The sequence below is a fragment of the Zingiber officinale genome, chromosome 9B, assembly GCF_018446385.1.
Source record: "Zingiber officinale cultivar Zhangliang chromosome 9B, Zo_v1.1, whole genome shotgun sequence".
Classification (NCBI taxonomy): domain Eukaryota; kingdom Viridiplantae; phylum Streptophyta; class Magnoliopsida; order Zingiberales; family Zingiberaceae; genus Zingiber; species Zingiber officinale.
The window spans coordinates 93,274,713-93,418,302 of NC_056003.1; the positions used below are offsets into that span (position 1 = coordinate 93,274,713).

At 39.7% G+C, this 143,590-nt stretch overlaps 11 protein-coding genes and 1 long non-coding RNA gene across 16 annotated transcripts; 5 read left to right on the top strand and 7 right to left on the bottom strand.

Annotated features, from left to right (window-relative positions):
* Positions 1–7,170: 7,170 nt before the first annotated feature.
* Positions 7,171–12,986, top strand: LOC122022525 (uncharacterized protein At5g41620-like). Its single transcript, XM_042580549.1, has 4 exons — positions 7,171–7,786; positions 8,913–9,023; positions 9,305–12,191; positions 12,446–12,986. The coding sequence occupies exons 1-3, from the start codon at positions 7,421–7,423 to the stop codon at positions 10,853–10,855; spliced, it is 2,028 nt and encodes a 675-aa protein (XP_042436483.1). The 5' UTR covers positions 7,171–7,420; the 3' UTR covers positions 10,856–12,191; positions 12,446–12,986.
* Positions 12,987–14,116: 1,130 nt separating this feature from the next.
* Positions 14,117–16,609, top strand: LOC122022526 (high mobility group B protein 13-like). The gene is made up of 11 exons (XM_042580550.1): positions 14,117–14,579; positions 14,661–14,798; positions 14,877–15,119; positions 15,207–15,235; positions 15,301–15,406; positions 15,498–15,563; positions 15,640–15,705; positions 15,774–15,878; positions 15,964–16,064; positions 16,131–16,215; positions 16,311–16,609. Exons 1-11 carry the CDS (start codon positions 14,181–14,183, stop codon positions 16,434–16,436), a joined length of 1,464 nt encoding a protein of 487 aa, XP_042436484.1. The 5' UTR covers positions 14,117–14,180; the 3' UTR covers positions 16,437–16,609.
* Positions 16,610–58,031: 41,422 nt separating this feature from the next.
* On the top strand, positions 58,032–66,700 carry LOC122024045 (cyclic nucleotide-gated ion channel 1-like). Of its 3 annotated transcripts, none has more exons than XM_042582549.1 (8): positions 58,032–58,174; positions 58,634–58,756; positions 60,449–60,977; positions 61,573–61,785; positions 62,721–63,001; positions 64,001–64,112; positions 65,547–65,783; positions 65,960–66,700. In XM_042582549.1, exons 2-8 carry the CDS (start codon positions 58,728–58,730, stop codon positions 66,641–66,643), a joined length of 2,085 nt encoding a protein of 694 aa, XP_042438483.1. In that variant the 5' UTR covers positions 58,032–58,174; positions 58,634–58,727; the 3' UTR covers positions 66,644–66,700. The 3 variants fall into 3 exon arrangements, with proteins under 3 accessions (XP_042438483.1, XP_042438482.1, XP_042438484.1); XM_042582548.1 differs by having other exon boundaries at positions 58,645–58,756; XM_042582550.1 differs by lacking the exons at positions 58,032–58,174; positions 58,634–58,756 and having other exon boundaries at positions 60,859–60,991.
* A 5,434-nt stretch (positions 66,701–72,134) lies between these two features.
* LOC122025300 (pentatricopeptide repeat-containing protein At3g49170, chloroplastic-like) lies at positions 72,135–76,039 on the bottom strand. Of its 2 annotated transcripts, none has more exons than XM_042584083.1 (2): positions 75,265–76,039; positions 72,135–75,153 (listed from the first exon to the last, which is right to left on the bottom strand). In XM_042584083.1, the coding sequence occupies exons 1-2, from the start codon at positions 76,029–76,031 to the stop codon at positions 73,458–73,460; spliced, it is 2,463 nt and encodes an 820-aa protein (XP_042440017.1). In that variant the 5' UTR covers positions 76,032–76,039; the 3' UTR covers positions 72,135–73,457. The 2 variants fall into 2 exon arrangements, with proteins under 2 accessions (XP_042440017.1, XP_042440016.1); XM_042584082.1 differs by having other exon boundaries at positions 72,136–73,154; positions 73,221–76,039.
* A 1,979-nt stretch (positions 76,040–78,018) lies between these two features.
* Positions 78,019–81,607, top strand: LOC122024297 (protein ABCI7, chloroplastic-like). The gene is made up of 3 exons (XM_042582893.1): positions 78,019–78,995; positions 80,760–81,019; positions 81,114–81,607. Exons 1-3 carry the CDS (start codon positions 78,081–78,083, stop codon positions 81,415–81,417), a joined length of 1,479 nt encoding a protein of 492 aa, XP_042438827.1. The 5' UTR covers positions 78,019–78,080; the 3' UTR covers positions 81,418–81,607.
* A 66-nt stretch (positions 81,608–81,673) lies between these two features.
* Positions 81,674–89,470, bottom strand: LOC122024295 (protein SEEDLING PLASTID DEVELOPMENT 1-like). The gene is made up of 9 exons (XM_042582891.1): positions 88,920–89,470; positions 88,632–88,846; positions 87,909–88,059; positions 86,918–87,109; positions 84,674–84,836; positions 84,230–84,474; positions 82,580–82,756; positions 82,395–82,508; positions 81,674–82,282 (listed from the first exon to the last, which is right to left on the bottom strand). Exons 1-9 carry the CDS (start codon positions 89,334–89,336, stop codon positions 81,983–81,985), a joined length of 1,974 nt encoding a protein of 657 aa, XP_042438825.1. The 5' UTR covers positions 89,337–89,470; the 3' UTR covers positions 81,674–81,982.
* A 70-nt stretch (positions 89,471–89,540) lies between these two features.
* LOC122024294 (phosphoenolpyruvate carboxylase 2-like) lies at positions 89,541–95,966 on the bottom strand. 2 transcript variants are annotated; one of them, XR_006123387.1, is made up of 12 exons: positions 95,669–95,966; positions 95,109–95,500; positions 94,400–94,484; positions 94,070–94,292; positions 93,875–93,978; positions 93,351–93,438; positions 92,715–92,869; positions 91,633–92,631; positions 91,047–91,433; positions 90,536–90,956; positions 90,207–90,439; positions 89,541–90,063 (listed from the first exon to the last, which is right to left on the bottom strand). XR_006123387.1 is itself a non-coding variant. In XM_042582890.1 (10 exons), exons 1-10 carry the CDS (start codon positions 95,837–95,839, stop codon positions 90,663–90,665), a joined length of 2,898 nt encoding a protein of 965 aa, XP_042438824.1. In that variant the 5' UTR covers positions 95,840–95,966; the 3' UTR covers positions 90,461–90,662. The 2 variants fall into 2 exon arrangements, 1 of the variants encoding a protein (XP_042438824.1); XM_042582890.1 differs by lacking the exons at positions 89,541–90,063; positions 90,207–90,439 and having other exon boundaries at positions 90,461–90,956.
* A 480-nt stretch (positions 95,967–96,446) lies between these two features.
* LOC122024298 (peroxisome biogenesis protein 7-like) lies at positions 96,447–97,845 on the top strand. The gene has a single exon (XM_042582895.1). It carries the CDS (start codon positions 96,583–96,585, stop codon positions 97,552–97,554), a length of 972 nt encoding a protein of 323 aa, XP_042438829.1. The 5' UTR covers positions 96,447–96,582; the 3' UTR covers positions 97,555–97,845.
* A 2,435-nt stretch (positions 97,846–100,280) lies between these two features.
* On the bottom strand, positions 100,281–102,271 carry LOC122024296 (peptide-N4-(N-acetyl-beta-glucosaminyl)asparagine amidase A-like). The gene has a single exon (XM_042582892.1). The coding sequence runs from the start codon at positions 102,199–102,201 to the stop codon at positions 100,408–100,410; it is 1,794 nt and encodes a 597-aa protein (XP_042438826.1). The 5' UTR covers positions 102,202–102,271; the 3' UTR covers positions 100,281–100,407.
* A 144-nt stretch (positions 102,272–102,415) lies between these two features.
* Positions 102,416–103,972, bottom strand: LOC122024818 (myb family transcription factor PHL6-like). Its single transcript, XM_042583532.1, has 6 exons — positions 103,598–103,972; positions 103,421–103,497; positions 103,298–103,355; positions 103,042–103,219; positions 102,815–102,953; positions 102,416–102,740 (listed from the first exon to the last, which is right to left on the bottom strand). Exons 1-6 carry the CDS (start codon positions 103,806–103,808, stop codon positions 102,486–102,488), a joined length of 918 nt encoding a protein of 305 aa, XP_042439466.1. The 5' UTR covers positions 103,809–103,972; the 3' UTR covers positions 102,416–102,485.
* Positions 103,973–118,946: 14,974 nt separating this feature from the next.
* Positions 118,947–120,209, bottom strand: LOC122024383. The gene is made up of 3 exons (XR_006123410.1): positions 119,492–120,209; positions 119,314–119,396; positions 118,947–119,104 (listed from the first exon to the last, which is right to left on the bottom strand). It is a non-coding gene; the product is annotated as an uncharacterized LOC122024383 (long non-coding RNA).
* A 21,420-nt stretch (positions 120,210–141,629) lies between these two features.
* Positions 141,630–143,315, bottom strand: LOC122023503 (CBL-interacting protein kinase 19-like). The gene has a single exon (XM_042581626.1). It carries the CDS (start codon positions 143,287–143,289, stop codon positions 141,808–141,810), a length of 1,482 nt encoding a protein of 493 aa, XP_042437560.1. The 5' UTR covers positions 143,290–143,315; the 3' UTR covers positions 141,630–141,807.
* Between the last annotated feature and the right edge of the window lie 275 nt (positions 143,316–143,590).

Below are 143,590 nucleotides of genomic sequence, written 5' to 3' on the forward strand. Positions count from 1 at the left end.
GCTTGGTAAAAGTCCAAGTAGGTCAAGAGAGTGACCGGATACTTGGCATGAAAGAACCAAGTAGGTCAAGAGAGTGACCGGATACTTGGCATGAAAGAAAAGTCCAAGTAGGTCAAGAGAGTGACCGGATACTTGGCATGAAAGAAAAGTCCAAGTAGGTCAAGAGAGTGACCGGATGCTTGGCACGAAAGAAAAGTCCAAGTGGGTCAAAGGGATTGACTGGACACTTGGTGAGGGAGTCCTAGCAGGTCAAGGGAGTGACTAGATGCTAGGCATGACGTACCAACAGGTTAAGGTTGACCGGATGTTGGTTTGGGAGCTTTGGGACTTGGTTTGGGCAAAAACCAAGTGCTGGATCGATCCAGACCTTTCCCAGCGAACAGAAAGCTTCTGGATCGATCAGTGGATCGATCCAGAGGTCTCAATCGATCAGTGGATCGATTGGGACGCTGCTGCTTCGCGCGATAAGCGCTGGATCGATCCGTGGATCGATCCAGACTTTTTCCAGAGCACAGAGGCGCTCTGGATCGATCCGTGGATCAATCCAAAGCCTCCCCGATCGATTGGGAAAAATCGAATCGATCGGGATCCGACCGTTGAGTCGTATTTGAGCCGCAGGCGAGCGTGGTCTTCGGCACTTCTTCACCGATTCATCTCAGATCTTCACCAGCTCCTCCACAGCTCTTCTCAAGCTCGAGATCGCCAGTTCTTGAAGGTTCTTGGAGGCTCTTCCAAGTCAAGAGGCGGATCAAAGCAAGAAGGAGAAACTAGGGTTAGGGTTTGTGCACTCATTGTAAGCTTGTAAGCTTGTATTTCTTTACTACCCTTTCTTCTTCTTGTATTGAGTCTTGTAGGGCTTCTCCGCCCTTGGTAGTTATCATAAAGGAGAGTTTCATTAGTGGAGGGTGTGTGTGTTGGTGTGGATCCTTGGACTAGTCACCTCTTGTGAGGTGGATACCAAGTAAACCAACCGTGTTAGTGTTGTGTGAGTTGTTTCTGTATTTTTCGCTGCACATCTTCGAAGAAACAAGCAACGCCGGACAACAGGCACGCGACAAGCTATTCACCCCCCCCCCCTCTAGCTACTTTTGGTCCTAACAGAGAAGAAGAAGATGCAATCTCCACAACTCAAGCTACATAAAATAGAGAATCAAGCATCATCCCTATAAGCAAAGGTATAGAAACTTCAATTGTGAAAAATAAAAATCATATCATTTGCTTTAAGTGTAGGGAGCATGGGCACTACAAGAGCAAGTGTCCCAAGTTGGCCAAGAAGAAGAGCCAAGTAGTACTCAAGGGCAAGGAGAAGCCTAAGGAGACAATCTCCACAACAAAGAAGAGCAAGGAACACATTGTGTGTTTCTTGTGCAACCAAAATTGGCATTATCGAAGCCAATGTCCAAAAGGGAAGAAAACAACTAAAGTCAAAGGAGGAAGCACAAGTCCAGGGGTAGCTTCCAAGGTAAAAACCAAGATATCATCTAATTAATCCATTCCTTTGACACATGATAAAAAGCATGCTAGAAATAATTCTTATCATCTTAATGCTATTTATCATGAGAATAGGAGGCATGATAGCCTTAAGGATAAATATATTCCTCCTCATGCCAGATTTACCACACCTAAGGTTAGAAAGGTAAATAACAACTTAGGCAATAACACCAAGGACTTTGATATATGCCTAAAAATAGAAATGCTCAAGGATTCAATGAAAAACCAAAATCTAGGGATTTATGGAGTGAACACCAAGTCTTGAGGATAAGACTTGATAATTTAGAAAGGACTCTAGCAAAAATGGAAAACATGCTTAGGGGTCAAAATGTGCATAACCTAGGAAAAGCAAGACAAGAGCCATCCAATGACTATAGGGGTTTGGGATACAAACCTAAAATCAAGAAGGATGTGACTTCTTTTCATAGGGTTGCATATAGTTATGGGACTCATCCTAGGTGTAGAGGTCAAGTCAAGGATACTAGGGAAGGAATCTCTAAAGGCTCTTTTGACAAGACCAATGTAACTAAAACTTTTAAGAAGTCTAACAAAGTCATAAAGAGGGTTACAAGGGAAGTTATCCCTAGGAGTGACCTAGTAGAAGTGACCAAGGCTTCTAAGAAGCCTAGAAAGGTCCTTAGGAAGGTATATAGGGAAGTCATCCCTAGTGAGTACCTAGAGCATCCAAGGAGTACCAATAAGTTTTGGGTTCCTAGGAGCATATTCTCTACACCCTAGATGGGTTTAGAGAGTGTCAACTCTAATTGGAAGGGTGGTCAACCCGACCTTGATGAAGTTGGCACTTGGAGAGCATTTTCAAGGTTTTACTAACATTTGAAAATGAGAAAGATTATTAGTGTTACTCTTTGAAAGAGTAAAATGTGTTAAAATTTGAGGAGTTGAATCTAATTTAAATTGACACACTTGAGAGAAGTAAAAGAAATGTCAAATTGGGAATTTGACATTTTCCTATGGAATTAAGGGAAATGTAAATCTTAATCCAAAGTGTCACTCTTAGAAAGAGTAAAATGTGCCAAATAAAATTTGAGGATTTAATTTTTAATTTTGATTGGCACAAATAGGAAAGGGTAAAAGACATGCCAAGTTGGGTTTTGGCATTTCTTCAAGAAATAGGCAATCTAGGATTAGAACTTAAAGGCTTAGCTAACGGATTAAGTGTACTTAGATAGTCTATCTGGGTATATTTTATCTATGCTAAAGTGTCATGATTGATTGCTTATCACATGTCATGACATCATGTGTTGCATTCATTTTTAGTATGAAAAACACAAGAGTATCATGTCATATCATACAGACATCATGTGGTGGCATGCTTTTCTTTTGAAAATTACTTATTTTGAGGTATGCCATTAATCATCATGTATCATGTCAATTTCCTTGTAATTAAGGACAAAAGACATTTATTATGAATGGTAAAGATCCCAACAAGTGAGATTATGCCAAATGACATCTTAGGTGGATGATCATAAGTCTCATAATGCCTAGATAGATATGCATGATCCCTTAGTTTAGGGCAAAACCAAATTTACATCTCACAAAGAATCATAAGGTGAATTGTATATGTTTTAGTACACATTAGATACAAGTGAGATGTTAGGATGGTGAACAAAACTCAAGATATTAATCTAGTGCATCTCGTAAAGTTTTAGGTTCATCAAAACACTAGTCATGTGTCTTCCAATCATTGGGAAAGCTAATGTACAAGTCATGTGCATTGAGCCCAAAGAACATGGTTGGATATTGATTTTTAAAATGATTTTAAAATGCTTTTGAAAACCTTGGTGGAGACTATCTTCTGATAGTATTCATCATTGAAAAGTTAAACACAAACTAGGAGAAAACATTGAAGTTTTCAAGAGTTTTCAAATCTGTGTCAATCCTTGAAAATATGAAGTATTTTCATAGAAAATTATTTTTTCTTGATAGAATATACCCTAAATAATGTTTACATGAGTTTTCATGATTTTTATAATTTTGTAGAATTTTTAAGGAGTTTATGAAATCTGCTGATATTGAATTTCAGAGAAATCAGAAACTCAATCGATCAGTCGATCGATTGGATGAGTTTCGATCGATCAACCGATCGATTGGAAAGTTCATTCCCACGAATAGAAGGTCAGTGAATCGATCAGCCGATCGATTGATCTAGGATGGATCAATTAGTCGATCGATTCAGAGGGAATTTATGCAAGCAGAAGCTTACGGAATCGATCAATGGATCGATTGAAGTAGCTTCAATCGATTAAGTCTCAACTTCAATTGATTGGGAAGTCTGATTATGGCTGAAAAAGATTGATTTTAGCACATTAAGTCACTTCAAGTTCCAATAACCATTCCAAATCCCTTGGAATACATTTGTATACATTTAGGGAGAGTTTTCATGATGAAAGCAAGTATGGATTGGTTAAGGTAGACTTAGGTGAAGTTTAGGTTGGGGTTTAGTTTCATTATTGAATTTTAAACCTCAAAACTTCAAGTTTTGGTTTTCCTAACTGTTTAGGAACTCCAAGTCATTGTTGATGCAATGACAGAAGTTTGACCATGTTTTTAGGGGGAGTTACTCCTTGAATGCATGAAAAATTTACTTTCAAGGACCTTGGAAGGGGGTTAAATCTTCGTGATGGATAATAATCAGGGTCGAGTATTGGGGAACAATGGAAGATTGGTTATCTTCATTGCTAGAATGATAAATGCTCTCGGATGAGCATTGTGGAGTAGGTTACTGCTCAAGGGGGAGCATTGGATTAATGAAGGGGATCGGACTTTCATTGGTAAAGTGAAAAATGCTCTTGGGTGAGCATTGAGAAGAAGATTACTGCTCAAGGGGGAGCATTGAATACAATGAATGAGAGTTTCATTGGGAAGTTGATGCATGCTCTAGGATGAGCATTGTGAAGTGAAGTAGAGCACAAGGGGGAGCTTTGGCGGCAATGAAGAATATGAGATCTTCATTGTGGGGTTGTTAACAACATATGAGGTTGTCAACAACGTAGAGTTAACTCTTATGGAGAAGAGTGTATTTTCTTGGTGTGATGTGTGACAAAGGGGGAGAATGGAAGGTTAAGTTAGACCTTCATCCCAAGCAGGAGGAGTTTGCCCTCTAGGAAAGGGAGAGAATGAAGGAAACCTTCATTCATGCATTGTCATGAAAAGGTTAAGGCTATGGGATTTAGCCTTGTGATAAAGAAGAAGTTAAGGCTATGGGATTTAGCCTTGTGATAAAGAAGAGGTTAAGACTATGAGATTTAACCTAACTTCGAGGTATTGTCAAACATTAAAAAGGGGGAGATTGTTGGGGCAATTTTCCTAGGTCAAGTTTGACCAGTTTGACTAAGCTTGAGTTGAGTCAAGCTTAAGTCGGGATTTGAGTTTTGATGTTTGACAATATAAGGAGATTGTTGGAGCAATCATTCGGTTATGGATATGGTCAAAGGATTGACCAGGTTGATGAGAATACAAGTCAAGTAGGTCAAGGTTGATAGGAGACTTGACTAGGAAACTCCTAACTGGAGGTTAGGCATTTGGAAAGTCCTTGTGAGGAGCCAGACAACGGGAAAGTCCTAGTGAGGAGCTAGGCAGGAGAAAGTCCTGGTGAGAAGTCAGGCAATGAGAAAGTCCTAGTGTGGAGCTAGGCAGGAGAAAGTCCAAGTGTGATCTTGGCAAAGGAAAAGTCTTGGTGAGGAGCCAGGCAATTGGAAAGTTCAAGTGTGATCTTGGCAAAGGATGTAAGTCCAAGCATGTGGTCTTGGAAAGGTAAGTCCTGGTATGACTTGGCAAGGAAGACCCGACAACTAGGATGAGATCGAAGGAAGCTCCTGAAGGCAAGGCGTGAAGGATGAGGAGATATCCGAGGGACGCGAGGCTGATGGAGGAGGCTAGAAGGCTAGTTCGAGGTTAGTCGGGTGTGGCCAAATGCTAGGCATGGAGACCCAATAGGTCACGGTTGACCGGGAGTAGGTTGGAGACTTTGGACTTGAGATTGAGTCAAGTCCAGGATGGTCAATCAATTGGGAAATCGATTGAACCAGGGTCCAATCGATCAGCCGATCGATTGGAGTGTGTTGCGAAGGAAGAAATGGCCTAATCGATTGGTCGATCGATTGGGAGCATGAGTCACGAGCATAGAGGCCTTCCTAATCGATCGGGCAATCGATTGGGAATCACCAATCAATCGGGCAATCGATTGGGAATCACCAATCGATTGGTCGATCGATTGGAGCTGGGAGTTCTCGCGCGATCGCGAGAACACAAAAAACATCTGAATCGATCGGTGGATCGATTCAGACTATCCCAATCGATTAGCCGATCGATTGGGATTCGACCGTTGCGCAGGATGCAAGTGATGGACGGCTGCATGGAGCGGTGCTGACGTGACAATCGATTGGGGTTGATTTCAATCGATTGGAGGCACTGTATATAGCCTGGGCGGAGCGTTTTTTTCGCCAGAACTTTGGGTTCTTCTTCCTGCGATTTTTCTACGATCTTCATAACGATTTCTCCAGCACTCACGCCGGTTCTTGAAGGCACTTGAGGAGCATCTTCAAGGTTCAAGAGGCAACAACAAGTAGCAAGAAGAAAGGTGTATTCACTTGTATTCTTAGAGTTTCTTCTTGTATTTGTATTTGTGTTGTGTGTGAGTTTGTACGAGGCTTCTCCACCTCCGGCTGCGACCGAGAAGGAGGTTTTCATTAGTGAAGATAGTGTGTCGTGTGTGGATCCTTGGATTAGTCACCTCTTCTTGAGGTGGATACCAAGTAAATCCTAGTTGTTAGCATTATGAGTGTCTGTCTTCGAGTATTCCGCTGCACAACAACAAGACGAAGCAAACCGACACAAGCACGACGAAACGCTATTCACCCCCCTCTAGTGGGCACATCGGTCCCAACACAACTTACATACAGAATATCCTCTGTCCTATGTGGCACACAACGCTTAAAAGGAATATGAGGTCGTTGAGCTACGACGCCTACAATAAGCTCACTTTGCAAGCCGACTGAGTTTTTAATATAGTTCGACCAACCATCACTCACAAGAGCCACCTAGTCAACTTTGGTGAATGTAGTCGATGACTTAGCCTTCTCTCGGATGGATTAGGTGTCCAGTATGTTCGATCGGTCCATATGTCCGATCGATTGGAGCACTCAGTCGAGCTCATTAATACTTGGCTTTGCGCTTCCTCAAAGTTTAGGAGAATAGGGCTCAAGGCTCGATCAACCAGAAGGTCCGATCGAATAGGCTAACTCAGAATATTGGCCGCCTCTTGACTATGACTATCACGTCAGTCAATTTTCCGGACTTTAACCCGACCAAAAGCGCCTCATTAATCATCGTATCAACTTCTAAATTGTATATCATGCAAAATTAAAAATTTTATTTCAAGGCTCACATAAAAGCCATTATTGTAAATAATTTTATAGCCTGAAATTAAATTAAATTATACAATTGAATTTACAGGGATTAATTTGAGATAGGGACCGAATAGAGGTTTTTAACACTGAAAATCCTTCGCAGAGTCATAAAACCAAAAGAAGGAAAAAAAAATCATCTATTTAATCCTTCACAAAGTCATGAAAACAAAAGAAGAAAAAAAATTATTTATTTATTTATTTTTTAGTAAAAACTGGAACTTCCTAGTAGATGCATTACTAATTGATACTGAATGTGGTGGTTTCCCTTTCTCACACGATCCTGCAAATTTTCAGTCCTTTTCGGCGAGGAAAAGAGGTCAAATCTTGCCGTCCCACCGAGGAAAACAAGCTATTTCGCACTGGAATCAGCAAGCCTACTACGCGGTTATAGTGTAGGAAGTGGAGAGACCTCAAAAGATGGCAGCGAGGGCACCTGACGCAGAGAAAATGATTCATTGTTTTCTAAAGCAAAGGAGGAACGAGTGATTTCCGGAGGTCTGATGGGAGGGGACAAAGCGGCAGCACCAGCAGCGACAATTGATGACGGCGTGGGAAGCGGCGGAAACGACGCACCTTTGGGCGTGAAACTTAGGAGAGCCGTCTCCGTGCGCAAAGGGGGCGGTCTTTGCACTCCGCCGCCCTCCTGGAAATTGGAGGAGGCCGGCTCGTCGGACCCTGGGATGGCCGAGGTGCACCGACGGTCGATATCCGCTCGCAAGCTCGGCGCTGGCCTTTGGGAAATCCAAGATCCGCGGCCGATGCCCTCGGCCGATCGTCGGGGCTCCAGGATCGCTCACCAGCGCCGCAATGGGAAGGCGCTGGAGGACGACCCTCATCCGTCTTCATCTCGCCGGCGGGAGGATTGGGTAAGAATCGAGTTCTTAGCTTTATGTTCTATTAGCTGCTCTTTTCCGGGATCTGATCTCTTATCTATGTTGTGTTCATTTTGTTTTTGCTTGCAAAAAGTGGGTTCTTAGACAATCCTTCATCCATTCGTCACCAAAGAAGCCACATTATAAGAACATCTCTCAGTTAAAATAACCATGCAAAACATTTCAGACAACTGGATTTCTTTGAATACCAGTGATAAGCTCCTGAAAACGATAATCTGCTTCATGAAAATTTTACACTTGGTGATCATTCTGTTTAGGCCTAATTTTATGAACATATATTGAGGTCACCTGATACCCTTCTAACAAGATTTGCAATCTTAACTTCCATTAGGCATATTTTTATACAAGATGGGGTTGGATATGGAATAGTTTCATAAATACTTGAAAGACATATAAGTAAGTATCAGAATGGTATCATGGTTATCTTCATTGATTAGATGCAAGGATAGAGGGAAGAGTGCACATTGGGCTTTCATTATCATAGATAAGCACATATTCACTGCTTGACTTGGATGTTTTCTCAAGTGAGAAGTATTAGAGCTGATCATGGATTATGTATCTAGTTTTTTTTCCCCCCAAAAGGATCCCCGTTCTTTAATCTCACAATTAGCACATGTGGTTTGTCTTGGAAAAGAACTGGCATCTTGTACTTGTTTCCTTCTTCAGCGTCGTATTTGTTTTTTAATTCTGGTTTCACAGTTCATGGAATTCTTACTTGTAAGTACTAGAGTGGAGGGACTGATAACTTTCGCTACTAGATTATGTGGATAATCTGCTAGTCGTTTGAGTATTACCCCAATTTATTATATTTTCTGGACATATTTTCATAATGCTAAAGTGGATCACGAGTATTATTTTTACAATTAAAATATATCAAATCGGACACATTTTTATTTATTTTTAATAATAGGTATACCATTTTTTTTCTAAATAAAATTTTATTATTTACAGAACCTTTTGTGGTGAGGTATGCCAAACAGATTTTTGGTTCTTAAAAAAAATGAAAAAAAATCATTTTTATTGGAAAAAAATAAAAAATTTTGATATCCTGAACAGGTCTTAAGTTAACTTTATCATTTTTGTTTTTCTCCGGCCTCAGGATGAAGGCAGTTTGAGAAAGCATGGTGAAACTTCATTAAGTAAACATCATGATCTTAATGACAAAATCCTACAGCTGGATTCTCCTGCAAGTTATACAAGCCGCTCGCAGGTAATGCTTGTTTCATTTTATTAGTTTATACTCTGGTTAACAACATTGTGGCTGCTTTCTGTTGTTGTCATTGCTTGGAACCATGTCCAACTATTCATGATTTGAATTAATCCAGGCAAGTGAATGCACTAGTATTTGCAATTTGTACACAATGGAATGTCTTATCAAACAACTCTGTCAGCAATATGGCAAATGCATTGTTTGATATTTCTAGTGAGATACATGTGTCTAGCAGAATATTTTTTAACACTTCCGTTTTCTGTCATGGTCGAACATAACAGATTTCTTCTTTTGGACGAGCCATTAATCCTGTCAGTGCTGTTGATCACAAGGGTATGCTAGGAGATGCAGGCTTTAGATCGAAGAGATCAACAGAACTTTTAAAAGTATTCAATCACATCTGGAGCCTGGAAGAACAGCAGGAGTCCAATGCAGCACTAGTGAAAGCACTGAAGATGGAGTTAGAACATGCACAGGCACGGATTAAGGAACTGATGCAGGAGCGGCATGCATTTCACAATGAAATGGATCGCTTAGGGGAACAAATTAATGAGGCTAACATAATTAGGAGGAACAAAGAGCATCAAAAGATCCAAAAAGCAGTGCAGTCAATAAAGGAGGAGCTTGAAGATGAGAGACGGCTGAGAAGACGCTCTGAGAGTCTACACAGAAAACTTGGTAGAGAGTTATCTCAAGCAAAAGCAGCTTGTATGAATGTTGCAAGAGATTTAGAAAAAGTGAGCAAGACAAATCTTCTTCTTGAAGAACTCTGTGATGCTTTCGCTAAGGGAATCAGTGATTACGAACATGAAGTGAGGCTGTTAAAGCAAAAGTCCCTAAAAGTTTGTGATCACAAAGTTGACCGCTTGGTACTTCATATTGCAGAAGCATGGCTGGACGAGAGGGAGCAAATGAATATTGCCGAAGCTCAAGGAGATCTGTCTAATAGATCGATGGTTACAGACAGATTAGGAAGTGAAATTGAAGCCTTTATTCAAGCTAATAGGTCAGATGAGATAAATAATGGAAATGTGTTTGAAAAAGATGGAAAGCAAGAGATCAATGTCCGACGGCAATCACTTGAGTCTATGCACTTGAATGGAACTACTAGTGCACCTCAAGATGCAGAGGACGACGACAACGCTAAGGAAGATGACAATTCTGTTGAAAGTGATTTGCACTGCTTTGAATTAAACGACATTGGCCTTCCACATCAGAATGTTTCAAGCGTCACAGACAAGTTAGTTTCTTCTAGGAAATTAAATTCTTACGTGGAAAAGATAGGATCTTCTGATAAGAGAAAGAACAATGTTTTGTGGAAAGAAACTGAATTCTGTGGGAGCCAAACGCAGCATTTAAATGGAAGACAAGGAAAGCTTTCAGACACGAGTGTTGATTCTGAAGGAACGGATACAAATAAGTTGGGAGCAAATAAAGCTCAAGTTTCTGACTATATCAATTCTCATGAAGCTTCACAAGATATGAAATCACTGCCGGATAATAAGTTTGGATTGGACCACCTGAAAGCTCATGAAATTCACGAGACGTCCGATAGAGGAGAGAACCAAAATGATTCCATGTCGACTGGCAAACTTATCATAGGACGAGGCTTTCCTCCCGATGATCTTCTGAATGATACATCAACTGTGAGTCATGATTGCATCATCGATCAACACAAATCTTGCAGGTTTAGGACGTCTAGTTCTTCACTGAACTTAGCAGGTGTAAATGCTAATACTCTGAAGGCAAGATTGCTCGAAGCAAGGTTAGAGGGACATCAGGTTCGTCTGAAAGCATCAAGAGGTTCCTCTATCGGCGCAACCAGACAATGAACAGGATCGCGAGTGAGATTTCTCTAGTGACATGTTGTTGGTTCATGAAGTATTTTAGATTGCAGAAACCTGGTTTGTTTCGCCGTGGCATCAGTTTTGGAATTTTCTCTGTATATTGTCAAGTGGCCAAAAGGACTTGAGCTCTTGTTTCCTTAAAGCTGAAAGAATTTCCTTAAAGAAACAAATGATTTCCCCTGTGCAAGTAGCATCATCATGTGGCAAAAGGCGAAATCGTTCGCCCCCAGTACTCTCGCCGCACCCGACCCAAGGTCATCACGAGGGAGGTAAATCATAGCATCCTGAGCGAGTATGTGGTAGGTGGGGTGAGTTGCACAGGGACTGGAAATTTACGTCCCGACTACCCCAAGTTTCGACCCCGCGACCTCATGTGGCAAGTGCAAGTAGCATCACCAGAAATATGCAAAGAAGGCTAAATCAAGCATAAAATATTTAGTTGCTTGACTTGGAAAAACAATTTATCGATCAAGTTCACATCATGTAACTTTGATTTAGTTGCTTGACCAGTTGACTTTGACTTTTGAAGTCAACAGAGCTGTCTCATGAGGCCGCAGTCTCGCATTACCTTCCCTCCAAACACGTATATAATATCAAGTCGTCGACGTTCACTTTCTCACATTTATAAAAGACTTCCCAAAGTTTTAATATCGTCAAATATCTCATCTTGATTTATCTCTATTCTACTGGACGCTCACGGGATTATTGACATATCGAGAACTCCGCGTGCAAACCCCAAAAGTAATAAATAAAATTTTAAGAGTTTTCTTGTAAAAAATACAGCCCGATCGATGATTGAGGACCATTTCGCCAACGTCACAGCGTCTTCCAAAACCCCTTCTTTCTTCGCTCCCTCCATTCCGTTCGAATCAACGCCTCTTTCTTGACCTACCTACTGTCTCTCATGGCGAAGAGAGCCCAGTTTCGACGCAAGTAAAGTGGAGAATCAGCAGAAGAGGAATCTCCTTTCCGGTTGCCGAGAAAGGTTCGGTTTTGATCTCCTTCTGCCCATGATATGACCTCTTATTCCGGTGCTCGATCACGTCCGCTTGATGTGAAACCGAGTCCTTTTTGGTGATGCAAGAGTAGAAAGTTGGAATTTTGGTGGGGATTTCTAGGAGGCGGGTAAAAGGTGGGTGTTTGGCGTTAATCTGGATGGCGTGAGGGTTTGGGGGGCGGGGATTAAGGAAGCGTGATAGGGTTTGTGATCGCTGTGACAGATGGAGGACCGAGGCGGGGAGTCTAAATTGCCAGAACCATCTTCCGGAGCTCGTTGATATCTCACTCCATCGCTGCGGTCGCTGTGGCGTTACTCTTCAAGGTGATTCTTCAGCTTCTTCATGGCTTATTTTTTATTGTCTCTTGGCTGCGTGTAGTTTCCATCGACAAAAGTGAAGTGTCTGGACAAAAAAAAATATTTAACTCATTTGTTCTTATCCCGGAATAAAATTGAAGTTACCTGATCTACGCAAAATCCAGTGCTTTGTTTTTTCTTATTTTGTGGATTTTGAGTTGTAAACATTTCATGATGATTTGAAGTGTGTCGGATTCTGTGTCCTTTTCTTTTTGGTACAGCAAAACTATCATGTCCCAGATTAGAGCCTTCGTCCAATGGACTTGCTGGAATTGAGGTCAAAAATCCAGAGCCCTCGAAGAGAACTTCAGAGAACAAAGCTATGGTTTCAGATGCAAGCTTGCAGCCTGATCTCGGTGCGGAAACAACCGTTTCTATTGTAAGTGAAAGTGAAGATAACATTTCTTCGAGGAAAAAGAACTGCTTGAAGGTAGATGATCTGTATCAACCGACGTTACTGGTTGATGATACTTGTAAAAGTGGGAAAACAATAGTTGAGACAATTTCACATGAGGGAAGGGAAACCGAACGATTGGTCGATAATCATTCTATGCTCAGAAAGAAGTAGTCCGAGATGCCAAGAATGATTGGAATCCAAGGGCTTTCGGAAAAGGCGTTCAACTTGCTACCTATCTTGATGAAGGCCCATCTGACTACTACCATCAGAACCGAAGAGGTGCATTTGTTGATGTTGATTTTGACAAGAAACAGAACCTTGCACCAATTCGAATGGAGCTTTTGAGAATGCTTGATGAATTAAGAGATCAGTTGCAAAAAACATGTGAAGTCACAACCAAGCAAAAGATGAGTTTCATGGTTGATCCATCAACGACTTCCTCCAGTTCCTACACTCATCATGTCCATGCCAATACATTTCCCGGTGCTTCAGTTCCATTTAACCGAAATCTTTCTAGTCGGACTTCAAGAGAATCAGAGCGCAATGCAGTTCTCAGGAGCAGACAGTTCTCAGGAGTTTCTAGAGGCCACCAAACAACATTGGGCTATCAGGGCTCATATTGTACAAATAATAGTGAATCACCTCATCTTGCTTCTCCCTTGATCTTGGGGTCTAGAAGTTATAATTCAAAATTGAGAAGTGCTCCTTCTACTTCACTCGAGCCTCAGGTACATCGGAGGGCCTTGTTCGGCAAGCATGCTGAACGTTTGTGCCATTCCTTTGCTGGCGGTGCCCCTTTTGTGATATGTAACCATTGCTTTGAACTTCTGGAGCTACCTGGCAAATCTTTGCTACTGAACAAGAAAATGAATAAACTGAAATGTGGTGCTTGCTCCAAACTCATTTCTGTTTATTGCAATGAAAGTAGAAATGTGCTATTAGCATCGCCTGTTTCATCCAATGACAAAGATGCTGCTGGCTAAAGCCCAGGCGATTCCGACCAACATACAAATGAACGGTTAGTTTTAGGGTTTGAAGAACATGAATGAGCTTGAAGATATGAAAAGGATATCCTCAACTTCTGCTACCTTTGAGCAGATGAAAGATCTAAAGTTACAGCCAATGGATTAGAAGGCTAAAAAGCATGCTGGGACAGTCTATTCATTGAAAATCTAAATCTGTACCATTTAAAAGGATTTTCTTTTTCTTTTTCTGTTTTTTTCCCTGATAAATTTATGTTATGTCAGGTTTCCTTGATATATTTTTAAACATTAGCTTTTAAATTTTTGACATTAAAAATTGAGAAAGGTAATTTTCTGCAGTTTGAATATTGAGATTATTCCCTTTTTTTAAAACAAAAATTAATAATTATTATTATTTTTAACGATAAGAGTTTCAATGCTCCATTTAAAAGCTGATTTGCCTCCTATTGTTCGATTTCAAAATTTGAAAAATACGACCGTTATTCCCGTCTGCTACATAAACCCCGATACGCTTCCTCTACGTCTTCATTCTCCGCCCTAATCTCTTTTCTCTCTCCTTTCTCCTCCGATCGAGCCATGGTGGCGGCGGTTCAAAAGAAGGGCAGGGGCCGGAAGGCGTTGAAGGACTTGTCTTCAAGCGAGGTCAACATCTCTGAATCATCCTCTCCAGGTTCCGGAGTTAGAAAGGAGGTCGGTGAAGGCGTCTCTGCCCTTGTCTCGCCCAAGAACGCCAAGAAAGAGAAGTCCAAGTCGTCATCAGCGGGGAAGAATTCGTTCGAAGACGAGTTGCTCCAGTTGCAGGTCAGGCTCCAGCAACTCCAGCTCGAGAAGGAGAAGACGGATGAGCTCCTGAAGCAACGCGACGAGCAGCTGAAGCAGAAGGACGAGGAGATCGAGAACCGTGGCAAGGAGCACGAAAAGCTGCAGGAGGAGCTTAAGAAGATCCAAAAGTTGAAGGAGTTCAAGCCCACAATGGTGAAGTTCTGTTTCCTTTGAAAAAAAAAGCTTAGATTTGCTCGATTTTCTATGGATTACATATCTTGTTGATTTTCACAGAGCTTTCCTCTTATTAAGTCTCTAAGAGGGAAGGACGAAGTTAAGGATGAGAAGAAGAAGAACAAAGGCAAAAAGCCTGCCGAGACGAAGAAACCATGCCCCGCATATGTCTCGTGGTGCAAAGATCAGTGGAACGATGTAAGATAACAAAGACTATATATTTTTTTTTATTTCAATAACCTGTAATTGAATTGTTGTTTTTTTATCCCATTGTAGGTGAAAAAAGAGAACCCTAGTGCTGATTTCAAGGAGGTTTCCAACGTGCTTGGAGCGAAATGGAAGGCATTGAGCGCAGTGGAAAAGAAGCCCTATGAAGACAAATACCAGCAGGAGAAAGAGGCCTATCTGGAAGTCGTCAAGCAAGATAAACGGGAGAAAGAGGCACTGAAGCTTCTTGAAGAAGAGCAGATGCAGAAGACCGCCATGGAGTTGCTGGAACAATATTTGCAGTTTCAACAGGTGAATTGTTGAACATAGATCCAGATTTTCTCATTCATAAAGATATTCTGTTCTGTGCTGATTACGGCTGTTCAATTGCGTAAACAGGAAGTTGAAAAGGAGGGCAAGAAAGTAAGGTAAGTAACATGCTTGATATCTTTTGCATAAGATTAAATTTTGCATCACAATATTTTCTTTCCAGGAAAGAGAAGGATCCTTTGAAACCAAAGCAACCGATGTCAGCTTTCTTCTTGTTCTCAAAAGAACGCCGTGAAACTCTGCTACAAGAAAAGAAGACCATCCTTGAAGTAACTAGTTTAAAAAAACAAACCCAATATGTTGTTGCAATTCTTAGCTAGCTTATTGTTAATACCGCGCTGCGGTGTGTGTCTACCTCAGATTTCTAAAATAGCAGGGGAGGAGTGGAAGAACATGATGGAAGAACAGAAAGCTCCCTATGAGGAGGTGCAATTCGATTTGTGTGTGTGTGTGTGTTTTCAATTTGAATAATTTTGTTTATGCACAAATCGCATTCCCTCAGATTGCTAAGAAGCTGAAGGAAAACTACAACCAGGAAATGGAACTCTACAAGCAAAAGAAGACTGAGGTATGAAAACTAGGGTTGAGATTAACCGTCAATTGATCCAAAAGACACTGATTCAGTGTCGGAATCAGGAGGCTGTTACTCTAGCCAAGGAAGAGGAGGAGCACATCAAAGTCTTGAAGCAGGAAGCCCTTCAGCTGCTTAAGAAGAAGGAGAAAACTGACAACATGATCAAGGTTAATTGGTTTCTTTCATTTTTACACTTTGTTTCTTGTTTCAAAAATCCAATGGGGAAGTAATTCTATTTGATATCTGAAACAGAAAACTAAGCAGGATCGTATCAGGAAAAAGAAAGAGAAGGAAGAACAAGTTGTTGATCCCAATAGGCCGAAGAGACCACCCTCTTCTTTTTTTCTCTTTAGGTGTGCATCTAATGATAATCTTTGCAAGCCCTTCAAGGAAGTAGATTAATAGAATTGCTATTGCAGCAAGGAAGCAAGGAAACAACTCATGGAGGAAAGACCAGGCATTCCAAATACTACCTTGAATGCTATGATTTCGGTGAAGTGGAAGGTATTTCCGTTATATCAGTGTCTAAGTCCCTAACTAAGTACACAAGAATGTGAATTGGTGTTTATTGAGATTCCATCCATGGTTTCTTCCTACAGGAAATGAGTGAAGGCGAGAAGAAGACATGGAATGACAAAGCTGCAGAAGGCCTCAATGCATACAAAAAAGAATTAGAAGAATACAACAAGGCTTCGATGGACAACAAGACTACTCCAAAAGAGTGAAGATTGGACTACTTTTGATTGGTTCAATTGGCTTCATTGAACATTTTCAGCTTATGGTTTATAACAACTGATTAGGCTCTTGACTCTTTTACTGCACTCATGTGTTTTCATGCTTCATTTTGATTGAAGCTTCTTTGGAACTTGATCAATGAATTACTGTCATTTTCGATTGAGGCTTCATTTTTCTTGATCATGAAATTACTTTTCAAAAAGTTGGAAATGAAATATGCTAAAAGTTGCAGTGGAACCGCTGTGTAGTGTAATTCTAGAGAAATGGATTGTATGAATCAATATACTTGTGATGTTATTTGCCACAGTACTTGAGGATTCAACCAGCAAAACTTGAATCTGTGATTCAACTCTGAGGGCATGTTGAACCTACAAAGTGTTCGGTGAGTTCTTTATTGAAAGAACTCTATCGAATTATCTTAAAATAAATAAATCTGCAAATAGATTGGCAGTACAACCAAGTTTATGAGAGTTTGAGACATGAAAAACATTTTTTATAAAGAGAGTAAACATAGGTTGACTATGAGTACATGAGCAGAAGATGAAAATTGCCACAATACATATAAGGAGAGTTTGAGACATGAAAAACATTTTTTTTAAAGAGAGTAGACATAGGTTGACTATGAGTATATGAGCAGAAGATGAGAGTTGCAAAGATGAGAATGTTAAGGTAGATTGAGAAAAAGAGTAGGCGAAAAAGTATATGGACAGAATAAGAAATAAGAATATTAGAGAAAAAGTCAAATTGCATCTATTGAGGAAAAATGTCAGTTAAGTGATGGTATGAACATGTACTTAGACGAACAATAAATACTCCAGTTAGGCGATATGAAACTATGATAAACACGCACATAAAACTAGGAAGAGTAAGACACACACATCAAACGATAAAGAGTAAGACAAAAAAAAACTTAGTTAACGACAATAAAATAAAATAAAATTTATTTAAATATAGATGTTGATATAGTAGGGGATAAAATCCAATGGAGAAAAAGGATCCATATAGCAGACCTCACCTAGTAGAATAAGACTTGGTTGTTGTTCTTGTAGAGTAAACATAGATTGATACAAATTAAATTGTTAAGCCTCCTAAAAGTTTTGAAATTTGAATCAAGATTGTCATCGTGAAACCTCACAACAATGCAGGTAATATTATCTGTGCTATCATGATAGAAAGCAATTTGGGTCAATGTCTGTGTCGCAGCCTCTGGTTCTCGTTATATTCTGACGAGGACAATGACCTCCTGTGGTAGTAGAAGACATGAATCATGAATGGAATCACAAAATCAAGCAACGAGAGTATAAAGACATAGAAGGATGATTCTAAATTTGTAACATTAGCCGTATGGAAATGGGTATGGTTTTTTAGTTAGGCCAATATAATGTTGGATTTCAGCATACAAATATGTTTGGAAGAGAAAAACATGGAATTTCATTAATGAGCTCCATCAAGATTGAGCCGTTCGAAATTCCATGACCTTGGACAAGTAGGGATCCTTAAGAAACACATTGATTGAAAACAAGAAGAACAAGAAGTTGCATTTAAAGGCCATTATTAAGTCATATAGTATGGATTAATCGACATAGCAATGAGAAGAAAGATAAGACCTTATGGCTTGTAGGATATTCTAAGATTTTCGAACTAGTAGGAGTGTTTAAAGTGGGAGAACCAACCTTGTTGGGGATAACATTCCACATCCCATCGCTTGCAAGAACCAATAACTCAATTCACTCATTAATGTCTTCTTCCTGCCATGAATGTTGCAAATTTATGTCCGGAAATGTTTGGTGTAGCTAAGAAATTGCATTTCATGTTCTACATTGTTCTATCTCATTGCCAATGCACCCCCTACCCTCTATGTACCTGAAAATTCAAACTGCTTACAACTTATAATCATTTGTCGTAATCTTAAAATATAGCACCAGGATGATAAAATCAAATATGCATCCACATCTGAAGACAAAGTTTTTTAATGATAATGTGGTAATCATTCTGATTCTTCGGGGTTGTAATTCAACAGCGCAGTTGGTTTTGCTTGAGGATGAAAGTTCTATAGTTGCTTGAACTAAGTGTAATAGGAATAACACTAATAACCAAAAACAAAAGGCTAAAAAATTCTATAGGATAGCTATCAACAGAATTCAGGTAACCAATAGTTTGAAAGAAGAAATACCAACCCAAATAACAAATCCTTCGACATCTTGAATCCTTTTGTGCTCATCACTTCTGTTTGGCTTGTGACCAACAAAAAGAGCAATTGCTTTCAGAAAGAACACAAAACATAATTACTCACTGATCATAAATTGGAGCAGCAAACATAATAAGAGCATTAAAGAATTAATATGATTCATGTGACAAATTTGCATGACATCAATGAAATGTCTTGATCATCCTAGAAGTTAGATAGCTTTCACCATCGAAGTGAATATAATGGCAGGCTTTTGTATTTTTTAGTTGAGGTTTCAGGTAAACCATATGAAGGTGAAATTGTTGTTAGAATCATATGATTCACTTGTAAAATGATATGATTATTACATCTTACATATAAGTCAACATTTAAAAGAACTGTGATGGCTCAATACATTCATTTATGTTGATGCTATTGTGATTCTAAGTCGAGAACAAGGTAAACTCAGTGATGAATTTCCGACGTCAAAAAAAAAGCATTTGATGATGAAATTTACTATTGACAATTTCCTTTCAATTTTTAGAATGAAAAAAACAAAAAATTGTATATTCACTACAAAATATTTTGATTTACCTACGGAATTTTTAGTCGAAAATCCATCAGTATATTCAATTACCGATAGCGTTCAGATGGAAACTAGTTTGTCGGGAGATGATTTGTTCGGAACAATTTTTCCGACAAAATTTAAACTTCTGTCGTTATAATTTCCGACAGAATACATATTCTGTTGGTAAATTCTAAAAAATATTTGCCGATGGAAACAGTGATTTCATCGTATACACCACCAAGAACTTTGTTCCTTAGATTTTGAACAACTAGCTTATACTGACGGAAATACTATTTCCGATTGTACCCAATAAATGGATATACCGATGGAAACCGTTGTTTCCATTGGTAATTACTGACGGAAATAGTGATTTCCGTCAGAAAATATCGATATACAATAATGATACGGCACAAGGAATATCGACAGAAACATTGTTTCCGTCGGTAAAACAAAAAATAAAAAATGAACATTTTGTATTTGGGATCTACCCTGTTTACAATTTGCATATCTATATAAAATCATCACAAGCAATGACATTTCATACATACAAATATCACATTTTATAATCCATACATACAATCACATTTTACACATCCTAACAATCTATACATACAAACAAATACAATTCTAACAATTCATATATCACAAACACAAATAAACTTGTACAAATAAATAGTCTTGTGGATAGAGACAAATAAAAACAAACACAATCTAAACAATACATAAACACAATAATAGAAACAAAATACAAACATAATAATAAAAACAAATATCCATATCTAAATCTAAATATACATAATCAATGATATAAATTCATATCATGATAGAAAATACTCCAAATAATACTAGTAATATAAAATTCTGCAAAAAGTCAAATACAATAGATAATGATCAAATTAATGTATAATTCAAAATTTTTCATATATGTATAATTAATTTTACATATAATAAAAAAGATACTTGGATAAAAAGATGATCATGATGATCATGATGAATATGTAAATAGGGACTCCTGAAACATATAGAAATATAATATTTAGAAATGAGCAAATTAGAATATTAAAACTAAATATATTTTGCATGGTTTATATATGAGGATAGCCGATAAAATAACCACTAATGTTCTTGCATCAAGTTTTCTTTCATGTGGATTATATACTTTTATTTCTACCGGGCAACCCCAAACATGGAGGTGCCTTAAACTAGATTTCTTTCTCGTCCGCAATTCCTAAGGAGTTTTAGGAATTACTTTACTAGGAACTCTATTAAACAGGTATACAATAGTCTTTAATGCATGCATCCACAATGATAAAGGTACGGTATTATAACTTAACATACTCCTAACCATGTCTATAAGAGTACGATTCCACCTTTCAACTACACCATTCTGTTACAGTTACCTGACATAGTATATTGTTCACATATGCCTCGACTTTGAAGAAATTTTTCAAATGAACTAGGAGATTGTCTATTCTCATTATATTTTCTATAATATTCACCACCTCTATCGGACCTTGCAACTTTTACTTTTCTATCCAATTGACTTTCAACCTCATTAACGAATACCTCAAGGATATCCACTTCTTGAGATTTGTCATACAAAAGTATAAATAACAATAACATGAGAAGTCATCAATAAAGGTGATAAAATATTTTTCACCACTCCAAGATGGAGTGTTAAAAGGACCATAAATATTAGTGTGTATTATTTCTAGTGGTTGCTGCTTCTTGTGGCTTGATTTCTTGATATATGTTTGGTTTGCTTTCCCTTAATACAATCCAAACATATGCCCCAATCATCAAAATCCAATTGAGGTAATATTCCACTTTTTTGTAACCTCATTATCCTTTCTTTCGATATGTCACCTAATCTTTAATGTCATAAATAAGCAGAATTCTCATTATGTGCACTATGTTTATTACCAGTTATATGTTCAACATAAAACAAATATTCAACAAATTTAATTTCAAGATTGAAACGATATAAACCATCTATTAAAGTACCAGAACCATAATAGTACTTATATTTATATAAAGAAAATGCACTATCTTCAATCTTAAAATTAAATCCTACATCATCCAACTTTCCAATAGAAATTAAATTCCTAGCACATATAGGAACATAGAGACAATTTCTAGATCAAAAGAACAACCAGTATCCAAGATCAATCTGCACGTCCCAATTCCTTATATTTGTGCTTTCATTATGCTTTCTATATATAAAAACTTTCCAGTTTCGTTTATGGTTTGGATCAAAAGGAATCTCTGTATAATATGTGATAAATGAGTAGTTGTACCATAATCTAACCACCAGGTATTATCAGGTACTTCAATAAGATTTAATTCAAAATTTATTGAAACATAGTATTTACTTTTCTTTTCGAACCAACTCTTTCTTTTCGGACAATCCTTTTTGAAGTGGTCACTTTTATCATAAAAATATCACTTCTTTTCTTTACGGACTCTACTTTCTTTTAACTTTCAAAAGGGTATTGTCTTTATTTTTACCCTTTTTACTTGGTTTAACCTTTCTGCTATCGACTCTATCATAAGTCGACAAATGGATGGAGTGATCCCTTATTTTCTTCAACCTTCCTTCCTCCTGAACCAACATAGCCTTAATTTCTTGAAAGTTTCATTTGTTTTTAATGATGTTATAATTCACTTGGAATTGTCTAAACTTAGAAAGAAGTGATTTTATGATAAAATTTACTAGGAATGGCTCACCCATATCTATTCCCATCAACTTCAACTTTGTTGCTACATTTGCCATACTTATCATATGATCATGAAGGAGTCGAGACCAAACAAATTTCTTAGTGTTCAACTCACTCATTAAGGCCCCCCAAAATAGACTTATCGGTAATCTCTAATTGTGAGTATTCCTTAATCAATTTTATGAATTCCCTTGCATTGTCAATCTTGGGCATAGATGACATTTTCAACCATAGTCATCTTCATTAAGTTCAAACTCAACCTATTAGATCGCACCTAAGCCTTGTAAAGAGTATTGTCAGCTTTGGTACTGGTCTCCTTAATGATTGTGAGCTTTTGTTCCATTACCAATGCCATATTAATTAAGGCCCATAACACCCAGTTGAAATTGGATTTGTTCAAACCTGCCAGCATAATTCAAGCCATTGAACTTAACGATTCTATTTCCTAAGGTAAATATATTAATACTTCAAATAGATTTAATGGATCAAATTTAAATCAACTTTAACAATGCATTTAAGTTCACCTTTGGTGATACTCAAATGCATAACTATAATGACAATGATGCTAAATGAACATATTTTAATGGGCTAACATCCATATTTAAAATAACACTCATATCATCTTCGGATATACAAGCTTTTATCAAATATGTTAATAAATCTTTTAATATCATTAATTATAAGCAATATGCACATTTGGGTGATCTATATATGCCTTATAACAATGAATTTTAATTATCCCAAAATATGTCATTTATATTGCTTCATATACAACTATGAAATATTGAAATCATAAATTTAACAGAGTTGATTAATTTGGTGATTAACAAAAACTCAAATCCATAATATATAATTCCAAATTGAAATAATGAATTTGATCAAATCAATTACCTACCATACTGAATTAATGTATATACGGTTTAAAGCATGCATTTAATCAAAATGAGATTTAATTCATAATTTCCTAAAATTGTGAATTAATCAAATACATGTGAATAAAGCAAAAGTTAGATACCATGAGTATATACGGAAATTTTTAAACAACAATCATTCATAAACCTTGACTGTATATGGGATTCCTTAATAGAATTCCTAAACAACAACTATTCATGCACCGAAATTAATTCATGGAAAATCATAATATCCATAAACTGACTTTGATACCATTATTATTTATTAGAAATGTTAACCTAAAGAAAATGAACATACTGTTGGGATTTTCGGACCGCAAAAATCGCTTTTTGCATTGTGAAAACCCCGAAGTCTTGCCATCGGATCCGTGCGAAGATTAAAATAAATTCATGTACATGTTTGTTATCCTAGATCTACCTTAGATCTACATGATAAGGGATATACCTTTGAAGTGAAGCCCTTCGTAAATCCCGCTCGTCCAAGGTTCTTCGGATCTCAAGTGTGTTCAAGTGTACACACCTCTAGAAGTATCCACACGGGACAAGAGATGGAAGAAAAACACCTAGAGTGTGCTAGCACTCTTGGATGTTTCGGCCAAGGAGGATGAGAGGGAGAGAAGAGAAGAGAGGAGGAAGAAGAAGGAATGAATGAGCACACAATGCTTTTGATTCCTCAATTAAAGTTGTCGGCCACTTATTGGAAGGTTATAAACCTCCATGGAATATCAAGAGTCAAGGCTCTTGATCTCCCTCATTATGTGGCACATCTTGATGATGTGGAACACCATGATTGGCCGGCCCATGCCAAGTGGTTTTGGTCAAGTCAAATTTGACCAATGAAGTGACATTTGGTCAAGTCAAACTTGACCTTTCACCCTCCCTCTCAATTCAAGTCAAACTTGACCCATTTATCTCCCACGGTTGATCAAATCCAACCATAGATTCAAGTCAATTTGATTTAATGAATCTCTATTCATTAAATTAAATTAATTCAATGAATCATAATCTAAATTAGACTCATTGGACACATGAATCAAATTGAGTCCAACTCAATTAGTTTAATTTGTATTACTCTTAATCCAATTTGGTTCATCACATGAACCTAATCCTCTTGGTTCATCATATGAATCTATTCTCCATCTAATTGCCCTTTGTGTGTGACCATATAGGTTCTTGTAACATTGGCAATGCTCATAAACTCATTTAGAAGCATAAGTAAGGAGCGGTATCTAGCAACACATCATTACTACCCAAGTTACAAGAATGTTGAGATCCAACATCACCTTGTGACTACTAATTGTGACTCTCACAATATGTGTCAATGCCCTTCTATCCTTGACATCTAGATTGATCAATTTGATGCATAGACCGTGTCATCCTCTAATCAATCTATATCTTGAACTCCAAGTAGACTCACTCTAATCAAATGAGCTCAATATCTCATATTGACTCATTTGGGCATGACCATGCACTTAGTGATCTCACTCTATCAAGAATAATGATGTCACTCCCGTCATATAGGAGGGATAGATCCCATCTACATCACTCACATCCCTCCACATAATTTGTTACATACCCAGTAATCGCCTTTATAGTCCACCCAGTTACGGGTGACGTTTGAAGAAACCAAAGTATGCAACTCCTTATGTAGGGAACTATGGTGACTTTAGGTCCAAGGACTAATAGTCATACTAATAGCCACATGAGAAAGTATATGAAACTCATATAACGATCCATGATACTTTCTCATGACGGGTCATTCAGTATACATTCTCCAATGCATACCCATGTATCAACTTGATATCTCTATATCCATGACTTGTGAGATCAAGTCATCGAGTTGACCTACATGCTAGTCTCGTCGCATTAACATTGTCCCTGAATGTTAATACTTGACTAGGAATGATTAAGAGTAGTATTCTCTATATTATCTCACTATCGATTCAACCAATCGATTGATATAGATAAGAACCCACTACTCAAGGATGATATTATACTTGGTTATTTGGCACCAATACAAGTAAGTATAATAACCATAATGAAATGCCTTTATAAATATATAGGAATATGATACATCGAGTCCATACAACAATCATCATATGATTGACTCTAGGGCTCTAACTAACAATCTCCCACTAGCACTAGTGTCAATCAGTGTAGACTCTAAGGCCCAATGACCTAGTATGACCATCATGCTTTCTTTGTGTCAAAGCCTTGGTCAAGGGATCAACTATGTTAGCCTCTGTGGGTACTCTACAAATCTTCACATCTCCTCTATCGATGATCTCTCGAATGAGATGGAAGCGCCGTAGTATGTGTTTGGTCCGCTGGTGTGAGCGGGGTTCCTTAGCCTGTGCAATTGCTCCATTGTTGTCACAATAGAGCTCTATCGGATCGGCTATGCTAGGAACCATCCCAAGCTCAGTAATGAACTTGCGGATCCAAACTGCCTCCTTTGCTGCTTCTGATGCAGCAATATACTCGGCCTCTGTTGTAGAATCAGCAACTGTGTCCTTCTTCGAACTCTTCCATCTCACAGCACCACCATTCAAGCAAAACACGAACCCAGACTGCGATCTATAATCATCCTGGTCAGTTTGGAAGCTGGCATTACTGTAACCCTTTACAGCTAGCTCATCATCGCCTCCATATATCAAGAAATATTCTTTAGTCCTTCTTAAGTACTTAAGAATATTCTTGACTGCTATCTAGTGACTTTCACCTGAATCTGACTGGTATCTGCTCGTCATGCTCAAAGCATACGAAACATCAGGAGAGTACATAGCATGGCGTACATGATAGATCCTTTGGCTGAGGCATAAGGGATCGTATCCATGCGGTCTCTCTCCTCTCTAGAAGAGGGACTTTGAGTATTCGAAAAACTCACACCATGTGACATCGGCAGAAATCCCTTCTTGGAGTTCTGCATGGCAAACCGTAGTAATACCTTGTCAATATATGTACTCTGACTTAGGCCAAGCAATATCTTAGATCTATCTCTATAGATCTTTATGCCTAGAATGCAGGTTGCTTCACCTAAGTCCTTCATTGAGAAACAATTCCCCAGCCAAGTCTTGACAAACTGCAGCAAAGGGATGTCGTTCCCAATGAGTAGTATGTCATCCACATACAATACAAGGAAGACAACTGTGTTCTCAACAATCTTCTTGTAGATACAGGATTCATTTTCATTCTTGATGAAACCAAACTGTTTGATCGCATCATCGAATCGAAGATTCCAGCTCCGAGAAGCTTGCTTTAGTCCATAAATGGACTTATACAGCTTACATACTCTACAGTATGCTGTGGATCTACAAAACCCTCAGGTTGTGCCATGTACACATCCTCGAGCAAGTTTCCATTCAGAAACGCAGTTTTGACATCCATCTGCCAGATCTCATAATCGTGGTATGCTGGAATAGCAAGCATGATCCAAATGGACTTAAACATTGCTACTGGAGAAAAAGTTTCATCATAGTAAATATCATGAATTTGCTTGAAACCTTTAGCTACCAGATGACCCTTATATATAAGTCCATCCATGGCAGTCTTTCTTTTAAAGACCCACTTACACCCAATGAGTTTGACCCCTTCAGGTGGATCAACCAAAGTCCATACTTGGTTGGTGTACATGGATTCCATCTCGGATCTCATGGCCTCTAGCCATTTCTCAGAATCTGGTCTCATCATAGCTTCCTGATACGAGGTAGGCTCATTCTCAACGAGCATAACGTCATCATGGTCAGACAAGAGAAACGAGTATATCTCAGATTGATGACGTACCCTATCAGACCTGCGAAGAGGTATGTCTACTTGAACTGGTTGTTGTTCCTCAACTCCTTGTGGAACAATATCATCATCCACAACACTTTGTGGTTCCAGTTCAACTTCCATCAAGGCTTCAGTGCTATGGTCCATATCCTGAATTTCTTCAAGATTGAACGTACTCCCACTAGTTTTTCTAGAAACAAAGTCCCTTTCTAGAAAAACCCAGTCTTAGACACAACTACTTTGTGTTGACTAGGAATGTAGAAGTAATATCCCTTCGTTTCCTTGGGATATCCTATAAAATAGCAATTATCGGTTTTGGGTCCCAGTTTGTCCGAAACTTGACGTCGAACGTAAGGCTCATAACCCCAAATCCTCATAAAAGACACCTAGGCATCTCTCCCAGTCCATATCCTATATGGTGTCTTTATCACAGCCTTGGATGGAACACGATTGAGTATGAAGGCTACTGTGTCCAGAGCATAGCCCCAAAGAGATATAGGAAGATCTGTGTGACTCGTCATAGACCGTATCATATCTAATAGGGTATGATTCCTCCTTTCGGATACACCATTCCACTATGGTGTTCCAGGAGGAGTGAGTTGAGATAGAATCCCACACTCAGCTAGATAGTCACGAAACTCATGGCTAAGGTATTCACCACCTCGATCTGATCGAAGTATCTTAATATTCTTGTCAAGCTGGTTTTGTACTTCATTCTTGAATTCTTTGAACTTTTCAAAGGATTCTGACTTATGTGTCATCAGATACACATAACTATATCTACTGAAATCATTAGTAAATGTAATGAAATACCTATAACCACCTCTGACAGCGACATTGAAAGGGTCACATACATCACTATATATAAGTCCTAACAAGTCAGTCGCTCTCTCGATGTGTCCACTAAAGGGAGTCTTGGTCATCTTGCCTAGTAGGCATGACTCGCATGTCTCATATGATTCAAAATCAAATGAGTCCAGTAAACCATCTTTATGGAGCTGGGATAAGCGTTTGTCATTTATATGACCTAAGCGACAGTGTCAGAGATAGGTTTGGTTCATTTCATTTGATTTGAACATTTTGGTATTTATGTTATAGATGGGGTTTTCTAAGTCTAGAATATAGAGTTCGTTCATCAGAGGTGCACTACAATAGAACATATCATTTAAATAAACTAAACAACATTTGTTCTTTATTATAAACAAAAAACCTTTCTTGTCTAAACAAGAAACTTATATAATGTTCTTAGTAAGAGCAGACACATAACAACATTCATTTAATTCTAGTACAAGCCCAGAGGGCAGAGATAGATAGTAAGTCCCTACAGCAACAACAGCAACCCGTGCTCCATTGCCTACTCGTAGGTCCACCTCGCCCTTCGTCAATGCCCTGCTATTTCTCAATGCCTGCACGCTAGTACAAATGTGAGAAGCACATCCGGTATCTAATACTCATGATGAAGAAATAGATAAATTGACTTCAATAACATATATACCTGAAGTAGAAGTTTCACTTCTCTTCTTCTTAAGATCTTTCAGGTAAACTTTGCAGTTCCTCTTCCAGTGTCCGGTCTGACCGCAGTAGAAGCAGGTAGCATCCTTGGCGACCCCTCCTTTGGGTTTAAGTGTCTTGCCTTTGCCCTTGGCTTGGGACTTTCCCTTACCTTTAGGCTTGCCCTTGCCTTTGTTCCTTTGCACCATCAAAATGGAGTTGGGCTTAACCTTCTTAAGGTTGAGCTCAGCAGTTCTCAACATACTCAGAAGCTCAGGCAGTGGCTTGTCAATTTCATTCATGTTGTAGTTCATGACAAATTAACTGCAGCTCTCTGGCAAGGATTGCAAGATCAAGTTAGTGGCCAGCTCTTGGCCAAGTGGGAATCCCAACCTCTGTAGGTTCTCTATGTACCCAATCATCTTGAGTACATATGGACCTACGGGAGTCTCGTCTTGCATCTTGCACTGAAATAGTGCCTTAGAGATCTCGAATCTCTCATGCCTTGCTTGTCCTTGATATAGTTGACGAAGATGTTCAACCATATCATAAGCACCCATCAACTCGTGTTGCTTCTGAAGCTCAGAGTTCATGGTTGCGAGCATGAGACATGACACATCTAATGTGTCATCTTGATGCTTCTTGTAAGCATCTAGGTCATCTCGCGTGGCAGTGGCAGGAGGTGCCTCGGGAATGGGTTGCTCCAGGACGTACACTTTTCTTTCTTGAGTGAGAACTATTCTCAGATTCTTGTACCAGTCCAGGAAATTAGCTCCATTGAGCTTGTCCTTATCAAGGACAGAATGCATAGAGAATGTGTTCGTGTTTGTCGACATGACAATCTACAACAAAAAAATGCAGAAAATAAATATCATATTCCACTAATCATTTAATTAAGCCTTTAATTAAACGATGCTCCTACTGAATTATAGAGCTTTTGTAGAATCGAGTCATGGATGTGGTCAAACCACATTCACTAGATTCTAACAAACTAGCTATAATTCTTGTGGGACAAGATCTACATCATACTACGCCTTGAGTTAGCTTTGGCTAAATCGCCCAAGACTTAGTATGATCGGTAAGTAACTAATTACCAATTACATCTCTATGCAACTCTTGTTTATAGGATCAGGATCCGCATGTATATTAAAACTTGAGTTAGCTTTGGCTAAATTGCCCAAGATTTAATATAAATGTGATTTTGACCTATCTTCCAACCATTGGGAAAATGCCTATAGTTAAACCCGATCCAATTGAGTTAACTAGTTTTACTCAATCTAATTGAGTTTGTACTCACCCAAGCTTTGATAGGCGGGACCAAGATTGTCCCTCCGCACCCTACCAAGATAATATGCGTTGCTCTGCTTTGGCAGATTCAACAACAACATGTGATCGAGGTAGTGATGGATATCAAAACATGGTAGGTATTTCGAGTTGACGCGATTAAGATCTAATCTAATCGTTAATGTGTATCATATACGCGATTAAGATCTAATCTAATCGTTAAGATGTATCATATACGCGATTAAGATCTAATCTAATCGTTAAGGCACTAATTAATTACTCTACTCTAGCATGCATCACATACACACAAGCAATTAATTAAATTTTGATTAGGTCATGGCTCTACTACGATCTTCTCAAGCCAATGAGAAGATCGGACGGTCAACCTAGAGTCAACAACTTCTCCAAGCTCCTCCCTTTGACCACCATGTGTTGTTCGCACCCTCCTCGTCGTTCCTTCTCGAGTGGACCTTCCACCGCTTCATTTTTTTTACATTACAGAAATGAAACTCGAGTTACATTCGAGTCTAAAACTATTTTACAACAGGAATATAAAAGAGAAGTACGATGCACAGGTCACATATAACAAATACGACACGCACAATCACACAAAATAGCGCGCAGGCCATATTATGAATTACAACACATTTAGTCCAATCAAATTAGGTTTTTGGGCCATGACCATCACAAAATCATACATAATTCTAAATTATATATTTTATATAAATTTCTGTAATTTTACTACTATTTTTACAATTTTATGAGTTACAATTTCCCGGCGATCCCGTTTAGCGATTTTCAAGCACGATCGCAGGGCAATGCCCCTTGTGGGGTTAGGGGCAGCGCCCCTTCTCGTGAAATGAGTCTCACGAGTGTCCTACTACGATCTTACAGCGCCTTAAGCCACTGTCCCAAAACTATTTGGGCGAAACTTTGCCGTTTCGGAAGGTTTTTCTCAGTATACGAAGCCTACAAGTGTCCAAACACTTGTTGCTTCACATCTCCAAGAAAAATACTCATAAAATCTATAAACATCGTAAATTTACAGAAACTTACAAATCTGATATTTTTCATAAAAATACAAATGAAACATGTACACGCTTCGCACGTGACTCTGATACCACTGTTGGGACTTTGAGGCCGCAAAAATCGCTTTTTGCGTTGCGGAAACCCCGAAGTCTTGCCACCGGATCCGTACGAAGATTAAAATAAATTCATGTACATGTTTGTTATCCTAGATCTACCTTAGATCTACATGATAAGGGATATACCTTTGAAGCGAAGCCCTTCGCAAATCTCGCTCATCCAAGGTTCTTCGGATCTCAAGTGTGTTAAGTGTACACACCTCTAGAAGTATCCACACGGGACAAGAGATGGAAGAAAAACACCTAGAGTGTGCTACCACTCTTGGATGTTTCGGCCAAGGAGGATGATGTTAGGACCAAAAGTGAGCTAGAGGGGGGGGGTGAATAGCTCGTCGCTTGCTCGGTGCTTGGCGTTGCTTGTTTCTTCAAGGATGTGCAGCGGAAATACAAAGAAACAAATACAAACACGCTAACACTTGGATTTTACTTGGTATCCACCTCCCAGGGAGGTGACTAATCCAAGGATTCACACAATGTACGCACCCTCCACTAATGAAACTCTCCTTTATGGTAACTACCAAGGGCGGAGAAGCCCTACAAGACTCAATACAAGAAGAAGGAAGGGTAGTAAAGAAATACAAGCTTACAAGCTTACAATGAGTACACAAACCCTAACCCTAGTTTCTTCTTCTTGCTTTGATCCGCCTCTTGACTTGGAAGAACCTCCAAGAACCTTCAAGAACTGGCGATCTCAAGCTTAAGAAGAGCTGTGGAGGAGCTGGTGAAGATCTGAAATGAATCTGTGAAGGGATGCCGAAGACAACGCTCGCCTGCGGCTCAAATACAACTCAACAGTCGGATCCCAATCGATTCGATTATTCCCAATCGATCGGGGAGGCTTTGGATCGATCCACGGATCGATCCAGAGCACCTCTGTGCTCTGGAAAAACGCCTGGATCGATCCACGGATCGATCCAGCGGTTATCGCGCGAAGCAACAACGTCCTAATCGATCCACTGATCGATTGAGACCTCTGGATCGATCCACTGATCGATCCAGAGGCTTTCTGTTCGCTGGGAAAGGTCTGGATCGATCCACTGATCGATCCAGAGCCTGGATCGATCCACGGATCGATCCAGCACTTGGTTTTTGCCCAAAACCAAGTCCCAAACTTCCCAAACCAACATCCGGTCAACCTTAACCTGTTGGTACGTCATGCCTAGCATCTAGTCACTCCCTTGACCTGCTAGGACTCCCTCACCAAGTGTCCAGTCAATCCCTTTGACCCACTTGGACTTTTCTTTCATGCCAAGTATCCGGTCACTCTCTTGACCTACTTGGACTTTCACCTAGCTTCACTCACTAGGGTTTTCAATCTGCCTAGCTTCACTCACTAGGTCTTTCACACTGCCTAGCTTCACTCACTAGGTCTTTCACCTGGCTTCACTCACCAGGATTTTCCTTCTGCCTGGCTTCGCTCACCAGGACTTCCATACTGCCTAGCTTCACTCACTAGGACTTTCACCTGGCTTCACTCACCATGGTTTCCTTCCAGTCAGGTATACCTACTTGACTCTTCTTCATTCACACTGATCAGTCCCTGATCAGAATCTCCCCATATGAACAACTGCACCTGCATTGTCCATGTGTCTACATGTATTGTCAAATGTTGAAACTATGACCAAGACTCAAGCTTGGTCAAACCAGTCAACCTTGACCTAAGGGATATTGGACCAACAATCTCCCCCTTTTTGATGTTTGACAATACCTTTAAGTTTGGACCATTCTGAGTTAAGCTAATCCCATAGCCTTAACTCCATTCATGCCAAAGTATGAATGTTGGTTCCCTTCATTCTCCCCCTATGACCTCCCCCATAGGTAATGAAGGTCTAACTTAAACCACACATTCTCCCCCTATTGGCACACATCAACCCATCTTTGAGCACACATCAACCCATCTTTGAGCCCACATCAACCCGTGCCTCAATTTTGGGCACACTTCAACAAATGCCCCATTGTTGAAAACTCTCCCCCTGAAGAGTTGCTCATCGTTGTTCACAACTTCACTCGTTGTGACCAACACGATAATGAAGGTCTCATTCCCTTCATTTTCAAATAATGCTCGCTCTGGAGCATAAACATGGTCTAATGACCCAAATGAAGGTCTCATACCCTTCATTTATCCTTAACCCTACATTTCTTCCTCAATGTAGGCAAATGCCCATCCTTGAGCATTATCCACTGAAACCAGTTGAACAATGAGGTTATCCACTCCCCATTTAAGTTCAAACGCTCAACCTTGAGCATTTTCAAACAGAAGGTTAACCCCTTCCAAGGTTCATGAAAAATAATTTTCATGTCTTTAAAGAGTACCTCCCCCTAAAAACATGGTGGTAACTTCTGTCATTGCACCAACAATGACCTGGAATCCCTAAAACTTTAGGAAACCCTATTGTAGAAGTTTTGAGGTTCAAATATTCAAAATCTGAAACAAACCTCAACCTAAACTTCAACTTAGCCTTCCTTAACCAATTCATCCTTGTTTTCACATGAAAACACCCTTTTATGTATACAAATGTATTTTTAGGGGTTTGGAAAGGTTACCTAGACTAAAATAGGTTTAAAGATGCTGAAATCAGGCTTTCCCAGCCAAAATCAGCAACTTGGATCGATTGGAGTTGGGTTCCAATCGATTGAACCTTTCTGAATCGATCCATTGATCGATTCAGACTTCCTGGATCGATCGGCTGATCGATCCAGCGAGCTTCTGCTCGCGGGAGACTTGCGTTCTGAATCGATCCACTGATCGATTCAGGCACTCCAATCGATCCATGGATCGATCGGAGCTCTGATAGTTGCTGAATTTCAAAATCAGCCAACTTCAGAAATCCCTAGAAAATTCTACAAAAATCTAAAAATCATGAAATTTCGTGTAGGCATTATTTAGGGCATATACTATCAAGGAAAAATAGTTTTCTATGAAAATACTTCATATTTTCAAAGATTGACACAAACTTGAAAACTTGCAAAAACTTTAGTGTTTTCTTCAAGTTTGTGTCTAACTGTTCAATGGTGATTACTATCAAAATATAGCCTTCACCAAGGTTTTCCAAAATCATTTTGAAAACATTTTCAAAACCAATATCCCACCATGTTCCTTGGGCTTAATGCACATGACTTGTACATTAGCTTTCCCAATGATGGGAAAACACATAACTATGTGTTTTGATGAACTTAAAACTCAAAAGAATGCACTAAATCAACATATTGAGTTTTGTTCATCATCCTAGCATCTCACTTGTATCTAATGTGCACTAAAACACATACAAGTCATCTTATAGGTCTTTGTGAGATGTGAGATTTTGGTTTTGCCCTATTCTAGGGATCATGCATATCTATCTAGGCATTTTAGAGATATTAGATATCCACCTAGGATGTCACTTGTTAATAAGTGTTGTTAAATGCCATTTGTCCTTAATGACTAGGAATTAAACTTAATGCATGATTATGTTATGGCATACATCAAAAGAGAATAATTTTTCAAAAGAGAATATCCTATAACTACATGATGTATGAATGTCATGACATGGTATTTTTGGATTTTTCATAATAAAACATGAATGTAAAAATAGACATGATGTCATGGCATATGATGGGCAAACAATCATGGCAAGGTTTAGTATAAATAAAATATACCTAGATTACCTACCTAAGTATCCTTAAATGTTGGCATATTCCATTTTTCCTCAAGAGTAAACACGTACATCAAGGCCCGGATTGCCTTAAATTTTTAAGAGAATACCAAAATCTCAACTTGGTATTTCCCTAGGTTTTCTCAATTTATGCCATTTAAGATAAAATCAATTTTTCCACCATTAGGCACATTTTACTCTTTCAAAGAGTAAATAATAATTCCATTTCATTTTCAAAGGTTAACAAAAACCTTGAAAATGCTCCTTGAGTGTCAATTTCCTCAAAGTTGGGTTAACTACCCTTCTAATCGGAGTTGACACTCTCTAACCCATCTATGGGGTAGAGAAGATGCTCCTAGGAACCCAACACCTATTGGTGCTCCTTGGATGCTCTAGGTACTCACTAGGGATTACTTCCCTAGATACCTTCCTAGTGACCTTGTTGGGCTTCTTAGAAGCCTTGGTCACATTTTCTAGGTCAACTCTAGGGATAGCCTCTCTTGTGACCTTGTTAGTGACTTTCTTAGACTTCTTAGAAGTCTTAGTCACATTTATCGCAAAAATACTCTTAGGGATGACTTCCCTAGTATTCTTGGCTTGACCACTGGACCTAAGGTTTGTTCCATAACTATATGGAACTCTATGGTACGAGGGCACATCCTTCTTAGCCTTTGGTTTGTATCCCAACCCTCTATGGCCATTGGATGGCTTTGATTTTCCTAGCCCTAGGTATTTCTCATTTTTCCCTTGTAGGATATTTTCCATCCTTTTTAGGGTCTTTTCCATTTTATCAAGTCTTGACCTCAAGACTTGATTTTCTATCATTAAATCCTTAGGTTTTGGTCCATGATCATTTTTGTTCTTGGTCATGTATCTATTATCCTTAGTGTTCCCGCCCAAGTGTCTATCTACCTTCCTAACCTTAGGTTGGGTAGTTTTGGCATGTAGGGCCACATGCTTTTCCTTAAAGCCCTCATGCTTTCTATTCTTATGGTAAATTGCATTAAAATGATAAAAATTAGAACTATCATGCTTTTTACCATAATGTAAAGGGGTAGGCTCAATAAATGTTACCTTCTTCTTTACCTTGGAGGCTCCCCCTTGACTAATGCCTCCTTGAGCCTTGACCATCTTCTTCCCCTTGGGGCATTGACTTCGGTAATGCCCCTTTTGGTTGCACAGGAAGCACACAATGTGCTCCTTGCCCTTTTTTGTTCCGGGGATGGTCTCCTTGAGCTTCTCCTTGCCTTTTTGTGCCATTTGGCCCTTTTTCTTGGCCAATTTGGGGCACTTGCTCTTGTAGTGCCCATGTTCCCTACATTCAAAGCATATAATATGATTTTTATTATTAATTGAAATATTTATACCTTTGCTTATAAGGGTGGCATCTTTTCCTTTGGATCCGGAGGTGGAAGCTTCCTCTTGATCGGACCTTGATTCCCCTCCATTTGATTTTTCTTGACTTGTGGAGGTAGAATCTTCTTCCTCCTCTTCGTCTCTTGCCCCAGATGTAGAGGCTTCTCCTTCTTCTTGATCCGGCGTCACCAAGGATCGCTCCCCCTCAATCCTAGAGGTGGAGGCTTCATCATCTTGAATATGAAACAAGGAGTATGCTCCCTCCTTGTTCCCTTCGATGCATTCCCTTGAGGATGAAGCTTCTTCTTGGACTTCTTCTTCGGAGGTTGAGCATCTCTCAACCTTGGAGTCCTCCTCTTGGTCTTGCTCCAAAGAGTCACCCTCTCTGGATACTTCTTGCTCTTGTACAGTGGAGGGGATCTCTTCATGAAGCTTGGCCAATTTGCTCTATAAATCCTTTGCATCTTCAAATTCTCCAATTTTGCAAAGGATGGTGCTTGGCAATAAATTTTCCAAAAGCTTGGTCACTTTGTCATTGGCCTCACATCTTTGGATTTGTTCTTGGCTCTATTTGCTCATTTTGAGAACTTTGCCCTTTGAATTCCTTGGAGCCTTAAAACCTTCCATTAGAGCAAACCATTGCTCTATCTTCATCATCAAGAAATTTTCAATTCTTGATCTCCAAGAATCGAAGCTTGTGGATGTGTATGGTGGAGCCACCCTTGTATCAAATCCAAGTCCATCTTGGAATTGCATCTTGAAGTTGATCTTCTTGAATTCTTTGACTTTGATGAATTTGCTCCAACTTTTTCACCCTCTAGCTTTGCTTGTTATGTTTGCCCCTTCCGGCGGTGATTCCGGTGACGAGCAATCTTGCTCTGATACCACTTGTTAGGACCAAAAGTGAGCTAGAGGGGGGGGGGGTGAATAGCTCATCGCTTGCTCGGTGCTTGGCGTTGCTTGTTTCTTCAAGGATGTGCAGCGGAAATACAAAGAAACAAATACAAACATGCTAACACTTGGATTTTACTTGGTATCCACCTCCAATGGAGGTGACTAATCCAAGGATCCACACAACCCACGCACCCTCCACTAATGAAACTCTCCTTTATGGTAACTACCAAGGGCGGAGAAGCCCTACAAGACTCAATACAAGAAGAAGAAAGGGTAGTAAAGAAATACAAGCTTACAAGCTTACAATGAGTACACAAACCCTAACCCTAGTTTCTTCTTCTTGCTTTGATCCGCCTCTTGACTTGGAAGAGCCTCCAAGAACCTTCAAGAACTGGTGATCTCAAGCTTAAGAAGAGCTGTGGAGGAGCTGGTGAAGATCTGAAATGAATCTGTAAAGGGATGCCGAAGACAACGCTCGCCTGCGGCTCAAATACGACTCAACGGTCGGATCCCAATCGATCGGGGAGGCTTTGGATCGATCCACGGATCGATCTAGAGCGCCTCTGTGCTCTGGAAAAACGCCTGGATCGATCCACGGATCGATCCAGCGCTTATCGCGCGAAGAAACAGCGTCCCAATCGATCCACTGATCGATTGAGACCTCTGGATCGATCCACTGATCGATCCAGAGGCTTTCTGTTCGCTGGGAAAGGTCTGGATCGATCCACTGATCGATCCAGAGCCTGGATCGATCCACGGATCGATCCAGTACTTGGTTTTTGCCCAAAACCAAGTCCCAAACTTCCCAAACCAACATCCAGTCAACCTTAACCTGTTGATACATCATGCCTAGCATCTAGTCACTCCCTTGACCTGCTAGGACTCCCTCACCAAGTGTCCGGTCAATCCCTTTGACCCACTTGGACTTTTCTTTCATGCCAAGTATCCGGTCACTCTCTTGACCTACTTGGACTTTCACCTAGCTTCACTCACTAGGGTTTTCAATCTGCCTAGCTTCACTCACTAGGTCTTTCACACTGCCTAGCTTCACTCACTAGGTCTTTCACCTGGCTTCACTCACCAGGATTTTCCTTCTGCCTGGCTTCACTCACCAGGACTTCCATACTGCCTAGCTTCACTCACTAGGACTTTCACCTGGCTTCACTCACCAGGGTTTCCTTCCAGTCAGGTATACCTACTTGACTCTTCTTCATTCACACTGATCAGTCCCTGATCAGAATCTCCCCATATGAACAACTGCACCTGCATTGTCCATGTGTCTACATGTATTGTCAAACATCAAAACTATGACCAAGACTCAAGCTTGGTCAAACCAGTCAACCTTGACCTAAGGGATATTGCACCAACAAATGAGAGGGAGAGAAGAGAAGAGAGGAGAAAGAGGAAGGAATGAATGAGCACACAATGCTCTTGATTCCTCAATTAAAGTGGTCGGCCACTTATTGGAAAGTTATAAACCTCCATGGAATATCAAGAGTCAAGGCTCTTGATCTCCCTCATTAGGTGGCACACCTTGATGATGTGGAACACCATGATTGGCTGGCCCATGCCAAGTGGTTTTGGTCAAGTCAAACTTGACCAATGAAGTGGCATTTGGTCAAGTCAAACTTGACCCTTCACCCTCCCTCTCAAGTCAAGTCAAACTTGACTCATTTATCTCCCATGGTTGATCAAATCCAACCATAGATTCAAGTCAATTTGATTTAATGAATCTCTATTCATTAAATTAAATTGATTCAATGAGTCATAATCTAAATTAGACTCATTGGACACATGAATCAAATTGAGTCCAACTCAATTAGTTTAATTTTGATTACTCTTAATCCAATTTAGTTCATCACATGAACCTAATCCTCTTGGTTCATCATATGAACCTATTCTCCATCTAATTGTCCTTTGTGTGTGACCCTATAGGTTCTTGTAACGTTGGCAATGCTCATAAACCCATTTAGAAGCATAAGTAATGAGCGGTATCTAGCAACACATCATTACTACCCAAGTTACAAGAATGTTGAGATCCAACATCACCTTGTGACTACTAATTGTGACTCTCACAATATGTGACAATGTCCTTCTATCCTTGACATCTAGATTGATCAATTTGAGGCATAGACTGTGTCATCCTCTAATCAATCTATATCTTGAACTTCAAGTAGACTCACTCTAATCAAATGAGCTCAATATCTCATATTGACTCATTTGGGCATGACCATGCACTTAGTGATCTCACTCTATCAAGAATAATGATGTCACTCCCGTCATATAGGAGGGATAGATTCCATCTACATCACTCACATCCCTCCGCATAATTTGTTACATACCCAGTAATCGCCTTTATAGTCCACCCAGTTACGGGTGATGTTTGACGAAGCCAAAGTATGTAACTCCTTATATAGGGAACCATGGTGAGTTTAGGTCCAAGGACTAATAGTCATACTAATAGCCACATGAGAAAGTATATGAAACTCATATAACGATCCATGATACTTTCTCATGACAGGTCATTCAGTATACATTCTCCAATGCATACCCATGTGTCAACTTGATATCTCTATATCCATGACTTGTTAGATCAAGTCATCGAGTTGACATACATGCTAGTCTCGTCGTATTAACATTGTCCTTGAATGTTAATACTTGACTAGGAATGATTAAGAGTAGTGTTCTCTATATTATTTCACTATCGATTCAACCAATCGATTGATATAGATAAGAACCCTCTACTCAAGGATGATATTATACTTAGTTATTTGACACCAATACAAGTAAGTATAATAACCATAATAAAATGTCTTTATAAATATAGGAATATGATACATAGAGTCCATACAACAATCATCATATGAATATAATAATTTTTACCAATATGTAAATGTCTGCAATTGAGAAACTAAGTTGCCCCACATTTTCAAAAGTGAACTTTTCTTAGGTGTAGTTATTTTATGTAGAAAACTCCTAATCATTACTCTTTTGATAAATCATTTCCGGATCCGGATAACTTAATATAGGATGAACTGTGGATGTTTCATGAGGTTTTCAAATAAGTGTTCCTTCAAATATTCAGCAGCACGTACGCATGGTATTTATAAAAAATATAATTTGGAAGCCATGGAAAATCATAAATTAAGCTACAGAAGATAGCAGAAAATATCAAACCATCGAATATCCCAAAGAGACTAACAGTTTACTCATTGATACTAGACAGTTCTGCGTCATAGAAGTCCATGCTTGCTCTACATCCTTTAAAGCTAGAATACTCACAACTCAATTTACCATCCTCACTGACAATCAGTAAAAGATCCAACAAGTTAATCTAGCTATATGCATGCATGCATGTTCAAATATAAAAAACAAATCAAATGGAAATCGATTGCCTTCTCCCTTCTCGCATCTCCAGCATCATTTTTTCCCATCACGTTAACAATTGCTTGAGGCCCTGCAGATGTGCTAGCTGAAGTCGACCATCATCTTCAAGCTTGTCTTCAACTTGCAGCAGTTCACGTCAATATCTCCCCACCGTCCCTCGAGATGCAACTTGACAATGGAGGACAGCTCGATCAAATTTCTCTTACGATTATAAACAAGAGAAAAATTCATTTGCCTCTCGTACTTCAATTGTTTTTTCACAAATTTTACTTCATATGAATTTATTTTTCGCACTTAACTCTCAATTATCAAAATTTAGATTTCATATAAAGTTTTTTCAATTAAGATGACAGTCTGCACAATCAAATCTTTCCAAGATCATTACAACCTAAACCCAATTAAACTAAATTAGTAGTCCTCCTTGCAAGTTGGCATGCATTGGACCCACGGGCTCCAATATTCCAAAATCACACCAATTAAATACAAAATTAAGTTGCTAGGCCCTTAAACAACCCAACGTAAACTTCCTAGATAGATATATATATATATATATATATATATATATATATATAGATGATATCTTGTGCACCCTTATGGGAGTGGGCTTGGGTGACATCTGACGTGGATATTTGACGCGACCAAAATTTTTTTTTTTTAATTTCTCTCGACATCAGCATGTAATAATTTTTCTCTCTTTTCTCTTAAATTAAAAATAAAATTCTTTCTTCTCTCCTTTAATTGCATGTGGCATGTCTCGGAGGAGTTCCTGTCCGAAGAAATTTCGGCAGCATCTCCCCTATACGGCAGACAATCTGAAACTTTACTACATCACCATATACCTCAGCCAAATGTGGTTGGAATAATAACAATAATAATAAGCAAACAAGCACACCATCCACGCAGTTTATATCAATTTTTCAGCCTCTGGCTGACACAACCACGCCGTTTAGTAGTAAACAAACAGAACAGAAATACGATGACTCGAAAACAACCCTACTCCACTACACCCATAAAGCACAAATCCGACGGAATAAATCCACTCACCTCTTCTGCCGTGTAGGCAGACATGTAGTAAAATAAATCCGAATGAAAGTCATAGACTAAATAAAGCAATCCATACAGGATCTAAAGTATTCAAAACATAACAAGTTCAAAACATAGTCTAGCACATAAAGCCAAAAGATAAATAAACAGCCTCGTGGCTGCAAGGGACTAGCAACTGGAACTCTCTCTCCTGACAGCATCAACCTGAAAATAATAACGGAGGCGGGGGTGAGTCCAACGCTCAGCGGGTAACAACTGATATACATAGTAAGGAAATAACATCTAGCACTAATCATGCGTACAGTCTCCTTACGTAATAAAGGTAAATGCAAACTGAAATAAACAGGAGAATACTGTACTAACCAGGACCAAGGTATAAGGATAACAGGGTCGTCAGACCGAGAGTGTCATAATCCTGTATGCATGTCAATCATATGCATTCATATAAATGCAGCAAGTAAATACAGCAAACACAAGCAATAAATGCATCATGCATATGATGCAAATGTCATGGTCACCCCTGACGCCAGTCAGTCATCTCACACACAATGGTGAGACCGAGTGGGTAGGGCTGTGACAACCGTGCACTCTGACATCACTACCCCTGATGAGTGACCGAGTGGACGGGATGCTGTCGGAGTACGCCTATCCTCCTACCCCAAATCATAAGTGGGGGAGCGCAATGTTCTCATCTCCCGATACACGATGACGGGGAGGTATCTCTGCCGGCTACCACGCTGCGCCACACTACCCATGAGCGGACCAACTGAGCCAAACAGAGTCCAACCGCCTGCCGGCTACCACGCTGCTACAATAAACCAGCGGAGCCAAACAGAGCAGAACTATCTGCCGGCTACCACGCTAAGTCAGCAGACCAACGGAGCCAAACAACAGAACTGTCACACACCTGTCTGATCTACCACTAACCCATGAGTGGTGGTGTGTACGGATACATGTAACTGGCGATGTGTTTGACAATAATGGAGCAGACTATCGCACAGCATGCAATCATGCAAAATGATGCATGACACTAAACATGGCAATATCATAAATAGCATAGCAAGATCCATATATAAATATAAAATATGTACCACAGAACAATGTATCAAATGAAAGGTACACAGATCAGATAGGATATCAAATAAACCCTAGGTCCTGAACATAATGTATAATATGGTTGTGTCACTACCTCTAAAAGCAGGTATGATCAGGTAAGTACTAACATGCAGTGCATAATAAGTAAACAAGCAAGCATGAATCAGATCATGTAGTGACCAACCGAAACAAATGGAAAACACAATCATTGCTATATGTTAAACACATTATTATGCATATCAAAAGACATAAGTCAAAGTACTCGCCTCCAATAGGAATGTCCAAATCCGACATCGATATACTTGTCTCGCGTCAAAGTCCTGTATTACCAATTTAAATATATTTTATTTAGCTATAATTCTCATAAATAGCTAAATAAAATCTCTAACCCTAATTAGGGTAAAACTTTAAATCAACACATACACATAAACCTAATTCACACATCAATTATTAAAGTCAACAAGGATCTTTACCTAATTTTCCTCTTTTCAACGATGGCAGCAGATCCGATCAAATGTTGGGTGGTGACATTAGGTCAAGTTGCTGCCCAACAGATCAACATTCCTAAAATCAGGCACCTATCATAGTTTAAATGCCTAAATTCACAGTGAATTCCTCAACTAAATAAGACTAAATCAATGTTTACCCTAAACTTGTGCCGGTAGCTTTCTTCCTGCCGGCATCTGATGACGAAGAAGGATGACCCGATAGAGAGGTCTAAGGCACGGCTTGGAGGGCTTCGACAGATCTAGGGCAGATCAAAAGGGGGCTCTGCCAGGCAGTAAAGAACTAGGGCAGTGGTAGCCGCGGCGGCGCTGGGATCTCCACGGCAAAGGGTGACGGGCGTCGGTGACTAGCTAGGCATGAGCACTAAGGAGGAGGCCGGCGATCGACTGGTTTCGTGCGGGAAGAAGGCTTGGCCGGCGGCAAAGATCTAGGGCACGCGGCTAGTCGGAAGAGGAGATGGTCTCTTGTGCATGAGGGAAGCAACGCAACAAAGAGGAGAACAAAGGGCCGACACCAAGGGGGAAAATCTCCCACAAGGGAGGCGGCCTACCGGCGGTGGCTTGTGCGTCGCCAGCGCGTGGGAAGATGAAGAGGAGAATCGGGCGGAGGATGGCTCGGCTAGGGCACAGGGCGATTGGGGGCGGCAGAGCAAAGGAGAAGAGAAGGGAACAAACCCTCGATCACGGCTTTAATCGCGGGGAAACCGCTTGGCGCCGGTTAGGGCAAGGGGAGAGGGCTTCGGGCGCGAGAGCTTCGGCAGAGAAAGAAAAGAAACAAAGAAAATAAAGAAAATAAAAGAAAAAGGAAATATAAATATAAACATTTCCTAGCTTAAATGGGGTAGCCTAAACAGGCCTTCTCGGGGCCCTATTTTTATCCCCGTAAACTCATCCATACGAGCTACGAAAAATTCCAGAAAAATTCTCAGAAAATTCAGAAAATTCTCTTATCATTATTCGTCATTTTTCCGGTATTTTACAGCATGCAACAATAACTGTGGTGTTGATTTTTAAAAACCAGCACCACAACTTAATTACACCAACCACCACTAAGGAGGTGGTGCAAGTTAAAAACCAACACTAAGGTGCTGATTTTTAAAGTAACATTTTCTCTTTTCTCTCCTTTAATTGCATGAAATAATTACTGTGGTGTTGGTTTTTAAAAATTAGTATCATAACTTAATTACACTAGCAACCACTAAGGAGGTAGTGCTGGTCTTTACAAACCAGCACTAACCTTGGTTTTTAAAAATCCGCACCACAAGGTGGTGTTAGTATTTAAAGATCAGCACCAAAGTGGGGCTAGTGTTGATTTTTAAAAATAAGCACTACTTTATTTCCAGGTTTAAAAAATTAGCACCACCTAGGTGTTATTTTTTTAAAAAAACTTTGGTACCTTAGTGCTGATTTTTAAAAACCAACAATGATGCATAGAGAAATAGAGCACCTAGTAGTGCTGACTTTTAAAAACCAGCATCAAGGTGATGCTGGTTTTTAAAAATCAACATCATCTTGTTGCTAGTTTTTTAAAAAATATCTTGGTGCTAATGACAATAATGAAAATAATCTCTAATTGATTTCAATCAATTGAGATTTATTATATTTGATACACAATCAAGATCGACATGAATTAAATAGGAAAAATAATATTTCCAAGTTTATTATATTACTATGTTTATAATTATTATGATTATATGCCTTATTTAATCTTTCCATTATTGTGTTGGACAATTTGTATAAATAAGTCTATTGGCTTTAGTAATAAGATTATCAAAAAATCTTATATTATTACAGCAAGATATTGTTTTCCACATGGCATCAGAGTCATCTTCTCTTCTTCTTAATTTTCTTCTTCCGAATTTTTATTACAGCAACTACAAGAATTTCTACATCGAGGTTTGATATTATCGTTTACAGTGTGGCAACCTTGGCAACTTCGATAATAACAACTTTTCTTCTCCTTTTATCAACAACTCTTTTTTATCGACGGTAGCAGCTTCGACGACATTAATCGTAGTAAGGCAAAGTTATTATTTGTTCGTTTTATTTTTCTCTTTGTATTTTTTTTCTCCTTCTCTGTTTTTCTCTTCCGTTTCTATTAGAAAAAAAAAAGAAAAAAAATGAGCATAAAAAAACGTGCAAAAAAAAACAGAGAGAAGAAAAGGCTGAAAAAAAAGTGAAAAAAAATATGTCTTCTCTCGAGTCTTATTTTTCTTTCCTTTCTTTGTCTTTTCTCTTGGAGTTATTCTCCTATTAATTAGTCTTGTTATTCTTTGTTGTTGTTCATCTCCATCGTAGCAAGTGCTTCTATTCACCACCGATAGCTGCTTAAGCCAACGCAGAAAAGCTCTCTGCTTTCTTATCACCGTCAGAAAAAAAGTTACTCTGCCGCCCACAACAAGTGGATGTCACCGTCCACCTTCATCTTGTAAATGCTTTTATTGACCACCAATAGTGACAAGTATTATTTCCAGCCACCGAAAATTCTTCCAGTAAGGTCTATTACTATCAAGGGACGAGTTATTTATTTTCGATGTCAGATACTCAACGACATCAAGGTGGCCAAAAGTAAAGTTTAGACCGATGTCAAATTTGTCACATAGTTGGACATACTGGTATTCATTACTCTAGAAGATTTGATTGGTCTTATAGTTGGAGAAGATGTCAAATTTGTCTCAGAATTGGACATATTGGTATTCAATGTCCTAAAAGATTTGACTCAAATTTTGTTGGTGGTCCTGCGACATTGGGACAACCAACTATTTCACAAGGAGAGCACGCATCTTCAATCGACCACCACTTTCTTGGCATTCTACAGTCCAGTCATCTCATTCTGGAGCATTGTCACATTCTATCTCTCCTAATATAGTTTTATCGACTCTTGAGAACCCAGGATATCATTCGGATTCTGGAGCAACTCATCATGTTACACCGAAATATAATATTATCACAGAAGCTTTGCCTTATGATGGACCCGACATGGTACAGATAGGTAATGGCTTAGGTTTGCAAATTGCTCACATTGAAAATACATCTTTTCACTCATACGGTCGTACTTTTCGCATGCGCAACACTCTTCATGTTCCTTTTATTACTAAAAATTTGTTTTCCATCTGTCAGTTTGCTCTTGATAATAATGTGTTCTTTGAATTTCATCCTCATCATTATCTTGTGAATGATCCCACAATAGAAAGTATTCTACTTCGAGGAAATATTAAAGACGGTCTTTATCATCTTCTCTTGGCATGCACGTCTTGGTCATCTGTCTCTACGTGTTGTTCAGAATATCATTAACTAGCATGGTTTCCCAATTTCTTTAGCCTCCTCTTCTCATCTATGTGAAGCTTGTATGAAAGCAAAATCTCATAAATTACCTTTTGTGTCTTCTTCTTGCACTTCTAGTTTTCCTTTAGAAATTATTTATTCTGATATGTGGGGTCCTTCTGCTATTCTATCTAATCAAGGTTTTCTTTATGTTATTTTTATTGACAATTTCAGCAAGTTTATTTGGATTTTTCCTATGAAAAGAAAGTCTGATCTTTTTGATATTTTTTATCGCTTTCAAAAATAGGTTGAGCGCTATTTTGATCATAAAATCCTCTCCCTTCATTCTGATTAGGGTGGAGAGTATCAAGCACTTCATCGTCATCTTACTTCCTTTGGCATCATCCATCGAGTCTCTTATCCCCACACTCCTAAACAAAATGGATCCGTCGAGAGAAAACATCATCATGTGGTTGAAACTGCCTTAGCTCTTCTTAATCATGCATCGGTTCCTCTTAAATTTTGGGATGATGTCGTCCAAACCATAGTCTATCTTATCAATCGTTTATCCACTCCACTACTTCAAAATAAGTTTCCCTTGGAAAGACTTTATAATTGTCTTCCAGATTACTCCTTCTTTCGTATCTTTGGTTGCGCATATTATCCTTGGTTGCAACCTTACTCTAAGCACAAGTTAAACCCTCGCTCTTTACAATGCGTTTTCCTTGGTTATAGTAATTTGTATCATAGGTATCGTTGCCTCCATATTTCGACCGATCGGATATATATATTTTTCGACATGTTACTTTTGATGAATCTTTATTTTCGTCTGCAGTTGCTACCTCAGATCTTCCTTCAGATTATCAAGGCAACTATCTAATATCATCAAGCAATATACTAGAAGCCCCACATATTGATTCATTAGGACATATTGAAAGTACAAGGGAGAATGGTATCTTGGATCCTGCTCCATCTCCACAAGTTCCTATAGACTCGACGGCTAGTGGTGATCCACTCTCTAATTTTGATTCTCATCCGTCTAACCACTCATCTTCGAGTAGCTCTGATGATGATATTCCTCACCGAATGCTTCCTCTAAGCGATATTTATGCACGATGTCAACCAGTTTCCACTCGTTATCCTTTTCCACGTGCTCTTATTGCTTCTTCAAATTTTGTTGAACCTTCTAGTTTTACACATGCAGTCAAAGATCCAAATTGACGTGCTTGAATGGCTATAGAATTTGATGCTCTTCTTCGTAATGCAACCTGGATCTTAGTCCCTCATACCCCATCTATGAATATTGTGGGCTCTAAATGGATTTACTGAATTAAGTATCGTGCAGATGGTTCTATTGAACATTACAAAGCTCGCCTTGTTGCTAAAAGCTTTAATCAATAGCCAGGTATTGACTTCAATGATACTTTTAGTCCAGTCGTCAAAATTACAGCTATCAGATTGTTACTATCTATAGTTGTAAGCTCTAATTGGCCAATACGCCAATTAGATGTTTCCAATGCTTTCCTTCATGGGCACCTTGAAGAAACTGTTTATATGGAGCAACCTTCTGGATTCATCCATCCGCAACTTTCAACATATGTGTGTCAACTTCAGAAGTCTATATATGGTCTTCGACAAGCACCTCGTGTATGGTTTCATCGTCTATCTACCTGACTTCATACTCAGGGATTTTCTGGCTCAAAAATAGACTCTTCCCTATTCTACAAATGTAATGAGGAATTTTCAATATTTGTTCTGATTTATGTGGATGATATATTAATAACTGGTAGTAATCAAAATAACATTATTACTTTACTATATCTTCTCCGTCAAGAGTTTCCTATTCGGGATCTTGGCAATGCTCATTTTTCCTTGGCATAGAGTTTCTCTCACATTCTAAAGGTTGTCTTCTCTCTCAGAGCAAATATATTACTGGGCTCCTACAACGAGCTAAAATGGATGGTGCATGCCCTATCTCCACACCAATCATTGAGGATGGTTTCACTGCACCTTCATCCTCCTCTTCAATGTCTGACCCCCAGATCTACCATAATATTGTTGGTGCCTTACAATATGTCACAATTACACGATCTGATATTACTTTCGCTGTGAATCGTGCCTGTCAATTTATGCATGCTCCTACTGAACATCATTGGGAAGGTGTTAAGCGAATTCTTCGATATCTCAAAGGCACTATTCTACATAGTCTTCTTTTATATCGTCAGTCTTCACGAGAGTTGATTGCCTACAGTGATGCAGATTGGGTTGGATCTCCCGAAGATAGACGTTCTACTAGTGGATATGTTATATTTCTTGGGTGAAATCTTATTTCATGACTTTTAAAGAAGCAACCTACAGTTTCTCGCTCGAGTACCGAAGCTGAATATAAAGCTATCGCTAATGCAACATCACAAATTATTTGGCTACAATCTCTTCTTTCATAATTACATTTTTTCCCAATTGCTACGCATAAAATATGGTGTGATAATATTGGAGCAACTTACCTTACGACAAATCCTATTTTTCATGCTCGTACCAAGCATGTAGAGATTGATTTTCATTTTGTTCGCGAGCATATAGCGACTCGACAACTTTCGATTTCTTATATCTCTGCGGAAGATCAAATTGCTAATATATTTACTAAGTCATTATCTAGACAATATTTCACCAAGTTAGCACTCAAACTCAACGTTCAGGCACTCGCGTTGAGTTTGTCGGGGGGGTAATGACAATAATAGAAATAATCTCTAATTGATTTCAATCAATTGGGAATTATTATATTTGGTACACAATCAAGATCGATATGAATTAAATAGGAAAAATAATTTTTCCAAGTCTATTATATTACTATGTTTATAATTATTATGATTGCATGTCTTATTTAATATTTCTATTATTGTGTTGGACAATTTGTATAAATAAGCCTATTGGCTTTAGTAATAAGATTATCAAAAAACTTTATATTATTTCTTTCCTCTACTTATTGTTTTCCACAAGTGCTAATTTTTAAAAACTAACAATAATGCATATAAAGAGAGCACTAAGGTATTTTTTAAAAACTAGCACCAGGATGATGTTGGTCTTTAAAAACCAATATTAGGCTAAAGACCAACACCATTGATCTTTAAAAAGTAACACCACAACGATGGCTAGTGTATTTAAGTTGTGATACTGGTTTTTAAAAACTAGCACTACATTGATTGTTGCGTGCAATTAAAGAAGAGAAAAGAGAGAATTTTATTTTAATTTAAGAGAAATGAAAAAAATTATTGCATGTATATATATATATATATATATATATATATATATATATATATATATATATATATATATATATATATATTCTACTCTTTGATTTGTTTCCATACCGTATTTTCACGACTGAGACAACTCAAGGCGTATATATATATATTCTACTCTTTGATTTGTTTCCATACCGTATTTTCACGACTGAGACAACTCAAGGCGCCTAGAATTACTAGGAGCACCCTAAGTCATCTCAATTGAGGAAACATAGCATGGAAACGAGTCGGGGAGTATATATATATATATATATATATATATATATATCTTGGACACCTTATCTTACACATCCCGTGAGCATCAATTTTTTTTTATTTGAATTTCTTTTATGCTTAATAATATAACCCTACCCTAAACTTTAAAGACAAAAGCTTATTCACATAACCAGGAGCTTAAAAAAATTAAACAAAAAAAAATAGTGAAATGTTGATTGTTTATGTTGCCCACAGATGCCACCCACAGATGTCACCTAGGCTAACACATGTTCCCCTCTCCCTTTTCAATTTCTTTCCCTCACGGTGTAGTTATGATGTCAAGTGTTGGTCTTGGTGCTTGGTCTCATGGCCCTCTTGTTGGAGCACTCTTGAAGGATCAGTTTTCTTCTTCGAACGTGCTCTTCAAAGATCCGAACTCCAAAAGGTATGATCCTCAGTTTTTGTTTTTCCAGTGAGCTAATGCACCCTTTCCTAATTCCTTTGTCTCCCTTGCAAAATTCCTTTTTTTTCTTTATTTATGTCAAATATAATATTTTGTTAATGTGAAATTTGATTCTTGGCAACAGAATTAGTAGTGAAATCTAGTTCATGAAAGGTAAGTTTGATTATTTTAAGATAGACAAATGTTGAAGGATTTGGTACGTGTAGCTTGAAGCAGTCTTAGGGAGTTTAATTCTATGGATTTGGCTGGTGATGACATAACAAAATGATTAATTCATTATTATGTTAAAGATTTTAGTGTTAAGCAAATCTTAATTTAGTATCCATTGTAAGTGATGCCATATCATTTGGGTTAAGTGACATGATATCATATTAGAATAAGAATTCTATGATAGAGTTTTTGGTTTTCCATATCTTATTTCTATTTTGTTTTGCTTAATATTACATTTATGTGCAAGATAGTTTTTTTTTGCTTTCTAATAGTATTTCTTTTACTTGTTACTTCAGTTAATGTCTTAGTCTGCTTAATCCCTATGTGGCTTGAAGACCTAATAATAGAATTTAATTTGTGTATGTTATTAAAACCTTTTTACATCATCTGTTACTTAGAAAAAAAATCCAAAATGTCTGAAGCATTAAAGTCTACCACATTGATCTTTCTACTCTTAATATTTTCCACACCTTGAGCAATTTTCTTTTTGTTCCATCCTAGGTGTGTCTACTTTAATAAATGTTGTCAAGAACTATTAAAAGTACATACAAAAGCCTTTCTTATATGCCGAGAACCCTAATACCTTGTATAAACTAACTAATAAGTTGAACATAGTTCCATTTAAGAAATTTTAAATGAATCCAATCAAGTTTATGCTTATAGCATTAACTAGCAAAATATCACTTTGATAATGTGCTTGAGTAATATCAGTGACAAAATTTGCTTAATTACAAAGCTTTAATTATGATTCTTTTGGTTATGGTAATTATATTAGGAAATGTAATATATTTTCTCAAATTTATGGTTCTCTAAAGTAATATCATTTATGTTTAGTTAATTATCATTGTAATAACTGTAGGATGGATTTTTATACAATGATTGAATTATATATGTTGATATGCACTTCTTTTTCATGTTTAACTTCTGACTTTTTATATTTGATATTAAAAGGTTTATGATTTTGTATTATCTATAATTTGTAACTAACTATATTTGCAGTAAAATTATTAAGAAATCTCGCTTTAAACTTCAAATTGCGATAGATATGCAACCATCAACTATGAGTACAAATCACGTATATTGACATTCAATTGATTAAGGTATTATCTAAATTTATGAATAAAATTTCTTATTTGTATTTTTTACTTGAATCAATACTTTTATAGATGGTCAAAATACAACCCCGGTCCTTTAACTTAGGAGGCCCGGGGCGAAACAATAAAATGAGATCCCAAATAAATTTGTAATAATATACAATTCATCTATAACTATTTCTTTTAGCATTTCTATTTACAAAATCTTCTATAATATTATCAGTTTCAAGATTTTTTAAAATGTCTTTCTCAATATATAAAATTGCCAATACATTTAATATTTCTTGCGACATTAACGATCTCATATATATTTTCAATAATTTTAATTTTGAAAAACTTCTTTATACCCATGCTACCGCAATAGGAATAGTCAACAAAATTCTATAAGCAATTGCAACATTTAGATAACAATCTAGACTTTGAACAAATTCAAGAATATCAATTGCAGACATTATTATATTTGGTAAAGTCATTCATAATATTTTGATTCAGTAAATAAATCATCTAACTCAACATCTAATAAGTTGTCATGAGTTAGAGTAGATTTTAGATTGACATAATATTTTCTCAAATTGTTATCATCCAAAGTTCTTAACATTTTGAATCAAATAAAAACCCAAATATATATTAAAGGTTTTCATTTGCTCAAATCTACATTTTAAAGAAGCAATCGTCATGCCCACAATAACAACAACAAAATAATCAATTCTAAATGACTCTTCTAGTCATAGTGAAACTTCATTGTCTTCTCTTTTATTAAATTATTTTTTCCTAAAAATACGACGCTTTCTTGTAAATATTGGCTCTATGTTCATATCTGATGTAAGACTTTTAGCAATAGTCAAACTTGTAGCAAAACTATCATTCCTATACTTTTCAAAAAATGAGATTACACCTTCCAATTATTTCATGGCAGAGTCACTGCACATAGATTTTGATGATAACTTCTTACTCACCATGTTTATAGCAAATAAGATATCATACCAAATAACCATACCAAGTAAAAATTCAAAATTTTCTATAGAATTAGATAAACTTTCAGCTTCACTCATTGACTTTGCATTATCACAAATATTATTTAATTTTAGTAAAGCTACTCTTACTTCCACAATTTGAAATCTAATAGCTTGAACACTTTTAATATGACTTTCCCAACGAGTATTCGACAAAGATTTGATAGTTAATCCCTTCACATTATTAAGTAAAAATTTTCATCTCTTAGGAGAACTTGAAAATAATGTATATATGTGTTGCACTACTTCAAAAAAAGAAACAGCTTTAACACAAGAATATGGCATATCACTAAGAGTTAGATTAAGACTATGACAAGCACATGGCATATACAACGCTCTTGGATTTTTTTCAAGCAACCTCTTTTGAACTCCTTGATGTTTTCCTTTCATATTGAAACCATTATCATAACCTTGACCTCTAGTATTTTCAATACTAAGATCAAGTGATTTTAACACATTTTATAAGTCATTAAAAAGTCCTAAATCAGATGTATCATCTACTTTTAGAAATTCTAAAAAATGCTCCTCTATTTTCACTTTATTACATGACATATTAACACATCGTACTATGAAAGTCATTTGTTCTTGATGACTTATATATGGGGTACAATCAAGAATTACTGAAAAATATTTTGCTTCTTTAATTTTATTAATGATTACACTTTTAACATTATTAGCTAAAATAGAAATCAACTCATTTTGAATTTTATGACCAAGGTAATGATAATGAATTTCATGATTGTGAATACGTTTAATATGATCTTGCATCACATAATCAAATTCAGCAATCATTTCAAGCAACCCCAAAAAATTTTCATTATTATCTTGATAAAGTTTTTCATTAGATCCTCGAAAAGCCAAACAACGTTTAGAAAGATATTTTATAGTTGCTAATATTCTTGTTATAACTTGTCTCCAACTCTCTTTTTCTTTTAAAATTTCTCGATGTAGGTCTTTATCAATTATTAGGTTTTTATTTAATCATATTTTTAATTCATTCCAAGTGTTCATGTTAGGTATATGCTCAATAGTATTTTCATGCTCTTTAAGTCATTCACTAAGATATTTCCAATCTCTAAATCCATCCTTTGCTAACGAACTTCTATTGTTTTCAGATTTAAACAACTTACAACAAAAATAATAAACTTTATCCACATATTCACTGTAAACCAACCACTTTGGGTCTCTTATTTCTTTGTTACCTAAATGTCTAGAATAATGAGCACAAGAAAAATGCCTAGAAGTGTTGTCCAAAGGATATACAATATTCATTTTTCTTATAGCCCCTTTTTCAACTAAAATATCACGTGCATTGTTATGAAGATTATCCCAATTTCTTGGATCATATATATCAAGTGAAGAAATAAATTGTTCATCAATGTCAATATCCCAATTTCTTGGATCATATATATCCTGCTCACTCAAGTTTTCCCTTTCCTCATTAACATCGTGAATCCCATTACATTTATCTACATCATCCACATTCACAATTAAATTTTGTGCATTTTCATGAGAACTTTTAACAAAGAATTTATTAATAGCACCTCTTTGTAATTCAATCAATTGTTCTAGTTTTTTTTCCTTTTCTCACATCCAGAAAGATGTTTTTTAGGCAATATATTATAATGTTCAAAATGACAACAATAACAAAAAATAATAATTCAAATTATTTCACTCGTAAAGGAATAACACCTGGAATATGATATTTTTCAATATTACTAGAAACATCCTAGGTTCGTTAAGCACCTCATCAGACAACACCTGTTAAAAAAAATTATTGTCAAATTAAAACTAATTAGTAAAATTATAGTATTTAAAGAAACAACAATACTAATTAATAGGACATAGACATAACATTCAACTTTCCAGAATATTTGGCCCGTGCAATATAAAAGGTTTCTACCTAGTTTAACTATAGTTTACAACTTATTAAACTCAATCTAATTACCATTAGCTCAAATGGCACGTTATAGTTTGTCCTGAAGCCATAAGTTCCAAAGACCACTGAATATGGCAAGATATGAAATTTAGATTTGGTAAAATGATGATCATGCTGGTGTTGGTTTTCATAGATTCTGATATGTGAGGTCAAGAGAGGAGAGCATCTATTGATGGCAAAGGATGCAAAAAAAAAAAAAGATAACATATTTAAAGAATTGGTATATTCTAGAAAAAAAACTTGATGGAACAGAATACTATGAATTCATGGAATAAAATTACTTTGGATTGTAGCCATTCAAGAGTCCCTCAGTCTCACAACTTTCCAGAATTGAAATCCCCAAATATCTATACATATACAAAACCAACCCGACGACTAACTAAGCAAACTTGATAAATAACCAAACCAACCAATTAAGTATCCAACTTCATAATTCTGAAATTTATTTAAAAAATAAAAAAAATAAAAAAATGAAATTATCAAATATGAAATATGAAGGAGAACAGAACCCTACCAAAATTTGTAAACCGATGGAATATGAGTTTAGAAGAAGTAACATATCTGCAGATGCACTGGAAAATTGAAACTGTTGTTTGCAGATGTAACAAAATTCTCCTCCAAAGAACCAAATCCAACAAAAATTTTAGGGCACTTTTTTATTGGAATTTCAAATATGCAAAAAAAATGGAGATTAAAGATTGGAATTTATAGGTTAAGGGATACATGAATAGAAAAAATAGGCTGATATTTATCATCTCTGTGAATATAAAAAAAAAAGTCATATCTTTGAAATTCCACAAATAACGATAAAAAAATAAAAAATTCTTGAGAAGGGAAAGAAATTAATGAGGCAGCAACTAAAAAAGAAAATAGCTGCTAAAGATTTGAAATGAGTAGAAGAAGAAGAAAAAGAGACGCACCTAGTAGTAGCTTGAAGATCAAAGAAGAAGCAACAGCTTGCAAATCGAAGAAGAAAAGAACTAAAGAAGACTGAAGACACACCTAGGCTCTAGCACTAGCAGCAGCTTGTATTTACTGCACATTGCAATAGCTTGCATTTGCTGCACATTGCAGCAAATCGTTTGTTGGCACTGGCAAATTCCTAATTTTTTCATTTGTCACTTTGGAAACATCAAACTGCAACAGCATTAAAGGTAAAGGCATGCCATTAATGCAAATAAGGAAAAAATTTCTAAAATTTACATGCCTATACATAATACTAAGAAAAAAATTTGTGGCCTCCCTAATTCTGGGCCTAGTGCTATCGCCCAATGTGGCCCTCCTCCAAGGTCGAGCCTGTCAAAATATACAAGGTACCTTAAATAACCAAAAGATGCAGCTTTAAGTCAATTCCATGTTGATGTGCAAGATGATATCCCACATGTTGAAAATAATTCTTTAGTTCGTGATCAAAATGATGATATGAATGAAAACCAAATGAAGGTAACATATATGAAAACTATAATAATTTATTTTATTATTTATATTTTGTCTTATATCTTTTTTTATATGTGTACAAATAGTGATGATGAACTTCATAATACTAATAGGAAAAAAAGAGGTCTTACATTTGTGAAAGAAATTTGGAGTCGACCTACCACATTACCATGCATTAAGATTCCATGTGATGATATGGGGCATCCTATAGGAACAAAAAGAAATAAATTTACAGATTCCTATGGTTCTTTGGTAAGAAATGGTAAATATTGTCCAATTGATATGGAAGATTGACATAAAATATCAACGGATAAAAAGAAAGATATGTTAAATATTGTTATAAAGGTAAATAAATTACTTTTGTATTATTTTAGTGTTTAAGACTTTTTAATTTATGTAATGATAATTTATCTAAATATTTTTTTGTAGGAAAAGCATGATCTTCCTCAAATTGGATGCTACGCTCAATAGTTAAAAAAAATGTAAAAACTGGAAGTTAGAACTTAAAAAGAAGTAATAAAATCCAAAATTATCAATTTAATTCCTTTTATAACAGAGAGAGCTCATATAGAACATTATATGCAATAGTAAGGTTTGTTTCAACAGTAATCAGCACACTTCTATTCATCATCATCCATCTTTACGGGTAAGATTTGTTTAATTTTATTTTTATTATTCATTTCACACATCTCCAAACTCTTTAAATTTTTAACTCTTTTGCACTTTTATGTAGATTGCATGCTCTGTTTTAATCAAAAGTTTATTTGATTCAACGAAAATTATGGCAAAAGGAGTGCTCTATAGATCCAAATACTATAATAGGGAGATAAACACTAAGACCAAATTGATTCATCTTATGATTTTTTATAGAAGTTTGAGGATACGCTTGGAAAAAATGATAGTTTGACCTTATCATCTGGTATCATTTTAACTTTTCATTGAAATATTATTAAAAATTTTTATATTTATCATGTTATTATAATTTTAAATAAATATAAAATGTATTTATAGTTAACAGTGAGTGATCTATTAAGTGAATATGAAATGATACTTTATATTTTGGTTTGATATTTAATCTTTATCATTATTTCTATTAACTTTTTGTCTGTTTTATTTTACTAGTACAAATATATTTATTATATTTTTAGGTGATAGATACTTGAATTTTTGTGAATTAATATGATGATTGAAGGTGATCTACTAGTTGAGCTTTTATTTTATAAGGCTTTGATGGTTCTAAAACTTAATATTTTGAGTGTAAAGTATAGAGTGTAGAGTGTAGTTAGTTTTGCATGTAAAGAACTTGTCATTAGTTCGCATGTAATTTGACTCAAATATTTGTTGGATGAATTTAGATGATCTATTTATATTTTAAATTATATTTTATAATTTTTTCTATTATACGATGGATGTATTGTGATGATGTGTAAATATGAATTCATATTATATATTCTAAATAAATATTAATGCTCATTTTAAATATGTTTATAAATTATTACGATGACATTTATTAATGTGTGATAATTTAAAATGATTATATAAATTATCTTTACCGACACTTTTTATTATCATTATAAATATATAAAGATCATAATAAATAAATTTTAATGACATTTAACTTTTATTATTGTTTTGATGGTAACACGATATATATATAAATGTACTTAAAAAAAACTTTTTCTGATATTTTAGAGTACAATTTAAAAATTTTTTAACATTGATATTGTAAAATGTGGAATGTGAGGAGATCTAAGACGATATTACTTTATAAGGTATTTTTTAAAGATGTTATTAAAACGTTAGTGTTGACATAAGGACATCCGCAGTCGTAAACCTCTTAAAGAGGTTTATATTTTGCCACATCATTATCACATCAAAAGTTAAAAACCTTACTTCATTTAAAAATCATTCTGGATTATCATAAAATCTCTCTTTTTTTAAAACCCCATTTCTTTTAAAATTCTCTCTCTATCCTCTCTCCACTATTTTTTTTATAAATCTGGTATTAAGATTTTGATATATGTTTATAAAAAAAAAATTATAAACCCCACCTATGTAGTGAGGGAAGGATTTATATTGAGAGATTTATAGCATAAATTGCATGCTATAAGTCTCTCATTACAGATGCCCTAAATATACTATAAAAACATCTATATACATAATAAATTAATTTTCTTATAGCATGCGAAGATCATTGAAGAAGTTAATGTTCTTAAAGTGATCATCTTAATGTAAGAAAATTTTTATAGTGCATAACAATTAAAATTCAATCTTTAAATATTTAATTAACCATTTGAGAGATCTAATGACCGCACCGCACCGCACCGCAACTTAAACTTCATTGAAACATATGAATATGTTTCTTTCTCGATGAAAACAAAGCTGATAACGAGGAGAAATGAACAATAGTTATTAATAAAATCAAGATTTTGATGGATTTAAATGAAAATAATCCTAATTCGGACACCGACCAATCACAGCCCCATCGACGAGATGATTTTGGAAGGACAAGTGCTCCAAAGAGGTTGTTACATCATAGATCGACAGGCAAGAGTCGGCAGTAAGAGTATCGTTAGAATCATAATTGGAGGGGATCCGTAAAGAGCCTAGGCCGTCGCATAGTGGACTGACAGTAGGTACGGCCTGCCTCTTGCTCCTCTCCGCCTCTCCACGTCCTCCGGAAGCATCCAAGAAGTTTCTCTGCCTATTTAATCTGTGACAGCTGTTTCCGAGATTTTAAAATTGGCGGATGCGTTGGTAGTGAACAACCTTCCCGTCGAAACAGAGGAGATGAATCTCCAGCCTGGAGGGAAAAATCCTCCTCCTCCATCGCGGATCGGGAGGTATGCGAGTTGTTCCTCTTAATTCGTTTGGATCAGATTTCGTCTCCCTTTTGGTTGTGCACTTTGTTTGAATGTTGGTTCGATCTTGGTTTTGTGATGATTGTAGCAGTTGTGTGAAGGTTGAGTTGGCGAGGGTTTCGATCTCGTTCCCTTTTCCCCAGCTTTCGAATTGTTCCCGTCTAGTTTCTTCGTCATCGTAACTCGGAGTTTATGTTAAAATTAAATGCGGAAAAAAGTGCACCATTATGTTCCTCTTCAATGTGTGAATCTCGACTTTTCTGAATTTTCAAAAGTCATGCTTGACTACTTAAGTTCTCAATCTTAGTACTGCACCAGTGCAGGCATTTGCTAACTGCAAATAGTGATGTTTGTCTGTTTCATTGTCTTGCTTTTACATAGACACAACAAAAAGTCGTTTATGAAATTTCTATGATTTGTCTTTATTTTCATGGTTGGTAGGCATTTGTCAGGTAACTAATCTATAAGGCGATACTTATTGATATATGCAAACGTATATTTCAATCTCCCGCTGCATGATAATCAAACTGAGGTCATGGATCATTTGGAGGATAAATACATGAGGTAAGCTATTATTTTATTTGCAATGCCAATCTATATATGGTAACTATCCTTTTTGAGCATCTAAATATATATGTTACTATAGTAGTGCTTATATAAATATAATTTTTTTACAAGGTTGGTAGACTTCTAAGAAATTAAGAGCTTAGTGCTCACACTCTACTTCCAATTCTTAGGACATTTGTGAATTTCTCACTAATTCCTTGGACCTCAGTTTTTAAGCTATAAAGAAGTATCAAGATCCTACATTGATCCTGCATAGATCCTGCATTGTTGGTTAATCCATTTGGATAACATGGTCCCAAGCAAGAACGAGACCATGGTAAATTGTGCCAAAATAGATCTAATTTAGACATGGTGAATATGCTCAAGTAGAAATTGGGTACAATTGCTAGGCTTGTTAGTAATGCATGTTCTAGACTCCAAATTAGGCCATGGAGCTTTTACAACAACAACAAGTTAAAGATATTTGATCACACAGATGAGGGCGGTTAATTAATTTCCTTCATGAGGCTTATGTTAGACCATGCGAACTTGAACATTTTTCATCTACTTAATCTCAAGTTTATGAAGAAGGCACTTTTGTTAGTTAGAGTTAATAGTGGGAAGCAAAAAAAGGAGATGTGATTTATCCGCTTAATTGGTTCACAAAGTGAAGGGGAGCCTTGGCGCAATGGTAAAGTTGTTGTTATGTGACCAAAAGGTCCCGGGTTTGAATCCTGAAAATAGCCTCTTGCAAAAAGTAGGGTAAGGCTGCGTACAATGGATCCTTTCCCGGAACCCCACATGGCAGGAGCTTCGTACACCGAGCTGCCCTTTTTTTTTTTTTAATTGGTTCACAAAGTAATTCACATGAATATGATTTCAAGTATCATTGAAATTGATTTTATGGATTTGTGGAAATTGATTAACTTCCACATCTGGATTAAAATTTTAATCATATTGAAACTGGAAAGTTTAAATTTTAAAGTAGCTTAAAGCTGAAAGCTAAATTTATAATTATCAAAATCCTAATATGACTACAAAAATTTACAAAGTAGCATTTTTATAGATCACTCTGAATATTAAGATAGTAGGTATTGCATGTAGAGGTTCCATGAATAATCTCCCAATTTATGTTGATATTTAATCTCATATCATTGAAGTTCTTTGCAATTTGATTTTGGCTCTATTCTTAGCTTTATGAATTATCTGATGGTTGACTTTGCACATCATCCATAGACCAAAGAGCTTTTGCATGAGTCACACATGTAAGCGAAATCTTAAATCATTCAACTTTTGTTTCTGCATCCAATTGGCATCGCTAAATTGAAATGCTCATGTTCTTTTAAAAAAAGAAACAGATCAAGTGCATATTTTATGGTTGCATCATTGATGCAGACTAATATTTTAGGGAGTTTCAGAAAGGTCATGCAGTGTGCCACATAAGCAAATTGTAAGTGACATTGAGAGGAAATCTGGTCTACATCCTATGCTTGCAAGTTTTTTCTTGACAGTCAGAGGAATGTGAATCTTGAAATTGTAATTAATTCTTTTTCCATTTATTTTAATGTTTTACCTGGTTTTAATCTCTAATTGCCAATTTACCTTCTTCGGTCAAATTGTTAGAAATTATAACTTATTTAGTTATGCAGTACGAATTTTTCTATGGAACTCTTATACGCAATCTTATTGTCATCTCTTCATTGTAAACAGGTTTCGGGACTGGAGTTCAGAGCTATCTGTGGACTCAGATAAGGCTTTTTTAGGAAGAAAGAATAGAAGTAGTTTTAGCTACATAAACCTGAATTTTCAAAGAGCTTTTGATTGGATAAGAAAGTTCTTTCAGTTTTTAACAGAATCATCTAAACGAGAACCAAAGTCTAAAAGGAAAGTTCTAGATCCTCAAGGACCATTTCTTCAGAGGTGGAATAAAATATTTGTTATATCCTGTATAGTTGCTGTTTCTGTGGACCCCTTGTTTTTCTACATTCCAGTCATTGATGGTGACAATAATTGCCTTTATTTGCAAAACAATCTGGAAATTGCTGCTTGCATACTGCGTTTTTTCACAGATATCTTCTATGCAGTCCATATAATTTTCCAATTTCGAACTGGTTTCGTTGCTCGTTCATCTAGGGTATTTGGAAGGGGAGTTTTGATTGAGGATTTTTCAGCAATAGCCAAAAGATATTTATCGTCATATTTCATAATTGACATTCTTGCTGTTCTCCCACTTCCGCAGGTATTGCACTTGAGGTACTATTAACTAGTACATGTTACACATTAGTAAATCTTCATCCTGATTAAGTTAAACTATGAATGTTTTTGATTATTTTAAATGTCTTGGATTAGTCATATCAGGGAATACATGTAATATCAAATATTTAGTTGCTATACTGTAATTTTTCTTTTAAATATGTAGGTAACTTTAAAATGTAACAATAGTTTTAGAACTGTACTTGCCCCTGTATGGTTAGTTCAAGGTATATGCAGCAGTAACTTGTTATTAGTATATGACGCTCTTAAGTAGTTGAAATACCTTAAGCCATCTCTAGTGTGTCCACGCTCCTCGAGGGGCTCCTCGAGGGGCTCCTAGAACTTGTGGGAAAATTTGAAGTCTAATGGAGCAATCAACTGAAAATGAGTGTCCTACATACAAATGGTTCAACTTTCTATAGTTCATATGACTTGCAACTATCTTTCCATCAAAGTGTAGGGCACATCCAAAAGTTTCCTTGTTCAATTCTTGTATTTTAATTTTATCAACGTAAATAGATATTCTCAAAGTCTCATTTCTTTGACAATGCTACAATAATTACATTTTCTTTTCTACACAGATGGTTATTCTGATAATAGTGCCCAAACTTGAAGGATCGGCACTTTTGAATGCAAAGAATGTACTAGTTTATATAGTCATATTTCAGTATTTCCCAAGACTTATTCGGATCATACCATTGTATCTTGAAGTTACAAGGTCCTCTGGCATAATCGCCAAAACAGCATGGGCTGGAGCTGCATTTAACCTTTTACTTTATATGCTTGCAAGTCATGTGAGTGTATACAATGTGCCATTTTTTATTTTTGCTGCATGTTGATTTTGAATTTGTGCTAGTCTTAGCTAAATCTTTGAACTTAGTCTCTAAGCTTTCTTACTGTTGATGTCAAACTATTTCGTAGATTAAGTTACTTATGGATAACTTTAAGTTCGGGAATGGGGAAATGTTGAACTGCATTCTAATGAGATAACCATGTATAGGTGTGTATATATAAGACACTATAAAATCTTAAATCTAGAAGTATCATTGTTACATCGCACATGAGCTACATTTGTCATGAAATTAACTTTGCTCACCGCACTTGAATTGCGATAGTCTCGCAGCAAAAATATAAACAATAGCTAACTAAACTAACTAAATGTATACATTTGAAGAAACTCCATCAGTACTATGCATACATCTCAACAAGTACTTTGATGTCACGAGGCTACGATAATGCCATGGGCGACGACGGCAGTGGCAACACGGGCGGGGGGAGGTTTGAGGGTTAGTGTGAAAGTTGAAGAACACATAGGAGAGATAAGGAATAGGGTTTGGGTTTTCGTTTTGCAAAAACTATTTTTAGAAATTACAACTAAGCCCTTTAAAAATAAATAAATAATATGACAATCAATGTGGGACTAAATCTGCTATACTATTAACCTATTAGCCTATTATATTCTTCATAGTTTACAAATATTAGCTAAGCTAATTCCAATCACCTGAAGAGTCCGATGAGACAATAATTCTTAGTAGTTGAAGAACTTAAAAAGGAGCTACACTTTCCTAAATGTTGTATGTCCAACCATTCTTCTTTTAAATAATAATATTTTTTAATAAAAAAACTTATTGCATATGACAGAAATAACTTGCCAAAGCTATAGCTATATATATTCATTGTACTTGAAAGAACTTAACTTTTCCTGATGTGAACCTTCCTTTTCTTGTAGATATTGGGAGCGTTATGGTATTTACTTTCTATAGAACGTGAAAACACATGTTGGAGAAAAGCTTGTGCACTAGAGTCTGATTGCGTAACTGACTTTTTAGTATGTGGACAAGCAAACAGCCAGAAAAATAGTTTCTTAGAAACTCTTTGCCCTATAACTCCAGACAATGCAACTGAATTTGACTTTGGAATTTATCTACCAGCTCTTCAAAATGTTGTTCAATCAAAAAAGTTCCTGGAGAAGTTTCTTTATTGCTTTTGGTGGGGGCTCCAAAATCTAAGGTATTACATCAATGCAGAACTTTGAAATGCATCCTTGATATTTTCCCTCTCCTTTGTTTAACTGGCAACTGTTGTTTAGCTCAAGTGACTGAGAATAACTATGTTACTCCATGCTTATCTTTACTGAATGATTTTGCTGATTATTTGAAATTATTCCTCTTGACAGTTCAATAGTTTTTATTCTCTCTACTGGTACAACGCTGATGGGAAATGTGGAGCTTGATTCTACACAATATGCAGATTCAAGTGCTGTTGCACCTGGGATCTAGCTCCTACTTTGCATATGTTGTTTATTCTGCAATTGAATCTAGATTTTAGTTGCTATTGACTACTTGAATTACTACAGTCTACTACTACAACAAGCTATAAGTCTCAACAATTTTGGGTCAGTTAGTGGATCTTATTCCACCATTGAACTACCTGCATTATTTGTATTAGTATTTAAATTATATAGAGGGCACGTTGTGGTCATGGGCCAAGGCAATTCATTGTTTTACCATGTAAATTCGTTTGCCATTCTCTCTCTCTCTCTCTCTTTGTCTCTCTTTTATCTGCTCCTCAGGAGGTGATCAACTCCTAATAAAAGACCACAAAGCATTAATGATTTCTATAATTATCTTTCTTTTAACTATGCAAAACCTAACAATAGTTGACAGGTTTTTATTTCTCTTTTCCTCCAGTTGTCCTTAGCAACACCATAAATGATCTGCATCATTGATATTGTACTACATGAGTAATTATTCATTCTTCCTTTGCAAGTTTCATTTGTTTGTACAAATTGTTATGACTCAACTTGGTTATGATTGACGGAATCAATTGTTCTATATATGGTTACATGTTACATATGTTTCCTTCCAGTTGCTCTTCACTTAAATGAACAATTTAGCATATGCCAATTCTCTCTTCAATAGATACATAATTTCCTCTTTGGGGGGACTTTATCAAAATGATTTTTCATCCAATAATGTTTCTTGTGGCTAAGATTTGATATTTTTGCAGTTCTCTTGGACAAAACCTTCAAACAAGCACTTTCATATGGGAGATTATGTTTGCAGTTTTTGTTTCCATCTCTGGTTTAGTTCTTTTTGCACTTCTAATTGGCAATATGCAGGTATGATATTCTACTTCTCAATGCTTCTTATGCTTTGGATTTTCATTCTGTTTTCTTAATAGCAAGAGAGTTCTTCCTTATATCACATAAGATACGAGGATCACCTTTTGCAAATACATGCTGAAACTTTCCAAAGTTCTAGTCCTTTTTCTAAACCATCTACAGAGTGGTGTTGTTTTATGTCATATTATGACAGGAATTTTATTATTTGTATGGTGCTTAGTGGGAGAGGCAGACACATTCATGGGAACCACCAAAGGGCGTGTTCTTAGCAAACATACAAGTATTTTTTTTCCATGAAACAAATTTTAGATCTAAGAAGCCAGTACAACATAGGTCAAGTTGTCCTTGGTAAGGGTGAATGATAGTTCAAAAGTTAGGGATCAATTTAGAAATTTCATTTTAAATTTTAGAGTTTAAAAGTTCTGTATGATTTTAATTTCTAGGGGTTGTTAAAAAGTTTCTTATAGTTTTAAGAGAAATTAATCCCTTTACAAGTTATAACTTTAGAGATAAAATAGGATTTTTCTTAGTCAATTAGATCTTATTTTGAGTTAATAAGGTGAGTTAATATTCTTTCAGTTTAATATTATTTTTCTGCCTTGTTAGTCAAGAGCTTAAGTTTTAGGCAGCACAATTTGTACATGTTCTACCAACTTAACTGGTATAGAACACTTAACTTGAACGAGGTCAAATACTTATATGGCACTGCATAGTGAGTAATTTTGACAACTAAAAGTTGTCAAAATAGTACGTCAAAGTATCATGATTATTGCACTCATGTACTAATAAATTTCTACTTGTTAGCTATTTGGATAGAAATTGGGATGAAAATCTAATCAAAAGAATAGCAAATTGTTGCACTTCTGCTTGTAAGGCAGAATATGTGGTGGGATTGCCTACCAGATGGTTGAGGAAGTTCCTGCAAGAAATCAACTATGCACAACAAAAAGCAATATTATTTTGTTCACATTAAGTCAGTAATAACATTAACAAAAAAATTCCAATTTATCATTAGATGAGTAAGCATGTTGATGTTTGCTTTCGTTTTACATTATTTCATTTCATTTCATATAAAAAGGTGATACAACTTGAGTACTGAAAGACATATAACCAAATAGTCAATATTTTTGCATGTCCCTTCCAATTTTTTTGTAAATGTTAATATTTTGCTTGGGATGCACGTTTAAAGATTATATTTAAATAGAGTCTAGAAAAAAAAAACCTGTTTAATTATATTTAAATCATTTACTGAGAGATCTCTATTTCAAAAGTTGTCTGAGTCATATTAGTCACCTTATATCTATTTAATAGGATTAGTGGTGTGGCGATTGATAACAAATTGTCGAAGGAATAAAGAAATTCTCCATTTATTTTCATCCCATTACAAAATATATCATATATTGCATCCACAGCAACTTTTGTACATCGCAGACATATCTACAATCAGCTGCAGTGAGGATAGAAGAAATGAGAATCAAAAGGAGAGATGCAGAACAATGGATGTCTCATAGGTTGCTTCCTGAAAGCCTGAAGGAGCGAATAAGCCGCTATGAGCAGTATAAATGGCAAGAAACAAGAGGAGTAGATGAGAAGCATCTCCTTCAAAACCTTCCTAAAGACCTTCGAAGGGATATAAAGCGCCACCTTTGCTTATCACTTCTCAAGCGGGTATAAATTTGAACTTTCTTTCTAGTTTACTTCTCAAATTGAAGTTCAGTTCACGCGCATGTTGAAAGCCTTTTCACTGGTTTAAATCTTTACTCGTATGTTTATTGCTTATTGAAAAATAATAGTTTTAATTTAAGGGATTTCCTTACCAGTGACGACGCTCATCCTCCATGTAGGTTCCTATGTTTGAGAAAATGGACGATCAACTCATGGACGCCATGTCCGACCGTCTGCAACCCATTCTCTACACCGAGTCCAGCTGCATTTGCCGCGAAGGAGACCCAGTGAATGAAATGCTTTTCATCATGCGAGGGAAGCTAGAGAGCACCACCACCGACGGCGGAAGGACCGGCTTTTTCAATTCAGATTATCTCACGGCAGGAGACTTCTGTGGCGAGGAGCTCCTGACCTGGGCCCTGGACCCGACCTCCATAACCAGCCTCCCAATCTCCACGAGAACAGTCAAAACCCTGTCCGAAGTGGAAGCCTTCGCTCTCATGGCCGACGATCTCAAGTTCGTCGCATCCCAGTTCAGAAGGCTGCACAGCAAGCAGCTGCAGCACACGTTCCGATTCCATTCGCAGCAATGGAGGACATGGGCAGCCTGCTTTATACAGGCAGCATGGCGGAGGTACACGAAAAAGAAGCTCGAAGATGCTTTACATGAGAAAGAGGAAAGTAATCTCCATGATGCAATGGTGGCTAGTGATGTTGCTGCTTCTCCAAGCCTTGGTGCGGCGCTGTATGCTTCGAGGTTTGCAACCAATGTTCTGCGTAACTTGAGGCGGCACAAGAGCAACAAGGCATGCACATTGATGTTATTGCAGAAGCCAGCAGAGCCCGATTTTTCTGCTGAATAGAACCAATCCTGTGCGGAGGACAAGCATACTTATTCTAAGTTGAGATTATTCGTGGAATTTATATCTTTTACCGGTATATATATATATATATATATATATATATATATATATATAAAATAATTATCAATAATCTTCTACTCTTCTATTTTTTTCTGTTTCACTTCATGAACTCGTGTCTTTCTCCTTTTATATATATATATATATATATAATTATCAATAATCTTCTACTCTTCTATTTTTTTCTGTTTCACTCCATGAACTCGTGTCTTTCTCCTTTTATATATATATATATATATATATATATATATATATATATATAATTATCAATAATCTTCTACTCTTCTATTTTTTTCTGTTTCACTCCATGAACTCGTGTCTTTCTCCTTCTCCTCTTTCTTATGCTCTGTTTACGATGTTCTCAAAGGACGCTATTTTCCTTCCCCACTGATAATCTATCTCCGTATTCTTTCTTCGTACATAAAGTAAAAATTTTTATGCATTCGATTTGATGTAAAATAGTATATTATTTTTTTTAATATTAAATTGATTTTGGATATTAAAAACATATTATTCGATAAAAGAAATGTAAACTATATAGATTTACTATTAATATTAAATAAAAATTTAAAAGAATCAATTGAAAATTTAAATAAAAAATCACATAAATTTTTGTCGGAAGATAATGCTTTAGAAAAAATAGAAATAATAAATCTAAATTAAAATCAAAGATATTAAAAAATATTTTTTTAATGCATGAATAATTTATAAAATACTACTAATAATATTTGTTAATATAATATATAATATCATCAGAAAAAAAATTTTTAAATTAAAATCAATAAATTTTTATTTATGTTTAATAATATCTTATGAAAAATTAAATAAATTAATAATTTTATCCAGCGAATAAAATTATTATCAAGCTTAAATATAAAATTTTAAATAATTTTTTATCTAAAAAATTTAAAAAATAAATTATATATAAAATAAATTAATAATATTTTTTAAAAATATATTAAAATTTTACTTAGGTCCTCAAAACTAGTTGAGACGGTCCCTCAGAACTAGTTGAGACGGTCCTGTTGGGTACGGGATGGAAATGGTGATGGTGCCCCGCATGTGCCCCCACGCGTCCACTTCAGTGCAACCACCGTTGTCTGCCTCTCCTTCCACCGTCCATCTCAACACGAATCTATCTTTCATTTGGCCTAGGGGTGCAAACAAATCAAGTTAGTTTGTGAGCTTTTCGAGCTGGTTCGAAAAATATTTGATTTGTATTCAAAATTATCGAATTTGAACTGAACTCAAAACATGTTTGATAATTTTTTCAACCGAGTTTGAACCCATAATATTTTATTCGATTGTTCATGAATCACTCGCGAGCCGAACTTCAATCGAATTTTAATTATTTTTATATAATTGTAACTTAAATATATTCGCATTAATGTTTGAATAATTTGAATTTAAGTCATTTCAAATTATAGTTTAAATATATTGAAATTAAGGTTCGAACAATTCCAATCAAACTCGAGCTTAAATTTTATTTCGAATTGAGCTCAAATCAAAATTACTTATATTTTTGAGCTTCGAATTAAAGTTTCAAATATCATATATATTTTTTGAGCTGCTTTGTTTGCACCTCTACTCCGGCCTTGTACAACTCACCTCGTGATTCGGCATGTCGATAACTCTCGTCGATGGATTGGCTCGCGCGTCAGGCATACGTTGACTTCTAGGGCGATTCGATGGCAGGATGTGGCGTGGTGCCTCTACTTGTCCAGGTGTAGTAGGCATAGCCATGGACTCGACGTGTCAACAACCTCGTCCTCTTCCCTACTATAAAAAGCCAATGACATACACCCAAGGGTGGCTCGTGGATTAGGGTGGACTCCAACCTCACCTAAAGGAAATTAATAACTATAATGTTATCGGCCAATAATATATTTATCTTCTTATTTATTTAAATCAAAATTATTTTAATTTGATACAGTTAAATTAAAATCAAATCAAATTTAAAGAGTTAAATCAATTAATTTAGAATATTTTTGGAGAAATTTTGTTCTCTGTTTTTTTTTTAACTCATCGGCTTTGCCTCTTTTCTCCTTTCCTTTCTCTTTTTCCACACCGGTCAGCCCCAACCTCCACCCCCGCCCGCGTCACTATTGAATCTTCCACCATCACCGCAAGTGTTTCAGAATGGAAGCGTCTGCCCCTAATCTGGCCACCGACGACCACTCCACTCTAACGCTCTGTCGTTGCTACCGGCGCCGCTGCGCTCTCGTTCGTGCATCCAAGGTCGTCCTAAACCCATCGGAACAGATCTGCGCCAACGCCTCTTGCTCCACCGTCTCACCTCCTCCTCTCGCGAATGTCGGTACCCGTGAAACTAAGGGTGTGCTGCCGATGCCGCGGCTCCGGCACCTCTGACGTCATGGCTGGCGGCGGACCCGCGGTGCCTGGCGTACGGATTAGTGTCGCTACTGGGGCGACGGAAGAACGTGGAGGACGCGACGGTGGCGGTAATGGGGCTAGCTGCAGGCCCAATGGAGAATGAGGTGGGGCGCCATAAGGCCACTGGCGAGGGGGAAGCAGTGGAGATGTGGAAGCAGGAAATGGTTGCGGGGTTCGCCAGGGTGGATGCGGAGGTTATGCAGAACCCCAAGGAATTACAGTTGGGAATGGTAGGTGATGTGCGTAGATTGTATACACTTGTTTAGCATGTTTTGACGCACATTCACATATTTTGCGTATGCTTTGTCTATACATTTTCGTACTTCCAGCTTTGTTTTTAGCATATTTACTCTTTTTGTTCGAAGATCTGCTTTTGTGCATTTTCTGTACACAGGAGTCGTATTTAGAGAAGAATTTGTGATCGAGACCAAATCTGCAAGCTAACGAAAAGAGGAAGACACCATCTTGGAGTGTCACACGACCATGTCTAGTAGATTGACCTATGCCGTGTGGTGATGCTCACCCGTGCAAGCCTTGCAGAGCCAAAGCAGTACATGGTCGTGTCCCAGACACGGTCGTGCAATTTTCCCAGAAGCCAAACAAGCCATGGTCGTGTCCCAAACACGACCGTGCATGAGTTCTAGAGCTGGAGGCAGCGCAGGCCATGTAAATCTACACGGTCGTGCAAGGATGACAGTGGCAGAACATGTCACGGCTGTGTGCATCACAAGGCCGTGTGAGATGGGCAGTGAAGAGAGTGACCTAGGTCATGTCTCACACACGGTCAGGTCTCGAGGTCGTGTGGTGCCCAAAATCTCTGCTCTATATAAGGGTTTCTTTCACCATTTGAAGAGGGGAGTTCTTCCTTTTGGGAGAGAACAAGATTGGGGTGATTCCTCACCTTCTTGGAGGGATTTTCCGGGATCTAAGGGCGGATCTTCAACGAATCGACTCCGAGATCGAGGATTGGATCTGAAGACCGTTCTTCATTGTAGATAAGCTTTTCTTCCCTTTCTCTTCTTGGATTTTGGGATCAAGATGCTTAAGATCTTCTTGTCTTTGGGTTTCTTTTCTTGTTCTATGGATTAGATCTCCTTGTTCTAGGATGGAGGGAGTATTTGTAATATGATTTGATGTAAACTCTTGTGGATTTGCCAATTTCCTATTTCTATGATTTTGTCTTGTTTGTATCCATTTGATCTTGTGTGAATTGTTGTGATTGGACTTAATTACCATATTTGATTAAATGTTTGGGTATCTTATGGATCTTGTAGAGGTAATTCCTCATTCGATTATCCGAGGGACGTTCGTGACAGACAAGCTCGTGTATGGACGATTGAGGGATAATCTTGAAGGTGAAATAAGGTCATTCAAGGGGGTAGGATAGATTGTATGCATTAATCTTTTATATCTTAATATGGGTTGAGAAGTAATGCATTTCTATGTTGATTATCCGAGGGACGCACGTGACAGGCAAGCCCGTGTAAAGACATCATAGGAATCATTCCTAATTGATTATATTTAGATATAAATTTTAGTCCTCAATCGATTGTCTATTGTAAGAAAGAATTGACAACCTTCTACAAATGATGGACAATTGAGGAATAATATTTGGTAGATCATTTGCATTGAATAACATTACAAAGAAATCAAAACTCCTAGAACATCCTTTTATCATAGCCCTTATCCCTGTTTCTATGCTTTTACTTCTATATTTTACTTTTTATAGTTACACCTAGCTTTTATAAATCAATTGATTAGTTATTTAAGTAATTCGTGTTGAGATATCTTTAGTGATTATAACCAATCCCTGTGGATACGATATCTTTCTTTATTACTGACGACGTATCCGTATACTTGCGGAACGTTAACAATGGAGTTGACGGCGGTGGCGTCAATGGTGACCAAGAAGTGGATTATTGTGGGTGGCCAACTGTGGCGACTCTATGCTTTCCCGTGGCGGGGTGGCTATGCATTTGTCCTTCGATCAGAAGGTCCATTTCTTCCTTCGACGTCTTCTTCTTCTTCTGCGTTATGAATTATTATACTCTGAAATACAAGTTTCTTCATGCCTTATTTTAGAAACTAGAGTTTTTAAAATTAGGTAGAATTTAGAATGAATATCAAGATGAATGGACATGGAATTCCTAAAAGACTTCATAGATGTTTTGGAAGTTTGGGATCCATTATTTAACAATGAAATATAATTAATAAATTAGAGAATGAGCAGTTAAAATAGTGAACTACCCTTAAGCCAATAGAAGATTATAAGGCAAAGTTAGGGTCCATCCTATGCCCCTTAAGATAAAAAAAATGGATTTTGTCATCCGAGAGATTGTATAGTTATGTTCAATAACAAACATGAACATATTATAAGACGAGTTGAATCAATTTACAGTGAAGGTTTGAGGAATAGAAGAAGGGGACCAAAGAAGCTTCTCATTAACAGAAAGAAAAATGATTTAGGAGTTTTGAATTTTCCTAGTAATATATTTTGATGCAGTTCGAAGGAGGGATAGGCTAATGAAGTTGATCTTAGTAGTTGAGACAAAATCAGCTTGTGGAAAGTAATAAGATGATGATGAAACCATCCTAGTGATATGTAATATGATTCCTTCATTTTGGAAAATGTAATATTGATCCTTAAAGCAAAATGAGCAAATCAAACCCAAAAGAAGTAAAGAAGAAATCGTCAAAGAATATTTTTTTGTCGCAATTCAAACAATTCCAGAAATAACGGATGTTAGATAATATTGATTTTTAAAAAAGAAGCTAACAAGCTACACACTATTCTGTTAAGTTTTTTAATGCAACTGAATTACCTAAGGGATCAGCTGAAACATAGTATTCGACGTTTGGTTATCATTTTTAATACAAATTTGTTTTGTTTATTTGTAGCAACTATGTTTGGATAAATCTAGCACACAAATATAGATACAGTCAATTTATATCCATTTGCAAGTATACAAATATAGCATTTCCACATACAATTTGAATATAGAAGTTAGCCATGCCACAGTTGGCATAGTGTTTCTAGTTTGTACCTGTGCCCATTCCATATCAAGAATGTAAATATGTATTGTTGAATGTGTATGTATCCAAGTAGTTCTGGGTTTTTTCTTCTGGACCCTGCCCTATTAAGGTCGATCAATTCTGCATTCAGTTATTAAGGAAAAAAAAAAAATGCTCATTGCTTTCTTGGTATACTCCACTGAATCACCTCTATCTCTTCTAGTGTAATTTTTTTTAGTTTGCAGGTTCTTACTCATTGATCTAGTAAAGTTTGCTGCTCGATACAACTGTCGTAAAAAGGTGATTACACTCACTCCAGGTGCCCCTCAGAGTCCATTCCCATATTATGTTAAGGAAGATAAATCATTGATGCTCGATACCACACGTCAACACGTGGTGAACTCTCTAATGCCTATACTTCTCACGGTTCCTCATGCATATATGTATAATGGATTGCCTACTCACATCAGAGCAGTACCGTTTTTTCTAGTGCTTACTTTTTCTCATTGATGTCTATCTAATGGAATGCCTGTTCATCGTAGAAAGAATGAAGTGCAAAATTCCTTTGACAGCCTTAAAGAACACTATATTTTCCCCTTGCTGTCCCATGATTTGAGCCTAAGATCCCCTTATAGAATACAACACGAAGTATCATGGCATTATCCATTCATTCATGGCATTCTTTCCTTATTTTATAGCTACCAAAATTTTTGGACCATTTAAAATAAATTATTTTATACATTGTGTTTGAACATCTACCATTAAAGTAGCCCGACAAACGAGAGGAGCTCAGAAAGAGTAGAAGCTCTGGGAGGACAAGTCCTGTACTGGGACTGTCCTCGTGTCTTGGGAATACTGTCCATTTCTAGGTCCTTTGGTACGTAACATATTTCTATTGTTCCTTTTGGCAATGTTCAATGTACTCAGACACGGTCAGTTATAATCGTTATCGTGTATGCATGCAGGAGACTACGTTCGAAAGCCTTATGTCAGCGCTGAACCTGAATTCATGGTGATTGAATGCTCTGAGGAAGACCAATTCCTTATCCTGGCGAGCGACAGGTTATGGGATATGATATCAAGTGGCATGGCGTGCAGACTGATAAAGAAATACCTGGAAGAGAAGCCATCTGATTCTGATAATGGTACTAGACTACTGGTGGGGTGTCTCATTCTTCTGTCAGATATGCTGCTGCCATGCTCGCAAGGCTTGCTATTTGTCGAGGGAGTTTTGACAATGTCACTGTGATGCTGATGGTGTTCTGGGACTCTTCATTGTCTCGAGGAATTCCAGCCACCTGAATGCTGATTCACTTAAACACAACTTGTGAGCAGATAAAATTTGTAAATCTCACCAGTAGTCATTGCAGGAACACTCCCCGTTCCTAATATGATGAAAACGGTTAGAATCCCTCAAGATAACATCTCTTCCAGTGGCTTTTGATATGCATTTAATTGCATTGTGACAGTCTCCACAGACACGAAGGTTCTTGAATACCCGAATCGGCTTGGGACCCGATGTGTTTATGAGACCAAAAGCAACTGCTATCTTCTCGCTGTGCTGAAGTAGGTATTGTTCCTTCAGGTGGTCCTCTATGTCATGAAGAACAAAGTTGGTGTTTGGCACATAACCCATTTCCTTGATTCTAGCAAACAATTCGTCCAACTTGGCATAGATTTTCTGAGCTTGTGGATGACTAGTATCTCCCACATGAAACTTATGAATGATGTTCTCTACTTCTATCCAGCTCAATCCAGCTTCTTTGTTAAGATTTCTCTCCTTCATAGCATGCCTAACAGTTGCTACATCCTCCCATCTACCTACCTCGGCATACATATTAGAGAGCAAGACATAGGCTGCTGGGTCCTCTGGAGCCAACTCCAAGATTCTTTTGGCAGCAATTTCTCCCAACCTGATGTCCCCATGCACACTACAACCACCAAGCAGTGTCCTCCACACCAAGACATCAGCTCTTAAAGGCATGGAATTTATGAACTTAAAAGCATCCTCCAAAAGACCTGATCGGCCGAGCAGATCAACCATGCAGGCATAGTGCTCCATTGTCGGAGCAACCCTGTGGTCCTTTTGCATTGCATGGAAGTGTTCCCATCCTTGTTCAACCAAACCTGCATGACTACAAGAAGACAAAACAGCAACATAGGTTACTGCATTTGGCTTAACACCTGCAGACACCATATTCTGATATAATTTAAGGGCTTGATCCGCATCCCCTTGTTTAGCAAAACCAGTTATCATTGCAGTCCATGAAATCACATTGTGATCATTCATCTCACCAAAAGCTTGGCAAGCATCATCTATACTACCACATCTTGAATACATAGATATCAGAGAATTACCAATGCCCATGTCCGACCGAAGTCCTGCTTTTAATAACTGGGCATGGAGCTGTTGGCCCTTGCTCAGCATTCCAATACTTGCCGCTGCGCTCAGCAGGCTCGCGAAGGTAAATGCATTGGCACCCATATCCATACTCTGAATCTGATAGAGAACCTCAATTGCTTGTTCATAGTTATAATTCTTAGCACATCCATCTGCTATTGCATTACAGGAAACCACATTTTTCTCGTACAATGAATCAAAAGCTCTAATGGCCTCTTCCATCCTTCCGAATCGTGCATACATGCTGACCAAAGAGTTTCCTACAAAATTTACAAATGCTAGACCTGATTTGATGACTCGGGCATGTATTTGCTGCCCCACCTGCGAATCCGCAAGATTTGCACAGGCCTTGAGGATGCTGGAATAAGTGAAATGATTTGGTCGAACACTTCCATTGATCATATTGATAAAAAGCTCAATTGCCTTTTCGTCATGCATGCTACTCTGAGCATAGCCTGAGATAATTGTGGTCCATGACATGACACTGTGTTCATCCATTCGATCAAAAACTTTCCTGGAGTCATCCATCAATGAGCATTTTGCATACATGTCTACAAGGGTGCAACCAACACAGGCATCATGAGCCAATCCTAACCTAATGGCTTGAGAATGCATTTGCCGTCCAAATTCCAAAGACTCCAAGTCACTGCATGCAGAAATGACGCTGCTTAGCGTGAAACGATCAGGTTCGAAATCGCTAAGAATCATTTCCAGGTACAAGTCAAGTGCATCTCTACCACGCCCGTGCTGTCCATACCTGGATATCATTAGAGTCCAGACAACAGCGTTCCTTTCAAGTATTCCATCAAACACCTTGCGGGCGGATAACAAGTCATCATTCTCAGCGAACATGTCTATCAAAGCACAACCAACCGATGCGTCCCACCAGAAAAATCCCATCTTTACCACAAAACCTAGAATTGCCCATCCAATCCACTGGTATTCTGACTTAGAGCAAGCTTGAATCACGCTACAGAAGCTGAATTCGTTGGGGATGATTCCAGTTTCAAGCATTTGGCAGAACATGGCGATGGCTCTCCCTTGCATACCGTTTTGGGCAGCATAAGAGACGAGTGCGGTCCACGACACGACGTCTCTTCTGCTCCCCATTTCTTCGAATATGGAAAGGGCAGCCTCCCACTCCCCGCATTTGGAGTAGAGAGAAATGAGGGAATTTGTGACAACAGAGTCGAACTGGAGGCCCGAGTCAAGAAGGCGGCGTTGGACGAGGCGGCCGCGACGAAGGTCCCGGGAGCGGATGCAGGACCTGAGGAGGACAGAGTAGGAGACGAGGTCGGCGGGGATGCCGCGGTCGGCCATGAGGTCGAGGGTGGAGAGGGCATCGTCGATGCGGCCAGAGTCGGCGAGGCGGATAAGGCGATCCTTGAGGGCTTCAAGGGAGGGATTCCTCGTGGAAACCCGACGGAAAGAAACGCTTGTGGCGGTGGGATTGCTGCGGCGAGGAGGGCGGACAGAAGGATTCGAAGGAAGAAATCTGGCAGCGAGGTGAGCTTCGGCGAGCATCGTGCCGCCCATCCAACCAAGCAAGCTACTGGCTACCATAGTTTGTAGAATCGCGATCCTACGTAGAATCGATTTAGGGTCAGGATCGGATCGGTCAGGATCGGATCGTAGAATCGTACGATCCTACCAAAAACCCTTAAAATCTTATCATACATGATTAATAATTAGAAAAAATACTTTAAAAACTCATTTACATATAAATAGATAACTAATTTTGCATATATATGCAATCATTTACACTCAACACCTTAGATTACATTACTACATGTACAAATTTAAATTAACTAGTAATTTAACTACTATTCTCACATAGTAATAATATTTATATTTTCATATCATAAAATGAAATAATATAAAATTTCTATTAACACAATAATAATAACACATTCAACGTCAAAAATATTTCCTTGGTTTATAAGATGATCCAATTTAAAGGCCAATAAAGCACCTAACGTACATAACAAAAGTTATTGGATCCTTTGATTTAAATATGAACGTCGAAAATAATCTTCTAAAGATTGGTTGATGTCACACAATACTAGACAATAGACATCAAAAAATTCATCATTTTGGGGGGGAAATGAATGAATATTATTGATAAAAAACTAACTCAAAAATAATTAAATATATGTTTAAATAATTTAAAACCCTAACAAGATGAAAAAATATAATAATAAAAAATAAAATCATCTAGGCATCCGAAAATGATTTAAATAATATTTTTTGGGTTTGAAATAGGGTGGTTAAGGATAAACTTTGAAATTTATTAAAGATCTTTGAACGAGCTTTGATTTGATATATTATAGGCCCCGTGGTTCAATCCGAGTCAAAAGTTATGACCTCTTAAAGCTTCCACCGATCCTGCTCCGATTCTGCTCCGATCCTGTTACGATCCTACCGATCCTGTTCCGATCCTACCGATCCTACCGATCCTGCTGCGATCCTGCTGCAAAACTCGATTCTGCACGATCTTGGATCGATTTTGGGTCTTAGGATCGTAGGATCGTACGATCCTACGATCCGGATCGCGATTTTGCAAACTATGCTGGCTACCGTGTCTATAATAATAATAATAATAATAATAATAATAATTTTGAAAATACTGTTTCGTCCGGTCCGAAATCGATGAAGACAGTAAATTAGGAATGTTTACTAGGAATGTGACCCTACCGTTATCTCAGCGGAGGCTTACGTTATTTTGTAATACAAGAAATGTGTTCGATATTTAAATCCGAATCTGAGAGATCCCTTTTATAGTATCATTGTTATGTTATGTATGCATCTCAAAGTATTAATATATTTTTTAAAGAATTTCTAGGAATGAACATGTCATAAAGTGTCTCGAACATCTTTCTTTAAATGAGCTCACCGAGCTCTGTGATTTGATATGCTAGAAGCTTATAAAAGATGATTTACCGATGAAATATTCTCTATCTTTTTTGACATAAACTTTCAAAAGAGTACGATATGACAGGTAGTCGGATCCTGTCGTAAGTCGATCGACAATCGCTCGGCCGATCGATCGCTAGTTCGGCCTGACATAGTATAACCAACAACTCATTTTTCACTCGACTCTTTGTTTTGCCTAAGAGACCTATTATGTCCGATCGATCCTTAGGTCTGATAAGAACAAAATGTGGACTAGGTACATTGCTTCAAACTCGTATGCAACTTGTGAAAGCCGCCCACTCTGGCGGTTTGATCGACACTTCACGTTCAATCGATAATACGAGATTCGTTCGGCCAACCTAGCTTGGTCAGTAATTCTATTAACCTTTTTCTGGAAGCCCGTTTTTACCACCGTATTACTGTCGATTGGAGTCATTCTATTTTATTTTTTAAATATTAATAAAACAATTTTGATTAAAAGTATTTGAATCAATCGATTAAAATTATTTATAAATTAGTCAATAAAGAAATATATATTATTAACCAAAATAAATCGGATTTTAAGAAAAGATGCCTTCTTACTTACAGATCCGCAACGACTGTCCATTTGTGCCGTGCGAATTCAGTTGCCATTAGCAATTCCTGTTCGACTGGCCAACCATGACCTGCTGCTCCTCTTCCGCCCCCGTCGCCGCCTCTGCGCCGCCCCCTCTCCCTCTCCGCTCTCTCCGCCGTCCGGGAGCCGCGTCCCTCATCCTTCCGGTCTCCCGGACATCCCGCCGCCTCGTCCCCGTCCGTGCTGCCCTCTCCGACCCCTTTGTCCTCGAGATCGCCGAAAAGTTCGAGGACTCCCTCTCCTCCGCGGCCGCTGCCGCTTCTCCTCCCCCTCTCCAGAAGCTTCGCGACTGCTCTTCCCAGTCGTTGCTCTCCAAGCGCTGGCCCTCCAACAAAGACGAGCCCTTCCGCTTCACCAATCTCGCTTTCCTCAAGAGCTCCCTCCTCTTGCCCGCATCCTCCCCAATCGCCCTTCCCGTCGAAACTCCTCTCGATTCCCCCTCTCCCCACCTCCTTGCTGTAGTCGATGGCCGCGTCGCTCCCTCTGTTTCCCGCCTCGACGCCCTTCCCACCGGCGTCTTCGTCGGCAGCGTGTCGACCATTCCACCAGGACCCACCCTCGACCGGGTCGTGTCAGCCCTTACCGGAGGGTTTACTGACGGGGACCTCTTCTGGGACTTGAACGGTGTCGGCGCTCCTGATTTGGCTGTGATCTTCGTGCCCGCCGGCGTTCGGGTGGTGGATGAGCCGATTCACGTGCAGTTATGCTACTCCGAGGGGGGCGACGTTGGGTCCGAGTGTCTTCCTGTGTCGAACCCGAGGGTATTGGTTGTGGCCGAGAAGGGGGCGGAGGTTGTAATTGTGGAGGAGCACTTGGGGATTGAAGAGAATGCAGAGAGGTGTTACTGGGCAAACTCCGTGATGGAAATTTCGATTGGAGAGGGTGCCAAGGTCGTGCATTCTTATTTACAGAAGCAGTCGGTAAATGCTGCTCACATCAAGTGGACATCCACTCGTCAGGTGAATTACGTCAATCCTTGAGTTCTTAGGGTTTGTAACAGCTTTTCATTTCTGTTTATGAATTTTGCATTATGATTACAGTTCGTCTACTTTGTTCTAATCCTTCTGTGAAGTGAAGGGGAGAAATTAAGGTGGTCAGGGAAATCAAATGAATACCTTTCCTGTATTATAGGGCTATACTCCAACGAACATAGTTTAATCTTTCACAAGATGGTAGAAGTGTTAGATGGAGAGAGAGCTGCAGGATAATGTTCTAGATTTGTCTAAGCTAATTTTGACAGGTTACCATGAGACTTGATAACTTGATTTATCTACATCATTCACAATAAAGATTGAAGGTCTTGTTCTCTATTGAGTAACAGCAAGTATTACCTTTGTTTTTTATCAAGTTTTATGTTGGATGTTTCCTGTTTCTGCAAAAATTAAAGCAGATTTAATTCACTGGGATACAAAGCCTTTACAGAAACAATTCATCTGTGGATACATTACATATATACTAGTAGTCCTATACAACAGTTTTTGATACAAGAAAATTGCAGATATTTTTAGCTGAGTAATTGAATTAAAATGAATGAAACTCACTATCTGGGCGTCTGTCTCTCTCCGCTCAAAAATTGAAGTATTAATTAAGTGATAAAGTGGGGTTTTTTATTTGTGTGTGTGTAAGTCATTTTCTACAATCTTCAGACCATTTCACTTAAGTAGTTTAACTTTATCAACCTACCAAACCGACTATAAAGAAATTGAGATGTTAGTGTCAACATTCAAATTGAAGTTGGATGAGACAGCATCCATAGTTATTTAATAGAAATTTTTGTATGCTATTAGAAGTTTGTTGTCTCTTGAAATTTTGATAATAACATACATCAGTGTGGAGAATGTAATGTAAGTGCAAAGTGTATAAACAAAGCTTATTATGGTTGTAATCTGAATCAGAATGTTTCCAAGCATCTAGAATCTTAGGGGTTCCTAGGTTTCTCATGGTTAAATGTTGAAACAATATCTAATAGCTGCTTTTTGTCTTCGCATAGTTAGGCAAACTTATCCCTTTTAAAAAAAAATCACCTTTATTTAACTATGGTCTAAATAGTTGAAATTTGGTTGCCTGTTCCATGCTAATCACTAATGTCATACAACATTGGCACCAGGACAGCAGGATGCCTTGCCAAGAATTATTGACTTATCCAAACTACAATGCTGATATTATCATGTTTTCATAGAGTAAACATTTGCCACAGTTGAGATTTGAGTGATAACATAGTTTAAACACAATATGAAGCTTATTGAAAGTTGCATTTTTATAGTTTTCCATTTGTATATGCAAATGAGGAAACAAATACATGTACGATATTTTGCAGTAATTAATTAGATTGCCACTAGGATACAATTGCCATACAATTTTTTGTCAATCTAGGATACAAATAAGACCGTGTCTGTGATATTGTTTTTTCAATGTGTTCCAGCTTTCATTCAGCATGCAAGCAAGATACAGATTCAAGTGTCGTACAACTAATGAGTATTCTAGCCACATTGTATACTTGATTAATTTTCTTGCACAACTTCCAAATTCTGATATGTGACAAACATGACAAGAGAAGAGTGAAAACAAGCAATGATATGGTTGTTCTGAAGTTACAAATTGTAGAGAATTAGTTTTTTTTTTTAACTTGGAGCTTTTAGTTTCCCAAGGTTGCCTGTTTTACTGAAAGATAATTCGTTCTGCAAACATGGGTTTCAATAATTTTTGAGTACCTTTATTTTCAGGAAGCATCCAGTATTTACGAGCTTATTGAGGTTAGTACAGGTGGAAGACTGAGCAGACATAATCTCCATATTCAACAATTAGGCCCTGATACTGTGAGTGAGCTAGCAGCGTTTCACATATCTCGGAACGACCAGACACAAGATCTGCATAGCACATTAATCTTAGATCACCCTCGAGGGTATTCACGCCAGCTTCATAAGTGCATTGTATCTCATTCCTCAGGCCAAGCTGTATTCGATGGTAACATCAGGGTCAACAGGTATTCAGATTCACCATGAAATCAGATCATGTATCATTTGAATTACTTATTAACTTTCCCTTTTTATGATCTGACCTGCTTTACCATTTTCCAGATTTGCACAACAAACTGATGCTGGACAATTGACAAGAACACTTTTGCTGGCACCTCATGCGACAGCCAATGTCAAACCCAACTTACAAATCATTGCTGATGACGTTAAGTGCTCCCATGGAGCTGCTATCAGTGACCTCGAAGAAGACCAGCTCTTCTATTTCCAGGCACGCGGTATCGACCCCAAAACAGCAAGAGATGCTCTTGTGTTCTCATTTGGAGCCGAGGTGATATCACGAATTCCATTTGAACCTATCAAAAAGAGTGTAAGTAGTCAATTAAAGCATTTGCTATCGACCCAATGACCCGATGATTTGATGGATCGAACTGCCTCAGCTTTCACTCCAATTGTCAAGCTTTAATGAATGATACAGACAACATTTGCTAGTTGGCGATCAGTTGCGAATTTGCATAGTGATTAAAATGTATGTAGTCTGAGTGGATTTTTCCCCCCTGTTTTTTGAGCATTTGTGTTAACTGTACGGAATAATTTGCAGACTAGAAGAATGCAAAATCACCCATAGGTTAACTTGTTGCACTGTTGTATTATCTTTATTTAAAGGATTACTCTCAAAATTAAATAATCTATCGCACAAATTTGTAGCCGAAAGTAGTGTGAAACAATGACCAATGCTCCAAGTCATTGAAATTGCCCGTTTACTTTGGATGAAAAGTAAATATTCATTCATCTCTAAGTGTCCCTTCACCAAAGACATTCAACAATACCTAACAGATCATGTTTGGAAACAATTGAAATGAGGTATTAAAAACTAGCATATCCAGTCATGACTGAATGCCTTTAGTTATTCTAAGGTAAACAACTTGCAAGGGAAGATTTGGTGAGAATCTGTACAACTAAAGAAAGGAATGTTATTCAGGTAGGAGAGGCAATCTAGCTATACCATGTTGTGAAATATCTATGCTATCAAAGCAGTCCAAATCCTCAAGCTCAGAAGTACCACCATTTGCATCAACATGTTTGCCTCCAATGCCAGACTGAAGGGGAAGGATCCTCAGATAAACCATAGGATGCTCGCCCACCGTCTCCCATTTGAGTTTGTACTTCTTGATTAGGCCTATCTGACCTGAAATGATGTGCGGTGGCCTCGGGAGAAGCTGTACAGACTTATCTTGAGGAATCACAATTTTTTCAATAGCCAATCTTGCTTCCTGAAAGAGAACTAGCGGATATTTGTTCCATATTCTAGTGTGAATATATTTGCTAAACAAGCAAAAGAAAGTGTCTCTGGATGAGAGACGACAGAAATCTCAAAGCACATACCTCTAATGCATCAACCATCTCTGATGAACTTGATTCCTTCTCTGTTTTTAAGAGATTAGCATGTTCATTTACAAGAGCACGGATAGCTTTAGTGAGCTGCGCCAAAGAGGTCGACTACAAAACAGAAATATCCATGAGAAACTAGCAGAACCGGCAATAAAAATTAACAAAAATATTGCATCTACCTTTGTGACAAAGACAGGAATGCCACTTGACTTGGCAACTGCTTGAATATGAGAGTTCTTTTTAAGTTTGGCATACCAGGCAATAAATGCGTCTGCTTCACTTACATTATCAGTTATCTTAATCATTTCATCTATTCCCAAATGCTTAATTGCTTCCATAACACTTGCCTCCGTGATCTAGAAACACTGACTAGTAAGTCAAAACTGAACTAGATTTCGGGTAACTAGAGCAGAAAATACAGATAATTGAATTACCAAAACCTGAACCGGGAATCAACAAGTGCTGCAACTTTAGAATCTATAAGCTCAATTATACCCTATATTCAGGTAATCAACAAATAAAGATGCAGGTTTATTAGGTACACTGCAATACTGTTTGATTCATCATCTCTAATATATATGAAGCATTGTAGATTCAATGATTGTTGTTTAGCCAAGTAGATTGTACTCTCTAAAAAACTGACACCTAGCGCATACGACCAAACATTGAGGTATTTGAAACAATAGTTTTGCCCCCATGCTGAATTTAGGTATCAGCTGAAAGAATTTGTTAATGTTGTGAGCTTGGCTTACAATGTTCGTGGCATAGAAACAATAGTGGGTATAAGCTTACAATGTTCAAGTGAACAGTTATTATTGAGCACAATAGCTAAGTTGCAAATCTAAATGATTTATCCTAAAGCACAAAACTATATCACTTCCTCCACAATCATGACGTGATGTTACTATTCAAAGAATATATAAATAGAAACATCATCAGATACTAGGTTATCTCCTATGGAACTGTTTTACTTGATAGAAGGAACTAAATTCTGTGACAGCATGACATTAACAAATACATGTGCGTGAATTAGATCTAACAATTATTTTAATGTTTGTCAAAAATTAAAAGTAGGTTACTCTTGTACAAAATACTATTTTCATCTCATCCGCAGTTTTCCACGCCCATAAACACTTACCAAGCAAATGGAATCCAGAAGTCTGTCCCAACCAGAATTACTGGATTAGCATATGTACATGTACATGTGCATGTGTTTGTGTTGCAGTGCATTTGCATCTCACTTGGATTACTCCTGCCAATTTGGATTCTTCACAACTATTATTATAGGTAAATTGGGTTAATTCTTTCTAAGTCTTAAAGTATCATTCTGTGCCAAGGTATCATATCACCTGGTTATCATAATTGGACTATTCGTGATTCAAATTGTCCAATTTGATTTAGTAGAAAAATGATTTAAACCACATGTCTAAATCACAATAGGTTAAGAATTAGTAGAGTTCAGTTCAAATCAGACTGATACAGTTCACATGAAGTGATTCATGATACCGCATCTGTTGACTAAGAGATGCTAAAAAATAGGACAACTAATAGTATGGTTATAATTTCTTAACTGCTCAAACATCAAACACAAGTTATTCTAGTTAAATCAAAAGTCAGGGACTATGAAGTTTATTTGAGAACATGGAACATAAGGAAGTATCTTACAAATGACTGATGTCATCCAATGTTCTTCCTACTTGATAAATGTAACCGCAGCCAGTCAAAGCAGGCATCTAAGAAATTCTTTTTAGTATAGCAAAAAGCAAATAATCCAGGCGGACAAATAAAGATAAAGATATTAGGGCATTCATGTATATAACACAGCTTACCCCATAAATGAAGAGGCGGAAATCTCTTTCAACTTCCTGATATATATCTATCTGCTTTTTCTTTAACTGAACACTAGATGCATCACTGCTAAACTCTTCACAAGGAATTACGAAATTATTTTCATCTTTGGTTTCATCTTCCTTTTGAGAGGAAATATCACAGAAATGTTTTGTCTGAGAAAGTAGTGTTTCAGTTGTGAAGTCTTCTGTGTCCATCCTGCGGATATCAAAATTTGGAGGCCGGCCTATGATAAAACAAATTAAATTATTATGGAATGTCAGATAGGAATTTTCATCTTGAGGAGTAAGGATAAAAGTAAATCAGCCCCTTGCTGCTGCCTTGTCAACTTTCAAAGCATAGTAAAAGAGAAATAGGCTAGAACTTCACAAAGAATTATACTGTCTTATAAGGCCTGGTTGGATGAAAACATAAAGCTTAATAACCTGCAAGAAGCGCATCTACTGTGGCTTCTAGACTATGATGTACTCGTACTTCAATCTTTGAGACAATCTCTGCAGCACATGAAAATGTTGAGGGTCCTTTGCGCTCCAGAACAGTCTTTTGGATACCTCTTCTGCTTGCTTCTTCGTCACCTAGTGTAACACTCTTAAGGACAATCATCACTATAACAAATTAGTCTTATAGTAAGCCTATTTAAAATAACTTATTTTAATTCATTTATAATTTATATGTGTATGTGTGTGTCTACAACAGAGAGCAAATAGCTTATAAGAAATTATATATTTATAAGAACGAGGAAAACTTAAAAAAAATATACGATAGCCAAGAAAGAAGCTAAGAAAGTAGTGAGTGAAGCAAAAAATGAAACTTTTGAATGATTATATCAAAAATTGGATACAAAAGAAGGGGAAAGAGACATTTATAAAATAGCTAAAGTGAGAGAAAGGAAAAAAAGAGATCTTAGCCAAATAAAATGTATTAAAGATGAATGTAATAGGGTATTAGTAAATGATGGAGAAATAAAAGAATGGTGGAAGAGGTATTTTCATCAACTTTTTAATGAACGTTTAGGTAACCAACTTAACTTAGGTAATTTAAGTAGGTCAAATGAGTATAGAAATTTTAATTTTTATCGTAGAATTCAAACTTCAGAAGTAAAATAAACTTTACATGAGATGCACAATGGAAAAGCCGTTGGACCAAATGATATTTCGATAGAGGTATGGAAGTGTTTAAGGAAATAAGATATTGATTGGCTTACAAAATTATTTAACATAATATTAAAAACGAAAAAAATGTCTAATCAATAGAGGATAAGTACTCTAGTTCCCTTATATAAGAACAAGGGAGACATACAAAAATGTGAAAATTATAGGGGTATTAAACTAATGAGTCATACTATGAAACTTTGAAAAAAAATAATAGAAAAAAGATTAAGGAAGGAGACTAGTGATAGAAAATCAAGTTGGGTTTATGCCTGGAAGGTCGACAATAGAAGCTATACATCTTTTTAGACAATTAATTAAAAAATATTGGGAGCAAAAACAAGATCTACACATGATATTCGTTGACTTAGAAAAATCTTATGATAGAGTCCCAAGAGAAATTATATGCAGAATTTTAGAAAATAGAGGTGTTAACGTAACATATATTGAACTAATTAAAGATATGTATGAGGATGTAACGATCAGAGTAAAGACTTCGGGCGGAATAACTGAAGCATTTCCAATAAAGATAGGGTTATATCAAGGATCAGTTCTAAGTCCCTATCTTTTTACACTAATTATGGACGAACTGTGGACATTCAAGACACAGTACCGTGGTGCATGTTGTTTGTAGATGATATTAGTTTGGTAGATGAAACACGTGAAGGAGTAAATGCTAAACTAGAATCTTGGAGGAAAACACTAGAAGGGAAAGGTTTTAAGCTTAGTAGATTAAAGATAGAATATATGGAATTTAAGTTTAGCAATATTTGAAGTAATGAAATAATTGTTAAGATAGGAGAGGATGAGTTGCCCGTAACCGAGAGATTTAAATATTTAGGATCATTTTTGCAAAACGATGAAGGGATAGAATACAAGCAGGATGGGTGAAATGGAGGGGAGCATCGAGTGTTTTATGTGACCATAAACTACCTCTTAAACTTAAAGGTAAGTTCTATAGAACCGCAGTTAGACCTGCTATGTTATATGAAGCTGAATGTTAGGCTATGACTCAAGCACATGAGCAGAAGATGAGAGTTGCAGAGATGAGGATGTTAAGGTGGATGTGTGGACATACGAGGATGGATAAAATAAGAAATGAGAGCATTAGAAAGAAAGTCGGGGTTGCATCTATTGAGAAAAAACTCCAAGAGACACGTTTAAGATGATATGGACATGTACTTAGACGACCAATAAATGCTCCAGTTAGGCGATGTGAAACTATGATAAACATGCATATCAAATGAGAAAGACCAAAAAAGACTTGGTTAGCAACAATAAAACAAGATAAAATTTATTTTAAGATAGATGATGATATAATAGGAGATAGAGCTCAATAGCGTAAAACGATTCATGTAGCCGACCCCACCTAGTGAGAAAAGGCTTTGTTGTTGTTGTTGTTGTTGTTGTATATCTACATTAATAGAATTATGCAAATTTGATGCGTCAACTGTTACCAGGTTATAAATTTAATTAAGCTTATGTTAAGAAATACAAACATAATTAATTTATAACACGTACATGTATTCCTCCCACAAGCATCTCCAAGGAAGGATTCATTATCAAATTCTCTATTGTTACTCCATGGGCAGTGGCAACAAGCTGGATGCCACGTTGGGCGATGGTGCTAGCAGCTATTGCTTCAAGTTTAGTTCCAATTTCATCAATCACAATAACTTGTGGCATATGATTCTCCACTGCTTCAATCAATACCTGGTTGTCATGGAAGCAAACTAATGAATAGTTATGAATAAAATCCTTAAGCTTGCATTTACAATCTCACATGCTACAGTTTTTTTTTTTTTTTTTTAACAGGGAGAGAAATAAGAGGATAGAAACCGAGGATCGAAAAATTAGTTACAGATCATACTCCATAAAGAAGTATCAAATCCTCCAAATTTCGGCATTGATCTAGTGTTTGTTCAACCTACATAATGGCATCCTTTCACAACTCAAGTTTGTGACCTCTCGATTCTTGACAACTAGTTCCTAATGGACTGATAGGCTGCACAGCTAAGAAAAATATTAATCTTCATTTCTCTGATGGAACTAGTTATCCTCTCTGGTATCAATCACTATCAATGAAATCAAATACTAATTATCCTATGCGATCTATTAGATTGCTACAGTAGTATTAAGCAGACGAGCCCATTGATGGCAACTGCAAGAAAATCAATTTTTCAAAGACTCTGTTTGTGACAGATTTTCCTCGTTCATTTTTATTACCTCTCAACATTAGGTAGAAGCTTAAACACAAATCAGAAAAACACAGCCTATTCGAACATAAAAGGCAAAAAAGAAACTATAGTGAAGTTAGAAGAAAAAACTCTGCATCTATTATTAAATTTTTTAAGTAAATTGGATTGAATATATAAAAGAATTTTTTATACAAAAAAAATATTAGGGAAAAAAATATGTACATCCATACACCTATGCTGACAGAAGGAGTAAGTCTAACAGACAATTTCACTCCAAGACAAGCATACAATAAGATTAAGACATGTCTATAGACCTTATGTTGCATGTTAGGGTCTGGTACTTGCAATCTGCGTGCGCTACCTATCCCAGCATGAGGAATGTCACCGTCCCCACCTATCTCATTGGATGTGTCAACAATCATGACGCGCTTCTTATAATCATCTGCAAGCATCCTTGCTATTTCTCTATTGAATTGAACAATAAATATATCAATCCAATGGTTAAAAAAAACATCCACAAGAGAATAGATGAAGCAACATTTACCAAAATAGCATGACAATTTGCCAACTTAAACAAGATTTTAAACTTCAAGATATCCTTTAAACAATGCAAAACAAGAGGCTTCAAATCCTAATTAATTGGATCTAAAATATGGATCCAATCACCAACTTCATGTAGGACAAATATCACTAGTTCAAAAATAGAAGGATTAGTACAAATTACATTAGCACACAAAATATAAGGCAATTACAGTTGAGAAACCTTTACATTTTATATCAGTTGTCAACAGCAAGCAATTTTTATGGAAATAGAAGAATTCCATCAGTAAAAATCATGTGGAATGCGAAAGATGCTTAAAGAAAACATTGAGCATCTATAGATATTTCTAATTATGGTTATTGTTTGGTCTCATAAAATCAGGCATTTGACGATATGTTCGGTGTATATAGCATGAACTCTATAACCATAGCATCGTTATAACTACAAGGAATAAAGGTTGCATATAATTTAGAAACAGAAACAGAAAGGGCAAAACCTGATGATTGTGGTCTTGCCGACTCCTGGGGGGCCGATAAGCAATAGTGAACCTCCATCCTTCACCAAATCCCGCAATAGATTAGCACTTCCTGCAACTGCTCGGCCGACCCGGCAAGTAAGTCCAATAATGTCTCCCTTCCGGTTCCTGATGGCGCTAATCCGATGCAATGTCCTACTGATGCCCGCCCGGTTATCCGAGGCAAAGGCGCCCATCTGACACATGGAAGCATTCCTATTACACCGATTCCTAAAAATCCTGCCTCTTTTTTTTGGAACGGAAACTGACCTGGGAAATGGCGTGGTGGAGTTCCTGAGAGGATATAGGGAATTCGGCAAGGAAGAAGTCGCCTGAGGGGAAGCGGGCGATAGGCCTCCTGCCGAGGTCCATGACGATCTCAACCAGGCGCTGAAGCTCCGGATGGGCCTCCACTCGCCGCCGCATCTCCAGTGGGAGGAGGACCAAAAGGCGGCGAAGCTCCTCGTCGAAGCTGTCGCCAACGGCATCGCCGCAGGGCAACGAGGAGATCGAAGTCGGCAAACGAAGGCGGCGCCGTATCAGAGAGAGGACACGCGGAAACGGCGGCAGCGACGGCCGGCGGAGGCGGAGGGAGAAGGGTGGTCCGTAGAACCGGCGGAGGGAGATGCCATCGAGAGTCCGGGCGGTGGCGGAGGATACGCGTGGAGATTGGGGCAGCGGCAGCATCGGACGGTTCGATGCGTCAGTTAGGCAGCGGCGGGTGGAAGCCGGAGAAATAAGGGAAAATTTTCATTTCGCCCCTCGGATTTTAAGTTGTTTCATCATCACAGTCACCAAAATTTTTAAATCAGAAAAATAATTTTAACGGTTTCATTTTTTTTTTTTTTGCTATTTTTATACAATTACAAAAAATTTACAAATTTTAAAAAATGATTAAAATGTAATTTATTTTTAAAGCCAGAGTTTGAAAGCACATAGAAATCCATTAGTCATTTTTTAATGTTCATTGCCACAGACGATCAAACACTTGATCCGCATCGCCGCAGTTAAAACCAGCACACTCTCCTTCTAGAACTCCTCCGACGGCCGGCTGCGCGTAACACTAACCCAAGTCACACACCTCCGCACAATCACACAGCGGATCCTCCAAGCTCCAACCCACCGAGCTCTCACAATCATCAGCGGCCCACAATACGATGTCCTCCTGCACCAGACGGCCGTCGTCCGGCCAGGTGGTGGATTTCCCGTCGTCCGTGACCAACAAATCATCAGACGAGGAGGCGACGACGGGCCGGCCGAGGATCTCCGCTTCCAGAGAACTAATCACGCCGCCGAGCCGGCCATCATCCGCCACCTCGTCGTCGAAGCAAGACGACGACTCCAGCATCTCTGCGAGCAGCGCGTCGTCGATGAGTTCCAGGTCGTCGCAGCTTTCAGTAGACATGGAAGCTTCCTGTGAGGCAGCAGCGGTGCGTGAGCGGCCTTATTATATAGCATCCGCGGAGAAGAGAACAGGGGAATCTATCGAATTAATTACTGAAATCTTAGACAAAAAGAATTAAAAAAAAAAAAAGGAACGGAGAGTGGAGCGAGCACATGAATAAACAAAGGAGTGCGGAATTGACGATCTGCATGAGGTGTCATCACACTACGAAGCAGATCAAAGAGGATGGGTTCGCTTTGGGATTGAAGATATGGTTTCAGTGGCAGGCAATGTTCTGACTTATAAGCGACGGCCATGCACAACGAGCATCAGTGATGCTGCTGATGGTGGGTGGCCTGGCTTCCAATTGGATTATGCACAAATGGCAGTGAATAATCACCGATTCCTATCAAATAGTAGAAAGCACTTTTCACAATAAATGTTGCATTTAATTTTAATAGAGAACAGTCAAATTTATTACAGAAAGAAACTTCAATCATACCAGAAAATTTGGTATGCTAAGTTTGGCCGCAGCTAATCTCTGTTATTTAGAAGAAAGAAGGCAACAATCTGTGGACGTTTTACAGAACGAAGTCCGGACGTGCGTGCTAGAGATAGAGTGAATGAGTCTAGCCAGTGTTCCTAATGCCTGCAGCAATCCCCTTCATCGTTAATATGAGAGTGTCTTCCAGCCCAGGGGCATACTCACTAGTTGGATTCAGCTTCACCAAATCTGCTGCTGGACTGCAGTGATCGAGATTCTTCTGTAGATGGGGCTTCACATTTACATTGAAGCTGGGATCCCTCATCCTCTTCAACGTACACGCTTGGCAAACATTTAGAGTCGTAATGTAAGCGTGGCGCAGCCTTAATCGTTGCTTCAAGTAAGGATCACCTTCAAGGAGATCCCTGTGGCCAGCAACCTACATGAGTTTGTGATAAAAGTTTTAGAGATATCAAAACCAATCAGTGTGTTCCTACATTCTAATGACAGACAAGAGTATAGAGCTCACCTGAAGGAGAAGGCCTTTTGTTTCTTCGTAATTAGCCCTTAGTCGTTCGCCAAATGGCAGTAACTCCTTGGAAACAAGCAATTTATCGTAGACAGCAGCTATTCCTGGATCTCCCTTGGCAAAGACCATCTCAACCAAGTCTATTGTGACCCGAAAGAAGGGCCACTCCTTGTACATCTCCTTGAGCGTCTGAAGGTTTCTGATATCCTTCTGTAGTACATGCTTGAAAGCTGCACCAAAGCCAAGCCATACAGGGAGGTGAAACCTTGTCTGAGTCCAAGCAAAAATCCATGGAATTGCACGAAGAGATTCTATTCCCCCACTAGGCTTCCGCTTCGATGGCCGACTACCTATGTTCATCCTACCATACTCTGTTTCAGGTGTGGCCTGTGAATTTATAAACAAAAACATCTCAATGACAACAATAACTTCTCTTATGTAATATGAATGAATCAACTGGAGTTAGCATTGTCAAACAAGGGAATCACTAGTCAGTTACTAGAGATTTACGATTGCACAGAATCAGACAGAAGCATAAGATTCACACAACTGATTTTCTCAGCGGCATAAAAAAAAGAATACTTACTAGTCGGAAATATTCCACAAAACGTGGTTCCTTGAAAACTATTGAGCGATACTCTTCTGTGGCCACTATAGCCATCTCATCCATCAGTGCACGCCATTCTGGCTTAGGTGAAACAGGAGGGTGCATACCATGCTCAAGAGTAGCCGCCGTAAAACGTTGAAGTGTTCTGAAGCATAAATGCTCCTCGCCGAACGACTGTTCAATTACTTCCCCTTGGATTGTCACGCGAAATGATCCTTGGATCGTTTCCGGTGGCTGGGACAAGATAGCAAGATGAGTCGGGCCACCTCCTCTCCCAACAGTCCCACCTCGTCCATGAAACATTGTCAATTTCACACCATATTGCTTGGCAACCTTCACTAGCTCCTCTTGTGCTTTATATAACTGCCAAGCCGCCGAGAGTCGACCAGCATCCTTCCCTGAATCAGAATAACCAAGCATGACTTCTTGCTTGCCATTAATCCTGTTCATGTACCAATCTATTGAGAACAAGCGTGCTACAGCAGCAGGAGCTGCATCGAGATCTTGAAGCTTTTCAAACAGCGGCACAACTCTTAGTGGTTCCTTCACATGGCACTCACGCTGCAAGAGTTCCACTGCAAGCACATCTGAAGGAGCAGTTGCCATTGAAATGATATAGGCACCAAAACTATCAGAAGGAAGCTCTGCTAGGACATGGAATGTCTGTAAAACATCAGCAATCTCCTCGGTCTGTGGGAGGTCAGGACCAAACAGAGGACGCTTGCCTCTAAGTTCTTGTAACAACCACTCTTGACGCTTTTCTTCTGACCAATCCCGGTACGATCCAATTCCAAGATGATTGGTGATGGAATCAAGAACATCAGTATGCCTATCAGATTCTTGCCTGATGTCCAGTCTCACAAGAGAAAGGCCAAAGGTAGACACTTGGCGCAGGAAGTCAAGAAGGCTTCCATCGGCGATTGGTCTATCACCACAAGAGCAGAGTGACCTATAACATAGCTCAAGTGGTTCCAGAAGCTGCAAAGAAATGATGATCAGCTTGTTCTATAATATAAAGAGAATAATTATACATGCAATCACAAACAAAAAATCATAATTACCTGCTCAACATTAGTGAAAGTCAGTTCCTCAGATATATCTGAGGTTCCATTTGCCAGCAATTGCCTGGAATGTTCCCGTGTATTATACAGCTTGTCTCGCACATCGCCAAGTATAACACGATATGGCTCATTCGGAGGAATCTGTTTCCAGAACTCTGCATCCAGAAAGACCACGACCAGAAATAATAATTAGATCCACCCTAATGAACAGACTGTATGATCTTATGAAACATAATTTGAACAGCAGCAGCAATGAATCATAGGCGAAGCACGGTCATATAATAAGAAGGTTACTCAAATGCAAATGATAGACTATATATGATATTTAAAAGTATATGATTTGACAGTCAAAAGTGGATGAGCATATGGAATATGAAGAAAAGGGCTTTTTATCTTTTAGATGTTTGAACTTAAAGCCTCTAGTGGTTTAAATGAAACGGGTAAAAAGAATAAGTGTGATGGATGGAAGGATAAACAAGCATTTGAGAGCAAATGTGTTAACTTTTGTAGCATTTTGTATGGACAAAATAGAAAGAAAGAACAATCTGCTCAGATAGTATTATACAATCCAACAATATTAGAACGAGACAGTAATAAAAAAAAGTTCAACAATATTACAAAAGTTGTTCAATATACCTATGTAGTGCTTGGCATCTTTCCTTGTTGACCGATGAAGAACATTTGCCTGAATGCGAAGTTCATCCGTGCAGCGCCACATTGACAACTGTAAATCACCAAAATAGCCATACAAAGTATTAACTACTCTATGTGAAGCTATAAAATAGTCTATCTCCACTTATAACCCAATAGCAATTAAATTTAATTTGAAGCAACAAATTACAAAAATACAACAAGAATATCAACTAATGATTATAAGTTACTAAATACTGAACAAAGTATCATGCATCAAATAAAGACTATAGTTTCTGTAACATTTTTGCGAGAACAACCCATACTTTTCTTAGTTTCTGAACTATGCTGCATATATTAAATTTCTTCATATTTCACGCTTCAAGTCTATGCTACTTGCATTCACCAATTAGTACAATGTGGTGTATAAATAAGGTATACCAAGGAGATATATCTTGAGTCAAATAGAAGAAAAAAAGTTAAACTAAGCTGAAAGGTAGAGTTCCAACAGATTCAAAGGTTTTTGGTACCTCAAACATCAAATCTTCTATCTGAGAGTAGTACAAGGTTGCTGCTATCATGCGAGCCAACAAGCATACATCTCTTGTGGCATCCGGCGTGACTCTAGGATTACCTACACAGTACAAACAATGCATCAGCAGAGAAACGATGTTGCATCAGTACACCAGCAATGGTTCTCCTTGGCCAAAATTGGCTTATCTTACCATCACGATCCCCACCCATCCAGGAGGAGAATTGAATGAGTGGAGCATTGTAAGGAACACGTTCTTTTATTCCAATGTTCTTCAGAGCAGTATCAACACGCCGTAAGAATTTCGGCACACCTTTCCAAATTGTTTCATGGAAGTAGCTCATTCCTGCACGCATCTCATCCTGAGGAGTCGGCTGCGTTCGACGAATTTCGTCAGTCCGAAACGCAGCCTGAATCTGCAAATGAAAATACAAGTGTTTACCATCTACGAGCTCGCATAAGGATTTTTATGTACAACCAGTTGCACCTAGACACACTAAAACAGAGAGACTCAACAAGTTACCTCTCTCTGGAGAGCTTCATCAAGCTCGTGGTGGTCATCAGAAGTAATGTCCTTTGCTGTGAGCTGTGTCAAGCAATTCCTTATCCTGAAGAAATATTTTCAAGAGTCAGAGAAGAGATAACAATGCTGAATTTAATATCTATTATATGGCCTAACATGTTAATCATTAACACACGAATTTTGCCATTTAGAACAAACCCATTAAAGTGATCTAATTTGTGTCTTGATTGCGGATTTGCATATTATTAGATGTGGACTCATATGTGTAGAACTCATTAGCTCGTTACCGTTAGCATTGATGGGTAGCTAACTGGTTTGGACCAATTATATTTATATGGGTGTGATCCCCATAGGAGAGGGGGTGGTAACCTAACCCTGATGGCTATCTCATTTTCCCCATTGGATTGAGACTGCGGAGCCGTCGCTCTCGTGCCTGTGGAAGATCACTCCCTGCGGCTAATTCGAGTTTTGATCTTCAGGTCTAGGATGAGGATGTCTCTGGATTCAGGTGCAGATTTACCGTTTATGTCTTTATGCTTCCGCTTTTGTTCATTTCGCATATTAGTTGTAGATCTCCGACAAGATCCTTTGTTGGATCGTTGAATCATTTTCTTAAAGGTTCTACGTTATGTTGTTGCACGATCCTAAATAGGGATTGTAAAATTACCATCAAACAATACTTCAGAAACTGTGAAAGCCAATGAATAACCTGGAATGCTTCTGCAGTAGGGATCTTCGAATTGACTGGGTTGGGTGTGCAGTAAAAACGAGATCGACAGTTTGGTTCTTCAAAGCATCAAAGACCTGTTCCGGTGACCTGTGCAATTTCTCGACTAGCCTTTTAAGCGTCTCTTCGATGTCAGACTCTGTAGTCGCATTGCTCTCATCAACGAAGTCTCCCTTCTTCAGCTTGTTCCTCCTGCGATGTGCAATCTGAACCTCCTCAGCCAGATTGCCCAGGTTGAGCATGTGGGAGAAAGAGCCGGCGACCAAGATAGAGTCTCCGGGGTCCAGGCCCATCAGCATATTTCCCAGCTCATCCAGCATGTTAATATCACCAGACCCTTCGTACTTGGCAGAGATCTCATAGCACTCTTGGACCTGCAGAGTGAATCCAAAATCGAGCACACCACACCAACTTTTGAGGGTTCGAAACTTTGAATAGAGATATGGATCTAAAAGTTGTCTTCTTCAAACATTGAAACATTTAATCTGATCTTTGAAAACCCCATGGAAAAAAGTAGAACATTATTCTATTTTATCGTGTACCGTTTCCCTGAGATCTTCTCCGTGCAAGCTTTGGAGGGTGTCGAGAAAGCTATCCACGAGAAGCGCATCGTATTCCACCAACTTGTCGTCCTCGGAGACCTTCGCCGGCGCCAGAAGCCTCAGTTGCGCATCGATGGACGACGAGCGCCTCTCCAGTGTATTCTGTGACATTTCTCTCCCAAAGATTACACTGCAATTTCAGCTTCGGAAAGAAGATAAATTACAAAGACAATTTTCAACAAGTGCTATTGTAGATATACAGAAAGTAGAAAGGAGATCCAATAGAATCGGATGGGATAAAAAAGGAGAGAGAAATGTTTTGGTAATTACTTTGAAAGGCATGAAATTTAGATTTATGCAAAATATGAATTTTAAAATTGTTCCGTTTTTAACACATATTTTGAAGTAAGTTTTGATTATAATCTATATAATTACAAATCATATTTGTTTAGCATTAAGGTGAAATCTGCTACTCACACAGTCGCTCAGGAAATTGTAATTGACCAGATTATGCCACATTATCAAATATATATAATTAGAGGATATCACATTTTATAAAAATAAAAGAATAAATATAATATGTCATTTCATTAGGTTGAGAATGCAATTTTAAGTTTACAATTCTAAATTAATTACAGACACTATTTTATTTTTAATAATTTTATGCAACTTTATATTTGAGTTTTTTTTCTATATAAATTTAAACAAGATTAATAAATAAAGAAAATATATAATTTCCCCCTTGTATTTTCTTCTTTTCTCCTCCACAATTTATATTATTCTATTTTAGCAGGCGCTGCCTGCCCTAAATCGCCCTTCTCATCGGCTGCTCTGATCTTTCTATCTGTCGTCGGCGGTGCGAGAGAGAAGCAGATTGAGGGAGAGGGAATCGTAATTCCAGGCAAAGATCGACGATGCCGCGGTTCAAGACGCCCTTTAGCGGCTACTCCGTCCGATTCAGCCCCTTCCACGAGGGCCGCCTTCTCGTCGCCACCTCCCAAAACTTCGGCATCCTCGGCAACGGCCGCCTCCACGTCCTCGACCTCCTCCCTTCCGCCCCCGCACCTGGCGCCCCCTCCATCGCGGAGCTCGCCGCCTTCGACACCGCCGACGGCGTCTACGACTGCTGCTGGTCCGAGTCCCACGACTCCCTCGCCGTCGCCGCAGTCGCCGACGGTTCCCTTAAGCTCTGGGACGTCTCCTTGCCTCCCTCTGCGAATCCCGTGCGCTCCTTCCGAGAGCACTCTCGCGAGGCCCATGCCGTGGACTGGAATCCAGTCCGCCGCGATTCCTTCCTCTCGGCCTCCTGGGACGATTCGCTCAAGCTTTGGACCCTCGACCGACCCGCCAGCCTCCGCACCTTCCGCGAGCACTCCTACTGCGTCTACGCCGTCTCCTGGAGCCCCCGCCACGGAGACGTCTTTGCCTCCGCCTCCGGCGACCGAACTGCCCGCGTCTGGGACGTCCGCGATCCAACCTCCACGCTTGTCCTCCCTGCCCACGAACATGAGATCCTCTCCTGTGACTGGAATAAGTACAACGAGTGCTGCCTCGCCACTGCCTCCGTAGACAAATTCATCCGCGTCTGGGACATCCGAGCACCTGCAAAGCCCCTGGCTAACCTTGCTGGCCACGGCTATGCAGTCCGCCGCGTCCGCTTCTCCCCTCACAGAGAAAGCATCCTGCTTTCCTGCTCCTATGATATGACCGTGTGCATGTGGGATTACAGAGTGGAGGATGCCCTCATTGCAAGGTACGACCACCACACTGAATTTGCCGTCGGGGTAGATATGAGTGTACTTGTAGAGGGCCTGGTCGCAAGCACTGGGTGGGACGAACTCGTCTATGTCTGGCAGCATGGGACTGACCCCAGAGCTATGCCTTGAAGGTCTTGTCAATTTTTGGTCCCTTGTTAGGGATTATGCCGAAGATCATCATATAATTTTACGAAGCTTCACCTGAAATGATGAAGGGATGAAGAAGAGCTCATTACCAACCAAAATCAGATCTTCTTGGGTATGTTAATCTTAAGTTATAATAATGTCGAAGGATAATTAAATTCTAGATAGCATAGTCTGAATTCAAACGAAAATTTGGTTTTTTAATTGTGATGGGATAGATACGCATGCACTGTTTCACATTCAGATCACTCAATTGAATCCCAGCCTTTTTTCCCTCCGTAGAGTGTCTAATTTTAGAAATCATGTTGCAATCACTACATGATGTTCCATATGCTACTGAGAAGCTAAGTCATTGCATAATTGTGGATTGGTAGCACCCAATAAGATGCTTGAAATGAAATTAAGGTGTCAACTTGGTGTTTAGTCTAACCCAAATTCATGTATACTTCAAAGTTCAAGCTACATAAAACTTTTTTCAGCTTGTATTCCTAAGTGTTTGGATTTTGTTTTTAATGAACTTGTTAACAACTTTTTGTAGAAGCATACAAAATGATAACTTTATTTCAGAGCAATTTCAATTATGCCCGGCCTGTTTGCCTCTGCATCCTGAGTGTTGTTCTAATAGTGTTTCCCCATGCTTTTGTTACCTTGAACTTCTTCTTCTTCTTCTTCTTCTTCTTTAAGGTTAATGATTGAGGGGCTGCTTGGTTCAGTAAGGGGAATATGAATGGGAATGATATTAGTTGGGAATGATAATGGGTATCATTAATTTAATGGGGCTGCTTGTTTAGTAAGGGGAATGAGTATCATTATAAAAGATGTTGCTTGGTTATATCTTATCTGGGAATAGGAATGAGCTAATAAAGTTTCTGGACTCCTGGTTCTGGTTGATCTCATTGATCAGGAGCCTGTTCTGGTTCAGAATGCTCTGCTCCTGGAGGAAGTTCCTTTGCAAGGTCCCCATGAGTTTGCCCTCGATTTGACTTCCATTGCCGATGACCAAGATATCCATCTCCAACATCTCCTTGTCTTTGTCACCAGAAGCCCTTCAAAGTGAGAAGACTTTAAATCAAAATGCATATCAGAAACTAGCTAGGGTTTACTAAGGGAGGAGAAATAGTTGCCATGGCAGCTTCATTTCAGAAAGGCAACGCAAGCGAGGAGATCAGATGACCCACAAGATGCTGCCGCAGCTTTCTTGAAGTCTCATTTAACAAATTCTTCTTTCGAACAATCAAGACGATAATCGAAGAAGGAAAATTGAAAGAAAGAAAAAAAAAACAGCCATCAGAGCGCACAAACGGAGGAGAAAATAAAACCAGGGAACCAAATTCACGATGACTCAAAAGAAAGCCCGGTGAGATAGATCTATGATGCAACCAAAACACATGAAAAAAGAGATCTTAAAGGAGGGATCTTTTTCGTGGCAGATTGGTGTCATGATACATACCTCAGTGATGCGAAGGGCAGCGGTGAGAGGAAGGAGACGATGAAGGAGCGAAAACCTCAATGATATCAGCAATTTAGGCCTGCTTCCGTGTGTTTTTTTTAGGAATGATTTCAATACAGTGGTTTTAGTGGGGAATGAATGATTACCTGCAAATAAGGAATGAAACTAATGTGGAAATATGAAATCCTCAAACCAACCACCTATATTTCTTTCCTTTCCCATTCCCCATTTATCAAACCCTCAAAACAATTAGCGCCTGAGATCATACATGAAGTAGAATGAATAATATTGCACTTTATACATGAGCACACACCAACTATATACTATATATTCATCGTCTCTGGGTATCAAAGACAACTAGGAAGTAACTGTTATACCTTGAGATAAATAGACAGATAGAGGGGTCGCAAACTTACCCATTGGGTTGAGAGTTGAGACCACCTATAATATGTTTAGATGAATAAAAATAAAAACATTTACTTTCTTTGTTTCAGTTCCATCGAAGTGAACAAGATGATTGAATGTGCTTAGACACATTTTAAATCTTGAGCTCTGATACCGTGTCGTCATGTTCTACCTAGGGTCAATGAACAATAGTTGACCTTCAATAAGTGTGACTTAATTATTGTCAGAACAAAATATAACTGAATATAATTTATGGCTACGAAGAATTGCTACGTTCTACAAATGTCTACACACAGCCTATTCAATTACCAAACTAAACTGAACAAAGCAACGAAGTTAGCACGAATGTGCAATGTAAGGCTCAACAACATATGTAACTTGTTAATTTTTGGAGGTATTTTAGATTTGGGGATATTAATCTAACAATATGTATCTACTGTTTGGTAGTTCCCACTTGCTCATAGACTTGACTCATTTCATGAATGGTTATGGTATTTGTGGCATTGTTATTTTGTTATTGCCATTAAGATGTTAAATAGGTCAAGTATAATATATACTTGTTTAAAGGTGACAATATATTTTATAGTGTAGTTAGGGGATTTTAATTGATTAAAGTAAAAGCCATTCATTAAAGAAAACTTCAGTCATTAATTTGGAAATTACTTGGCTTAGAGGGCAATAGAGGGATAAGGGGCATATGATCAACTCCAAATAGTTGAGAGGGGCCTGACTATGCTGATGGAAATCATTGAAAATCAACGATAATATGAACAAAGGAGTTGAAAAAACTAGCAATAATAAGAACAGATTGATCAACGCATCAGTAAGCAGATACCAAGATCAAAGAGGTGGCCGGACAGAGTTTGGAGTACTTTTTATTGAATGGTGAACGAATAAACAAGATTTAACATTTTAATCATCATGCTCCTTGCCATACAATTCAGATGCAAGAAACTCTCCCGACGGGAACAGAGTGATTTCAGTTAATGGTACTCTGCGCCCAACGGCAGGCTCTTGGTGCAAGATTCATCTGAATTGTCATATAGAATCGTGTAATTACTGCTGCTCACATTCCTAAAGTAGCAACCATCTGTGCTCTCATACGTGTACGCTTGTTGAGTGCTGCCTAGGCCACTCTGCACCAAGTTCCCCTTCACCTTCATGTAACCTCTTGCAGTCAGCAAATTCTTCAAGGAGCTGTATGCAAACCCAGATTTCTCTCCCGAGAGCTTCTTCTCATCAAACCCTAGAGATAAATTCGCGACCTGAGTGAAAGTATCGTTCGCTTGATCAGTAATCCCCGCGTACAGATAAAGCGGGAAGGTTCGAATAAGATGTTCAGAGAACAAGACAGAAGACGGATGCTTGGTGTAGGTGCCGCACTCGAAATCTATAGTCTGGTTGATCATCTGGTTGCTTCCGTTCCCGGAGAAGATCATCAAGTTATGGAATTCTAGTTTTTGGAAGAAATGGGTGGTGATCTTCCCGAAAGAAGAGTTCACCCATCCGGTTGATGAAATGTACCTTCTTGCGCTGGTCTTGAACTCGCCATCGAGTCCCTCGAACTGGGCATAAAGCGACGGTGCGTAGCTCGGTCCTTCGTATTGGATCAAGCTTCCGGAGGTATGCGAGCTCTCCCCGTCCAACCAGAGATGCAGATTGGCATCGATGAACCAGACGTTTAGAGCATCGGTTACTCCGAAGCCATACTCATGAGGCTTCCCGTCCAAGACCTTCCCTAAGAAGGGAGTGATCTCGATGTCGTAAGAGGGGAGATCGAAGGATCCGATGCTGGAAATGGGTCTCCACAGAAGAGGGTTGACTCCGCCGGTGTGGATCACGGTGAACGGCCAGATGGCGCCGACGACCTCGCCGTCTAGGCTGGCTAGCACCTCCCTGAATGGCCCGTTTCCTGGGAGATCGGTGATGTTGTTCTCCGACAGGTAGACATTGGGGGGATTGGTGTACCAGAACTCATCTCTAGAGTGGAAGGATAGGTACACCTCGAGGACTGCACGGTAGGTGTTCGCCGGGACGGCGAGCTTTGTCGATTGGACGTCCGTTGAGTTCTGGATCAAGAACCACTGCCCGTCGTTCAGCGGGAGGCTCCGGGAGAGAGGGAGAACCAGATCTGCCGGGGCGGAGAAGCTGGGAGCCTGGTAGTCGGCGGCGCGGCGGCGGTCGTGCGAGCGATCGAAGTAGAAATGGAGGGAGACATTGACGTGGTAGACGCCGGTGTAGGTGTCGTCGACTACATTGCCGAGGTAGACTGCGAGGGTTTGCGGGCGGGCGAAGAGGGCGGCGTAGCGGGTGACGTCCTTGCGGACGGTCCAGACAATGCCATTGGGACGGGGCTCGGCGGTGCAGCCGCGGAGGAGCTCGACGCCGCCGAGCCACACGCCGAAGATCCGGTCGAATTGGCGCCCCTGGGAGGAGGCGTGCCATTGGAGAACGACGTGGGAAGGGGAGCGGCCGCGACGGAGGCGGGCGCATGGAGGACGGTAGGCGGCGGTGACGGGAGGCTGGCCGTAGGTGTATCCGAAGTCGTGTTGGAGGAGGAGGGCGGAGCAGGCCGGGGCGGAGGCGGGAGGGAGGGGAACGGGCTTGGCGACCTCGAAGAAGGTGGTGGGGGCGAAGGGCGGTAACGCCTTCAAGGATAGCCCCTCGTCCGCGGCGGTGAGCTCCACTCTGTGGAGGCGGGCGGCAGAGATGTTGGCATTGAATGCGAGGACGAAGAGCACGAGGAGCAGAGGAAAGGCGGCGGCGGCGGCAGCCATCGGGATACGTGAGAATCTCCGCCTCGCTGAAGGAATCAAACCTAATCCTTTTATATTTTGGGAAGAAAATTAATTGAATGATCTCACGTTGTTGGAATATTCTGGATAGCTAATTATGAAAATTAAAAATTATATTATTATTAATTATTTTATTTATTTATTTATTTATAAAATGAAAAAACAAATAAACTGGCTGAGATCATACTCAGCCTAGTTACAATTCACAACCAAATATAATCTTGTAAGACCTTGAAGCAAGTACTTGAAAGATCTGACTCCGATGCCTAGATTGACATGGTCAGATCTAAAGTACTCATCCCCAAAGCGGCCTTGTCGCTCCTATCCCTAACAACTTCACTGCCGTTCCCCTCTAGTGCCTTTTCCTGCCCACCGATCATCGATGAAGCGCTCGAGGGGGTAAGCGTAAGCGACAGCAAACTAGCCGCCGCATCTTCGTGATCTTCCTGCCCCTTCTCCAGTTTCAAAATCGGATCCGCCATCGCACTCGTCCTCCTCTTCTTCGCGTCACTTGGATCGACCTGATGAGGCCGGAAGGTTTTCATGACGAACATCGACATACAGATTGAGCAAACAATTGCGTTGCCTTTTGTACCTCGAGACGAAATGCGCTTTGAGATTCAGGTTCGCGCGTCGGATATTGGGCAGACGAACTATTGGTGAATGGAGTACCGATGCCGGTGGGAACAACCCCTTTCTCCCAATCTCTGGATGCCCAACGGCAATCTTGCTGTCTGTTAATTTGTTACAAAAAACAAAGTTGGAGAATTTAGACTACATCCTAATGGAAGATGATGATCATATATATGTTGAATAATTAACCCTTGTAACTGCTCCTGCGGTCGATGATGAAGACCGTCGCCAATGCGGTGACGATTACTTTGATGATGAATGCTCCGGCTGTCGTCGAATCCCGAGGGCCGCAATGAGCTCGTTGTTCGCGGGTAGAACATCTCGTGGAGACGTTGTGTTCTCAGCAGCAGATCCATGGGCTGCATAGCTGCATGCCAAGAGTTCCATGTTGGTTCAATCGATCTCTTAATCAAGGAGGAGTCTGATCAGGGCTAGCTAGCTAAACCTGAAGAAATGGTGGACTTCTCGCGACCTAAGCCATCCTGCTTCTTGCTCCGATACATCTGATCGGACACAAATTAAACGGCAGATCGAAAAGTTATCGACTAATTGTGTCAATTTTCCTCACCTGTAGGTGGCTCTTTACATGAGCAATGCTCAGCCCCCTCACGTTCATCAGCTGAAGCACCAACTTTGGGGTGGCTCCTGCAAATTGTTAATATAATCCTCTATATATTATTAATCGATGGATACAAGTAAAGTGGATAAATGGTTGGTGTCAACTAAAAAAAAATTTTGCGTTTACTTTCTTGGCCGCCGAGCCTGTCGACGGCGTGGACGAAGGCGAGGTGGAGATCCGGCGTCCACCGCAACCTCGGCAGCTTGGACCGCACGTACTGCCTCACCTTCGTGCCTCTCTCGCTGCTCCCTTCCCTTTCGTCCTCCTCCTCGCTACGGACATCCTCGTTGAGATCAAAAGCCTCACGAGGTCTCTTTTGGCTCTTGTCCTCCTCCATATCGATCCCTCGTCGCTACACAGCCATTGAGCGATCAATCAACGGACGAAGGAATGCAAATTATCAAATTAAACTGATCATCTGAATCCAAAGAATGAATCTCTCTGTTTTATATATACTAGTTCGATCGAGCTAGGGGAGAAATTTAAAGGTTGAATTGTACGATGGCCGGAGCTGGTGAGGGAAGAGAAGGGTCAGTCAACAGCTACTACTGTTCATGTGACGAAAAGGACGCTCAAGGGGCGTTGAGCCGTTGACACTTGCGGCGCCGGGACGATCGAACATTTTTCCCAAGATTATTATTATTATTATTATTATTATTATTATTATTATTATTATTATTATATTTCAAACATTTTGTTCATCCAAATATATATGTGTGTGTACGTGTTTAATTAGAGCATTCTAAACACGACTGTAATTGGATGACTGATGATAAGACTCGATACCAACCAATTGAAGGCCGAGTTTGACATTCACATTTGTAAATATTTTAAATTCATTTGAGTTTATAATTTAACAGTGTGTCAAACTTGTATTCGTCGGTCGACCTAGCTAATTTAAGTGAAAAAAGATTAATTAAAGTATATATATTTTGTGTGTTTGTCTCCTTTTGAAGTGTCTCATGTAAAACCCATGTGAAAGGCATCTACAAGGTCATCTTATCTAATTAATTAAAATTTTGACTTTCAGTCGATGGAGCCGAAGATCAAATAGTAGAATGTAATTAATTAAAATTTGACTTATGGGTAAGATTGCATGCGTTAAGTTGTGAGGTGTTGTCATTAGGTAGAAGTTGTTAAATTAATTAAAAAGAGAACCAACAAGCACTGATGAATAATAATGCAAAACAAGAAATGAAACAACTGTACTAATATTTATCCATAAAAATTATTCGACAATTTCTCAAATTACGCACCCAATGATTGAGATTGCCCAAAAGAACATACACATCTTTTTCGATTTACCCCTCTGTCAAAGCCTTGTCTTTCCTTATTCTTTTATATGCAACAACTTTACTTTTATTTTCTATTCTTTTAAATTAAATTAAATTTTTTTCTCTTCTCCCAATTGTAAAATATCTTAGTGGATGTCTACACTTCCCATACAAAGGATCCCTATGGTAGAACAAATACTCTATGTGATTTACACCTTTCTTGTGGAACTATCTTGAAACGTTAAAGGTGACAACTTCACCTTTGCTCCAACTTTATAAAAATTAATATCGCAGTTTAATACACCAGCACCCAACACCACAACGGTGCTGGTGTGTTAAGTTAAAAAAAAAATAAAGAAAGGCATATTTGGACTACAAAGTACTGAAAAAATCCACGAGAGTTGAAATAAGTTCAATTAGAACTATCTAAATTCATCAATTGATTTTGATCGAAACTCATTATGGATGTAGGAGATTTAAATTTTTTAAAAATTGATATGTAATGGAAGAGGATAATATAGTGAGAGTATGTATAGTGCTTATATCTAATTTTGACATCCCTGATAAATTATGTGTATATATCAATTGCTATAAACTTTAAAAACCTTTTTATCACGGTTGTTAATGACTTCAAGCTAACATCTCTAAGCACATAGATTCCAGGACACTTCAGAAATTTATAGTATTTGAAATAAATTCAATCAAAATTTTCTAAGTTGATCCATGAGTTTAGACTAAATCTCATTGATAATTACATCATCTCTATTTTGAATACAGAATAAATATTCTTATAAATTCTTAAAACGTTAAGTTTAGAGTCAACATGTAATTATGGCCATCATCACACACAAACACCAAATTAAGTCGAATTGTTATACATTGTCTTTGAGGGCATTTACAAGGTTAGCTAGCTAGTCATGACCTCAACTTGATCATTGTTCTCTCATCGTTGGAGTTGGTAATTAATGGTCCTCCAAAGCTCGCGGAATTAGATAAAGTAGCAGTTGAGCCATCCATTTACGTATGGCTATGGAACCGTAATATATATATATATATATATATTCGAAATTTAATGCGTAGAAAGAGTTGGTTGGTTAGGTGTGTTTACTATAAAAACACTCAACCTAGCGCAGGGTCCATATTGTTAATATGATCGTCCATTAGATTCTTAAAATTTCAATGGCTACTTATGGTTTGGTAGAAGCCTTATCGAGCTAATAATGAAGTGAATTAAAAGAATCATAAATACACTCACGGAAAAGGACAATTATTTATCCTAAAAACAAGAAAGATAATTCACACAAGAAAAATAACAAGAAAGGACAAATGTTCTTCGGCTTATGTTAAAAAAAATTAATTAAAGAATTAATGATTGAATATATAATGCTAACAAAAAAAAAAAAAACAAGACTCACTGTTGGTCTATTTAATTTGTTTATTCATGGAGTTATGAAAGCTCAATTGAGTTGATATTGCACACAAGGGTCCATCTTAGCGTTCAATTCTCTATTCTGGTTTTCTTACTTGTCCATATTATTTTATTTAATTATCAAAAGAATCATTATAGCTTTTTATTCTCGATTATTATTATGGATCTAGTCTGAGATCAAGGAATGATCATGTATCCACGACCGATCTCTTTTGGTAGGTGGATGCATGTCAGGTTTGTTTCTTGTCAGCAATTATCAAGCTGAGTTACGTACTTTGGCGAGACGTAGCTAGTCAAAACCTATAAGACATTGATTATAATAACGAAGTAAAAATAAATATGCTTCCAGTTGCTGTTTAGTTGAAATTTAACATGTTTTTTATTTATTTTTATTTGAAGGATTATTCCTTGAATTGAAGGATTAATTATTCTCATTCAAACCGTTTGGATGATGCGAGTTAGGCAAGTAGGTCGCCAGACTCATCAATGGAAATTAGAAAATAAAAGAGTTTGAATCTAAAAATTATGAAGCACCGGATTAACTTGTCCTCCTTCCTTATTGTATTTAGAATGTGATTCGATACAATCGTTTTCAACTCGTAGGAAAATGGGGAGCTAGGGACAATCAAAAGAGAATAGAGGCAGACAGATAGAGAGAGACATGCATATATGGAACTGATTAATCAATCACTTTGTTGATTAATGAATGAATGGTATTATTGAGAATTTCTAGCTAGTACCTTTTTTTCTTCCATGGAGGCTTAATTAGCCTTTTCTTCTTCTTCACTCACGGCCAATTATTGCACTTTTTTTTGATGGTTGCTGAACTTTCGGTGGCTTTATTTGGAAGAAGAGAAGTATTAATCAATCGACGATCAAGGAAGCAGTGTGCTAGCTCTTATTGTCCACACGCAGTTGAGTGCCTCTTTATCTTTTCCACGACTCTGTGAACTCATCGCAGCCCCGCGAGTCGTTGTCAATTGTCATCCTCGAAAGAAGCTCTGTTTTTCCTTGTACAGCAGCTGTAGACCTGCCTTATGTGACAAAAGGTGATGATCAGTTACGTCCTTCTGCGTCCGTCCAAAACATTCAAAATGGAGCAGTGGGCGAAGTCAGTATGTTAAATTAGGAAGAATAATTTTTAAAGATTTCAAATCTAAAATCTAAATTTTAAATTTTAGAACTCAAAAATAAATTTATATTTAAAAATTTCGATGTTAATTCTAAATTCTAATTCAAACAAAGATGTTGATCCTAAAATATTATCTATGATTCCAAGTTTAAAAAATCATTGTGATATTACTCTCTCATAATATTTAACATTGCTATATGAAAGATGGTGCATTACACGGTAGATGCTACAACGTGTATAGGGAGAAAAAAATAAAAGAGATTTTTCTAAAAAAATATTATAATCCATTTTAAACTGATAAATTTTATTTAAATCTTAAATTTAGTTCGATGATAACTTTATCAAATTAATTCTAAATCAATTTCAATTTAAACCAATTTAATTATTATCTCTACGCCTACCCATTATATTTAGTTATAATCGGATTCAATTTTAATTTAGCACCCTCATTTCGTGTTCTACATTTAATTTATCTATTTATTTTATATATTTTATTTTTAAAATTTAATATTTAACATTCCAAGTCGTGATATTTCTTCGTAAAAGTGGGACCAATGGATAACTTAGGTAAAGGGCTTTCCAAATATATAATCAATTTTAATTTTTTAGCGACGGATGATAGTGAATCGATCTATCAAATTAGCGACAAGGGCTTTTCAAATATATACTATTAATTTCGAAGATTTTTCAAATATATACTATTAATCTTTTTTTAAATTTCAGAGGGGACGGTCGCATCCCCTCCTCACAATGTGACTATGCCCTTGGAAGGAAGGTAAATGATGAATAACTCGCGTGTGGTAAAAAAAAAAAGACGATTCGTTCGTCTCAGCACCCCCGTCATTTCATCCCTAAGCTAACACAAAGGAGGTAATCACGGATAACTACTAACTATTAATATGGTAGCCAAAACATGAGAAAACATACTCAGACACATCGAATTTCAATCCAAATATCTCATATTATAATACCTTATATTTTAATCACCATATCATCCCGAGAAGACCTAAGTCGCGCAGCCTCGTAGGGAGTACGGCACCTAAATCACCCTGCTTATTTTCTGATCTATTCCAAAAATAAGTATTTGACTCAAATTTAGCAAGAATATTTATTGCTGGATACAGGGAGTGAAGTAGAATGCTCGACTAAAAGTGCAAGTATTCTGAATGAAATTTATTACTAAACATAAAAATATTTTATTTTGTGAGAAACCATGGGAAGGGGAGTACTGAAGGATAATGCTTCGAGTAGTTTTGGTTGTTTAACAATAAGTAAGAAAAAAACTGAGCCTGCTCATAGAGACCAAGTGTGCATGTTTCTTCTGTGTTATATAGTCTTCGATTCACTGCGTGATTATACGTACGAACTGTATAATTTGGGCAGTAAACTAGGGAAGTCGAGCCAAACTTTGTGATTGATGTAACTCGAGTAAACTCGATTAAGTTATCATCCTATCATGACCCTGTACGTCAGGTCGATACCTTCCGCAGCAACAAGAGATTCTACCGAGTCTTGACTTCCTCTACCCACGTGGTCATAGTAGCGTCAAGACGGTGAATGATCCTATCCGAAAGTCGAGATGATAGATGTTGAAAGACGTGGTGCTCCTATTGATTGTTGACGGACTCCGAGTCGAAGGAACCTGCAACCATAGCAGCGTCAGTACCGAGTCAGGGAGGGATTCCCCGATGAGGACCCTCCGACGCTCAAGTCAGTCTCCGACGATATATAAGCAAAGAAGCAAAGTAACAGTAGCTACAGTAAAATGTCTCCTCCCTCCATTGAAACTTGAGACCCTTTATATAGGGCTTCGGGGGAGCGCGTGCACGCTCCTCGATGCGTGCACGCTTCTCAAGACTTTTCCTGAAAAGATATGTCAGGAAAACGTCCCTGACACCGTACCTCAATGACCCGAGCATATCTTTGACATGACAGTGGAAGCTTCCGTCGTACGATCCTCTGCTTATCCATGCCACTAACCATGTCGTCTGTCGGTGACACGGGTTCCTAAAAGGATGTCGCAGGATCCCTAATTTATCTGTTCTGGGGCCAAGCGGGAGGACCGCCCGGTCGTCATGCTATCCTAACGTCTTCGGGCCGAGCGGAATGGCCGCTCGGCCATCTATCCGCCGCTCGGGCTCCTTATTGCGACGAACGAGAGGTCGTGCTTGAAGGTCGTATGCTGCTTTGGAGACCTGATGTAAGTCCGATTGGGATAGTCGCTCGGCCTCTGTTTTGCTGCTATTGGTTCTCTGAGCGTTGGAAGCTCGGTGTGTGACCGAGATGTGATAATATCGGATCAGACATTCCTTATTCCGACCGGGCAAGTGGGTTACCCGATCAGACGATGACAGGAGGCCCGTGACCACCGTGACTTTGACCTCCAGCATGGCAGTGACCTTCTGCGGAGCGGGGTCCGACCTCACCACTGGATCACGTGCCTCCCTCTCAAGTCTAGTCGAAGGAGGCTACATGTCCGACTGACTGGACAATTGAAGTCCAGAGATTGGTTGGCCGATCGGCCATGAGACTGATCAGACTCCGCCAGATTTGTCGAAGAGTGGGTCGGCCGTGGGACCAACCCTACGTCTTGCTCGGCGTTTCGCGGTTTCTTCGCTAGAGTCCTTGGGCAAGTGCGGTCAATGCTGACATCATCCGAATATCTTCGGGATTCGTGCAAATCATCTCCATTAAGGTCGAGCACGCGCCCACTTCGGGTAATGACATCGTTTAAACGCGAACCAGTGGGGGAATGCCATGTGTCAACGCCGCTGCCATCGCACGCCTGAAGTGACAGGCGCTGATGTGACGTCTGGCGGTTTGAATTCTATGGCTAGATTTGCGCTCCGATTTTCACGACTTAAATCGGACGACTCCGGTCGACCGAGCCCAATTTTTATAAAGCCATAGTGTCGACTTCTTGTCACGCCCCAGAGGAGTCCCTGTCCGAGAAAATTTCGGCAGCATCTCCCCTGTACGGTGGACAATCTGAAACTTTTCTACATCTCACAAATACCTCAGCCACAGGCGGCTGGAATAATAACAACAAAATAAAACATCACCACGCAGTTATATATAATCTATTCAGCCTCTGGCTGTCACAACCACGCAGTTAAGATAATTAAACAGTAAAATAATACTCTGACTCGAAATCCACCCTACTCCACTACACTCGTAAAGCTCAAATCCGACGAACTCACCTCTTCTGCCGTCCAGGCAGGCATGTAGTAGAATAAAACCAAATCCAAATCCATCGATGTAATAAAATCTATACCATGTCCATAAGTAAATAAATCCAGAACATAACAAGTTCAAATAGTCTAGAACAGAAAAAGAAACCAAACGAAAAACCAATCACATCCTCGAGGTCTGCAGGGACCAGAAAACTCTCTCCGACAGATCAACCCGAAAATATCAACAATGGAGGCGGGGTGAGTCCAACACTCAGCAGTACAATTGATATGCAAAGTAAAGAAACAACACCTAAGACTAATCATGCGTACAGTCTCGATAAGAAAGATAAAAATATATGCAGTAAACAGGAGAATACTGTACTAACCAGGTCATGAGTATAAGGTCAAACAGTCCGAGGGATAAGGAAATCCTGTATGCATGTCAAACAAGTATGCATCCAAACAAAATGCAGCAAACATAAGCAATAAATGCATCATGCGTATGATGCCAATGACATGTCTGTCACCCCGACGCCAGTCGATCATCTCGCACACAATAGTGAGGCCGAGTGGGTAGGGATGTGACAACTGTGTCACTACTCCTGATGAGTGACCGAGTGGACGGATGTTGTCGAGTACACCTATCCTCCTACCCCAAATCATAAATGGGGAGCGCAATGCTCTCACGATGACGGGGAGGAATCCTGCGGATAACACGTTGTGTCACACTACCCATGGCGGACCAACGGTGCCTAACAGAGTCCCTACTGCAACACACTCTGCATCGACCACTAACCCACGAATGGTGGTGTGTGCAGATCCATGAATGGCGATGTGCTCAATAATAATGGAGCTGACTATCGCGCAACATGCAATGATGCATGGCAATAACCATATAAACATCCCGACCTAATCCATCTATATAGAAAGTGCACCTTGGTCAACGAATCATATCGAATCAAAGGTACGGAATGTATAAAACCTAGGTCCCGAATGGTGAAACATGGTATATCACTACCCCTATAAGCGTGTATAAACAGGTAAAATATATGAGATGCAAATCAATCAATCAATCAATCAATCATGTATCGATTACTAACCAAAACAAATAAAGGACATAATTAATGATATGTTAATTTCATTACTAAGCATATCAAAGATAAAAGTCAAAGTACCCGCCCCAATCGAAATGTCCAATCTGATCAAATACCGTCCCGAATCAAAGTCCTGTATCGAACGAATAAATCTTTTATTTAGCTACACTCCAAACGAATAGCTAAATAAAATCCTTAACAAAAAATCAGAGCAAAACCCTAAATATTTCCTTCGTTCAGATTAACCCTAACGATCAAGGTGAACAACATTTAACCATGTAAATCCTAATTCACCACAAAACGTATCACAAGCCTGCAATTTACCAAATTCCAAAACTCACCCAAATCCGTATACTTTGTCATTAATTTGTCGAGGATGCACCCGTTGCCAAAACTGTGGCTGGTACTAGATTTAACCACTGACCTATACATCAAACACCCAAAATTCGTAGTCAATACATTCACCTCTGTGAATCAAACCTTAACATTAAATTCACAGTCTTTAAACCAACAACTTACCATAAACCAAAGGCTCGGTAGAACCCGAGGCAGCAACTCATGCAAGGGGTGAGGCTCGGCTATGGCAGAAGGAAAGGGTCGGCTCTGCTCGGACTGAGGGACGGCAGTAACCAGGGTGCTAGGGCACCGGCGATGACTCAAGTGCCGGCCAGAGGAAGAGCGATCGCCTCTGGTGGTCCTGTGACCGATGGTTCAGCGTCGGCGTGCAGGTCCGAAGAGGGGAAAGGGCGGCGCCAGTAGATGTCGGGCGACGCTCAACGGTGTGCGAAGGAGGAGAGGCTAAGAAGAAAAAGGGGCACAGTGCAAGGGCTCGCCACAGAGGAAGAAGTCGGCGTCGCTGGTGTGCAACGGGGAGGAGCGGCGGTGGTGGCTCACTGCTCTCTAGGGCACAAGAGAAGAAGAAGAAAGGCGCGGTGAGGACACGGGGAAAGAAACCACCAGCGCCGGCGGTTAGGGCTTTTTCGGCGTCGGGTTCGGGAGTGAGGGAGAAGAGAGGCACGGGTGAGGGGCTCGGGCGCAAGGCTTCGACGAGGAGAAAAGAAAATGTAAAACAAAGGAAAATAAAAGTAAAAAGGAAATGTAATTATAAACATTTCCTCGCTTAAATGGGGTAGCCTAAACAGGCTTTTCCGGGCCCCATTTTTATCTCCGTTAACTTGTCCGTACGAGCTCCGAAAAATTCTCGAAAAATTTCCAAAAATTCCGGAAAAATCCCTTATTAATATTCCCTATTTTTCCGGTATTTTACATTTTCCCCCACTAATAAAAATTTGGTCCCCAAATTTCAGTATCTACCATCAGCAAGTACTAATAACAGGTAACAATAATAAATGCTGAACGGTAAATAAAATCACATACTCAAGTGAAAAGATGGGGGTATCGAGCTCGGATGGTATCCTCGAGCTCCCAAGTAGCCTCCTCGTCTGAATAATGCTGCCATCCGACTTTAACCAGCCGGACAGTCTTGTTCCTCAATTGACGCTCTTTCTGGTCCAAAATCCGTACCGGAATCTCCTCATAAGTGGCGTCAGGCTGAACTGGAACTAAGACATCTGTCAGCACATGTGTCGGGTCAGGTACGTATCTACTCAGCATAGATACGTGGAATACATCGTGCACGCCTACCAAGGACGGCGATAGTGCCAACCAGTAATCTACTGCTCCCATCCTTTCCGAGATCTGTAAAGGTCCAATGTACCGCGGAGCTGGCTTACCTCTGAGGTCAAATCTCTTCACCCCTTTCGTGGGCGAAACTCGCAGAAATATATAGCCGCAAATGGAGAACTCAAGGTGTCTCCGACTCTGGTCCGCATAACTCTTCTGGCAGTCTTATGCCTCTGACATTCTGTATCTGATAATATGGACCACTTTGCCTCACGTTGAGCTCTATGAGGTCTCAACAACTGGGTCTCTCGGATTCTCGTCCTGATCGACGACTAAGCAACCATCGTAACAAGACTACCCCGCTCGGTCTGTCCCTGCTCCTCAATGTCTAACTCAGAGAAATCCTGAATTAAATCTGTGACCACAACTCGGTGGCAAGCTAAAGTCCCTCTGGACTTCTAGCTAAGTGCATCGGTAACCACATTAGCTTTTTCCCAGGTGATAGCTAATGGTACAATCATAATACTTCAGGAACTCCATCTATCTCCTCGGTCGAAGATTAAGTTCCTTCTGAGTGAACAGATATTTGAGACTCCCATGGTCAGTGAGAATCTCAATGTAATATGTATAGATAATGTCGCCAAATCTTAATAGCGGCCAACTCCAGATCATGAACTGAGTATTTTCTTCTCAGGCTCCCTCAACTATCAAGAAGCATATAAGAATACTCTACCGTGCTGCACCAGAACAGCACCCATACCCTATAGAGACGCGTCGGTGTAGTGGACAAATTCGTCCTCTTCCGAAGGTAAAAACCAAAAATCAAAGCCGACACTAGTCTCCACTTCAGAAGCTGGTCTTGCAATCCTCGGTCCAAGTAAACTTCACGCCTTTCATGGTCACGCGTGAAAGTAGCATAGCTATGCGGAAGAAACCCTCGACGAAAGGTCTGTAATATCCTGCGAGTCACAAAAGATTGCGGATCTCCTACACCGATTTCGGTTGCTCCCAACAACCTCTATCTCCTGTGGAACCACGGTACACTCCTACCGTGACCGTGTGTCCCAAACATCCTAACAAAAGACACTCCAAACCAGCAATACTGATAATCACATATAGATGTTCTTGTCGAATCATCTCTAGATCTACGCAAAGGTAGTGTACGTGACTCACCTCGGATCCGTAATAGATCACAACATCGTCCACAAAGATAATGGACACCTATCCAAACATCCTCGACATACCAGGATCATCGAGTCCCTGAAAACATCTAAGGCACTGTAAGCCTATATGGCAAAAACCAATACACATAATGTCCGTATCACAGACATTCCTATCCATAAGATCTCCGATAATAAATCGAAAATCTGATCATCAATAACATAAATCACCAAAGAATAAATCCTCCAGTGTGAGAGCAACGCCCATCACAGAAACACCACATATGTGGGAGCAACGCTCTACCACAGGAAATCCTCAATATGTGGGAGCAACACTCCACCACAAATAATCTGAAATATGTATCTGCAATAAATATAGGAGCAATGCTCCGCTACCAGCAATCCATGATATGTGGGAGCAACGCTCCACCACAAAACAATACCTAAGTACCCCAAGGCACCTAACTATCCAGCTAGAGACTGTACAAGATCTCCCTACCACAATTCACTGTGGTTAGCCTAGGCTATAACAACCTAGTAACTAATCAAATCCATCATCAACTCTATCAGCATCCTAGTGGGTCATCCACTGATAGGAAAATTAATTGATGGGTTAATTCAACAAATGACATAATGCAGTCATTCCACATTCTGCATTCAGTATAAGTAGAATCATCATACTGCTACCAATGTATACACCTAGCACACATGCTCACACAACATATGTATGATTAACAAAATCCTCCAATTATTATACACCAAACATACTCACAACTCAGGTATATTCAGTATGATACCTCCAACAATACATACTGAACACGTGTGCAAAATCCATGTAGGTAAAATCAACAATACACCACAAACAACACTCACATGACATATCTTCACCTATGCCAAGAGTATAACCAACATATACTTCCAATAAAGCATACTAAACTCAGGTGCACTCACAAATCAAACATAATCAAAAAGTTACCTCAGATACCACACCAAACACATATGTACATATCACAACTCAGATTAAATCAACCAAATGCCTCCATCAAAACACCACCGATGTACTTATACTACATCTCGGATTTAATCAACAAGATATCTTCAATAATACATCCAGATACATACACCGAACTACATAGCTATGATCCACAAGGAAACTTCAAACCATATCAGAACATGGATACATATACTACTTGCAAATGGGCAGTCTACCACATGACTCCTACAACACATAACAATCATAATATACATGTAACATAGACATGCAAAATCAGCACACCAGCTCAATCAAAGAGACCAACCTTATGCTACCAACACTCATGGGTTACCGATATATCTAAACAAAATTCATGCATATGTATCAAACATGAATACATCAATCAAAAGCAACCCAAAATAAAGCAGCCTAATCATCCAGTAACAACCCTGCTCTAGGTTCAAAGGAACTGGTATCGGACAAGAAAAATATACACACCGTGGTATAACATTGCCAGTCAATGTCATACACTACCAAGACTATATCTAATGGGGAAAATTTTATCATCATAAATCTAAATGTACTCTCCCAGTATACACTAGTAACTATTGTATCCCATAAGTGTTAAGCAATTAGCTCTACACTTCCTTACATCAGCGGGGTCACATATTCCAATGCACCCTCTAAATTATCCCACCAGGTATATACAGTCCACGGTCAAATTCTTCATGGAATAGGATACATCAATCCTTTATAAACTATCCAAGCTGAAAATGATTTCTGACTAAATCAGTCCTTCCCACGTCAGTACAAAACATGTACTCAAAGGTGCTCTAGATACATAACTAAGCACAAACAACCTAAAGGTTCGAACCTCTAAAAATAGAGTATGGCAATCCTCTACTGATCAACCAACAAAACTAAATCATTCATCTACTAACTAATCAAGAATACCTTAATCCTCCACAAGCAACTAAGGTATATCCAACCACATAATATCATGTGTATAAATGTGTACGACCCAAAAGAAAAAGTCAGAATTTAAGAACATCAAGACACTCTCATCATCATCCTCAAAAACATCAGCCCACACTATATTAGATGAATAAATCTCTACTCCCCATGAGGGCAAGTTAGCATTCAAAATATCAATCATTATTTATCCACATAGTCCTATATCAGAGGAAACATATATCAATTTTTTTTCCATCCTGTTAACTATCCATAACCAACCAGATTTATTAAAATCTCATAGGCACATTCAACCGTAAACTCTCCAGCACCCAATTTATAATTTGATCACCAACCATAATCATCAAACCTGTGAATATCATAAATGACACTCACTATGTCACCATCAATGACAACCCAAATATAAATCATCAAAATAGTTATCCACTAATAGATCATCAAAACAAATATCTAGTAATTGATCATCAGACAACCACATAACATTTACTCTCATAAATCATTAGAAATCAACATATCATAATATCTTATATCACAATATCCCTCAACCTCAAACCATTCTCAACAATGATCAAACATGGTAACCCCCAATGACCAATTTCCATCGTACCTGGTACCCTAATATCCAAAAGATATGAGTATAAACTCTCCTGGCTAAGTCAACAGGAATATGTAAGTATCATCCACTACCCAGCTAACAATAGCAGAGGCTGGTATATGCCCCCATCTCCTACGAGTAGTAACAGAAGCTAACACTACTGATGGTATGATAAGAAAAATCACCAGAGATTATAATCCTTTATCTCTATTAAGGTCAACCATCCTCAATGGCTAACTCATCACAAGTAATATGTGCTACAGCAACCAGACAGGTACTAAATAAAGAATGCTAATACCTGTCATAAACTATAAAATTAAACATCATACATATATGCCGTCTGGAGATGCTCCGTCGCTGTCCAGTTCCCAACTTGACCTCAAAATTTTTGATCAATAAAAAAAAATCACCGGAAATCCATATAAATCCGAAACGGAAATCCAAACACAATCGTAATGGAAAAATCCATGTCACTCAAACAACTACCCAGTTTGACTCGCAAACTTGGGTTAATCCAAAAATCCAGAATACCTAAAGCAGGTGTCATAACCCACTCTGATACCAATAAATTGGTATCATGCCAAATCTCAAAAATCCGTAACACGAAAATAAATCAAACAAGTATCGCCAACATCGACGCTCTGATACCAAGTAAATAAATTGGTATCAGGTTATCCCATACATCAAAAATACGAAAACAAAAGATCGTATAACTTGGCTCTGATACCACTAAATTGTCACGCCCCAGAGGAGTCCCTGTCCGAGAAAATTTCGGCAGCATCTCCACAATCTGAAACTTTTCTACATCTCATAAATACCTCAGCCAGGAATAATAACAACAAAATAAAACATCACCACGCAGCTTATATATAATCTATTCAACTATCACGTCAGGAAATTAAGATAATTAAACAAAATAATACTGAACGAAATCCACCCTACTCTACTACACTCGAAGCTCAAACCGACGAACTCACCTCTTCTCTCGGCATGTAATAGAATAAAACCAAATCCAAATCCATCGATGTAATAAAATCTATACCGTCCATAAGTAAATAAATCCAAAACATAACAATCAAATAGTCTAGAACAGAAAAAGAAACCAAACGAAAACCAATCACATCCTCGAGGTCTGGACCAAAGAATCGAACTCTCCCGACAGATCAACCCGAAAATATCAACAATGGAGGCGGGGTGAGTCCAACACTCAGCAGGTAATTGATATGTAAAGTAAAGAAACAACACCTAGCACTAATACAGGCTCCTGATAAGAAAGATAAAATGCATCCAAGTAAGCAGAGAATCTTGTCTAACGGTCGTGAGTATAAGGTCAAACCGGTCAGGGATAAGGAAATCTCAGATGTCAAACATAGGTATCCAACAATATCGCGATATAAATCGCAGAAACACAAACACAGCAATAAACGATCATGCGTATGATGCGATGATCGTCCCGGTCACCCCGACGCCACGATCATCTCACACAGCGAGGCCGAGGGTAGGGTGACAACTGCACTCTGTCGTCACTACTCCCGATGAGTGACCGAGTGGACGGATCTTGTCGAGTACACCTATCCTCCTACCCCAAATCATAAATGGGGAGCGATGCTCTCAACTCTCGGTGCACACCGACGGGAGGAATCCTGTAGGATAACACGTTGTGTCACACTACCCATGAGCGGACCAGCGGAGCCTCCCTGCTGCAACACACTCTGCCTGAATCGACCACTAACCCATGAGTGGTGGTGTGTGCAGATCCATGTAACTGGCGATGTGCTCAACAATAATGGAGCGGACTATCGCACAGCATGCAATCATGCAAATGATGCATGGCAATAACCATATAAACATCCTGACCTAATCCATCTATATAGAAAAGTGCACCCTGGGTCAACGAATCATATCGAATCAAAGGTACACAGAATGTATAAAAACCTAGGTCCTGAACATGGTGAAACATGGTATATCACTACCCCCTATAAGCATGTATAAACAGGTAAAATATACATGAGATGCAAATCAATCAATCAATCAATCAATCATGTATCAGATATTGGGTAGTGACTAACTGAAACAAATAAAGGACATAATTAATGCAATATGTTAATTTCATTACTAAGCATATCAAAGACAAAAAGTCAAAAGTACCCGCCTCCAATCGAAATGGTCCAGTCCGACAAATCGAAATACTCGCCTCGAATCAAAGTCCTGTGTCAAACGAATAAATCTTTTTATTTAGCTACACTCCAAACGAATAGCTAAATAAAATCCTTAACAAAAAATCAGAGCAAAACCCTAAATATTTCCTTCGTTCAGATTAACCCTAACGATCAAGGTGAACAACATTTAACCATGTAAATCCTAATTCACCACAAAACGTATCACAAGCCTGCAATTTACCAAATTCCAAAACTCACCCAAATCCGTATACTTTGTCGTTAATTTGTCGAGGATGCACCCGTTGCCAAAACTGTGGCTAGTACTAGATTTAACCACTGACCTATACATCAAACACCCAAAATTCGTAGTCAATACATTCACCTCTGTGAATCAAACCTTAACATTAAATTCACAGTCTTTAAACCAACAACTTACCATAAACCAAAGGCTCGGTAGAACCCGAGGCAGCAACTCATGCAAGGGGTGAGGCTCGGCTATGGCAGAAGGAAAGGGTCGGCTCTGCTCGGACTGAGGGACGGCAGTAACCAGGGTGCTAGGGCACCGGCGATGACTCAAGTGCCGGCCAGAGGAAGAGCGATCGCCTCTGGTGGTCCTGTGACCGATGGTTCAGCGTCGGCGTGCAGGTCCGAAGAGGGGAAAGGGCGGCGCCAGTAGATGTCGGGCGACGCTCAACGGTGTGCGAAGGAGGAGAGGCTAAGAAGAAAAAGGGGCACAGTGCTAGGGCTCGGCACAGAGGAAGAAGTCGGCGTCGCTGGAGTCGGGGCAGAGGCTAGGGCACAGCGGCGGCGGGTAGAGGAGAGGTCGGCTCGCGGTGTGCAACGGGGAGGAGCGGCGGTGGTGGCTCACTGCTCTCTAGGGCACAAGAGAAGAAGAAGAAAGGCGCGGTGAGGACACGGGGAAAGAAACCACCAGCGCCGGCGGTTAGGGCTTTTTCGGCGTCGGGTTCGGGAGTGAGGGAGAAGAGAGGCACGGGTGAGGGGCTCGGGCGCAAGGCTTCGACGAGGAGAAAAGAAAATGTAAAACAAAGGAAAATAAAAGTAAAAAGGAAATGTAATTATAAACATTTCCTCGCTTAAATGGGGTAGCCTAAACAGGCTTTTCCGGGCCCCATTTTTATCTCCGTTAACTTGTCCGTACGAGCTCCGAAAAATTCTCGAAAAATTTCCAAAAATTCCGGAAAAATCCCTTATTAATATTCCCTATTTTTCCGGTATTTTACACTTCTTCTTCCACCTTGGCGTCTTCTGCGAGAGTGCTCCGGCGACTCCCTGTGCGCGCGTGACCTGCTCCGGCGACCTTTAGCCTCACCTTGCGACAACTTTTCCCTTCTATAAGCCTCCCCGAGCTTTCCTTTTGTCGATCTATTGCAGTTCTTTTCTTTTCCTTTCATCCCACGCTGCTTTCTAGCGTCTGTTTGGTGTTTTTACGCCCTCTTTTCTCTTTGTCGACCTTGTACCCTTATTTTTCGATGATGGCCAGCTCTGCACGGTTGTCAGATCCCACCCCTAGCCTCTGGTACACTACCGTGGAGACCAGGTTCGACGCAGGTGATGCCGAGAGCCTTAAAAATGTTTTTGAACTCCCTTCTGACCACGAAATTATTTTGGCCTCTCCGTTCGATCGACCAAATGACCCACCGACCGACACTATCTGTCTGTTCAAAGACCAACTTGTGGTCGGGCTCTGCTTCCCCATCCACCCCTTCATCCTTGAAGTTTGTAACTACTTCCACGTCCCCCTTCCACAACTCGCCCCCAATTCCTTTCGCTTGCTGTGCGACATTTTCATGTTATTCCGGCTGCACAGTATCCCCCTAACCCCTCAAGTCTTTCATTATTTCTACTATCCCAAGCAGTCTGAACTGGGGACCTACCTTTTTCAGTTTCGGGTCGGTCTCGTATTTTTTGACAAAATGTCAACTTCCAATAAACATTGGAAGGAGTATTTTTTTTCTTTCCGCGACTTCCCGAATGACCGAGCTTTCGGACGCGCTGGTAGGTCGGACTACCCACTCAGTCGGATCTGAAGAAGTACAAGAGCTGACTGAATTATCTTCATGCAGCGAACATACTGACCGGTCAGAAATACGACATCCATAAGCTACTGCTGAAGGGTGTTATGTATATCTTTGGGTTGAGTCCGATTCGTGTGAGGCTCCCGAGCGACTTAGGTAAGGGATTTCTCACCCTTTTCCCTAGAATTTAACTGATTTCTTCCTTTCTTTTGCTGCTGAAATCATGATGTGAGCACGGGCAGCCGGTCTGACCAAGCTCAAGGATGCTGAAATCGAGGTAGCTGTAGCAAAGGAAATGGTGAGCCTCGGCTTGACGTCGGTCGGCTCCCACGAAGGCACGCTGGTGGAGAGCGGGGGGACGCCCACTGTGGGCGAAGGTGACATCGGTCGGATGACCAACATAGAGATGGCGGGTGATCTACTCCCCTCTAGAGCACAACCCGCCGCCCAGACCGGAGGCTCGGGGTCTTCAAGCGATGGCGAGCCACTCATCAGGTGCAAGAGAAGTCACACGACAACACCTTCCCGATTCGCCACCTCGGCCGTAAGACCCTCCGAGCGAGGGGGTAGATCGTCTCCCGCGACCGTCCCTAAAACAGTGGAGGCCACTTCATCCGATCGGACACACTCCTTGGTCGATTTGCCGACGGAGCCTATCGTCGCGCAACTGATCGCGTCTTTGCCTCCGTCCAGAACCCAATGGAGGCCACTGTGGTCCATGATCAATCCAACATCGACTGCTACTCTTTCCGGTCCGGCGATCTCCTCCTCATTGGACCCGAGTGGCCGACGATCGGTGATCGCAACCCTCAACCTTCCAACCGAGGACTACCTTGAGCATGCGCCCGGCCCGACCATCCCCGAGCATAAGATTTTGATCCGCGGACCACTTGCTAATATTTGGGAGGAAGCGAGGGCCCGAGCAGTTACGATGTCCCCGGGATAGCTCGGCAATAGCCACCTACAAATGTCCACCGGGGTACGTATTTAGCTATCCATTCACTAGTTACCTCTGATCGGCGCTAACATTTTTCTATTCCTTTGCAGTACTGGGTGGAGAGCATGACCATGTGCCAACGACTCACCTTTGTGGAGAATGAGCTGAAGAAGCTCAAGCTTTCAGGCGACGCATCCCCTTCCCAGGGGCCATCACTCGCCGAGTTGCAGGCTGATTTGGAGAAGGCCAACAAACTCATGGAGACCGAGCGGAAGAAGTCCGCCGATCAAGCTATTATTTTGGGTCAGCTCGAGGGGCAGGTGAAGAATTATGACAAGAACATCGAGCTGGCCACAAATAGAAAAAACTGTGTCATTGCCGACCTGGAACTGAAAAATCAGGAGGCCCGGTCCTTCGTCCAGAAACTCAAGGAGGCGGAAGACCTACTGGCCACTGAGCGAGATGGTCGCTCGGCTGGGGAAGCTGCTCTTCGAGGGTAAGTGTAGACCCTCGAAGATGCTTTGGAGGCTTCCCGCACTGCTCTGAAAACCTACTAGGAGGCTGAACCGAGCCGGTTTGAAATGATGAAGCAGGAGTACCTTCGCTCAGACAAATTTATCGACAAAGTCGTCTATCGGATCGTCCGGGCCTTCAAGCTGGTGATCGACGGGACGCTTGGTCAACTGAAGGTGAGCGGCCACCTCCTCGAAGCCTTGACGGATGGCGTCATCAACCATAGCCAACTGAACGATTCGATGCCCAACGACGTTTTCGATTATCTTGAGTGAGGTAGTCCTGTAAAAGTTTTTCTTTTTCAAGTCTGAATGTATGTCCGCCACTCGGCGATGCCCCTTTTTGGTTAATGCATATTCGTCAGTTTAGCGAGCTTTCTTTTTATAATTCTCCTTATATGTTTGCCCTCGCTCCTTCCGGTCGGCGATAAGTGCTAGTCTCTCATTGCCTTCAGCGAAGCATTTGACAACATGGCCCCGAGCGGGCGGAATATTCGAGGGCTTGGGTTGTCGTTTGACCCTGGATGAATTCAACTGTTCTCTTGGGTTTAAGGTCGACGCTCGACCATTGTTGGACGCATGGGTTTAACGTCGCCGCTCGATGATTTGATGAAGTCCAGAGTTTAAGATCGTTGCTCAACCATTGGTAGAGACTAGGGTTTAACGTCGTGACTCGACGATTTGGCGCAGATGTGGGTTTAAGGTCGTCGCTTGACCGTCGGTAGAGACTAGAGTTTAACATCGCCGCTCGATGATTTGGTGAAGACGTGGGTTTAAGGTCGCCGCTCGACCGTCGATGGAGACTAGGGTTTAACGTTGTCGCTCGACGATTTGGTGAAGACGTGGGTTTAAGGTCGCCACTCAACCGTCGTTGGAGACTAGGGTTTAACATCGCCACTCTACGATTTGGTGAAGACGTGGGTTTAAGGTCGCTAATCGATCATCAGTGGAGACTAGGATTTAACGTCACTGCTCGACGATTTGGTGAGCCGTTCGACCCGGAACTTTGAAACCATTGGGTTCTATTTTACTTATCCTACAACCAGAGTACAGAGCTATCAGGATACAAAGATTAACTACTACATGAGCGCACCTTTTATCCGGCTCGGTAGGGCTGGAGATGATTTGTGCTCCATGGCCGTTCCAGTCGTCTCCCGTCCTCGTCCTCCAAGTAGTAGACACCCGAACGGAGCTTTCCCATGACCTTAAAAGGCCTGCCCCAGGGGGCTTCCAGCTTCAAGACGTCGCCGACTGGCTTTACTTTCTTCCACACCAAGTCGCCGACCTGAAACGATCTTGGGATCATCTTTCGGTTGTAGTTTTGCCTCATCCTTTGCTGGTAGGCTTTCAACTGTACTGCCGCTTTAGCGTGCACCTCGTCCACCAAGTCCAGCTCCAAGAGCCTTCGCTCGGCGTTGTCCTTGTTATAGTGTTGTATCCGATCGGATTCAACTCCAACTTCGACAAGGATGACAGCTTTGCCGCTATACACCAGGTGGAAAGGAGTTGCCCCGGTCCCTTCCTTGGGAGTCGTTCGAAGCACCCACAGTACACTGGAAAGCTCATCGACCCAGCTGGCTCCCATATGGTTGAGCTGAGCACGGAGGATTCTGAGAATTTCGCGGTTGGCGACCTCCAATTGCCCGTTGCTTTGAGGGTAGGCTACCGAGGTAAAGGCTTGCTGAATGTCATATCCTCTGCACCATTCTCTTAGTCTCTAGCTGGCAAACTGCCTTCCATTATCTGAGACGAGCCGGTGGAAATACTGAACCAACAGATGATATGCTGCCAAATGAACTTTATGATCATCTGCTCGGTTATTATTACTAGCGGTTTGACTTCTACCTATTTGGAGAAGTAATCCATCGCGCCACAGGAAATAACCCTACAATATCCATGCCCCACTCGTCGAACGGGCAAGAGACTGTGGACATCTTCATCCCCTCGGTCGGTCGATGCGAGAGGTTATGATATCTCTGGCAGGACAGGCAGGTGGCTACCGTCTGAGCGGCGTCCTCCTGTAGGATCGGCTAGAAATATCCGGCCAGCAGAATCTTTCTTGCTAACGATCGGCCGCCCGGGTGTCCTCCGCAAGATCCTTGATGTACCTCTTATAGTATGTAGTCAGCATTTTCCGATCTAACGCATTTGAGCATAGGCTTGGAGAAGGCCTTCTTGTAGAGCTGATCTCCTATGAAGGTGAACCGACCAACCCTTTTCCTCAATAAGTGAGCCTCCTCCCGATCGGCTGGCGTAGCCACTAACCATAAGAATTCCACTAGAGTCGTTCTCCAGTCACTTGGAAAGGAGTGTCTCTCCATTCGGTCGATATTCACCACTAAGGATACCTGCTCGATCAGTGTAGTATGACTGATGTGCGTAGATTATATACTCTTTTATGCACGTTTTTACGCACATTTACATACTTTGAGCATGCTTGATCTATGTATTTGTATACTTCCAGCTTTCCTTTTAGCATATTTACTCTTTTGGTTCGGAGATCTGCTTTTTGTGCATTTACTGTACGCAGGGGTCGATTTGGTGAAGAATTTACATCTTTGGGCAAGCCTTGGAGGAAACAAAGGGAGAAAGCACCAGGCCGTGTACCTCACACGGCCATGCACTGGGATGGAGCTCGGGCCGTGTGAAGTTTTGGCACCAGCAGAAGAGGAAGATGACATGGCCGTGTGAACCTCACACGGCCGTGTCAAGATTTGAAGCCAACCAGAGCAGAAGCCTTACATGGCCGTGTGGATCTACACGGCCGTGTGAGGTTTCCAGAGACCAAGCAGGTGGTGCACACGACCGTGTAGTATTTCCAGAGACCAAGCGGTGTGGCGTGTGCACCACTACCGTATCATTCCAGAGCGAAGGGTTCGGCGTGTGGAGTCACTGCAGGTGTTAGGCAGAGAGAGGCTGGACATGGCGGTGTGAATCTTACACGGTCGCCGGTGTGGCGCCCGAATCCCTCCTCTATTTAAACCCTCCTTCATGATTTGAAAGGAGATCTCTCCCCCTTTGGGAGAAGGCAAGATTTGGTGGTTTCCTCCCATTCTTGGGAGGATTTCTGGGCGATTCTAAGGGAGATCTCGACGATTTCGACTCCGGAGCGAGGATTGGATCCGAAGACAAGGCTTCTTCATAGATAAGTTTTCTCTTTTCCCCTCTTCTTGTTTTCTTGGATTGGGGATTCAAGGAATGCTTGTAATCTCTATTCTATGGGGTTTTCTTCCTCGATTCATGGAGTAGATCTTGTATTCTAGGATTAAGGGAGTATTTGTATGATGGATTGATGTAATCTCTTATGGATTTGCCATTTTCTTGTTTCAATGACATTATCTTGTTTGTATCAATTAGATCTTGAATGATTGATGGTGGTTTGTGCTTAATTCTCATTCTTGATTGATTGTTTGGATTTCTTATGGACTTGGTAAGGATAAACTCTCACTCGATCATCCGAGGGATCCACGTGACAGGTGCAAGCCCGTGTAAGGACGTTTGAGAGATAATCTTGAAGAGGAAATAGGAATATTCAAGAGAGTAGGATGGATTCTATGATTAGCTTCTTGTATCTTTATAGATTAATAAGGTGTGGGCTTCTATGTTGATATCCGAGGAAGGCATAGTAATAGGTGCGCTTCTGTGTAAGGACAACGTAGGTTCATGTCTAATTAATCCTATTTAGATACATTTCTCAGTCCTTAGCCGGTTGTCTATTGCAAGAGGGAACCGGCAACTTTCTACACGTTTGGCAATTGAGGAATAAGAATTGGTGAACCATTTACATTCAAGAAATCTTACAAAGAAACCGAAACTCCTAGAATCTCCCTTTATCATAACCCAAAACACTAAACTCTTGTTTGTTGATCTCTAATCTTAGATTTGTTTACCTTACTTTGCTTTTGAAATGATTGGATAGTTGTTTAGCTAGTTCGCATTGAGACATTCCTAGTGCTTATTCCAGTCCCTGTGGATACGATAATCTTTTATATTACTTGCGACATTTCCGTACACTTGCGGAGCGTAACAAGTTTTTGGCGTCGTTGCCGGGGACTGCGCTATAACATTAGGAATTATCAATTGAGCTAGACTAAACATAACATTTGTTTTCCTTTCATATTGCATAGTTGTAACTAATCATTAGATTTCTATTTTTTTTACTTACTTGTATAACTTTCACTTCTTGTTAATTTCTTTTTGTACAAACTCAATTCTGCATTTTTGATTCTTCTATTTTCCTTTTTGTGTCGAATTGCTATATGCTATCTTGTTCTTGTGTATGCGAAGATCTAACATTGCAGGGGAATTCTTTCCTTTTGACCCTGAGATTGATAGAACTTTCCATAAAAGAAGAATTCTGCAGAGGCAAATCGAAGAACAAGAATATCTAAACATGGTGTGCAAGTCACTAGGAGATTATGGAGCTCCGAAGTCTGCAAAACAAATGGGAGCAATTGTTTACCCTAACATACAAGCAAGAAATTTTATACTCAAACCATCTTTTGTTTCCATGGTTCAAAAAACTCAATTTGGAGGATTAGAGATTGAAAATCCTTATTCCCATTTGATGGAGTTTTATAGATATTGTTGTATTTTGAAATATGAAGAAGTTTCATCTGATATTATTCAGCTGCTTGCTTTTCCTTTTAGTCTGAAGGGTGTTGCAAAAAGATGGTACAATTCTTTAAAGTCTCAAAGTATCAGAACATGGGATGAGTTAGAGCAAAAATTCCTTGACCAATATTTCCCTCCAAGGAAAACTACTTATTTGAGAAGTCAAATTTTAAATTTTAAGCAATTGGATGGAGAAAAATTGTACCAAGCCTGGGAAAGATATTCTTCTCTTCTGCAGTTATGTCCACATCATGGAATTGAGAAATGGTTAATTATGCATTTGTTCTATGTTGGGCTTTCTTTCTCAAATAAGAATCAACTGGATTTAGCATCTGGAGGATCATTTTTGAAAAAAAGTCTAGAAGAAACTTTTGAGATAGTTGGCAGAATCACGCAAAATTCCAATGATTGGGCAGAGCAAGATAGTTCATTCTTGACAATGGATATCGTTAGAGGAAAGGATGATGTTGAAAAAGGGCTTATCTTGAATCAAAGTGACTTCCAAACATTATTTCCTTGGTGTTGTGCATCATTATCAAAAACATTTGGTGAAAAAGTATTTTCAACAGAAAAGGGGGTATGTCTTGGTGATCATAAGGAGGAAGATCTGTCTTTAGACAATGAAGAGTTGTTAGAAGAAAGCTTGGCTGAGGAGGAGACTATGTTGATAGAACAAGAGCCAGTTTTTCCAGAAATAGTACCACTTCAACTTGAACTTAAACCATTACCCCCAAATCTTAAGTATGAATTTCTTGGGCCGAATTCTACTTATCCAGTTATAATTAGTGCTCAGTTAAATGAGTTTGAAACAAAGAGACTGTTGGATGAGTTAAGGTTGCATAGAAAGGTCATTGGATATACAATAGATGATATAAAAGGGATTAGTCCATCTCTCTGTATGCATAGAATTTTACTTGAAGAGGGGTACAAGAACTCAATTGAGCATCAAAGGAGACTAAATCCAAATTTAAAAGAGGTAGTAAAGAAGGAAGTGATTAAACTACTTGATGCGGGGATTATTTACCCAATTTCGGATAGTGCATGGGTGAGTCCAGTCCACGTGGTTCCAAAAAAAGGAGGAATGACGGTTATCAAGAATGAAGAAGATAAGCTAATTTCAACACGAACAGTGACGGGGTGGCGAATGTGCATTGATTATCGGAAGTTGAATAAAGAAACAAGGAAGGATCATTTCCCTTTACCATTTATTGATGAAATGCTTGAAAGATCGGCTAAACATTCTTATTTTTGTTACTTGGACGGATATTTTGGTTTTTTTTCAAATTCTGATTCATCCTCAAGACCAGGAGAAGACTACTTTTACTTGTCCTTATGGTACCTTTGCCTATCGTCGGATGTCATTTGGGCTTTGTAATGCTCCAGCCACTTTTCAGAGGTGCATGATGGCAGTTTTTTCAGATCTAATAGAGAAAATTATGGAGGTTTTCATGGATGACTTCTCAGTTTATGGGAATGACTTTGATTCTTGTTTGTCAAATCTTTTTACTGTTCTAAAAAGGTGTGAAGATACAAACCTAGTGTTGAACTGGGAAAAATGTCATTTTATGGTTAAGGAAGGGATAGTTTTGGGGCATAAAATTTCAGAGCGTGGTATTGAGGTGGATCCAGCAAAAGTGGAAGTAATAGACAAATTACTCCCACCCATCAATATAAAAGGAGTTAGGAGCTTTTTAGGACATGCTGGCTTCTATAGACGCTTTATTAAGGACTTTTCAAAGATTTCCAAGCCATTAACTAATCTGTTGATTAAAGATGTTGAGTTTTGTTTTGATAGCGAATGTATTGAAGCCTTCAATAAAATTAAGAGTGCTCTTACAACAGCTCCAGTCATTCAAGCACCTGATTGGGATCTTCCTTTTGAAATAATGTGTGATGCTAGTGATTTTGCTGTAGGAGCAGTTTTGGGACAGCGAAGAAATAAGATTTTGCATGCGATCCATTATGCAAGTAAAACACTTGATGCAGCCCAAGTAAACTATTCTACTACGGAAAAAGAATTATTGGCAGTGGTATTTGCTATCGATAAATTCAGATCTTATCTAGTGGGATCAAGAGTAATAGTATATACTGATCATGCAGCTATCCGGTATCTACTTGGAAAGAAGGACGCTAAACCTAGATTAATCAGGTGGATTTTACTTTTGCAAGAGTTCAACATTGAGATTAGGGATAAGAAAGGAGCTGAAAATGTAGTAGCGGATCATTTGTCTAGAATATCTCAAAAGTCAGAAAATAAGGTGGATGTTGATTTGCCTATTGATGACATATTCCCGGATGAACACTTACTAGCCTTATCAAGTGTGAAAACTCCTTGGTATGCAGATTTTGTGAATTTCCTTGCTAGTGGAGTGTTACCTCCGGATTTTTCTCATCAACAAAGGAAAAAGTTTTTTTCAGAAGTTAAGAATTATGTTTGGGATGAACCTCTCCTGTACAAGAAATGCAATGATGTGATTTATCGAAGATGTATACCTGAAGAAGAGGTTAGAGATATCTTGTTTCATTGCCATTCTTCGTCCTATGGAGGACATCTGGGTAGTTCAAAAACGATTACGAAGATTCTTCAAGCAGGATTTTATTGGCCAACCTTATTCAAGGATGCTAAGTTGTTTGTTCAATCCTGTGACCAATGTCAGAGAACTGGGAATATAACTAGAAGAAATGAAACGATGTTAAATTACATTCTTGAGGTTGAGTTATTTGATGTTTGGGGAATTGATTTCATGGGACCTTTCCCTCTTTCATATGGGAATAGGTATATTCTTGTGGCGGTAGATTATGTGTCCAAATGGGTAGAAGCTGTGGCATCCCCTACGTGCGATGCGAAAACAGTTATCAAATTATTTAGGAGTATTATCTTTCCAAGATTTGGGGTGCCAAAGGCAGTCATTAGTGATGGAGGATCACATTTTATAGAGAAACAGTTTGAAAACTTACTTAGAAGATATGGAGTGAAGCATAAAGTAGCAACACCTTATAATCCTCAGACTAATGGGCAAGCTGAGATATCTAACCGAGAAATTAAGTCCATATTGGAAAAGACCGTATCTACTTCAAGGAAGGATTGGGCGTTGAAACTAGATGATGCTTTATGGGCTTATCGAACTGCTTATAAAACTCCTATAGGGATGACCCCATTTCGATTAGTTTATGGTAAGCCTTGCCATCTTCCAGTTGAACTAGAACATAAGGCTTATTGGGCGATTGCAAATTTGAATATGGATTTAAAAGGAGCAGGGGAGAAAAGGAAGCTTCAGTTGAACGAACTTGATGAATTAAGGATGGATGCATATGAGCATGCTAAATCTTACAAAGAAAGGACAAAGAAATGACACGATCAACACATTCTTCGTAAAGACTTTAATGTGGGAGATTTGGTTTTGTTGTTCAATTCAAAATTAAAACTTTTTCCTAGGAAGCTTAAGTCAAGGTGGACGGGTCCATATGAGGTAAAGAAGGTTTATCCTTTTGGAGCTGTAGATATTTGGAACAAAGATTTTGGGATAATTAAGGTAAATGGTCAACGACTGAAAAAATATATTCATGGCACGAAAATAGAAGAGGTACAAAAGTTGTATTTTTCTGAACCTCGCCCTCCAGATTGAATTCTTTTAGCTAGTATAAATTCATTTTGTTGATTTTTACTTGTTTTTTATTTTTTTTTCAGGTGTGCTATACACAGCCAGGCAAAGGTTGCAGAGAAGGGAAGTGTTTGGGCCGTGTCATCCAGACACGGCCGTGTGGGATCTCCCGAGGAGAAAGACGAATAGGCTGTGTCCCAGACACGGCCGTGCGAAGAAACCCGTGAAAAAAGATGTTTAGGCCATGTCGCAGACACGCCCCGTGTCTAGAATCCAGAGAAGAAAGGGAAGGAGGCTGTGTCACAGACACGGCCGTGCGACGAGAAATGATCATGGCCGTGTGATATCACACGGCCTGATCCACATCTTCTTAAGGAATTAGGGCACGGGGTGGGGGCGGCACACGGCCGTGTACCGCCGCTTGCTCCTTTTCCCTATCTCCCCATTTCTAAAGGATTGAATTACTTCTTCCAATTTTTCCTTCTCATTCTTCTTTAGGAGATTAGATTTTCTTCCATGGAGAACGTGATTGAGGAGACTTCGGCCACAGGAAAAGGGAAGGAGAAGGTGGTTGCAAGAAAGGAGAGGAATGTTTGTTTTAAAGGTATTTCTAATGACTTTGGTATTGTTTTCTCTAGTGATGAGCAACGGTATAGATATTTGTCTTTATGTAAACGACCTCTTTTAGGCACTAGGTTTCTTGATGTTGAAACTTTAGAAACTTTGGGGTTTAAGAATGATTTAGTTTGGCTATTTGAAAGGATAGGATGGAGTGGTTTAGTGAACATGAGATATCCTACTTATCCTAGAATTGTTCTTGAATTTTTAAGCTCAATAGAAGTTGATAATGTTCAAGGAGGGGGGAAGTGTAAATTCCGGTTGTTTAATGAAAATTATGAATGGACGTTGGGAGATTTTAATACTTGTTATGAGTTGCCAAAGAATGATGTGTGTGTGATTTTGCCTCAATTTGAGAATTCACATTTCTGGCCACAAATTTCTGAACAACCGTTATTTGATCCTCATAATTCCAGAGTTTGCCAAATTATCAATCCTATTTTTAAATATGCTTATTTGGTCATGAAAAACACTATATTTGGAAGGGAGGACAAAGAGGGATCGGTAAGACTTGTAGACTTGTATTGTTTGTGGGCAATGGTCGAAAATGTTCCAATTAATTCTGGTTATTTCTTTCTTAGACATTTGGCAAAATTAGGGAAATCAAATTCTACCACACCTATTATTTTGGGGGGATTACTTACTCAATTGGCCTTAGTATTGGGATGTGATTTGAGTGAGTTAGAGGTGGTGGAGAGTTTTTGTACGTTGGATTTCAATTCATGTTTAGCAATGAAAATGATTAAGCATGAAGAGTATGGATTTAGTTTAGTCATTAAAAATGGTTTCCCTTTAAAATTGCCCAATCATGATTTTACTACAATTCATAATAAAGAGAATTGGTGTTTAAAGTTAGCTAGGCAACAATCTAGAGCCTTGTCAACTTTTACTCAAAAAAAATGTTTCTAAGGGTAACCAAGAGATTCATAGTTTTATGTTTCAAGAACTTAATTCTGCTTTAAAGAATATTCATAGTGATTTAGATTCAACTAATGAATTTCTTGAAGATAAGAAGCCTATGGAGGAGGAACTATTTAAGAAGCTACAAGATTGTTTCAAGAGCGAAAGAGAATTGTGTGATAAGATTTCTAAAATGATGAATGCTTATAGGGCTAAAATGGAATTTCATGAAGATCTTAGAGGTTGTATGAGATTTGTGCAGGATGATATTGATAAATTGTTTGAATATCATAATTTTTTCAGAAACGAAGTTAAATGGTTTGTTAACGATTTTGCATCTTCCTTCCCTGATTTTCCACCTCCTCCACCATACTGATTTCATCGGGACGATGAAAAGTTTAAGTCTGGGGGGGTGTTATGTACTGTTTAGTTTGGTTTTCAGTTTTTAGTTTTTGATTAGTTTTTCATGTTGGTTCTTATTTTCATTGCTTGTTGCTTTATTTTGCTTGTTTTTGAAATAATCATGGCAAAAAATTTTGAGAACATCAAATCTTCACTTATATGCTTTCTTGGATTCAAGTGAAATGTTAGCACGATTATTGTCTCGATTCATGATGTTCGCATGATGCTACTAGTAAACTTTGTGTAGTTCTTTTTTCTATCTTGGGTAGCATGAAACAAGCTAAGAATCTTATGGTGATGAGTTTTAGTTTTGGTTCAACCTTAAGGATTTTATCTTCACTACACTTGTGCTTGATGCTTGAATAGTTGATGTTATTGAAATAGTCATGATTCATCTTGTTTGCTTAGTACTTGGTTTCCATGGTAATTTCTCAACTTTCATTTTGGTTACTGGATGAGGCTCAAATCATTAAAGCTCATTTGGAAAAATCAAAATATCCCAACATGTGTGCTAAAAGTACATTTGTGAATAAGTTTTGCACAATGCAAACACTTATAAAAAAAAAATGAACAATAAGGGATATAAAAAACAGTTGTCATGAGTGGAATCTAGCAAGTCACCCCTTTGAGACCGAGTTAGGTTACTGGGGAAATGACTGCTTAGCTTCCCTTGAGATTGAGCACACCTTTGAGACCTTGGGTTAGTTGAGAAATATGAACCAAGTGAATGGTGAGTAAGTGCCTATCACTGGTTACTTGTCTTTCACTGGAAACATTAGGAATTCAAATTTGATGACGACTTGACTAGGACATGGATTGAAACTTGAAGGGTGTTGAGTTACTTTTACACTGCGCACAAGATTCTTATGCTTGAACCATACTTTACTTGTTTCCATGATCAAGCTTGCTAATGAAACTTTTTGATAGAATTAGGAAAGTGCACTGGGTTTTATGAATGTGTTGTAGAACATATGAATTTAGACTGCAGCATTTTGCTTGAGGACAAGCAAAGGTTTAAGTCTGGGGGTGTGATGTGCGTAGATTATATACTCTTTTATGCACGTTTTTACGCACATTTACATACTTTGAGCATGCTTGATCTATGCATTTGTATACTTCCAGCTTTCCTTTTAGCATATTTACTCTTTTGGTTCGGAGATCTGCTTTTTGTGCATTTACTGTACGCAGGAGTCGATTTGGTGAAGAATTTACATCTTTGGGCAAGCCTTGGAGGAAACAAAGGGAGAAAGCACCAGGCCGTGTACCTCACACGGCCATGCACTGGGATGGAGCTCGGGCCGTGTGGGGTTTTGGCACCAGCAGAAGAGGAAGATGACATGGCCGTGTGAACCTCACACGGCCGTGTCAAGATTTGAAGCCAACCAGAGCAGAAGCCTTACATGGCCGTGTGGATCTACACGGCCGTGTGAGGTTTCCAGAGACCAAGCAGGCTGTGGCTGTGTGCACCACACGACCGTGTAGCATTTCCAGAGACCAAGCAGGCTGTGGCCGTGTGCACCACACGGCCGTGTATCATTTCCAGAGAGCAGAAGGGTTCTGGCCGTGTGGAGTCACACGGCCGTGCAGGTTAGGCAGAGAGGGAACTGGACATGGCCGTGTGAATCTCACACGGCCGTGTCACGGGGCCGTGTGGCGCCCGAATCCCTCCTCTATTTAAACCCTCCTTCATGATTTGAAAGGGGATCTCTCCCCCTTTGGGAGAAGGCAAGATTTGGTGGTTTCCTCCCATTCTTGGGAGGATTTCTGGGCGATTCTAAGGGAGATCTCGACGATTTCGACTCCGGAGCGAGGATTGGATCCGAAGACAAGGCTTCTTCGTAGATAAGTTTTCTCTTTTCCCCTCTTCTTATTTTCTTGGATTGGGGATTCAAGGAATGCTTGTAATCTCTATTCTATCGGGTTTTCTTCCTCGATTCATGGAGTAGATCTTGTATTCTAGGATTAAGGGAGTATTTGTATGATGGATTGATGTAATCTCTTATGGATTTGCCATTTTCTTGTTTCAATGACATTATCTTGTTTGTATCAATTAGATCTTGAATGATTGATGGTGGTTTGTGCTTAATTCTCATTCTTGATTGATTGTTTGGATTTCTTATGGACTTGGTAAGGATAAACTCTCACTCGATCATCCGAGGGATCCACGTGACAGGTGCAAGCCCGTGTAAGGACGTTTGAGAGATAATCTTGAAGAGGAAATAGGAATATTCAAGAGAGTAGGATGGATTCTATGATTAGCTTCTTGTATCTTTATAGATTAATAAGGTGTGGGCTTCTATGTTGATATCCGAGGAAGGCATAGTAATAGGTGCGCTTCTGTGTAAGGACAACGTAGGTTCATGTCTAATTAATCCTATTTAGATACATTTCTCAGTCCTTAGCCGGTTGTCTATTGCAAGAGGGAACCGGCAACTTTCTACACGTTTGGCAATTGAGGAATAAGAATTGGTGAACCATTTACATTCAAGAAATCTTACAAAGAAACCGAAACTCCTAGAATCTCCCTTTATCATAACCCAAAACACTAAACTCTTGTTTGTTGATCTCTAATCTTAGATTTGTTTACCTTACTTTGCTTTTGAAATGATTGGATAGTTGTTTAGCTAGTTCGCATTGAGACATTCCTAGTGCTTATTCCAGTCCCTGTGGATACGATAATCTTTTATATTACTTGCGATATTTCCGTACACTTGCGGAGCGTAACAATGACGATCGGGGATAGCGAACTAGCTAGCTTGGCCTTCTCGTCCGTCGCTTGATTCTTCGACCGGGGGATTTTATGTATGAGGACCTCCCGAAAGTTGGCATTCAGTTTTTCGAAGGCTTCGGCGTAGAGCTTAAGTCGCACATTACTTACTCAAATGTCCTGGTCACCTGCCTGAGCGACTAATTGAGAGTTCGAGTGAATGAGGACCTTGATTGCTCCAATGTGCCGAGCGACTTGTAAGCTGGCTATTAGCGCCTCGTACTCGGCTTCATTGTTCGTGGCCTTATAGTCCAGCCGAACGGACAACTGCACCCGTTCCTCTTGGGGAGAGATGAGCAACATACCGATCTCACTCCTCTGTCGAGTAGACAAACCATCCACATATATTTTCCAAATGACTTCAGGCTCATGATTGTGTACCTCAGTGACGAAATTTGCTAAGGACTGCGCCTTGATGGTCGTTCGGGGCTGGTATTGGATGTCGAACTCGCTGAACTCCGTAGTCCATTTAATTAGCCGTCCAGATGCTTTTGGATTCCGCAACACCCTCCCTAAGTGACTATTGGTTGTTACGATAATGGAGTGGCAGAGGAAGTACAGGTGAAGCCTCCGAGCGACAAGCACCAATGCGTAAGCCAACTTCTCAAGACCGGTGTAGCGGGATTCAGTATCTTTCAATATATGACTCAGGAAGTACACCGATTGTTCCTCGTCGTTCGGCCTAACTAGTGCCGAGCCGACTACATGCTCGGTCGAGAATAAATAAATTCTGAATGGCTCGTCGACAGTTGGCTTAACCAATACTGGCAATGAATCGAGGTGCTCCTTCAGTTCTTCGAATGCCCGGTCACACTCCTCGTCCCATTGAAATTTGGTGGCTTGGCGTAATATCTTGAAGAACGGCAAGCTCCGGTCGAATGACTTGGAGATGAACCGAGACAGTGCAGTTACTGGACTTCCTTCAGATTTCTAGGAGGCAGCATGTCCTGTAGTGTCTTCACTTTGATGGGGTTAGTCTCGATGCCCCATTTGGTGACAATGTAGCTCAGAAATCGTCTGCTTTTCGCGTCGAACAGACTCTTGTTTGGATTCAGCTTGATTCCGTACACCCTAAGTGTATGGCAGGTCTCCTTGATATCTGCACATAAGTCAGTTGCTTGGAGGATTTGATTAATATGTCGTCGACTTATACCTCCAAGTTGCGACTGATCTACCGTCGGAATACTTTGTTCATTAGCCTTTGATAGATGGTCCCGACGTTCTTTAATCCGAACGACATGATATTATAACAATACGTGCCATCAGCCGTAATAAAGTTGACATTTTTTTTATCTTCCCGGGCGAGCGTCACTTGGTGGTACCCTTGATACGTGTCCAGTATGCATATCAGCTCTCACCCAGCAGTGGAGTCTACCATCTGACCAATTCGAGGCAGCGGGTAGAAGTCCTTTGGGCGTGCCTTATTGAGGTCCCGGAAGTCGATGCAGACTTGCCAGTTGTCACCCGACTTCGAGACCAGTACTACATTCGTAAGCCAGCTCAGGAATTGAACTTCCCGCACGTGGACGGCCTCCAGCAGCTTCTCTACTTCTACCCAAATGATCAGATTTTGCTCAGTGCTAAAGTCTCTCTTCCTTTGTTTCACCAGTCGAGCGTCCGGTCGGACGTGGAGTTGGTGTTGCGTGACGCTCGAGGAAATCCCGGGGAGCTCGTGCATCAACCACATGAACACGTCGTGATTTTGCTAGAGACAGGCGATCAGCTCCGCCTTCTGTTCAGCTTCCAGGTCAGACGCTATGAAAGTTGTTGCTTCCGCTCGGCGAGGATGGATTTGCACTTCCTCTTTCTCCTCATAAACTAGAGTAGGCGGTTTTTCAGTGACAGCGCTTACCTCTAGTCTAGGAGCCTTCCGAGTGGATTTGGCCTCGGTCTTGACCATCTCAACGTAGCAGCGCCGAGCGGCTAGCTGGTCGCCTCTGACTTCTCTAACCCGATTATCTACCGAGAACTTGATCTTTTGGAGTAGGTTGAAACTACCGCTCGAAACTCATTGAGGGCTAGTCGGCCGAGGATGATGTTATAGGTTGAAGGGACATCTACCACGATAAAGTTTGTAGTTCTGGTCCTCCTGAGTGGCTCCTCTCTGAGCGATATGTCCAATTTAGTTTGGCCGATCGGCTGTACCGCATTGCCAGTGAACCCTTACAGTGAGGTCGTCATTGGCAGTAACTTGCCTTGGTCGATCTGGTGCTGATCGAAAGCCTTCTTGAAGATTATATTTACTGAGCTTCCTATGTCAACAAAAACTCGGTGGATAGTATAGTTAACGATTACCGCTCAGATGATGAGGACGTCATCGTGCGGGACTTCTACTCCCTTGAGGTCTCGGGGTCCAAAGCTAATCTAAGGTCCATTTGCCTTTTCTTGGCTGCATCCCACTGCATGTATCTCCAACCGGCGAGCGTATGACTTCCTGGCTCGGTTGGAGTCACTGCTGGTCGGCCCACCGGTGATGATGTTTATTTCCCCCCGTGCAGAATTACTTCTGTTCTCCTCCTCCCGAGCGAATGGCCTGATTCGCTCGTGCACAACTTAGGAAGAATCAATGCTTCCTCTTTGCTGATGATGCTACTGTCGCTCGGGTGATCTTCTTGTATCTTCCCGACACCCAGTGGATTGATGCCTATGTCACCATTCGGGAGAGGGAGATCGTCAACCATAGCCCCTTGGGGTCGGTCTGGCGAGTGGTGTTAGACTACAACAATCACGCGTGTTGTGCGACGCCGACTGATAGAAGGAATAGAACATAGATGCCCATACCTTGCCTTTTGATGCCTTCGGTCGATTAGAAGCCACATGCTGCACGGTCTGTCTCCTCGTTTCTTGGTGTGGCTAGCCTTTAGCTCTCAGCCCCCTTGGTGGTTAGTGGCTGCTCAGCGGTCGTCGTTCAATTGGCACCGAGGGTTCGGCTGGTGCCTTCTTCCTTCTGGCCGCCTGGGCCTCCTCCACGTTTATATACTCATTAACCTTCTTGAGCATATGGTTGTAGTCGTGGGACGACTTCCTGATGAGTGACCGGAAGAAGTCTCCCTCTACGAGCTCCTGGGTGAAGGCATTCATCATGATCTTAGATAAGATCGAAGGGATATCCATAACTACCTGATTAAATTGCTGGATGTACGCCCATAGAGCTTCTCTTGGTCCTTGCTTCAAAGAAAATAAGATGACGCTCATCTTCTGGTAGCGCCGTCTGCTCGCAAAATGATGTAGGAAGGTCGTTCAAAAATCCTTGAAGCTTTGTATCGATCCATCCAGCAATCTCCTGAACCATCGTTGTGCCGAGCCGGAGAGCGTGGCAAGGAAGACCCAACACTTCACCCCATTTGTGTATTGGTGAAGGGTGACCGCGTTGTCGAACTTACCCAAATGATCGTCTGGATTGATCGACCCGTTGTCTTCTCCAATAGGCAGTGGAGCGTAGTGTCTTGGCAGAGGGTCCTGCAGTATCGCTTCGGAGAATTGGCGGTTGATCCGCTTGGAGGATTGTCAGCTCGCGGCGCTTTGCATTTCCGGACATCTCGAACGGGTGCTTCGTCCGAAGAAGATCCCTGCTCTTGATTCGCGCTTGCGCGATTTCCGAGGGCGTCTGGAATAGAGCCCGATGAAACTGTATTGGCGTGCGCTCCTTGCGTGTCGGTTGACCCTCTATTTTGCCCCTAGATGGAGAGTTGCTTCGGTCGGTCCTCTTGCACCGCTTGGCCCTCGGACGCCGATGTTGCTTGCTGTGCCAGTTGATCGGCTAGCGCCTTTTGCTGTTGTTGCTCGACTATTTTGGCTGCCCGAGCTTGCATGAGCATATCGAGCTCCTCTTGAGTAAGCGCCATGGTGTGAAGTCGTCCAGCTTCTTCCATCTCCTCGGCTCGGGTATAGGTGTGTTCCCACAGACGACGCCAAATTTAATCCTGTCCGAGAGTCGAGGCAATAGACGCTGGGGGATGTGGCGCTCCTGTTGACTGTTGATGAACTTTGAGTCGAAGGAACCTACAACCACATCAGCATCAGTGCCGAGCCAGGGAGGAGTTCTCCGGTGATGACCCTCTGACGCTCAAGTTAATTTCCGGCGATGTATAAGCGAATAAACAAAGAAGCAGAGTAACAATAGCTACAGTAAAGTGTCTTCTCCCTCCGTTGAAGCTTGAGGCCTTTTATATAGGGATCTTGGGGAGCGCGTGCACGCTCCTCGATGCATGCACGCTTCTCAAGGCTTTCCCTGAAAAGACATGTCAGGAAAGCATCCCTGACACCATACCTAATTGACCCGACCATATCTCTGACATGACAGTGGAAGCTTCCGTCGTACGATCTTTTGCCTGTCCATGCCATCTTTCGGTGGCATGGGTTCCCAAAAGGATGTCGCAGGATCCCTAATTTGTCTGTTCTAGAGCCGCGTGGGAGGACCGCCCGGCCGTCCTGCTGTCCTGATGTCTTCGAGCCGAGCGGCATGGCCGCTCGGCCGTCTATCCGCTGCTTGGGCTCCTTATTGCAACGAACGGGAGGTCGTGCTTGAAGGTCGTATGTTGGTTCTGAGACCTGATGTAAGTTCGAGCGGGATAGCCACTCGACCTCGGTTTTGCTGCTACTTTGGTTCTCTGAGTGTCGGAAGCTCGGTGTGTGGCCGAGCTGTGATAATATCGGATCAAACATTCCTTATTCCGACCGGGCAAGTGGGTTGCCTGATCGAACGGTGACAGGAGGCCAGTGACCACCGTGACTTTGACCTCCAACGTGGTAGTGGCCTTCTGTGGGGCGGGGTCCGACCTCACCACCGGATCAGTGAAGAATATCGATTGAACGAGTTTTAATTGACCTCAACCTTCGATAGTCCCAGACACATAGACAACCTCAGTGGGATTGCCTACTTGGAAAGTGACATTGAGCTAAATAGCACCAAGAGTACGAGCCAACAACTGTCACCCCGAGCGCAACAGCCTGTTCGTGCGGATGAGCGGGTGGTGCCTCGCTCGTGGCAACTTACATTCTTTACTATATAAGGTTTTGTGAAGGTAAGTGAAGATATGATTTCTTCTTGCACGCAAAGGTAATTCTTTTCGTCTTCTTCGAACTCTTTTTCTCTCTCATACATGCACATGAGATTTTCACTTTAACACATCGTTGACTTAACTATCAAAGAGGTCATGCTAGAAACGCCAACCTCGAATTGATGTACTCCGATTCATAGGACACTGACAAGAAGCTCGTCGGAGAACCCGGAGAACCCACGCCACCGTAGCTCCAGAGGAAGAAGGAGAGGAGGAACTCGAGTAGATAAAGAAGAACATTATTAGTGATTTTCAAATTTATTTAATAAAGTAATCATGCCGAATAAAGTTAAACTTAAAATGAACTAAATTATTAAAATAATTATTTTAAATTTAACCTTTTTTTTTTATGAATTTGATTTATCTAGATATTATAAAATTCTTAATTTAAATTTATTTGATTGTTTGAAAATTTTATATTTTAAACTTATTTGATTAATTATTAAATTTGATATTATAAATTTATTTATTGTTATGGATAAACATGATTAAAAATATTATTTACAAAATTTAATAGATTATTTAAATTTATTTATTTAATTAATTTTTTATTTATTAAACGTACTTAAACACGTGTTTGGCCAATTGAATATCAAATGTATTGTATTTTACTCAATTGTTTCTATGTTATAGCCGAGGATTGAGGAATTATTTTTCTATGATGACAGTACGGATTCTCTGGTCCTTAAATTATGGATCAGAAGATGGTCCATTACATGAGAACCCTGATTTGGATATACTTCATCTTTAAATAAATGAGATCCATCCAAATTAAGGGTCTAAAAAAATGAATCATCATCTAATCCGTAATCATCCATTCAACTAATGAATGAACAAAGGATCAAGATTGATCCAAAAATTTGGGACCAGAGGATCCCTGCCCCTCTCAACGGTGCAGAACAAACGATGGCTAACTTCGTTTCCTACTTTAATCCTAATGTTGTGTAATAGCGTTTCCTGCTTTACTCCCCCAAATGGTGTGGAACACTGGTCGCCAGGTTTGAAAGCAGATGAAAAGACGCTCATGGAGAACAGAGCGATGGATTGGATCAAAGAATTTTCAGAATTTTGCCTGCTGTAAAAGTTGGGAATTAATGATGTGATTAATTAATTATACACTCGATCGTTTCCAAATAGCAGTCATTTCTCCATGTTGAAATGTAAAATGGAAAGGGAAATGGCGATGAAGAGTGTAATCTCCATGTTCAATACGCATGCGCATTTGTTACAGAGCACACAACAAAATGATCGTCGTGATCGAGGAGTAAGCACGGCGGCATCTGATCGACTCGAGAGACCTACACCTACTCGGTGTCGGACGGCAGATTGGTGGCGGCCGCGGCCGCAGCCGCCGTCGCTAGCTCGTCGTACACCAGATTCTGAAGGCCGGGCTTGAGCTCCCTGTTGCAGAACTCCTCGTACTCCTCCTTGTCGCCGGCCTTCTTCTTCACCTCCACCATCACCAGCGACGGCGTGAGCTCGAATATTTCGGCGGCGATCGTGAGCGGCCCCTTCTCGCCCTCCTTGGTACCTTCCAGGCTCACCTGGCAGTCCTTTTTCCGCACTGTAAAGCTCACCACTTTGGCGATCTCTTCCAGTTTGGATATGATCCTGTCGACGGGTTGCCCGGACACGAACCGGGCCTCCTCGCCCTGCTCCTCGAACAGCCCCGAGATGTCGAACCCCGGCGAGAAGGAGATGATGTCGAAGGCGTTTAGGCTCGCGGGCCGAGGGAGCCGCCCCAGGCCCTGCCGACGGCCACAATTGGAGGAGGGGGAAGCGGAGAGGGAGAAATTGGAGTCGGAATCGGACTCGGAGTCGTCCGAGGACGGCGGCGGCGGAGGGGACTGGGTTGGGGCGACGTCGTCGAGGCTGTGGAACTTGTCGTCCTCGAGGTAGAATCTGACCTGGCGGAAGCCCTTTTTGAACCATCGATTGTCCATGATCTCTGGGATGGTGATGCGGGTGGCGGGATTGGTGTCGAGGAGGCGGGAGAGGAGGCGAAGGAGGTCGCCGGAGAACCAGCGGGGGGAGCGGAACTCGCCCTTTTGGATCTTGCGGTACATGAGCATGAGATTGGGGTCGTGGAAGGGGAGGTAGCCGGCCATGAGCACGAAGAGGATGACGCCGCAAGACCAGATGTCAGCCTTGGCGCCGTCATAGCCCTTGCGGGCGAGTACCTCCGGCGCCACGTACGCCGGCGTGCCGCAGAAGGTGTGAAAGAGACCGTCCTGCCGCATCTGATCGGAGACAGCGGAAAGCCCGAAATCGGAGACCTTGAGATCGCCGCGGTCGTCGAGGAGGAGATTCTCCGGCTTGAGGTCGCGGTGGTAGACGCCGCGGGCGTGGCAGAAGGCCACAGCCGAGATGAGCTGCTGGAAGTATCGACGGGCGGCGGGCTCCGGTAGGCGGCCCTTGGAGACCCGGGCGAAGAGCTCGCCGCCGCGGACCAGCTCCATGACGAAGTATATCTTCGATTTGGTGGCCATCACCTCGTGGAGGCGGACGATGTTGGGGTGGCGCACGCGGCGCAGGATGGCGATCTCCTGCTTGGTGTGCGCCGCCAGCCCGCTCTGCAGGATCTTCTCCTTGTCGAGCACCTTGATCGCCACGCTCTCGCCCGTTTCCGCGTGCCGAGCGTGGTACACCTTCGCGAACGCGCCGTGGCCCAGCAGCCGCCCCACCTCGTACCGCCCCAGCAGCAGCGCCCGCCCCCTGCCTCCGCCGCCACGGCTTCCTCCGTTGCCGCCGCCGCCGCTTCCGCTACTACTATTTTCTCCTGCCATGTGGGAAGAAAGAGAGCCGGCTCCAATTTTGTGGCTATTTCGTCTCTTCCATCAGATTAAGAGTCTTCCTGATCTCAAATTTCTTGCATTTCAAGGGATGAATATGCAATTTACCACCGTGACACAGAAATTCATTTATTCACGTCATTATTTTTTAGATAAAATTACTTATTTTTTGCTCGGGTAATTTTAATGGATTAATCTAAAGAATATTAGATTGATGATTCATTCGTTACGAATGTTTTTTAATTTACTTTGAGTCGACTAAAAATTTACTCCAATATTAATCGATGTAATAATA

Excerpts from the sequence above, each read along its gene's own strand:
- LOC122024294 (XM_042582890.1), bottom strand. The coding sequence starts at position 95,839 with ATGTCACAGAATACACTGGAGAGGCGCTCGTCGTCCATCGATGCGCAA. Across the intron at positions 93,979-94,069 it reads GATGGGTGGGGATCGTGATG|GTAATCCTAGAGTCACGCCG; the intron begins GTAAGATAAGCC and ends TGTACTGTGTAG. Across the intron at positions 90,957-91,046 it reads CAAAAGGCCTTCTCCTTCAG|GTTGCTGGCCACAGGGATCT; the intron begins GTGAGCTCTATA and ends AAACTCATGTAG.
- LOC122024298 (XM_042582895.1), top strand. The coding sequence starts at position 96,583 with ATGCCGCGGTTCAAGACGCCCTTTAGCGGCTACTCCGTCCGATTCAGC.
- LOC122024045 (XM_042582549.1), top strand. The coding sequence starts at position 58,728 with ATGGATCATTTGGAGGATAAATACATGAG. Across the intron at positions 63,002-64,000 it reads TGGGGGCTCCAAAATCTAAG|TTCTCTTGGACAAAACCTTC; the intron begins GTATTACATCAA and ends ATATTTTTGCAG. Across the intron at positions 64,113-65,546 it reads TTCTAATTGGCAATATGCAG|ACATATCTACAATCAGCTGC; the intron begins GTATGATATTCT and ends TGTACATCGCAG.
- LOC122024295 (XM_042582891.1), bottom strand. The coding sequence starts at position 89,336 with ATGCTGCCGCTGCCCCAATCTCCACGCGTATCCTCCGCCACCGCCCGG. Across the intron at positions 88,060-88,631 it reads GGCAAGACCACAATCATCAG|AGAAATAGCAAGGATGCTTG; the intron begins GTTTTGCCCTTT and ends TCAATTCAATAG. Across the intron at positions 82,283-82,394 it reads AGATGGTTGATGCATTAGAG|GAAGCAAGATTGGCTATTGA; the intron begins GTATGTGCTTTG and ends GTTCTCTTTCAG.
- LOC122024296 (XM_042582892.1), bottom strand. The coding sequence starts at position 102,201 with ATGGCTGCCGCCGCCGCCGCCTTTCCTCTGCTCCTCGTGCTCTTCGTC.
- LOC122022525 (XM_042580549.1), top strand. The coding sequence starts at position 7,421 with ATGGGAGGGGACAAAGCGGCAGCACCAGCAGCGACAATTGATGACGGC. Across the intron at positions 7,787-8,912 it reads CTCGCCGGCGGGAGGATTGG|GATGAAGGCAGTTTGAGAAA; the intron begins GTAAGAATCGAG and ends CTCCGGCCTCAG. Across the intron at positions 9,024-9,304 it reads GTTATACAAGCCGCTCGCAG|ATTTCTTCTTTTGGACGAGC; the intron begins GTAATGCTTGTT and ends CGAACATAACAG.
- LOC122025300 (XM_042584082.1), bottom strand. The coding sequence starts at position 76,031 with ATGCTCGCCGAAGCTCACCTCGCTGCCAGATTTCTTCCTTCGAATCCT.
- LOC122024297 (XM_042582893.1), top strand. The coding sequence starts at position 78,081 with ATGACCTGCTGCTCCTCTTCCGCCCCCGTCGCCGCCTCTGCGCCGCCC. Across the intron at positions 78,996-80,759 it reads AGTGGACATCCACTCGTCAG|GAAGCATCCAGTATTTACGA; the intron begins GTGAATTACGTC and ends CTTTATTTTCAG. Across the intron at positions 81,020-81,113 it reads GGTAACATCAGGGTCAACAG|ATTTGCACAACAAACTGATG; the intron begins GTATTCAGATTC and ends ACCATTTTCCAG.
- LOC122022526 (XM_042580550.1), top strand. The coding sequence starts at position 14,181 with ATGGTGGCGGCGGTTCAAAAGAAGGGCAGGGGCCGGAAGGCGTTGAAG. Across the intron at positions 15,120-15,206 it reads AATATTTGCAGTTTCAACAG|GAAGTTGAAAAGGAGGGCAA; the intron begins GTGAATTGTTGA and ends TTGCGTAAACAG. Across the intron at positions 15,236-15,300 it reads AAGGAGGGCAAGAAAGTAAG|GAAAGAGAAGGATCCTTTGA; the intron begins GTAAGTAACATG and ends TTTTCTTTCCAG.
- LOC122023503 (XM_042581626.1), bottom strand. The coding sequence starts at position 143,289 with ATGGCAGGAGAAAATAGTAGTAGCGGAAGCGGCGGCGGCGGCAACGGA.
- LOC122024818 (XM_042583532.1), bottom strand. The coding sequence starts at position 103,808 with ATGGAGGAGGACAAGAGCCAAAAGAGACCTCGTGAGGCTTTTGATCTC. Across the intron at positions 103,498-103,597 it reads CAGGCTCGGCGGCCAAGAAA|GAGCCACCCCAAAGTTGGTG; the intron begins GTAAACGCAAAA and ends AACAATTTGCAG. Across the intron at positions 102,954-103,041 it reads CCGCAGGAGCAGTTACAAGG|ACAGCAAGATTGCCGTTGGG; the intron begins GTTAATTATTCA and ends ACAAATTAACAG.